We start from the raw sequence: 134,779 nt of genomic DNA, 5'->3' as shown, positions 1-134,779 counted from the left end.
GGAGGGTAACAGCAGAAGGGGAAGGGAGCTCCTCTTTTGCACCGCACGTGCAGGAAGAGGAGGTGGCTACAGAAAACTGTTGAAAGAAAACTAACTAGAACACCCTCCGGACAGGCCTGGTCAGCTTGGTTACTTCAGGGTCCGTCAAGAGCAACAAAACCAGGCCTCTGCCATGGGAGAGCCCAAGGTGGGCTCTGGAGAAGTGCGCACATCATGCTGACCAGATCCAAGAAAGGGACGTGGGTTGGGAAAGCCGCGATGAAAAGGGTCCTATTGTGTTACGTGGGGAAAAAAAGAAAACGTTGGGACTTACTTATTTAATTTGTTTCTGAGAACTCTTGCAATGTCCTCCATCACCCAGAAACGCTTGTCGGAGCTCTTTAATTCTGCCTGTGCACAGGCCAGGAGCAGGGCGGTCGACTCCTGCTTGTCCTTTGCTCTCTCCAGCTCGAGAGCCTGAGCTCTAATGATCTGCTCCAGCTCGTTCCTCCAAGAGGCGACAGCGGTGTTGATCTCTTCTACTCTGGCTTCAGCGGCTGCCTGTACCTACAAGAGAAGATGCAACTTCAAGAAACAGGAAGACAAAGACAATGCCCACCCCTCTCAACAAATCTGCTCTTTCCGCCACTTTTACAGAAAAGCTCTTAAACAGCCTAAACGCTGCCTGGACGAGGAGCAGCAAAACGGCTGCGTGTTTTTCACGCGCACTGGTGCCACGACACACGACACACAGACTCTGGCGCAGCCTTTTGCAGCTCCCCGGCTTCCCTACGGGAAAGCCAAACCCACAGCACTAACAAAGAGAACCATGTGCCCAAGACAAAACACCTAAAAGTCGTGACCGCAACCACAGATGGACGCAACGCCGACCACAGATACAAATGGAACATGAACTGACCTCCAAGAGTAGACTCAGATATTGCTTCTCTTCCGGCGCTGTTGTGGTGTGACCCGCGCCAGGAGTCGCCAAGCGAGCTGACAGACTTGTCACCATCTGTCCCATCTCCTTATTTAGAGCTTCGAGCTTCAGAGATATTTGGGACTGCAGCTCCAGCTCTGCGGAGAGTTCGCACGCCTGTATGTGGGGAAAAACAATCTGCCTTGAGCAGAGGGGTCTCAAATCTCGGTGAAACTCCATCCAACGGATGCATCGAGATCATGGCTGTCAGTGCCCTGAGTTTGTATTTCAACCCAGGGAAAAGGCGCTTGGATTTCTGAAAGTAAGTGTGCCTTTCAAGCCCTTGCCAACAAGACTGCTCCAGCTTCCACCCATCCCTCCTTTCCAGAAAGGCTCCGTGGCAAAGGCGCTCCACTCCTCCTGCAGCATCATAGCACGTCCGTGCCTCTGGAGATGCTCTTTGGCATTTCACCGCGGTCGCTGCCTTTCATTTGGCTTCCACCACGGTGCCCCGTTCCTTCTCCCACGCACACCCCTGTGCTAATGGCTGGGGAGGACAGTGCGGGGGGAGGGACAAGAGCTTCAAGGCCTTCCTTAGAGGGAGGGCGAAGCCTGGCTTATGAGACAACGGCAAACCAAGGTCACTTTCCTTGCCCCCAACCACCACTGCCAGGGAACTAGACACCATCTTTGTGCAGAGATCGACACAGGGGAAACCTTGCAGGGAAAACAACCAAGGCCAGAGACATTCGGGGGCACGTGGCTTGTGGTTTCATCTCACGGCCACAATTTTTGGACAGTGTGGGAACAGAAGCGAGACTCGGAAGAGCACAGCTGCTTTGTTCTTCCCCACCCGGATGCTGCCCCCAAGCCACTGCTTTGCCCCTCAGCCTCAAAACAAGCCCCCTGAAGAGGCGGATCAGCTTTGCAAGGCGAGAGGGCAGGAGAAAGGAGCTGAAAGCACCCTCTAGTCTGACGCTCGTGACGTGCGCAGACAAATCTCTCCTGTATTTGTTCCCAGAATATTGTCTGCTGAAGGAAAAGAACAGCTTCAAAGACACGAACATGTTGACAGCCTTTGCATACCTTGGCCTTAGCCTTGTCCAGGTCCTCCTGCAAGCGGGAGTTCTCTGCCTTCAGGCGATTGCACTGGTGCGTCGAAGCGTTCAGTGCAGTTTCTGCTGTGTGCTGCTTTCTGACAGCATCAGCGAGCTCTCCTTGCAGCCGTGCCTCTGTTCTCTAGGGAAACAACGGCACAGGAGTACAAATTAAAAGAAGCCCAAGTCCGTATGTTGACTTTCAGTTACTAGTTCACAGGCCGAGATCACTTTTCTAAGTGCATCGCAAAGCAAAGCCATCGCATCCACGGGCAGAAGAGGGCATCTGCACAGCTGATGGTCTCCAGCCACCCCTGGCGAGTGAAGACAACTACAGAAATGTCATCTCCTGGGGAAGATTTCTGTCTCCCAGCACATTCTCCTCGGAAGATGCCGACACTGTGCCTTTGTGGGGTTTGGCTTGTTCCTTAAGTCAATGCTAAAATCTAACGGGATGCCAACGCGGGAGCTGTCGTTGGACTGCAGCCCTTTCTCCAGCGACCCGAGCCAAGGCTTCCTAGAGCCAGCTCTGTGTATCATCCTTCCCGCCATTGTTCTGCTCCACAAACAAAACCCAACGCGGGCCTCAGCGTTTCTACGTACGTGTGTGTCTATAAACATCTCAAGGCTTGTCAGAACCTTCCGCGATTCCAACAAACCCAGCGCAAAACAGAACCAAGCCGAGCGAAGGACTCCCGCGCACGGACCGTACACCTGCTGACTTTTAGAAGCGCCAGACAGCCTTGGGAACTGCTCTCCTTTAAGTCAGTCTTGGTCAGCGCTCACCTCACCTCTTTTTCTACCTTGTCGGCCTCGCATGTAGAGGCACCACCACTCACCATTTGTTCCAGGCAGTTGTTGTTCTGCGCGTCTCCCAGCTGCTGACGCAGCAAAAAGTTTTCACTTTGGAGCTGGGCCACTTGTTGCTGCAGCTCTTCTGCCTTCTTGGTGGCATCTGCTCTCTTCTGATCTTTAAGAAGGCATACACCACACCAGTCCAGTGTCTGCCTCTTGGCCTTTTGTAATTCTCTTTCCGTCCAGTCTAAAGCCGATGTCTTTTCCAAGAGGGCACTTTTCAGTTGCTCCACTTCCTTTTCCAGCCCATCAGCTTTTCTTTCGGCTTTGCTCAGCTGCCGAGACAAGCTCTTGTCTCCTTCTCGCATCTCAGCGATGTCCTCATGGAGCTTTTCTTGCACTCGAAGGCATTGGTGACATTCTCTCTGAAACACCTGCCCATCGACCCTTTCAGATGGCTCATGTCTCCCAGGGCTCAGGTGGGAAGGGGATGAATCTGACCCCACCGTCGGTATTCGGGCTCTGACATCTTCTGCCTGTTCAAAGTTGAAGAACACAAATGGACAGCACTTAGGAAATCAGCTCAAACCAGGAGGTAGCAGCAGCATTTCATACAACCAGGCGAGGACTGCCAGCAGCTTGACAGCAGATTATCAAAGAGTTTTCAATAACTCTGCCTTAGACATTATTCATGGAAAAGTCTTGCTTTGCATTAGCATGGAACGTAATCCTAAAAGGAGGACTCGAATTGAAAATCTTTGGTTTGGCATACCTCCTGCCCAAAGCTCTTGCTCTCCTTGACGCCTTCTTCATCTGATGACGACGTACGGACGGCCGACTCCAAGCTGGCGGCAGGCTCATCTACATTAAAAACACACGTTTTTGAAACCAGAGTGAGCTAACGCAGCTCCTTGATGCCTACAGTGCTTTCCCAATCATCGTGCTTGCAGAGACAATCCTAGCACAGCCACACACCCCAAACCCAGGGGGACTTGTCAAAATGCAGATTCCAGACACGTCTCTTCTCCTGCGGGGGAATTCGTCTCCTCTAGCGCACACGCCTTTTCTGTGTGCCAGGGGGATGACGGGATGGCTCAAGGTGATCAGAAACGAGCCCCGAAGGAATGAGCGTCTCGGGAATTCTGCTTTCCAGGGACAAGGCCTGGCAGTGCATTTTTTCCTGGATCATCAGCCACACCACATCATCCTTTCCAAACGGCCCGTCTCCACGGCAAGCCGCCAGAAGGGCAGGCGACAGGCCTTCTCCCCATCCCTCCTCCACACCGGAGAGTCCTACCTGCTCTCCGCAGGGCGGGTGCACGCCGCCTCGCTGCAGCAGCTGCTGCCCCACGGGGAGCGCTGGATGCTGACACCCCTTTGGCTTGGCCTGGAGCAGCTTGTCCCTTGTTTTCCCGCTTGCTGGGGTCCACAGGCCGCGCGCTGCCACTGCGCCTGCGCCTGGAGAGACAAAGAGCAGAGCCAGTCGTAGGCACAGCTCATGGCAAGGAGAAGGGCCTGTTGTTGCCCGCCCTTTCCGTAGTGACCTCCCTCGAGGACAAACACCCACAGGAACAAAGCTAAGCCCCAGGGGAGGAAAAGAGCCCCGGAGCTTCCCAGGCAGCGCCCGCCTGCCTGCACCCCGTTACCTGTCGGCCTTGTCCCGGCAGTGGGTGTCGCGCTCCTCCACCAGCGGCCGCGCTGGGGCCAAGTTGCCGGTGGTGGCTGCACGGTGCAGCTCGTCCCGGCCCTCCGGCTGGAGCTCATGGCCACTGCTGCTCCTGCAGGACTCGGGACCCTCCCCTGCCCCCCTGCTCCTGGCCCTCCTGCACAGCCACCGCCAGATCCTCTTCATGGCCCGGCGGGGATGGGCACTGAACCGCCTCCCCTTGCCTCTCCCTGGGGGGCGCTGCCAGGCAGGACTTAGTGGGCACTGCCGGGTGCCGGCTGCCAACAGAGGAGCCAACCCCAAGGAGTGGCAGGGCACGGGCAGCTGCCTGCGGGCTGAGCCACCACCAGCAGCGATGGCAGAACCGGCACCGCCAGCACCAGCTCCACCAGCACCTGCACCAGCAGCACCAGCTCCACTGGCAGCACCAGCCCACTGGCACAGCACTGGCAGCACCACCAGGTACTGTGTGTGCAGGGCCTGTGCCAGAACCCCTTGTACTGGGGGCCGTGCGCTGACATCATAAATGGCTCAGTGGGGGCTGGGAGGGGCCTGGGTGCTCAGAACCTCTCTGTGGGTACACAGGCCACGTTGCCAAGGGCGTTGCCAAGGCGCACTGTGTCCAGGGGCACAGGGTTGCCCAAGGCCACCTCTCCAAGGTTCCCACCTCCCTGCACACTCTGTGGACCCCTGTCCTCCTCTTGCCTGCAAGGCTCGCCTGCGTGGGAGACAGACGGGCTCGGCAGAGCAGGCTCTCTCCAGCAGGGCGCCCTGCAAGCACAAGAGGCGGGGACTGGACACCCCCATGTCCCTTTTTGTGCTTCCTGGGTTCTCAGCCTGAGTTTTGGGACACCCTGGACCCCTTGGTGTGCCTCTCTCTGCATCCCTGGACCCCTGGCTGTCGCTTTAAGGGCACCCCAAGTCCCCGGGCTCCATTTTGGGAAGAAGAAGCTATGCTCACCCAAGATTTGGTTTCAAGTACGTTATAGTCTGTGGCAGTAAGACAGCAGCTATGCTAGGAGGAATCCTGCAGTGACTACTGAGTACCTCAAAAGAGAGCCAACAGATCCCACAGAGCAGCACGGACCCTTGGAAACAGCTGCTTAATGTACCACGTAGGAAAAGCACAAAAGGAATAGACCAGTACTTACGTTTACAAAGTCACCTCCTTGGATCATGAAATCCTTTATTACCCTAAAGAAGTAGAACAATACTCAGTTCTCAGCAGACAAATGTCTCCAGAAGCTTAGCATGGGGCAAACAGGAGTTCTGCCTCGCTGCACAACGAGAGTTATCAGCGTCTGTGAATGCTACAGTCTAAAATCTACAACAAAGCTTAACTACTCGTTGCTGTTGGGTAATTTGGGACCCATTGCTGCTCGAGCAGGGATAGTGATTAGAGGACAGATGCCAGAACGTGGTCTCTGACCTGACACACCAGGCACGGGGGATCCCTCCCCGGGACCCCAGACCCCCAAATGCCCCAGATCTACAGAAGGACAGTATCAGCCAAGACCTACAGATGCCTCCCAGACCAATAATGCCTGAGGCAGCTCTCCAAACCACATCTAGCTCAAACTGCTACTTCAGTGCCTAAACAAAAGCAGAGGAATTACCTGTGCAAAGTGCTTCCTTTATAACCTATAGGGACACCATCCTTCCTGCAAGGAAAGGAAAAGGAAAATCATTGCAACTTACTGCATATCCTAACACAAAACCCTCCCAGGAATCCAGAGTCCCAAAGGCTTGTCCTACACGTTACTACTGCCTTGATACACCACCCAGTGCTGCAGCCTGGCTCCCCGCTGGTGCTACCAGAGGCAAAGGCAAACCTCGAGTGGGCTCTGCCCGCTAAATGACACGGTTCCCTACAACACCCACACCAGCACCTTTAGGGGATCCCACTGCCATCTGCAGCACGAGCAGGTGGGATTTGCAGACAGGGCTTTTCAGAGCACCCTGAGCACGAACAAAGTCATGCCCAAAGGGAACGTCTGCCACCCCTGCGACGCACCGAGCTCAGCACAACTTCATCACAGCGGTTTTCTGCAACTCTTTCATGTTGTACTGGCAGAGTAAGAAACACTTCCAAGTGAGCCTTCTTCCTGCTCACCCAGCCCTGTTTCTCTGAGCAGGCTACTTTAAAGGACCCCGTAACCCGCTTACCTGAATTCACCCGTACAAAACTGCCTGCAAGACAAAAAAGAGAGCAGAGCGTGAGGCACATCTGCCCCCGGAGGACACAGAGGGCTGCATTCAGCCAACATGCACTGACTGGTGTGCAGGACTGCCCTTGCTGCACCGGGGATGACCCCAGTGCAACGGAACCGGCAGGAACTCCTCCCCACTGCCATTTTAAAACAGACTGCTCTGCTGCCTGCAGTTGAGGAGCGCAGATATTTAACACCGAGGCCGTGAGGGGCAGTGAACGTGGAGCAGACCCCGTGTTTCACAGAGAACAGGGTACATCCATCTCTGCCGTGGCAGCGGGACGCCCGAGCGGTGCATCCTTCAGTCAGCGCCAAGAGACCTGCGTGGCCCTGCCGTTAAGGTGCGGCCTTTTCCAAGGGCACCGAGCGCACGAGAAGCTCCGCAGAGGGAGCAGAGCGGGACCGCAGCCCTTCCCCTTCCAGCCAGGTGCCCTTCCCCAGGGGATCGGGGTGCTCACGGCCGCATCTCTCTGGGAACGCAGAGAGGAGCAAAGCAGTGCAGCGCCTCTGGGGGGACTGGCCACTGCCACCTGAGCCATTCCTGCGCCCAAAAGTCTTCACAGCCCCCACCCGGGCTGAGCTGCAGAAACGCCGCCTGCTCCTCACCTGAAGTTCTCTGCTGGTTTGGGTACGACGTCGGCGAACAGCTCGATCTTCATGCGGCCGACCTCCTGGGGAGACGGGGCCGCATGAGCCCCCTGGGCCCCTCACACAAACACACCCCCCAGCCTCCCCCCGCCGCGCCCGGGGAACCCCCACAAACTCAACCTCCCGCCGCACCCCCCACCCCCGCAAGCCCCCTCCCGCCGCACCCCTGCCCCCCTGCCCTGCAGCCCTGCTGCCAGCCCTTCCCCCCGCGCCCCTGCAGCCCCACAGCCCCCGACTGCCCCGCACCTCCCTCCCGCTGCTCCCCTCCGAGCGCTTTCGGTCGCCCCCCGCCAACCCCACGACCAGCACTCGACCCCCCCCGCACCCCCCCACGTCGCTCCTACACCCCCAGGGAACCCCGGCACGTCCCCCCGCCCTGCACCCCGCCACCCCCCTCCCGGAGCCCCCCCGCGAGCCCCCCCCGCTCCGGGCCCCCCCGGCTGCCCCCCGGCCCCTGCGACCCCCGCACCCCCGCCCCCCCCAGCTCACCCCCGCAGCCCCTCCCGCTGCCGCCCCCGGCCCCGCCGCGCAGCGCCCGAGCCCACCTGCCCGCCGATGGTGACATCGAAGAAGACCACGGGGTTGGTGGGGTTGGACGCCAACACCGCCATGGCACGCGCCGCTCCCGGAAGCGGAAGTGCCGCCGGAAGCGGAAGTGCCGCCGGAAGCGGCGGCGGCAGCGGCTCCGGCCCCGGAAGTGCCGGCGGGGCCGGGCGGGGCTGAGGCCTCCCCTGGGCGCGGAGCCCGGCGCTGCCGCGGAGGGCGGGCGGCGGCAGCGGGCAGCGCGGCCCCTCGGCCGGCATCGCAGGGGGCTGGGGGCCCAGCAGCGCGTTCCCTGCGGGCCCAGGCGGCCCCGGCGCCGGCCCTGCGGCCGTTCCTGCCCCGAGGCGCCGGAGGCCGCCGGGAGGGTGTCGGGAGACGTGGCGGAGGGCTTGGAGCAGCGGGGTCCGCGGGCTGGGCCGGGCTGTCCTTCAGCCCTCGCGGGCAGCTCGAAGCTTCCCAGAAGCAAAGCCCTTCTTGCCAGGGCCCCCTCCGTCCCTTGGTGCCCGCCCCGCCGGGGAGAGCCCTGCCTGCGCCCGCCGGGACGGGTCCTGCCGCGGGGACTTGCCCGGGACGCTCGGCAGGGCCGGGCCTCAGCAGGGCCTGGTTCTCCAGCCCCGTGCTGGGCTGGGGCGGCCGCAGGGCGGTGCACGGAGGGCACAGAGGGGTCTCCAGTGCCCAGCGGGAGATGGCCGTGGGCTCTGGCAAGCGGCACCTGAGGAGGAGGTGTTGGCGTGCATCAGGGGGATGAGACAAGGAGACGAACGGGCAGAGTCCAACAGAACTGCTCAGCAGGAATTCTTGGATGAGCAGCGCTGGGGGCGCCCTGGGGATTCTCCGCCATAGGGGCTCCCAGGAATTAGCGAGGGACAGCAGTTTACATACATGCAAAAAAGCCGCTTTTTGCCACGGAAGTAGTCCTCATTTACACCCACAAATGTTCGCACGTGCTTATTTGTATCTTCCCTGGCCAGGCGCAGAGTCACTTTGAAAACTGAGCCCACCTAATGAGAGGAGGAAAACGGGAGCTGGTGCTGATCAGAAAACGTGCAGCTGCTCTACTGTATCTTTCTTCTACAGGTTTCTCCACGTGCTTGACAAATTTTAAGATCAACAGTAAGAAACGCTAAGGGGCAGGTAATTGTTGTTAACCATTTGCCCTGAAAGGCAAAAATTACTTAAGGCACTTGGCTGATGATCAGAGGGTACAAATCAGAAGCCTTAAATACCCAGCCCGTGCAAAGCAGCTCTTCCAGCTGGTTATTCCTGACATGTCAGCGACACGTTTGACCGCACCGGTGTCTCTATTTATTTGCTCATTTTCTGCAACCTCAGCCTGCCAAACCGTGCATCTGTTTGGGCTGCTGTCAATCACACGTCAGTCTTTATTTTACTTGGCTCAAATCAAAGCTGGTGTTTTGACGAAAGGTGGGGGGGAGAGCACCTGTCAAAGCACTGAAGGCGAGAGAGAAAGGCAGAGACCTAAGAGGTGGGGGAGAAATGGGTTATTTATTATCCATGAAAATGATGCAATAGTGTGCGGGGATGCAAAGAGCAGAGAATTGCAGTGAGAGCGGCGCTGTACTTTTGGGGTGACTTGCTTGTGCCGTTTTAGGAGGTGCAGAAGAGGTGGGGGAGGCTGAGCTTCAGACTGCAGCAGTGCAAGGAGGTCTAAGCAGAAGGTCAAGGAATAACAATGTAGAAAGGCCAAGGAAAATCCCCCATCTCATTCCCCTTGACAAGCCACTGCTTCGTAGGTGTGGGAGACTGAAATGTCCTATGAGTGTGTCAAAGCTTGCTTGTGTCTGTGCAAACCTCCAAGAGAAGCTGCTGCGGCCTGTGAATTGGTCTGGGGGATGTCGCCCACAGAAGCTGGGGTTTACTGAAGGCTGCACCCCCCTATTCTTGCGGTTGCATTGTCCGGACTCTTTAGACAAGCCTCAAAGGGGCAGAGGTGTGCTGAGCTGGCCCCATCCTGTAGCCCTTTGTGGCTCTATTGTGTAGGCCAGACCCCGTGCCTGCATGGCTAATGAACTGACAAGAGGCAAACGTTCCTGCCCTGAAGCCAGGTGCAACAAAACCTGTGGGACCAGAGAAAAAAAACCTAAAGGTGAGCAGATGTGCTAATCAATGGATACGATGGACTTAAAAAGGCAGCAGAAAATTTTCTCAGTGTGCATCTACCATCGAAGCCAGATCCGTGTGCGCCCACCACCGAAGAACTGACGACTGAGGACCAACGGGACGTCGCTGGATCCATGGGGGTGACTATTCTTGCAGCCCTATCCCGCATCCTTGCTTTATTTCTGCCTTTTCCTTCCATCCTGTCCTATCGTACCCCTGTTCACTTCTTTAATAATAAAAACCTGTTTTGGGTATACGGCATTTGGCCTCGTTCGTGTCTTACTCTCGCTCTGGGGATCGTATGGAAACCTCCCCCGACATTGGATCGGGACAGCAGGTTGAATTCAGGGGACGTGAGGATGGTTGTGCTCCCGTGCCCAGAGCTGCTGTGCACTGGTCCCCTCTGGCTGGTGCAGTGAATAAAAAAGCTAAAATGAAAATTCACTTCAAATGGAAAATCAAAACAGTTTCACTCTGTGTTTTTTTCAGATAAAGTGTGATTGAAGTCAACGTGTTCTGAGCAACATCTCACTCATCATGAAATGGCATCTTCTGACAGGACATTTTGCATAAAATGAGCACTCAGTCTGGGATTCCTGTGTAAATATATTAAATGTGAATGTCTGGTGGATCTGAACGTAGAGAGGAGACACAAATTATAGCTAGTGTGGACCAATGATTATTCTTCTTTCCTATGTTAAAACAAAATAACTTATAATCACCCAGAGTAGCCGGAGTCTTCTGCTCAGTATCTTCCTGAACACGACAGATACAGTTAGAAAGCTGTAGCTGTCTCTTGAAAATAGGGGCAATGAACCGAAACAGTTGAACAAAAATAGGGGCCAGTACAAGCTAGGAGACTACACATTTTTTGGTTCAATGGCCAAATGGAAAAAAAAAATACGTTTTAAGTTAACCTGAATTGAAAATTTTTCAATTTTTCCAGTGAAGCAAAAAGTTGAAAAAATTAATAGCATATTGCTTTTCCTTTTAAGCTTTTTTAATTTTCTGTTCCATTTCTTTTTCAATGACTTTTAGGGGAAGTTTCAGAGCCTATTTGATCAACCTACAGTCTTGTAGTGGAAAAAACAAGTTTTGCCTCAAAGTATTTTGTCCATTGCCAAGTGGTATGAGGAAAATTAAGTTAGACCTTCCAGAGGTGTGAATTGCATGAGCTGTGTTCAGAAAATAGTGTTGATTCATTTCAACTGAGAATCAGCCTCCCTATCCTTGAGGGGACCACGTTATTTTCTGCTCTGACACTCTCTGGCGATCGATCACCAGCGCTGCTCTTCCCAGGGTGTCCTTGCAGACAATTAGTTTGAGGCCAAGACTCTTCATTCTGGTTATTGGAGTTCCCAATGAGGTGGCTGTTTTGGGAAACAACTCACAATGGAAATAAACCCGACCAGATGCCAGACCAGACACCAGGGAATTCTTTAACACTCATTTGTTTGTTGTTGGTTTTTGGTTTTTTGTTTTGTTTTTTTTTTTTCCTGCAAAAGAAGCAGATTTAGTTACACCAAAATGTTTGGTGAGTCCATATTTATGTTACTGAATCTCCCACTTTAAAATATTCTGAAGCGTTTAGAAAGCATAGCTTTGATGTCCGCAGAGCTTTGCTTCCTCAAGTTTCCTCTCAGAAATTGTTTCACATTTACCTAATCTGTCATCAGCGGACTAGGAAGCAAACCAAAACATTGCTTTTCTAGATCACCATAAACCACATTTAATTCAGAATTTCGAGTGCACCAAACATGCAAAACTTTTGATCAAACCTTTAAGTAGATTATGAATCAGCTTTTTCTGAAGTTATGGAATACCTGACCAGCCAAAAGCAAACCCTGTTTTCCACCCAGCTCTGGCCATGGGAACCAGCAGGGTGAATAGAATTTTGTTTGCTCACTCTAATCCCCGTGCCTAAATCTGCCTGCAGCCCAAACCCAGCTGCCAGGGGGAGAGGGCAAGAAGCCCTGGGGAGTTAATGTCCTCCAAATCTGCCTTCAAAGCCTTGCAGTTTTCCACCACTACCACACTGTTATCCCTTAGCGTAGGCTAGATTTTCTTGCTATCCAAAGAAGCACTCGAGCTTTCTGCAAATCCTGCCTGGCTTTGGTCTTCAGTGGCTCCAGCTCTCTGTGAGGGCCAGGATGGCTTCATGGGCCCCGGGAGATGGTGTGTCCTTCACGGCCCTTGACGGGGCTGAGGCACGAGGAGCTGCAGCTCAGCAGGGATATTTCGCAGTGGAGCCCCGTGACGCAGAGGCACGCGGCGGCGTGACTTCACGGCAGCCCTTGCTCCTGTAATAGGCAGTTCTGTGGCTGCAGGCATGCCCAGATGCCACTAGAAGGATGACCAGTGCTGATTTTCACATAAAAATGTGTTTCCCCAGCAGACTTACTGAATGGCATTTGCCCAAATCCTCCCCCTCCCCCTGATCTCTTCTCCACCCCGACCTGCTCCACTCCCCCAGAGCAACACATGGTTTCCTAGCAGATGACTCTCTAACGATGACAATTCACCTGGCATACAACTTATGGCTGAGTTTTATATTAAATGTTCTGTGTGGCCCGGAACATAATAGACTTTGTGAGGCTGACTTTGCAGGCTGACTTTGTTGTGAAAAAAAACCAACAACCAACCCAAAGTCACCACCTTGAATTGCATGTGATGTGAGTGCTTTCTTTTCAGTACATCAAGCTGTTATCTTTCCAAACTCCTTCTCTGCACCCTCCCTTCTTAAATGCTCCAGGCTGTCATCTTTTTGAATATGATATTCCTTAGGGTACATAATTATCAGGAAGTTGCATACAGAATTTAAAGAGAGACCTTCTGATTCTGTGCCTCGATGGGCTAGTGACATTTCCAAGGGAAACTTAGCTGAACACCAGGGTAAAGCTCCCGCTGTTCTTTGACAAGTTTAATAAGATCTTTATTGTTTGTAAAATAGCCTGACCTTAGCTTTACCCTCACCACCAAGGGGAAGGGGAAGAGATAGCTGGATTATAACGACTCCATGAAATAAAAGTTATACTGTAAGGGAACCTGTGGGATAGAGAAGCCAAGGACTTGGGTGGTGGCTTCCTCCAATGCACTAGGGAGTAGGGCAGGTTAGGAGTTTGGGTCTGGCCTGGCAGATGGTTCTGGCTTCCTCTGCCAGGCTGGGAATCATCTGCCCTAATTTAGGTGTCCAAAAATAAAGGATAAACTCTTAGCTAGTCACTCCAACCTTTCTTTACACTGAGTGGAGAGGAACTGAGACCTTCAAGGATTCATTCACCTCCCCTAATATTAGTCAAAACGCTTTCCAGAGTACCTGTGATGAAATGATGATAAATACCATGTCTAGTTGTAATCCAGTGTTTCCTCAGGAAGGTGGGCTCAAGCTAGTTTGAGAAATGAGGTCCAGCACTCCTTAGAGATGAAGGCCCAGGTTTCCTTTGGGATGAGAGATAGGCTTTCTTAATAACCAGAGTCTGGATGAGGACTGGAGTCCAAAGACAGGGACATGAGACCAAATAGTCAAGGCAAGGAAGTCCAGACTTGCTTGAAAACTGGACCAACTAAAACTTGAGTCACTTGGCTGATACGTAATCAGGAACTGGGATCCAGCTTATCTTGAAACTTATTCCAGAATTGCAACTTGAGCTCTGAAGCCTAATGTGTCTGGGAGTCCAAAGGACTTCGGAGTTTTTTAGGTTTTTGAGTAGTTCACCCGATTTCAGGCTTTACAGCCCAGTTTTGCACTTAATGCTCTCCTGAGGTGGCTTCTTCAGACACAGCTGACTTTTGGAAGGATTTTAACTTGCTGCTTTGCAGACTGTTTTTGTTTTGTTTTTGGAGAGGTTTCCTCTTTATAGTATTTAGCATTTAAATGGAAAATGGAAGGGGGAGAAAAAGCAGCATTTTGGATTCTCACAAACCAGATGCCTGAAACAAATCATTGCTTCATGGCCAGCTATTAGTGAGCAGGGCTGGATACAGAGACAGTGCAAAACTTCTAAGTCCCTTTGCTGCTCAGAACATGTTTCTGAGGAGCTTCGCAGCTTTTGTTGAGACCCACAGGGATGGGATAAAGTAGCAACAAGGAAGTCGTTGCCCAGCAGGAATCCCGAGAGCAGCAGGAGGCAGAGAAATGAAGAGGAACGGAAGATGTAGGCTCACAGCTCCGCCAGAACAGGCAGTTTTGACCGAGGTACTTGCAGAGAAGCAGAGAGGTGCCAGTCACCAGCATTTGCCATATCAGCTAAAGAGATATATGTCAAAACCGAAGGGGTGGGTGAGTCGCATCTGCCTTGGGACCTGCTCTGTATCTGCTGCCATCAGATGTGTTCTTTAATGACAGGGATAGCAGAGTAGAGATTAGGTTTATGGAGACTGTGATATAGGTATATTAAGAAAGTTAAGCATAACTGTAAAATAGTTAGCTATAGTAAACTTAAATTGTACTTCAAACTAAAATTCCTTTAAGCTGTAAAAGCAAGGCATCTCTGAGCTGTAAAAGCAAGGCATTTCTGAAATGTAAAACAAGGACAAAGGACTGGGGCCTCTGACACCTGGAGATGGAGGACATCTGCACCCCCCCCTGCAGACGAGGGGCACCTGTGATTTGCAACCCAAAGGATGACTCCCCATTCAAGGATATGCATCACACATCAAACCGAGAACCAAGGAAGATGGCACCCCTCAAGGATGCGCATCATATCACGTTTCGATAAGATGGAGGAAAGCATGACAATGTTGATACATTTATGGCCTACGGAAGAGACTGTTGATACAGAAATTCCAGGACTAATTACACATCATTATGAATATGTATGTTTGTATTGTAAGACCTTGTGAATATGTATGAGATACCTGCATTTAGGTCGGGGTTTCACTGGCTTAAGGTGTGCATGTTTGGTGGAGAGATGCCCCACGCACCCAGCGCTGAAATAAAGAATGCCTGCTTTCTAACACTCTGACTTCTGGGTTTTAGAGAGTTCTTCTCCGACCGACTTTTACGGTATCACTAACAGTGCAGCTTCTGCTTCTGCAGGAGGACGTGGTTCAGGGAGAGAGGTTGGGAGTGTGAGGATGGGGGTGAGGATCTCAGCTCGGGGTCGCTACGTTTGTCAGTGTGGGAAGGGAAGTCTTGGGGCTGAAAGCGTATGAAACCCTGTCAAAAAAACTACCAGGCAATGTGCTCTTGTAGAATTCTCCCAGTAATCCTGATGTTCACTATTTCACCGTTGAATCGCTGTACCAGTAAGAAGGCAGTAATGTATACGTGAAGTATTTGTCCCAGAAAGCAAATTATTTATGTTCCCATCTAGTGACGAATGATGTGACAAGTTTTTAAGTGAGTGGCAGGAAGGAAGAGTAGCATATTTTGGTGACGGGACTAGAAGAAAACGTCAGGTGATGAGGTGACAGTGCTGACAGTAGAGTTCATTGAAGAAATATTACCTATTTTTCCTGGTAAAAAGAATCTGTTTGTTTTTTTTTTTTTTTAATAAATATGCTAAACATGAATCTGCCTAAAGGAAAAGTCCATTTACATAGTCTGTTTTAGACTACTGCTTCTTTTTCTTTAATCATGTGCTGACTGAGGGTCTTACTGTACAAAAGTCGTCAAATTCTGTCATTTCTCTGTGTTTGTTGTTACAGATCATGGCAGCAGAACAGAGTCCAGCAACTTCCGTCATCGACAGGGCCGTCAAGATGAGGAAGGAGATTGAAGCCCGGAAAGTGGTCTTGGCCTGGGGGCTCCTTAATGTGTCTCTCGCAGGCATGATCTATACTGAAATGTGCGTTAATTGTTACATCTGAGTCAAACAAGCAAAGCCTCCTCCTTTGTATCTCCCTGAATCTTTCCTGGGCCTGAGTGGTTGCAAAATGAGAACTTCTTTTTTTTCTTTTCAGGTCTGGAAAACTCATAAGCTCCTATTACAACATCACATACTGGCCACTCTGGTATATTGGTGAGTTGCTGCAGCATTTAAATTAGTTTTCAGGGTTCTTTTCTTTTATTCACTTGTTCAGTTTTATTGCTGGAGAGGTGGTCCTTAAACCAGCTTTTTTTTTTTTTAATTGGGTTTTTTTGTTAGTTTTAAATTTAAACCAAAACTTTGGTTTGCTTTCTGCTATCTCCCTTGAAACTTGGAATTTCTTCCGTTTTAGTGACAGGTAAGGAGTGTTAACAGCTTTCTTAGATAGGAAGAACTTATTTGGTGCATTAAATCTGTTTAATGTGTGGAGTAAGGCTTTGGGGAACACGGCAGATTTTACTGCTGTGTCGTACCGTGGGCGTGGATGGCATTTCACAAGAATTCGAGTTTGTTTGGGAGGAGCAGACTCTAAGCCAGCTGTATCAAATATGATTAGAGGATGAAGCAAGAGGAGGAGAAAAATCATGAGATGAGTGACAGATGATTTGACAGAAGATGGTTTTTGAGAAAGACTGTGAAACTTAATTGTAGTCGATTTGGAAAATGACTGTCTGTCTTTAAATATTCAATTGTAGCAGTATAAATTGATCTCAATATAGAAAGGAAAATTATCTCCAATGGTTCTTACATAAAAAGGTGAAGAAATCTTAGGTATTGCCCAAATTGGTACTTACTGACAGCACTAACAATGACCTGTTTTTAATAGGCATATGCCCATGTTTGCAAACAATCCACTTTTGTTATTCCCATGCTCAAGCTGCAGTAAAAACTTCTCTGTTTCTTCTAGAACGTGCACTTGCATCTCTGTTCAGCCTGAATGCCTTATTTGATTTCTGGGTGGACTTCAAATACACGGTGGCACCGACCAGCTTGGTCGTGAGTCCTTGCCAGCAGACCCTGCTGGGGTTGCAGAATGCAGGTGGGTGCAATAAATATCTCCGGCAATCTTTTTTAATTCTTTTTTTTTGTTTCAAGATGGTGTCTCTCTCAGCGGTGGGATTCTTTAGTGGAGTGAGTTCTGAATGGCCTCATCTGACAGGAGCGGTGAACTGAATTACCCGCAGCCTATTAAAACTCACAACGTCAAGTGATAATTTGATGAGTGTTTGTGGGGAGAACTGGAGGGGAAACAAACACACAGACGGTGAAAAAGGGCAGGATGAGGGCGGCTGCTGAAGGACAGAGAGAGACTTGAACACTGTGAGGTGTGACAAGGAATCTGTGACTTATCCATGGAACTAGGAGCAAGGCAGAGAGCGCAGGTTTATATTTTATTTTGATGTCCTACTGCTGTCACGCTGGGTAACGAGAACCAAATGAGAGGGACAGACAGACCTTCGTGTGAAGACGGAAAATGAGCCTAGAGAGTGGACGCTCAGAAAGCTTTTGAAGATCAAAGCAAAGTTCTGAAAAGAGCCTGACAAGGTAAATAGACCAAAAGCAAAATGCTAGCACGGTAGTATTGCACTCTGCTAGTCTGCCCCCAGGAAATGGGCAGCAGATGGTTGTAATGCTGCAACAACAAGGTTCAAGCATCTCCTGTGTTTATTTGCAGAGATAAATTAAGACATTCAATGCCTAAAGATGCCCAGAGTAGGCAGGTGGAGGAGCTGATGGAATAGAGAACCCCCCTGGGTTACGCAAGGTGCCTGGTAACACTGAACTGAAATCTGAAGCTGCAGGATTCGTGCTGAGCTGTGGTCCTGTGTCTCAGTCTTCTCTTTTTTTCTGTCAGTGGCTTGACTGCTGAGTTCTGTAGGGACACTAGTTTTTCTAGCGTCCCTTCTAGCATCTTCTTTAAATTGCCTTAAGATAGCGTTGTGTCTGCGTTTAAAGGGGGGAGGAGAGTTTGGGGCTGCTGCATCCACAATGCTGATTCTGTTTTTCCTCCTTGCAGCGGTACAAACAACTCCAGCGCGTGAGCTGGCGGCAAAGAAAGCCCCGTCTTGGACACCTTCTCCTCCGATCCAGGGCCAGAGTTCCAGCCCGTCCCGCTGCCCTAGCGCCAGTCCAAAGTTTACTACCGGTTGTACCCCAGGGTACAGCCCTCAACGACGGGCTCTGTCAAGCACCAGCGCTGCTTACGGCAGTGCTGGAACCTATTCCCCAGGCAGCAGCTCAGTCGGGTAAGGACCAGGCCAGCTCCCGAGGGGACAGTTGGGGTCTTTGTTTGGTGCCCTGTGCTGCTGAAGGGGAGCAGCAGCCAGCGGAGAGTTGTCTGTGTGTGTCTTTGCTCCTTTGGCAAAGCAGATCTCAGTCTGTCGTATCGGGATTTGTCCTTTTTCCCTCATTGGGTTGGAGCAGCTGGTTTGTTTTGGAACAAAGCAAAAACAAGAAATCAAACTGTAAGCGCAAAGGAGACCAAAAGAAACCAACCCAAACCCCAAACAAGAGTCTTTTATATTCATGTCGTGTACAAATCAAGGTGGAATTCTGTCGTCTTTATATGATACAAGCGTTTTTTTTAATTTGCCCAAGGTTTCCAGCTGCAGCTCCTCTCCTAGCGGGTCACTGTCCCCCACTAGCGTTGGGCCAGTGGAAAGCAGCAGCTTAAGGTCTCGTTACCGCTCTTCCCCCGGTCTGTGTAATTCTCCTACGGGCGAAGAAGATTATATGAGAGACCTCAAGGCACTGCACACCTTCCTTCGGAACGAAGAACAGAAGCAGCAGAGAGTTCAACTAGGTAAAGAAACCAAACTGATTCGATCGGAAAGGCTTGGTCAGGAGAAGGGGTTGGGTTTATCAGAGAGTGGCTTTTATGGATGAGACAAGTCGCAAAGGATTCCAAGTGAGATTTGTTTTAATTTTTCCAGATCCTCATGCACGTGTTCTGCACTTACCTCGACTCCAGGCTGCCGCCTCACCCCAGATATCCCGAGGGCAAAACCTTCACTTCCCAACACTTCATTCAGACACCGGATAAACCAGGTACCGGCGCTCACATTGAGCTGCCCTTGGCCTCTGGGATCACGTCAGCACCCTTGAAATCCCCGACACCTTTGGAACTTTTCATGTGCAGACACTTCGAATGAAAACGGATTTTGCATCTACCAGAGCAGCATCAATCCGCCCCACTATGAGCTGATCTACCAGCGCCACGTCTACAACCTGCCCAAGGTACGGTGGTGGTAGCGGTGTCCTCCGGCTGTCAGGAAATCTGATTTGGGTCTGATTTGTTGTTTTGTTTTTTTTTTTTTCAATTCTAGCCACATTTATTGACGTTGACACTCAGGCTGGCTCAGTGCAGGCAGTAAACCTTAGCTTGGCCTTTGACCATGATGTTGTACTTAGTCTGCTCCTAGACAGTCCTTTTAGTATCTGTTTAAGATCCATACGTACCTAGGCAGTAGCTTCCTCTTTATTTTCTAACAATTTATTTTAAAATACCACATCAGGTAATCCTCGATGTGTGTTGTCACCCGGGGCTTGTCCCTAAGAATCCTGGGGAGAAGCTTCTGTCCTGGTTTAGGCCCAGAGGGTAACTAAGCCCCACGCAGCCCTTCACTCGCTCCTTCCCCCTCAGCGCTGGGAAGGAACAAAATTTAAACAAAAAGGCTCAGGAATTGAGATGAGGACAGGGAGGGGTTTCCTCACCCATTAAAACAGGCAAAACCCAGACTCGTTAGGGGAAGGAGAACAAGAACATCGCTTTGATTCAAACACTCACAAAACCAACACTTAACAGGCAGACTGGGACAGAGAGAAGCGTTAAAAAACACCTCCCCTCACCCCTCCCTTCTTCCCGGGCTCAGTTTTGTTTGAGGGTCCTGCTTTTATACAGTTTAACAAACAAATCATATTAAAATAAAAAAAAAAAGGGGCGTGGAAACATCTGGTAGATCGGCTTCACTCGGGCACATCCCGGGTCTGGCCAGGATCCGGGGCGCATCCGAGGAGTTCCTGTCTTGTAGGAAACAGCTGCCTTAGGGTCCAAAAATAGAGATTCTTTATCTAGTTTTCAGAGGGAATCTGGTCGTATTTCATGCGGATAGGGTGCTGGTCGGGAGGTTCACTCAGAAGTCAACTCTGGTGCGAGGCCTGTGGGTCAGGCTCTGGTGGTTTAGGCTTTGGTTCGAGGCCTGTGGGTCAGGCTTTGGTCTGAGGCCTAAGGTTCAGGCCTTTTTACGTCCCCCAAACAATCACCAAAACCCCAAAAAACCCCAACATCCAAAAATCCCCAAAACCGCCAAAAGATCCTGAAACACCCCCCCTCCAAAAAAACCAAAACTCAAAAAACAAAATAAGCCCAAAACCCCCAAAACGCTAAAACCCCAAAAACCAAAAGAAAACCAAACCCTCCAAAAAATCCTAAAAACTCCCAAAACCCCCAAACCACCCAAAACCCCCCAAACCCACCAAAACCCCCCAAAAACCAAACCACCAAAACCTCAAAAATACAAAAAGCCCAAAAACCCAAGAACACCAAAACCCAAAACCCACCAAAACCCCCAAACCCCACCACACGCACAGCCCCAGCGCAGCTTCCGCTCTCAAACTGGCAAAATTCTCCAGTGAATTTTAATTTTCGACCGATCCTGCTCTGCTTTCCAAAACCTGCAGCACGTCAAGTGTTTAGAGATGGTAACCCAGCCAAAACCCACGTTTGGTCTTTTTTCTGGTATTTCTCTCTCTGCAAAAAGCCAAGGATGAGGCAAAAACGCCGCCAGCCCCGCCGTGAGGCCATTTTGCGGTGGCTTTCCCAACGGCCGCTTCCTCCGCCTGAAAATCCCCTTTTTTGCCGAGGTTGGAGGATTTTTTGCAGGTTTTTTTGCAGGCGTTTGGGAGGGCTTTTTGCATTTTTTGCAGGTTTTTGCAGTTTTTTGGCAGGGGGTTTTGCGGATTTTTTTTGCGTTTTTTTTTCTTTTGTTTTTGCGGGTTTTTTTCGCGGGTTTTTTCGCCTTTTTTTTGCGTTTTTTTGCGGGGTTTTTTTTGTGGTTCTTTTTGCGGTTTAGGGGGTTGGGGGGGTTGGGAGTTTTTGGAGGGTTTGGGGGGGTTTTGGGGTTTGGGGGTGTTTGGGGGTTTTCGGGTTTTGGCGTGTTTTGATTTTGGGGGGATTTGGGGGGTTTTTTGATTTTTTTGGTGTTTCTGAGTTTTTTGGGTGTTTTTTGGTGTTTTGGAGGCATTTTTGCGTTTTTTTGGGTTTGGAGGTTTGGGGATTTTGGGGGTTTTTTTGGGTTTTATTTTATTTTGGTTTTTATTTTTTTTATTTTTTGGGGGTTTTAAATTTTTTAAATTTTTTGTTCAAGAGAAGCCCACCATCCACCTCTGGCAGCCTTGCGAGCTCTGCCCTGGCCCGTGCCTCCAGCACAACCACAGCTCTGCCCTTCCTTTACCTTTCCAGTGATTTTTTTCACTGTTTTTTTGGCTCATAACCTCTGATTTTGGGAGCCTCACGGACTGACACGCAGCTGCAGCACCTCGGCAGGAGCCCGGGCTCCATAAACCCGCAGGCTTTTTGGGGCAAAAAACCCACTGGAGTTTGTTTCAAAGAAGAATTGTTCAATATTTGCCCAAAAAATATTTTTCTATTTTATATATGGGAGAGGAGAATCTCTTGCAAATTCTGGCAAATGAAGCTTTAGAATTGTATGGTTTAAAAAAAAAAATATTAAGGGAAATAAAAATCCATAAGCCCCCCCCTCCCCGATGCTGAAGGTCTCTGAGTCGTAAACTGCCAAAAACCCCCCATTTGTACATAAAAGCTGTGAGAACTCCAGCGGGGGCGGGGAACCCCACGTGTTTTGGGATGAGAAAATATATTTTTTGTACTGTATTTTATCTCTGTGGGGCCGGGGGAGCTGCTGGTTCTTGGTGTGAACCGGCCGTTACTGGTGATTCTTGTCTCCCCCGGCAGCCGCAGGGCTATTCCTGTATTAAAGGAGTTTGTTTTAGCAAACGCTCATTTGGGTTTTTCTTGGGGTTCAGCACCCCTAAATCCATCGCCGTACCGAGGGGGGACTTGGAAGAACCGGGTTTAGCTGGGCTTGACCCCCCGCCTCCTGCCTTCGCCCCCACCCCAGCCCCGTCACTCGCCTGCGAAAGGCTCATGATGGGCAGAAATTCTCTTTTTTTGGCCCTAAATCTGGGTGTTTCTCTAGAAGCAGCCCCGGGGCCCAGGTCCCTGCGCACCCCCATAACTCTGCACCCCGATAATACCCTGCGCCTGGTCCCCAGGCACCCCCGTAAACCACACACCCCGTGTACCCCTATATACTGTGTACCCCAACACACTATGTACCCCAATATACCGTGTACCCCACTCCATGGGTGCCCCAATATACCATATACCCTGCTCCCTGGGTACCCCAATACATTGTGTACCCCAATATACTGTGTATCCCTCTCCCTGTGTACCCCAATATACCGTGTACCTCACTCCCAGGGTACCCCAATACACTGGGTACCCCAATATACCATGCACTCTGCTCACTGGGTACCCCAATATACCGTCTACCCCGCTCCCTGAATGCCCCAATACACCATGTACCCCAATACACTGTGTACCCCAATATACCGCGTATCCCACTCCATGGATACCCCAATACACTCTGTACCCCAATATACTGTGCACCCCACTCCCTGGGCACCCCAATAGACCGTGCACCCCAGTCCCTGTACCCCAATACACCCCGCTCGTTGTGTACCCCCATACACTACACACTCCACTCCCCGTGTACCCCAATATACCATGTACCCCAACATATTGTGCACCCCACTCCCTGTGCACCCCAATACACTCTGCACCCCAGTCCCTGTGTACCCCAATACACTGTGCACCCCAATACACTGTGCACCCCAGTCCGTCTGTACCCCAACACACAGTTCACCCCAGTCCGTGTACCCCAATACAACGTGCACCCCACTCCCCGTGAACCCCAGCATACTGTGCACCCGAGTCCCCGTGTACCCCAATACATTGTGCACCCCCATACACTGTGCACCCCAGTCCCTCTGTACCCCAACACACCGTTCACTCCAGTCCCTGTACCCCAATACACCGTGCACCCCACTCCCTGTGAACCCCAACACACCCCACTCTCCCTTGTACCCCAACATACTGTGCACCCCACTCCCCGTGCGCTACGGTGCACTGTGCACCCGGGTAAACCCTGCACCCCGCTCCCTGTGCACCCCAGATTCTTCTACACCCCAGCCCCGCACACCCCAATACACCACGCACCCCAGTTCCCATGCACCCCGATACACCGCACCCCCCGCTTCCTGCGTGACGCAGCCCCGCGCACCCCGATTCCCGTGCATCCCCGACCCTGTGCACCCCCACACAGCGTGCACCTCGCTTCCCCTGCACCCCGATATACCACGCCCGCTGTCCAAGCGCAGCCCACATCCTTGCGCACCCCGATACACCGCGGCCCCCCCCGCCCGGATCCCCGCGCACCCCCGTCCCTGTGTACCCGGTTCCCGTACACCCCAGCCCCCCTCACCCAGATACACCGCGCACCCCGTTATTAGGTGCACCCCAGGCCCCAGCGGAGGCGGGTCAGCTCCAGCCCCTCCCGGTGGGAAGGGGGGGCGGTTTTGGGGGGTCGCGCCCCGCGCATGCCCCGCACCTCCCGGGGAAGGACCCAGGGACCGACGGACGCACAGACCCCGCCATGGCCAGCGAGGGGGAGTCCAGCCTCCCCCGCCGCCGCTGCTGCACGCAGGATGCACCCGGTGAGGTGGGGGGACACACCTGGGGGGGTTCCCCCGTTCCTGACAATTATACCGGGCATTGAGGGGGTCCTCCCCATCCTGAGTACCAGCAGGGTTCCACCTCCTGAGCATCACATTGGGCACTGGGGGGATTCCCCTCCCCTTCCTCATCCTGGGGGCTGGTGGGTTCCCCCCTCCTGAGCACCACCCCGGGGGCTCTGTGTGTCCCCTGTGGGGTTTGGGGACCAGGGTGACATCCCAGCACAGCAGCCCCTGGGTGTCCTGTGGTGCTGAGCCCGGGCAGGATATGGCCCCAGTGTGACTCCAGCCCCCACCCCCACCCCCCCCGCAGATGCCCCCGAGGCCACCGAGCCCCAGGGTGACAGCGATGGCCCCCGCCGGGGCTCCCTCTGTGACCGGCACTGCGCCGCCATCAACAACGTGCAGGGTGACCTGGGTGACCTGGGCTGTCACCAGCACCGTCCCCGTGTCCCCCCAGGGAAGGTCAACCGTGGGCTGTGCTGGGCACGGGGTGCTGGGGGGAAGGGTCCTACACCCTCGTCACCCTCTGTCTCGCCTGCAGCTGTGTCCCCCCTGTCCTGCTGCCTGCAGCAACCTGACGGCCAAAAACGCCGTGGAGGCCAACAAGCTCTCCAACAACTATAATGTGGGTGGCTGTGGCATGGGTGGGGGCACCCACAGGTGCTCCTGGATGGCTGTAATACGTTTTCTTTTTCTTCCCGCCACCCTCTAAAAAAAAAAAATTTTAAAAATCTCTGCAGTTTGGCTTCAAGAAATGGAAGAGCCACGTGACAGCGCGGCCCTGGGAGGACCGATCAGAGATCGTCAAGGAGCTCTACTCTGACCTCAACGTCATCCGGGGCTCCGGAGGTGGCTGGCCTTGGGGACAACCCTGTGCGGTGACGGCATGGATTTGGGCCGTTGCAGGTGACAAGGGTCCCATCCGGTGCTTCCCCTCCCCCAGGGTCCATGGTGACGTGTGGGAATGTCCTCTACCTGCTGCTCTTCGGCTGGTGGCTCTCGCTCCTCTATGTCCTCGTGGCAGCCGTGGTCTTTGTCACCGTTGTGGGGGCTCCTTATGGCGAGTCCTGCATTTGGCACCCCCACGAAGGGCTGGCTGAGCCCAAAACGATTGCTCTGATGGGTGCTGGGGTCTCCCGGGTCTCTGCAGGGTGGCCCTGGAGGGGACATGTGTGTCCCCAACAGAGCTGATGCTCGTGTCCCCGCAGGGCGGCTCTGCTGGGACCTGGCCGGGTATTTCCTCTGGCCCTTCGGCAAAGCGATCCAGAAAGTGGAGGGAACGGCACGCTCCGAATCGGGACCCCACTGGGGGATAAATTGAGGTGTCCCATGCCGCACCCTGACACCCCCCCACATCTCCTCCAGGTCCCCAAATCCCGCCGGGTGCTGGGTGCATGCGAGGCCGGCGCGGGGGAGAGCTCAGCCCTGCTCGGTGGCCCCGTGCCACGCCGCTGGCGCCCATGGTGCTGGGCGGACACCGGACACTGGGTGAGCCCATCTTGGACACGGTGACACCCTTTTCCCAGGCGTTGGCACCCCGGGAGCCCCCCATTATGGTGGGGATGGCACCCATGGGTGCCTCCGCTCCCCTGGGGCGGGTGTTTTGGGGTGGGCAAACCCTAAAGGTGACTATCCGTTCGCAGCAGCGTGCCGGTGCCATGGCGGGGCTGTGCCTGGGCTACCCGGCGCTGGCACTGGCCCACGGGCTGGTGTGTGTACTACCCTCTCCTGGTTTTTCAAGTAGGTAGTGACGACATTACTAGGAGAAGTCCTAAAGCAATGAAGAGAGATTTCAGGTCCTCTCCAGAACCAGGTAGACAAAGAATTTTCACCAACTTTCCTGAGTGTTTTCTACCACTTTAATAACTCTCCTTCAACATGTCGCTATCGGGCGGTGCTGCCCCAGAAGGGATATCCCAGGCTTCGCTGACGTTTGGCGGAAGAGCAGATGTCGGGGGACAATCCCCACCAGATCTGGTTTGACGTTCACTGGTGGCTGGGAGAGAAAAAGCAAGATCCAATGTTAGTTCTACAGCAGGGCGAGCCCACAAAGTCAATGGACAACTATCAACTGCGACAGGACGCTGTGAAGGTCTGGAGAGATTTAAGGCCACCAGAGGAAACCAGAAAGAATGAAAGGGACACACGCAACGGAGGAAATAAGATTTTCCACGAACCATTGTTATGAAATTCTTCTCTGGAGAGCCCGCTCCCTGTTTTGGGTTTCCACCTAACAAGACCTGCTTCATGCTCTGCGGGATAAGCAAGCAACTTCTCTCTCCTGGTTCCACGTGACCAGGAATTACATGGAAAAGGCTTCCGCTCTTTCAGTATCCCAGGCAAAACCCAACCGTAATCCCTAACCCACCTGAGCACTGAAGAATCACATCTGGAGCCGCTTACCTGAGCCCGATGGGTTTACGCTCGGTCCCCTGGTCTTGCTCACACTCCGCTTTCTGACTGCAGTGTCGCCGTTGCTCCTCCTGGCTTCTGCTAGCCTCTCATTAGCCCTGTGAGAAATGCAGGAGCGTGCAAGAACGACTGTTGCTCATAGTGGCACCAAGTGGTTCCCCAGGTGTGACACTGCACTGCTGGGCTGAGGAACACAGGCTTCCGAGCCACCCACACGTGCTGCTGCTCGGGCTTCCAAGCAGTCTGTGTTAGGTCTTTGTCAGACCTTTCCCAGAAGGTAGTAAGGACTCCGGGCTCTTTCCCTCCTCCCACGGTAAACACACACTGAAGGTGCACCGTTATAACGGACAGCAAATAGATTATTTTTGCCTCACAGGCTCCTCTTCTGTCCCCTCTGCCTTTTCCCATGTGTCTCTCCTCAGCTGGAGGGTAACAGCAGAAGGGGAAGGGAGCTCCTCTTTTGCACCGCACGTGCAGGAAGAGGAGGTGGCTACAGAAAACTGTTGAAAGAAAACTAACTAGAACACCCTCCAGACAGGCCTGGTCAGCTTGGTTACTTCAGGGTCCGTCAAGAGCAACAAAACCAGGCCTCTGCCATGGGAGAGCCCAAGGTGGGCTCTGGAGAAGTGCGCACATCATGCTGACCAGATCCAAGAAAGGGACGTGGGTTGGGAAAGCCGCGATGAAAAGGGTCCTATTGTGTTACGTGGGGAAAAAAAGAAAACGTTGGGACTTACTTATTTAATTTGTTTCTGAGAACTCTTGCAATGTCCTCCATCACCCAGAAACGCTTGTCGGAGCTCTTTAATTCTGCCTGTGCACAGGCCAGGAGCAGGGCGGTCGACTCCTGCTTGTCCTTTGCTCTCTCCAGCTCGAGAGCCTGAGCTCTAATGATCTGCTCCAGCTCGTTCCTCCAAGAGGCGACAGCGGTGTTGATCTCTTCTACTCTGGCTTCAGCGGCTGCCTGTACCTACAAGAGAAGATGCAACTTCAAGAAACAGGAAGACAAAGACAATGCCCACCCCTCTCAACAAACCTGCTCTTTCCGCCACTTTTACAGAAAAGCTCTTAAACAGCCTAAACGCTGTCTGCACGAGGAGCAGCAAAACGGCTGCGTGTTTTTCACGCGCACTGGTGCCACGACACACGACACACAGACTCTGGCGCAGCCTTTTGCAGCTCCCCGGCTTCCCTACGGGAAAGCCAAACCCACAGCACTAACAAAGAGAACCATGTGCCCAAGACAAAACACCTAAAAGTCGTGACCGCAACCACAGATGGACGCAACGCCGACCACAGATACAAATGGAACATGAACTGACCTCCAAGAGTAGACTCAGATATTGCTTCTCTTCCGGCGCTGTTGTGGTGTGACCCGCGCCAGGAGTCGCCAAGCGAGCTGACAGACTTGTCACCATCTGTCCCATCTCCTTATTTAGAGCTTCGAGCTTCAGAGATATTTGGGACTGCAGCTCCAGCTCTGCGGAGAGTTCGCACGCCTGTATGTGGGGAAAAACAATCTGCCTTGAGCAGAGGGGTCTCAAATCTCGGTGAAACTCCATCCAACGGATGCATCGAGATCATGGCTGTCAGTGCCCTGAGTTTGTATTTCAACCCAGGGAAAAGGCGCTTGGATTTCTGAAAGTAAGTGTGCCTTTCAAGCCCTTGCCAACAAGACTGCTCCAGCTTCCACCCATCCCTCCTTTCCAGAAAGGCTCCGTGGCAAAGGCGCTCCACTCCTCCTGCAGCATCATAGCACGTCCGTGCCTCTGGAGATGCTCTTTGGCATTTCACCGCGGTCGCTGCCTTTCATTTGGCTTCCACCACGGTGCCCCGTTCCTTCTCCCACGCACACCCCTGTGCTAATGGCTGGGGAGGACAGTGCGGGGGGAGGGACAAGAGCTTCAAGGCCTTCCTTAGAGGGAGGGCGAAGCCTGGCTTATGAGACAACGGCAAACCAAGGTCACTTTCCTTGCCCCCAACCACCACTGCCAGGGAACTAGACACCATCTTTGTGCAGAGATCGACAGAGGGGAAACCTTGCAGGGAAAACAACCAAGGCCAGAGACATTCGGGGGCACGTGGCTTGTGGTTTCATCTCACGGCCACAACTTTTGGACAGTGTGGGAACAGAAGCGAGACGGAAGAGCACAGCTGCTTTGTTCTTCCCCACCCGGATGCTGCCCCCAAGCCACTGCTTTGCCCCTCAGCCTCAAAACAAGCCCCCTGAAGAGGCGGATCAGCTTTGCAAGGCGAGAGGGCAGGAGAAAGGAGCTAAAAGCACCCTCTAGTCTGACGCTCGTGACGTGCGCAGACAAATCTCTCCTGTATTTGTTCCCAGAATATTGTCTGCTGAAGGAAAAGAACAGCTTCAAAGACACGAACATGTTGACAGCCTTTGCATACCTTGGCCTTAGCCTTGTCCAGGTCCTCCTGCAAGCGGGAGTTCTCTGCCTTCAGGCGATTGCACTGGTGCATCGAAGCGCTCAGTGCAGTTTCTGCTGTGTGCTGCTTTCTGACAGCATCAGCGAGCTCTCCTTGCAGCCGTGCCTCTGTTCTCTAGGGAAACAACGGCACAGGAGTACAAATTAAAAGAAGCCCAAGTCTGTATGTTGACTTTCAGTTACTAGTTCACAGGCCGAGATCACTTTTCTAAGTGCATCGCAAAGCAAAGCCATCGCATCCACGGGCAGAAGAGGGCATCTGCACAGCTGATGGTCTCCAGCCACCCCTGGCGAGTGAAGACAACTACAGAAATGTCATCTCCTGGGGAAGATTTCTGTCTCCCAGCACATTCTCCTCGGAAGATGCCGACACTGTGCCTTTGTGGGGTTTGGCTTGTTCCTTAAGTCAATGCTAAAATCTAACGGGATGCCAACGCGGGAGCTGTCGTTGGACTGCAGCCCTTTCTCCAGCGACCCGAGCCAAGGCTTCCTAGAGCCAGCTCTGTGTATCATCCTTCCCGCCATTGTTCTGCTCCACAAACAAAACCCAACGCGGGCCTCAGCGTTTCTACGTACGTGTGTGTCTATAAACATCTCAAGGCTTGTCAGAACCTTCCGCGATTCCAACAAACCCAGCGCAAAACAGAACCAAGCCGAGCGAAGGACTCCCGCGCACGGACCGTACACCTGCTGACTTTTAGACGCGCCAGACAGCCTTGGGAACTGCTCTCCTTTAAGTCAGTCTTGGTCAGCGCTCACCTCACCTCTTTTTCTACCTTGTCGGCCTCGCATGTAGAGGCACCACCACTCACCATTTGTTCCAGGCAGTTGTTGTTCTGCGCGTCTCCCAGCTGCTGACGCAGCAAAAAGTTTTCACTTTGGAGCTGGGCCACTTGTTGCTGCAGCTCTTCTGCCTTCTTGGTGGCATCTGCTCTCTTCTGATCTTTAAGAAGGCATACACCACACCAGTCCAGTGTCTGCCTCTTGGCCTTTTGTAATTCTCTTTCCGTCCAGTCTAAAGCCGATGTCTTTTCCAAGAGGGCACTTTTCAGTTGCTCCACTTCCTTTTCCAGCCCATCAGCTTTTCTTTCGGCTTTGCTCAGCTGCCGAGACAAGCTCTTGTCTCCTTCTCGCATCTCAGCGATGTCCTCATGGAGCTTTTCTTGCACTCGAAGGCATTGGTGACATTCTCTCTGAAACACCTGCCCATCGACCCTTTCAGATGGCTCATGTCTCCCAGGGCTCAGGTGGGAAGGGGATGAATCTGACCCCACCGTCGGTATTCGGGCTCTGACATCTTCTGCCTGTTCAAAGTTGAAGAACACAAATGGACAGCACTTAGGAAATCAGCTCAAACCAGGAGGTAGCAGCAGCATTTCATACAACCAGGCGAGGACTGCCAGCAGCTTGACAGCAGATTATCAAAGAGTTTTCAATAACTCTGCCTTAGACATTATTCATGGAAAAGTCTTGCTTTGCATTAGCATGGAACGTAATCCTAAAAGGAGGACTCGAATTGAAAATCTTTGGTTTGGCATACCTCCTGCCCAAAGCTCTTGCTCTCCTTGACGCCTTCTTCATCTGATGACGACGTACGGACGGCCGACTCCAAGCAGGCGGCAGGCTCATCTACATTAAAAACACACGTTTTTGAAACCAGAGTGAGCTAACGCAGCTCCTTGATGCCTACAGTGCTTTCCCAATCATCGTGCTTGCAGAGACAATCCTAGCACAGCCACACACCCCAAACCCAGGGGGACTTGTCAAAATGCAGATTCCAGACACGTCTCTTCTCCTGCGGGGGAATTCGTCTCCTCTAGCGCACACGCCTTTTCCGTGTGCCAGGGGGATGACGGGATGGCTCAAGGTGATCAGAAACGAGCCCCGAAGGAATGAGCGTCTCGGGAATTCTGCTTTCCAGGGACAAGGCCTGGCAGTGCATTTTTTTCCTGGATCATCAGCCACACCACATCATCCTTTCCAAACGGCCCGTCTCCACGGCAAGCCGCCAGAAGGGCAGGCGACAGGCCTTCTCCCCATCCCTCCTCCACACCGGAGAGTCCTACCTGCTCTCCGCAGGGCGGGTGCACGCCGCCTCGCTGCAGCAGCTGCTGCCCCACGGGGAGCGCTGGATGCTGACACCCCTTTGGCTTGGCCTGGAGCAGCTTGTCCCTTGTTTTCCCGCTTGCTGGGGTCCACAGGCCGCGCGCTGCCACTGCGCCTGCGCCTGGAGAGACAAAGAGCAGAGCCAGTCGTAGGCACAGCTCATGGCAAGGAGAAGGGCCTGTTGTTGCCCGCCCTTTCCGTAGTGACCTCCCTCGAGGACAAACACCCACAGGAACAAAGCTAAGCCCCAGGGGAGGAAAAGAGCCCCGGAGCTTCCCAGGCAGCGCCCGCCTGCCTGCACCCCGTTACCTGTCGGCCTTGTCCCGGCAGTGGGTGTCGCGCTCCTCCACCAGCGGCCGCGCTGGGGCCAAGTTGCCAGTGGTGGCTGCACGGTGCAGCTCGTCCCGGCCCTCCGGCTGGAGCTCATGGCCACCGCTGCTCCTGCAGGACTCGGGACCCTCCCCTGCCCCCCTGCTCCTGGCCCTCCTGCACAGCCACCGCCAGATCCTCTTCATGGCCCGGCGGGGATGGGCACTGAACCGCCTCCCCTTGCCTCTCCCTGGGGGGCGCTGCCAGGCAGGACTTAGTGGGCACTGCCGGGTGCCGGCTGCCAACAGAGGAGCCAACCCCAAGGAGTGGCAGGGCACGGGCAGCTGCCTGCGGGCTGAGCCACCACCAGCAGCGATGGCAGAACCGGCACCACCAGCACCAGCTCCACCAGCACCTGCACCAGCAGCACCAGCTCCACTGGCAGCACCAGCTCCACCAGTGCCACCAGCACCAGCCCACTGGCACAGCACTGGCAGCACCACCAGGTACTGTGTGTGCAGGGCCTGTGCCAGAACCCCTTGTACTGGGGGCCGTGCGCTGACATCATAAATGGCTCAGTGGGGGCTGGGAGGGGCCTGGGTGCTCAGAACCTCTCTGTGGGTACACAGGCCACGTTGCCAAGGGCGTTGCCAAGGCGCACTGTGTCCAGGGGCACAGGGTTGCCCAAGGCCACCTCTCCAAGGCTCCCACCTCCCTGCACACTCTGTGGACCCCTGTCCTCCTCTTGCCTGCAAGGCTCGCCTGCGTGGGAGACAGACGGGCTCGGCAGAGCAGGCTCTCGCCAGCAGGGCTCCCAGCAGAGAGAACAGTGTGTGGATGTGTGTTTGCACACGTGTCGGTGTGTCTTCCTTCTAACAGGCTGGAGGCACTCAGAGCAAATCCAGCACAGGGATTGGCTGACGTGGCTGTGGCCTATGGTCATCCCTGCTCTGGAAGGATGAGGAGTGATGCATAGGTGTCTCAGAAATCCTGGCTCTCTGCCCCATATAATAAAATATATTGATTTATATTACTGTATATATGGTTTGTTATCTAAATATATTTATATTATTACATGTATAATATTGACTTTTATACATGAATATTATTACATGTACAATATCAACTATATAATTATTATATCTTTTTATACATATAAGATATCTATTTGCACTGTTACATGTGCTGGATTTTGTGATTTCTTGCTCAAAGTTCTCCTTATGGCTAGCTAAAACTAGTCCCCTCCTTTTATTTAACTTATGAGAGAATTTTTATATTGTGTTCAAGTATTTGAATATATGTCTATCTGAGATTCTGCTAGGGAAACCAAGTAATTTGCACTGGGAGGTACAGTCCCTGTGCTGCAGGTTGCTGTTTTCCTGTCCAAGTTGGGTGGCTGTGGTGGTCCAAGACATGACATGGTCCCCTTCCCCATGCAGGGGCCAGAAGAGCACTGGAGGAGCTCTGGGGTGGTGGGTCCCAGAGGACCTGCTCTGCAATCCACACAAGCCACCACACACTCCTCTGAGTAATAATGTACGTGCTCCTGGCAGAAAATTAGTTGGCGTTTCTGATGTAATAGTAACGTTGTCTGCTAGAGGTGGCTGGTCATTTGAAAAATCCAGTTCTGTTGAAAACATAAATTTTCCTTCAAAATGTAGTTTTGACTGGTCCTACACCCTACTAAGGGCGAATTCCATTTTTGGGACCAAGGGCAGCACAACTGCTATACCTAATTGCATCCTATTTAAGGCTGAGCCTCTCTAGGGTGGGATAGATTTCCTCCCTTGGAGGAGTGGAATTGCCTCATCAAACAGACTTGTTCTGTGAAATCCTTTGGTGCTGGAGAAGCACAGGGAGGAACTGTGCTATGAACTATACCTGGGTTTCTATGCCCGATGTCCTGGAAGGGTCTGAAACTAAGAAATTGTCAGGCAAAGGAAATAAAAATATTATAAGCCACTTTGTGTTGCCTCATTCACTGCAGAGTCAACATGGCCATCAGTCTAAGCTAGAACATCACTAGGACTTGACTGCAAGGGGAGAAGGGCTTGAACCATGACGATCCTCCTAGCAGGGAAACCCCAAACCAGAGCTCTGAGATATTCACATCACTGTGGATCTGTATGAGCAAGCAGGCTTGCAAAAAAGGTCAACGTATCAGTGAGAGTCTCAGGCAAGTCCTGCAGCTACAGGCGGTGGGCTGAAACCCCCACCCCACGATGGTGGAATGAAGACAGTATGAAATAACACCAGTGGGGCTGTGCACTCACTTCTGCATGAGACCAGGGTAAGAAATAACCCTGGCCTGTTTTTAAGAGGAATTTCTCCCCTCACCCACATGAATCACAGTGAGAGCTACACACTACATAAGTCCAACAGTTACCTCTACTTAAAGACCATGTCATGACATCTGTCCTCCGTTGTGGCCACAACAGCTTATCAAAACTCCCTTCCAGTGTTTCATTGAAGAATCTGGTACAAGGGCAGGAGAATAAGAAGCCACCTGTGTTCAGAGGCTAATGCTTGCCACCCCTTCTTCCACCCGACCACACCAGTGCTGCTGCAGAATACAATAGGGTTTGTCATTTCTTTCATCTTAACAAAAGGATGAGTACGGCTTTTCATTAAAGTATTGTCATCAGCAAATGAGGTCCTGGGGACTAGGAGGACAGAGAGATAACAATTTTAGACAACATGCTGAATCTCAGCTGGCGGTTTATCTGTTTGCATGCACCGATGAGCAGAGCAATGTGCTGGGAGGTGAAGTGCAGGCAGAGGAGGTGCAGGCAGAGCAGGCAGAGCCACGGCGCTCTGGTTTGATCACAGGGAGGCTCAGTGCAACTCCAGGGCTCTGGGGAGCAGCTCTTCAGCCTGCCTGTCACTGCATGAGAGGATGATTTATTCCAGATTTTTCGAAGTGGGGTCCTTTGATCTTTTAGGTAAAAGACAGTATTTGCTGAAAGAATGTCGTACATTGTGAGTGAAAAAAGAGAGTTTAAGCGAAAGGGCTAGGGGAGCTATCTGCAGATCAGAGCATGATGTTTTAGGTCAAACAGCAAGTTTATCTTGTTGTAAAAGAGGTTTTTGTGTATCTTGTCAATAACCCTAGAAAATATATTTAATTTCCTCTGAAATGTATTTGTTCTCCTGCGTGCCTTATTCGGCTGCCGAACTAATGAATTCACCATTTCATTACAAGATGAAGATGACAGATTAGGGAGAGTTTGGGGAAAAAGTTAACAGTGGGACTTGGAAATTAGCCTGGCTGGATCAAAAATCAGCAGTTCTGAAATATGAGCCCCTTGTTTGAAGATTTCACCTCCACCAGTAGCTGTAGTGTGGTGCTGCTCCCCAAAGGCTGCTGAGTCATGGGTCTGTCACGGGTGGCACCTGCACCTACCAGCAATGGCCCATAACTCATCATAGCAGCAGTGCTGTGAGAGGAAGAAAAACTGAATTACTTGTATAAATCTTACTGTAAGAGATGAAACTTTGAAGGAGCAGTGAGGCTAAGGAGCGAGGTCAGTGGGAACTAAGTCTGGTCGTGGCAGGAGCTGGAATTGCAGCAGAAATGACTCAGTTCACGACTCAATTTGGGCTTGGAAATAAAAGAATAAAACAAGAGCATTTTTGGGTTTAGTTTATGACACACAAGAGCAGCCATTATGGGTAGGACCAAAGGTATAGGTAACCCAGGTTTCTATCTGCAAAGCGGTTAATGCGGACACCAAGAGACGTGTATAAGAACAGGGTGAGTACTTTGTTATTTCCCCAAGCATTTCCAGCTTGCAGTTGCCTACTGATGTTTTTGTACTTAATAGCCCTTCATGGATCCATTCCCCATTCATCTGTCCACTTGCCTTCGAAACCCACAATATTCTGTGGCAAAATTTCAGGGGGCAAAACCAGTTAATTCTTGGTCTTATTATAAATAGCCATTTCCTGTGTATGAATCAACACCTCCTCCAGCCCTCAGCCACTCTCCAAGCTTCACAAACGTTAAAGCTGACTGTCAGCATTTGCCTGGTGCAAAAACCCCTCTTCATTTCAGATTAAATTGTGCGATTATTTTTACTCTTCAAACATCTAAGTCCATTTTGAAATGAAAACACTGATTTTTTAAGCAGTCAAAATGTTCCAGTTTGAAAATGTCAGGGTAAAAGCTCTCTTTTTTAAAATTTATTCCTATTTTTTGGCCAAAATAACTTACAAAAGTTGACCCAGAAGGTTTTATCCTCCCTGAATCTGTGTAATTCCATGGGCTTGTTACAAGCAGAGAAAGCCTCTCCCTGCCAAGGGGCATGTGTTCCTAGAACCGCCTCCAAATATCCCACTCATCGCAGCTCTCCTGCTAAGTGGTTGCTTTTATGTATTTACTTTGCTCATGAAACCTCCTCTAGCCTTGTTCTTCTCTCTACCCATCATTCACACCAGACAGCCCATTGCTAGGCATTTGCTCAGCTGTGACCATTTCTCTCACAAAAATTGGAGGCCTTATTTATGATTTTGCTAACTGCCATGATTGCTGTTTTCTCTCAGCCTCTCCAGAGTGAACCCTTCCTCTCCAATTTGGTTTGCTGCTGCTACCGGCTCTCCATCATCCCTGTTGCCCGGGACCCAGCCAAGGTGCAGTTCAGTTGTGGTGTCGGAAGCCGTTTAACAGCATTTAATTTAGATATTCATATTAAGGCAGTTAGTTTCCCTATAGTTTAGCCATTCCCTCTGTGAGAGACTGAAATGTCCTATGAGTGTGTCAAAGCTTGCTTGTGTCTGTGCAAACCTCCAAGAGAAGCTGCTGCGGCCTGTGAATTGGTCTGGGGGATGTCGCCCACAGAAGCTGGGGTTTACTGAAGGCTGCACCCCCCTATTCTTGCGGTTGCATTGTCCGGACTCTTTAGACAAGCCTCAAAGGGGCAGAGGTGTGCTGAGCTGGCCCCATCCTGTAGCCCTTTGTGGCTCTATTGTGTAGGCCAGACCCCGTGCCTGCATGGCTAATGAACTGACAAGAGGCAAACGTTCCTGCCCTGAAGCCAGGTGCAACAAAACCTGTGGGACCAGAGAAAAAAAACCTAAAGGTGAGCAGATGTGCTAATCAATGGATACGATGGACTTAAAAAGGCAGCAGAAAATTTTCTCAGTGTGCATCTACCATCGAAGCCAGATCCGTGTGCGCCCACCACCGAAGAACTGACGACTGAGGACCAACGGGACGTCGCTGGATCCATGGGGGTGACTATTATTGCAGCCCTATCCCGCATCCTTGCTTTATTTCTGCCTTTTCCTTCCATCCTGTCCTATCGTACCCCTGTTCACTTCTTTAATAATAAAAACCTGTTTTGGGTATACGGCATTTGGCCTCGTTTGTGTCTTACTCTCGCTCTGGGGATCGTATGGAAACCTCCCCCGACATTGGATCGGGACACCCTCTCAGAGCCTTCTCTGATGCAAATAATCTCTAAATGCCTCCTTAGCCCCGCTTTGCCTTATCTGCCGCATGCCTTCGGTGTGCTGTAAATGACACAGCCCGCCTGCTCATGAAAGCTGACATTTTCAAACCTGATTTTTAAATTGTAAAATACATGGCACGTGTCTTGCCAAAATCAGATGAAATCAAGTTAGTATCTAAATGTTAAAATTACCATTTACATTTATATCAGAAATTAAAGCAAGAGGCTGCAGACTACATGCTTTGCAAGGATGCTGGTAAAAAAGCCACAGCCATCCTCGCCCAAAAACTCATGCACACACTGGTCCTGTAAAGACATTATTTAAATGCTGTTTGCTTGGCATCTTAGCAAATTTGCAATATTAAAAGTGACATTAACATCACAGGAGTGAAAGGTTTCAAGTCACTACCAACAGAACAGAAGTGAATACATCTCCATGCAAGCACTTCACCTTCCTTTATTCTGTTAAGGAAGTAAGGGTATCCGTAAAACAACAAAGGCAATGCCAGTAACTCAGCATAAAGGTGCTGTTTCAACTCGAAATTCAGCATCTTCATGCTGGGGGGGAGGATATGAATTCTTGCTTTGGTTTAATGTTAGGGCTTTGTTCTCATGTTAAGCTTTGGTCTAGTTTGGCCCCTCAGAAAACACATACACAAGTCTAGGTAACATAGATGCCTGTGTGCTATTTCCAGAACAGACGCAAACCCTTAGGGACAGACATGCAAAACTATCAAGGCACTTAACTCTTATGCAGAATAGGGGACAACATATATAACTGTACAGCATAATAACTATAAATCTCTCTTCAGTAGCTGTAAAGGGACCCTCCACAAATCGCTAAGAAAAGACATTTAAATTCCAGATGATTGAAATAAGGTAAAATGAAGCCCCATACCAAGTGCCTGAATTCCGACTAAATCGTTTCTTGTTCAGGTGTCTATGTGAGGTCAGATGCCTGCATACCCCTGCATCTGCCAGCCACATCTGGAAAGGAAATTGGGACTCTAGGATGCAAATTAGCACTTGCAGACTTTGAGATGATGACTAGAGCCCATCTGCTTCTTTGAGCATCAAAATACCTTGAAATATCTGCAGCATATTTGGTTACTTCTAGACAGGGAACTTTAACAGGCAATTTAAGTCAATCTGTCATACTTTGCACCAAAGGGATGAGTCGGAGACAATGTCCCAGCTTAGGCAGCTGCAATTTGGGGCTGAGAGCAGGTAACTTCTTAAATGGCTCCAAATGTATTGCAAGCACTCATCGGACTATGCCTTGCTCTCACACCAAGCTTAGGTCAAATCCACCAGATGGATTCAAAAATTTTGTCAATAATTGGTGTGCCCAGAATTGGGCAAGCAATAATCGGTGCGGGTGTGAACTGCCTTATTTTTTAAAGAAGCTTTACATTGAAGTAGGCAACCAGATCACCAAACTTTAGTTAATATGGATTAAAAACTGAGTAGTGCTTATTGGCCCAAGTGCAGGTCCATGTTAGCCTGAGAACCTGCAACTTCTGCATCAGAGCTGACTCACACCTGGAATAAGCACAGGCAGAACTTTTTTAACTCCCCCCCCCGCCCCCCCCCCCCCCCAATCACATAGACCTATTATAAGGCTGTAAGAAAACAAAGCAGTTTAAAGTGATGGGAAGAAGTAGGGGCTCTCTCTGCTTTCTTTAAGGTCACCTCTTGTCTGAGCCCAAGACAGCTTCTGGGGATGGCTGGAGGTGGTCCTACCAACTCATGAAGCATGAGGATCATCTGAGCATCACCGATTGTCTGGTATGGCAGAAGAAATCATGTGCAAAAGATAAGTTTCTGTTACTGAAGTATGTTAATTAGCAGTGGATGAACCTCAAACAGTTCAGAGATCTGGTTGGCATAACCATGTCCTAAGGCAAGGTGCTAATTTTCTGCAATGGAGCTTCTGAGATCCATCAGATACTCTGGAAAGCTCATAAAACTGGATTTTCTGAGGGATTTGTACTTCCTGCTTCTATCCAGAGTGTCCTTGCCATAAGAAGACCTTTTCTCAGCAGGTCCAAGCCAAAAAGAAAATTAAAGATATGCAGAAGAATGTGGGTTACCAAGGCAGAAAGCTAGGCAAGCTATTTCTTACTACTAAAAGTTTCTGGGCTGAAAGTTGGTTTGAATTTGGGGCCGAAAGGTTCAGGTTACAGTGTGCTTTGTCCCTTCTCAATATGAGGTGCTCTGGAAGTATTATAATGACTTGAAAGAACTCAAGAGCTGTTGACCTTCTTTGATAACCTAACATACCAGCTTTCCATTTGAGAGTGGCTCTTCGATTGAGGTTTTCACTTTTTTATTATTATTATTTTTTTACAGATGTCAGGTCAGCTACTCTTCTTTGTGACTGTAGCGAATAAAGGATGATGGCAGATCCTGCACTTCCCAGCTAAGTGCTTGTGATCAGTGGTCAACACTGTGGTGATGAATGCTTTTCCATTGCATCCCTCATCCCATGCGTTTTCAAGGCTGGTTAGAAGTTGGAAGGCAAGACGACAGAATGCTGCTATTCAACAGAATTCAATTTCCTGAAAAAAATAAATCATATTTTCTTCCTTGTGACCTAAATGGAAAACATACTGTTCTGAAAATGCTGTTCAAACAGAATTACCAAAACCTTTTATCAACAAAGAGACCGTCATATATCAGACATCTGGTGTGGATGTCAATTATAATAATTAATTAGACATCTCCCCAGATGCCTGACACTACATTCTGTCAGCAGATTGTTTGACTTCAGTCAAAACTGCTGCTGCATTATGCATGAAACTCATGGAGTAGTTGAGTTGAGGAGCTCAGCTACAAATCACAGCTAAACACACCAAAGGCCTCCCGGTTCTGATGCTTTTTACCACTTTTGAAGGCTGCCAAGTGAAGGTCATATACATTGATTTCTTTTCCTCCCTTAACAACGTTTTCAAATGGTTTACATTTTTTCATGCAGAAACTGAAACAAAAAGAACGAGTGGGGAAGAATAATATATATTTAAAAAACCGTAATGACTGATGCTGTATCCTTGTGTGGGCGAGAAGAAAGCTGCTCTCTTATGCAAGCACCAACCTGAAGTGCAACCACAATGGAGCATCTTCAGCCCTGCTGTGACCGTACCAGCAACACTCTCCAGCAATGATCCTCAAAGACTACGGAAGAACACAAGAAGACAGCCTTGCTTCATCTTCTTTTCGTTTTTTCCGTTTTTTTCGTCTTTTTTTTTTTTTTTTTTAACGAAATTGAAAATAAATTCATTCCTGGAACATTTAATTCATTCAAAACAAACAAATCATTTTTTGGTTTTATTTTTTCAAAAATGCTTTCACATTTCCCAGGCAAAACAATTCAATTAGTTCTACTTGATTTAGGAAGTCACTCCAGTCAACCTCCATATTTATTTTTTTTTCAGTGAAGAATATTTGAGCAAATCTATTACCAACTTTATCAGTATTAGCAAGGATAGAAAATACTTTATGTTTCAGACTAAGTACTAATAACTGTCAAGTACACGGGCCCCAGTGTTGCAATTTGATCTTATTCTCTTTGATGGGAATTGCCTCATATTCAACGTGTGCACGCTGATAGGAGCCTTAGTTTGGAAATACTTTGTAACAGGGACAGAATGGAATTCTGGTTTAAATCCCTGGGTTTTTCCTGTTTTCTCTGGGGCAAACATTTCTGCCTATCTTTTATTTGTTCTATAAAGTATTTAGCACATGCTCAAACAGCATGAAACGATAAATGAATATGTAACTACCGTGCACGTGCCTCTCTGGAGCTGGCAAGTTTCTTTGATTTGAAAGATTCACCAGTGAAAAATGGAATTACAAACAGTATATGCATTTTTAGAAGAAAAAATATTTGTAGTAATCCATGTGTTTCAATATTTCCTAAAAGCGTCTGGGTTAGTTTCAGTTTCAGTACAAACAAAAAAAAAAACAGATTTAGATTGAACTGGATTTGCATTGAAATAAAACAAAGATTTTTTGAAGTTTCTATTTCCTTTCTCTATTTTTCCTTTCTCTTTACCAGTGGAGTATTGGACTAAATGAGAAGTGAAGCAAAAAGTAATTTTTTTAATTCAAATGCTTAAGCCTTGAGTGGTATAAAAAGGAAAAATGAGAATGAAATTATAACTATATTGTTCACATCTACATTTCTGAGAAAAATAATGATTAATTTTTAACTTCTAATTACAGCTAATGACACATCGTAACCAGGAGTGAGATGTGAGGTCTTATTAAATCCGAAGATGCATATACGGAGAATGAAAAAGTCAGTGTGTTGTCACCAGCAGTAGGAAACCCCGTTCAAGGAGTGTGGGGCAGGTAATAACTGCTAATGTGTAATGAAAAACGATCAGTCCCAGTGAGCAGAATATGAACAAATTGTAGGAGCCAGCCTGAGAAGCCGTCTGGACCTCGAACTATGCGCTACTTACCAACATCTGAAGTAGGTTTGGGAGGACTTTGAGCAACCTGGGCTAGTGGAAGGTGTCCCTGCCCATGGCTGGTGCGTTGGGACTGGAAGATCTTTAAGGTCCCCAAACCAGTCTATGATTCTGTGACTTCTTTTGGTCAATTCCCTCCCCAAATTCATGTTTGCCATTTGCAGAACAAACATGATGCAGCTGAAAGATTTTTCATGTAAGGTTCATCTCCACAGGGGGTGCTGAGAAATTTAATCCACTATTTAATAATTGCAACTAATTAAGGTTGGGGATTTCAAGTGGATTAGCTGAACTGCATTAAATCATTGTATAAACACTCATATTTAGCAGCAGAGCAGCCCAAATTTAGCTCACTTGTCCTTGGGCTGGCTGATATGCAGAGAATGGGAAGGGGTGAACAAGTAATACATTTCTTTTCCATGTGGCTATTTCTGATGTGTTTTAGAGTAACTTTCTGCTGCTTACTCTACTGTGAAAGCACAAAATTTGGCCTTACTGTGGAGAGTCCCTACAGAGCAGCTAGTGTCCTAGAAATTCATGCTGTTTGCTGCAATTTCACTGGGAAGAGAAAACCTCTGGAACTGGAGTGTGCTGCAGTGATTTATGCCACTTCAGCTCGGAATAAAAGGGTTGACACAGAAGAGTTTAAAAGAGTTTAAAACTGTTTAACTCGTGTATTTGGCATATAACGTAGATTTGTTTTCCTGAATGTCTTCATCTGGAGTTTCTGGGGATTCTGGCTGTGCGCTGTGCTCTTTTTGGCTGGGATAGCGTTAATCTCCATCGTAGCTAGTATGGGGCTGTGTTTTGGATGTGTGCTGAGAACGGTGTTGATAGCACAGGGATGTTTTCGTTATCTCTGAGCAGGCCTTACACAGAGCCAAGGCCTTTCCTGCCTCTCACCCCACCCCACCAGTGAGGGGCTGGGGGTGCACAAGGAGCTGGGAGGGGGCACAGCCGGGACAGCTGACCCCAACTGACCCCAGGGATGTCCCAGCCCACATGGCCTCATGCTCAGCACATAAAGCTGGGGGACGAAGAAAGAAGGGGGAGATGTTCGGAGCGATGGCGTTTGTCTTCCCAAGTCACTGTTATGTGTGATGGAGCCCAGCTGTCCTGGCGATGGCTGAGCACCTGCCTGCGATGGGAATTAATGATCAAATTCCCTCTTTTGCTTTGCTTGCACGTGGCTTTTGCTTTACCTATTAAACTGTCTTTATATAAACCCATGAGTTTTCTCACTTTCACTCTTCCCATTCTCTCTCCCATCCCACTGGAGGGGAGTGAGCAAGCGGCTGTGTGGGGCTTAGTTGCTGGCTGGGGTTAAACCACGACAGCGGCACAAGGTACTAACCTCAATGGGTAGTGGTCCTGGTCTAATATTTCTCTTTCCTTCTGAAAAACGGAGCATGTAGTGTAGTGTAGAGCAGAATTACTTGTTCAAGGATCAAAAGGATCATCTCTATTTGGACAAATGATGCAGAAATCAAAGAAATATGTCATAAGAAGGGAACAATTAAGAGAAGACCTCTGAAGAATTTCCAGGTGTCTGGAGGATGTAGATGTTTGTGCTTATTTATACACCATGGCTGTATGCCTGTGCATTGATGGACAGAGGCTAAGCAAAGCTTTGCAAAGTCCCATGATTTTGGGCTACATTTCTTCAGCAAAGTCTTGAGGACAGGAGAGTTTTAAAGGAAGTTACAAACTTGAAATTTTAGACAATTTTTTTTTTAGCATGTTCCAAGATATTTCCATAAAAACCAGAAGCCCCTGTGACTCCCTACTCTCTCTCACTTCTCATGGGAAATGACTCAGAATTATCTCTCTTAGCCTGTCAGGAGAAAGCAGCTTATGAAATGTCAAACATTCATATAGCAAGAAGGAGACCGTAACTGAGAACCCCACAAGTGCCTTGACTGGACATGGAAGGAGCTTCATAACCCCTGGATGTCTGGGGACCCCCTTCCTAATCTCTTCATTTATATACAGTAGCAAACTGATGAGCATCTTTAGAGGAACCAAAGCACCAAACCTAAGTCTGTACAGATAATCTGAGCAATAATAAATGAACCTCGTCCTCCCAGTGCTCATGCACAGCCTTGCAGTGCCTTACTGCTCCCAGTGCTCTGCACCCAGGTCCCACAGGACAACCTCTCATCAGGCGTGGGTTTGTTTCACCCCCATTGTCAACAGCACAAATGTCTCCATCTGAGGTGGTCACTCTGGGCTGCTGTCCCAGTGCAGAGAGGCAGGTACATCCCCAAACCCAGTTTAGCAGGCTGTCTTCATAGGAGAGTGAGATTAACCAGGAGGAGTCCAGATGAACGGTGCACACTTCTGAAACCTTTCCTTACAAGGGAGCTCTTCAGAGATGCAGGGGAGTCCTGCACTGTGCGTTACTCCTCTGCAAGGACCATAAAACCAGCCCTTTGTGTTTGTCATATAAAGAGCAGTAGGACAGCTCAGGGCCTGGCTGAGCTCCTGGAACAAATAACTGTGGTGCTGGCAAGGGGCAGTGTCTCCTCTGGAAGCTCCTCTGCAGAAAAACGGGTTGGGAGATTTGACAGACCTGCAGGGAATGGTGTGTAGCATTCTCAAAAGCACCCCAGGGACTTCAAAGTATACTCTGCTGCAGGAATGCAATTCTCTGTCCTTAGCCTAATGATTAGACACCTCCTAAAATAGGACAGCCTTGAATGCCTCCTGTGCACATCCAGTGTCTATCGCTCTGCAGGAAGAGCTGGGCATCTTGATTTTGCAAGGCTAGGTCACCAGGGTGCTTCTGTGCAGGCAAGATGTAGGCAGACACCTTGAGGAAAGTTTGGTGCCTGAGCAATCCAGGTGCCCAATGATGAGACAAATCAAAATCCAGAACTTGGCCTTGTTTGAAAATCCTAGGACTTAAGGCTGTGAAATTTTTGTAAGACACTTCATAAACAGGTAGAACAGGGAGGGGGAAGACCTTAAACTGTTTCCTTAGAGCTCCTCCCTTTAGTGCAGCTTCCCCATCCATCATGTCTCTACAGGTTCCTTCTCCTCCCCATCTGCATTTTCACAGCAGGTCCTAGCACAAATGGCAATGAGATCTGTTGATGCCACTGCTCCCCTAATCCAGTACAGCTTCCTAAATAACTCCTCTGTGCTACCACTAATACCATCAACCAGACTTCAGTGGGAAACTGCTGACAGAACACCAGCCACAGCCAGTGAAATGTTTCATTAATTATCATAATTGCTATCAATAGCAGATGTCAGACCTAATGAATGAGGAAAGCCATTGCCAAGAAGAGATGCAAGGGGGTAGTCCTCCAGCCCCTGAGTGTCGACCTCCCAGAGGTGTCTTCCTGTGGATGTGAATGTCTGCCCAACCCACGATCAGTAGGTGAGGGTAGGTGTCTTCGAGAGATGGGGCCAGGGGAAATGACAGTGATTCCCATCCTCCAGGAGTCAAGAAAGGATCTGCTTGGTGGAAGACATTTGAATACCTGGTGGGTTTTACTTTCTGAATTTTTCATCCCTGGGGGAATCGGTTCTGCTTTCAGGAGTGAGCAAGCAGCACCATTATCAGGCCTCTGAACCGTGGAGAACACACAGAAACACATTAGACAGCAGCACTAACATGCAGCATGGGGATGGAAGGAGGCAGCACACAGCCTTCAGCATGGCCAGGACCATCACCAGCACGGCCCAGGCTGTGCTTCATCACACAAGGACCTCCTCCGATGGAGGGAGGAAGGGGAAGGGATGTGAGCAGTGGTGAGGCCTTGTGTTGACAAGGTTTTCCTCATGATTGTGAAACACTCTGCAGTAACAAATTAGCAGCTGAGCTCCCCTGCTTAACGACAACACAGGTCTGCACACACTCACCACCAAAGAGACGTCTGTTCCTAAAACGGGGAGAAAAAGATTTGATAGAAAGTTTTCAGCCACTTGAGCAATATACAGCAGAGGGAAAAATATGTGCCTCAGCAGATTCCTTTTTTCTGAGCAAAAAAATAATGTGATAAAGAAAGCACTAGAAATGTTTTGGGCAAGCTTTGCATGATGCTGTATCTTTCTTTGGGCCAAATGATTTGATAACAAATACTCCCTTGCTTTGTTCAGTTATTCTGGTTTTGCTCATGGGATAAAAGTCTCTCCTGAACATCCCTCGAAGTTCTCACTTCTGCAGAAAGCATACACGGTAACCCTTGAATGAGCAGGAGAGCTACGCACTGAAAATGTCATTAACAAAATAAATTCTCATCTAAAATCTTATCAGAGCTACAACAACCAGGGCACTCGATCTTGTATCTCGGGCAGCTCTAAAGTCTTTCATTACTGGGCTCACTGCACCAGAGAGGCTACAAGCCTGTACATCTGAATATAGATGATGTACAATTTACGGGTCTGTGGCCTTCTCACTGAACCCAAGTTACTGGCCCGTGATAGGGTTTGCCAATCTTGCTGTTTCAGGCAGGAACAAACATTTTATATGCTGTCAATTTAGCAAATCTATTCCCCTGATTCCCCCCTCCCCCCTTTCACTGGCTGTGTTCATTAATCATCCCCTACTGTCTCCCCATCAGAAATGTGTTAATTTTTATAGGGCTTGCTCAGCAAGTCTTAAACGGCAGCGTGTTCCCCAGGCAGTGGAATGTGGCGACCTTGCTGAACTGCTGAGCTGATGGAGATTTTGTCCGAGGACATGAGGTTAGGGACGATTGTTGCTTCTGTAGGCTTGAATAAGTACAGAATACCTTCACTGAGCAGAAGGCAATGGAGGCGTCAGGTGGACAGTAGCACTTTGGGTCTTTCTTAGCTCAGATCTTGCCATTTTGGTAGCGTTTGCAGGTCTCTGGCAGTGAAAGTGTTGTAGATCAATGAAATAAGGTGGCTTGTGGATTTGGCTGGTGTCAGTGGAGTTCTCCACATTGGCCAGGTGACTTTGGGCATTCTGCTCCCATGACTTTATATCAAAAAGCTGTTTTATGAGGATAACATCCCTTCAGGATATGTGTATGCTGATCCCACTAGAATAACACTTGTGTTTAGAACACGGGAAAATTGCTGCACAGTGGGACTTCTTGCCCAGAAGGACACGCGGCCTGGAGCAGTGATGGTGGTGCAGGTAACTAGAGACTGTTGTGCTTGGACAGTGTACAGCTACCTTCTGTGAAAATCACAGATCCTAGCAAAGCAAAGCTGTGACATCCAAAATGTTAGAAAAGAGCCTCTAACTTTGCAGTTACGTTGAGGAAGCCTTACATTAATATCATCCAAATGGAGGAAACAAAAGAAGGGTGGCAAAAAGGGAACATCCATCATGCTGTGTTATGGCAGGGTCTAGAGACACAGAGGAAAAGAAGACAGTGGAAGCTCTACCAAGAGAATCCGTGGTTTCTGAGACAGCCACTGCAGTAGCCCCAAAGCAACATTTCTCTTTCCTGCAGCTACTTTGAAAGGCAAAGAGCAGGAAAAAGAGATTTTCTTGAGTGAGGACCGCTGCCATCACTTGGAGAGCAATATCAACTGCTGCAACTCAAGTCCACATCTCAGCTGGCCAGCTAGGCTCTCTAGGGAAATCCAGACATGCCAAGGGCAGCTCAGCACACTGTCCGAAGCGCTTTTGTTAGGAAAGGATCAGTTGGCCCCTGGGGAAACTCATCTCTTGCTCCACTGCCTACAGAGGGAGCACAGCCAGCCTGATCTTAGCATTGCATGAACAGAAAGGTTTGGTGGGATTATCTGGAACTGAAGCATTTCTTTGATCAAGCTGGTGGGATGCATTGACAGCCCTTCACTTAAAAATGATCGAGTAGCTGGATTATGAGTCAGTGGAAGACTAGAGCCAAACTGGCAAAGCAACTGCAAGTCTCTGTATGTGTGTGAGCGAGAGTGTGTGCAAGACAATAACTCTCCTTCCCTTGGTGACTTGGATTGATGGGCCTCTGCTATTCCCGTCTTTGAAGAATCCACCGGTCGATATTTCACTCCTTTGTGCCCAGCCATCCCATCATCTGTGTGTCTGGCACCAGTTCTTGTAGGTGTAACTAAGAATCATTTTTCAGGCTGCCAGCCTTTCTGCCTGGAAAACTTGAGGTTCATTTTGGCTCCTGACATTCAGCTGGATTGCTCCTCCCTTCTCTTGCAGCCCTTTGGTACTTACTCCTTTGCTGACCTCTTCCTCGGCACATTTGCATGTAACAGCAGGTCGATGACCTGGAGAAGAGATGCAGGATAGATGCATCCTGCCCTTAAGTGCCGGGCTAATAGCAGAGAAGTCAGCCCCCTTGTTAACAGTTGATATGGTCTTTCCATCATGGGTCAGCAGGACGCTCCATCTCCCTTTTCACTACAAAGCCCCTGTGCTTTTTCTATCTGTCTGGTGAAGTGTGTGGGTTTGCAGCTTAACCCTGTGTTAAGTGTTTCACACACGTTTCTCCTGTAAGTTCCCTTCAAAGCTGTCTGCCCTGTTAGGATTATATCCACACCAAAGAATATTTTTTGTTCCCTAGGCATCCTCTCAAATAAATTGTGAGTTTGCTGGGTGAGAAAGTGTTGTGTACTGAATAGAGGCCACCCCCCTAAACCCAGCAAATGCCTCCGCTTCAATGCCAAACACTGGCAGTGCTAAGGTGCCTCTGCTGCTGCTCCTCCAACATCCAACCCCTTCCTTTCTTGTTCCACCTACAGCTGTGGAAGAGAGAAGAGCTGGTCTGACAGGTAGAGACTGCAGGATGGACGGTGGTTGTCCTGTTTCTCCCACAGCAGGACATGGGAGAACTGCTACGATCTCTTTGCACCTTCTGCTAGTCACTTTTTTCGGTTTAGATTTTGCTGCCTTTGTTTCTTTAACTCTACCTCTATTGCTTTGCCAAAACACCTGGGAGCGATTGGGAATGTCAAAACAGAAATACTGTTTGTGTCCATCTCCTCAAGCATTTTCCATAAATGAGATGACCCCAACCAGCTTTACAAACAAAGTCTAACGGTTTTTCTTTTCTACCTCTCACCGCCCACGGGCTGAGCTGGGCTGTGACTAGAAAGCGCTGCCTGTGGGACATCTGCTGCTCCTTTCCTGGAAGTGGGTACATAGAGGGAGGAAGGGGGATGCATTTTAGCCACAGACATGCTATTCCAGTGAATTTCAGAGGATTGTGGACAATGATGCAGAACAGACAAGCTACTTTTCCCAGAGCTATGGGGAACCATCTCTCTGGGGCAGGGATTATGTTCACAGAGGCTGAAAAATAGACTCCCTGAAAAGCTGGTGGAGGCAGGGAAGGAAAGGTCAGGCTAGAGATGACAAATTCCTTGGGCTGGATGGTGGCAGAAAACAAACAGAATGATACTTAACACTTCCAGAGCACTGTCCACACCTCCCTGAGGGCCATGCACAGCACATCCGCATTAACGTCTCAAAGAAAGGCACTCAACGAGCAGAAACAAGCTTCTCAAGCAGCTGTGCCCTGTGAGTGCAGTGTCTTAATGTAGGCAGTTAACTCCATAATAATATTACTGTTATTATTATACAAATACTGTGCCTGTTACAGCACTGTAGCATTTTATTCCAATTGGCACTGACATTTTTAAATGTGCTGATACAATGAAACTGCATCTTCCACAGCTCCTTAGGAGAGCTGCTAGGAACTGCATCTCTCCCATGAAGATTGGAGACTTGCCAATAAGCTTCTGGTGGCCCTGGCTGTAATGTGGGTTGGCCTCTGATGTTCCCGCCTGCTTGTTCCGGGCATAGGTGGTGTTTTCTGAAGAACTGGTCAAATAGCTCATTCATGCGGTTTCCAGCCTGCCTCCCTATTCTCACAAAAGCACTGACCCTGACGCTGCTGTTTGCTGTAGCTCTCTGATTCTGACCTTCAGCCTGTGCAACATCTGCCAGGCCAGCTGTTCTCCATCCCACAGTAACAGATTACGCTTCCTAGGTGCAGGCTTGATGCTTGTCCTTATTCAATCACATCCTAGGCTTTTCAGCTTGATTTCTCCAGTTCGTAATGTTGGCCTTGCACACAGACTATGTTCTCCAGCATATCTGGATCTCTTCCCATCATTATATAGTGCACAGTCTCCATAAACCTAATCTCTACTCTGCTATCCCTGTCATTAAAGAACACATCTGATGGCAGCAGATACAGAGCAGGTCCCAAGGCAGATGCGACTCACCCACCCCTTCGGTTTTGACATATATCTCTTTAGCTGATATGGCAAATGCTGGTGACTGGCACCTCTCTGCTTCTCTGCAAGTACCTCGGTCAAAACTGCCTGTTCTGGCGGAGCTGTGAGCCTACATCTTCCGTTCCTCTTCATTTCTCTGCCTCCTGCTGCTCTCGGGATTCCTGCTGGGCAACGACTTCCTTGTTGCTACTTTATCCCATCCCTGTGGGTCTCAACAAAAGCTGCGAAGCTCCTCAGAAACATGTTCTGAGCAGCAAAGGGACTTAGAAGTTTTGCACTGTCTCTGTATCCAGCCCTGCTCACTAATAGCTGGCCATGAAGCAATGATTTGTTTCAGGCATCTGGTTTGTGAGAATCCAAAATGCTGCTTTTTCTCCCCCTTCCATTTTCCATTTAAATGCTAAATACTATAAAGAGGAAACCTCTCCAAAAACAAAACAAAAACAGTCTGCAAAGCAGCAAGTTAAAATCCTTCCAAAAGTCAGCTGTGTCTGAAGAAGCCACCTCAGGAGAGCATTAAGTGCAAAACTGGCTGTAAAGCCTGAAATCGGGTGAACTACTCAAAAACCTAAAAAACTCCGAAGTCCTTTGGACTCCCAGACACATTAGGCTTCAGAGCTCAAGTTGCAATTCTGGAATAAGTTTCAAGATAAGCTGGATCCCAGTTCCTGATTACGTATCAGCCAAGTGACTCAAGTTTTAGTTGGTCCAGTTTTCAAGCAAGTCTGGACTTCCTTGCCTTGACTATTTGGTCTCATGTCCCTGTCTTTGGACTCCAGTCCTCATCCAGACTCTGGTTATTAAGAAAGCCTATCTCTCATCCCAAAGGAAACCTGGGCCTTCATCTCTAAGGAGTGCTGGACCTCATTTCTCAAACTAGCTTGAGCCCACCTTCCTGAGGAAACACTGGATTACAACTAGACATGGTATTTATCATCATTTCATCACAGGTACTCTGGAAAGCGTTTTGACTAATATTAGGGGAGGTGAATGAATCCTTGAAGGTCTCAGTTCCTCTCCACTCAGTGTAAAGAAAGGTTGGAGTGACTAGCTAAGAGTTTATCCTTTATTTTTGGACACCTAAATTAGGGCAGATGATTCCCAGCCTGGCAGAGGAAGCCAGAACCATCTGCCAGGCCAGACCCAAACTCCTAACCTGCCCTACTCCCTAGTGCATTGGAGGAAGCCACCACCCAAGTCCTTGGCTTCTCTATCCCACAGGTTCCCTTACAGTATAACTTTTATTTCATGGAGTCGTTATAATCCAGCTATCTCTTCCCCTTCCCCTTGGTGGTGAGGGTAAAGCTAAGGTCAGGCTATTTTACAAACAATAAAGATCTTATTAAACTTGTCAAAGAACAGCGGGAGCTTTACCCTGGTGTTCAGCTAAGTTTCCCTTGGAAATGTCACTAGCCCATCGAGGCACAGAATCAGAAGGTCTCTCTTTAAATTCTGTATGCAACTTCCTGATAATTATGTACCCTAAGGAATATCATATTCAAAAAGATGACAGCCTGGAGCATTTAAGAAGGGAGGGTGCAGAGAAGGAGTTTGGAAAGATAACAGCTTGATGTACTGAAAAGAAAGCACTCACATCACATGCAATTCAAGGTGGTGACTTTGGGTTGGTTGTTGGTTTTTTTTCACAACAAAGTCAGCCTGCAAAGTCAGCCTCACAAAGTCTATTATGTTCCGGGCCACACAGAACATTTAATATAAAACTCAGCCATAAGTTGTATGCCAGGTGAATTGTCATCGTTAGAGAGTCATCTGCTAGGAAACCATGTGTTGCTCTGGGGGAGTGGAGCAGGTCGGGGTGGAGAAGGGATCAGGGGGAGGGGGAGGATTTGGGCAAATGCCATTCAGTAAGTCTGCTGGGGAAACACATTTTTATGTGAAAATCAGCACTGGTCATCCTTCTAGTGGCATCTGGGCATGCCTGCAGCCACAGAACTGCCTATTACAGGAGCAAGGGCTGCCGTGAAGTCACGCCGCCGCGTGCCTCTGCGTCACGGGGCTCCACTGCGAAATATCCCTGCTGAGCTGCAGCTCCTCGTGCCTCAGCCCCGTCAAGGGCCGTGAAGGACACACCATCTCCCGGGGCCCATGAAGCCATCCTGGCCCTCACAGAGAGCTGGAGCCACTGAAGACCAAAGCCAGGCAGGATTTGCAGAAAGCTCGAGTGCTTCTTTGGATAGCAAGAAAATCTAGCCTACGCTAAGGGATAACAGTGTGGTAGTGGTGGAAAACTGCAAGGCTTTGAAGGCAGATTTGGAGGACATTAACTCCCCAGGGCTTCTTGCCCTCTCCCCCTGGCAGCTGGGTTTGGGCTGCAGGCAGATTTAGGCACGGGGATTAGAGTGAGCAAACAAAATTCTATTCACCCTGCTGGTTCCCATGGCCAGAGCTGGGTGGAAAACAGGGTTTGCTTTTGGCTGGTCAGGTATTCCATAACTTCAGAAAAAGCTGATTCATAATCTACTTAAAGGTTTGATCAAAAGTTTTGCATGTTTGGTGCACTCGAAATTCTGAATTAAATGTGGTTTATGGTGATCTAGAAAAGCAATGTTTTGGTTTGCTTCCTAGTCCGCTGATGACAGATTAGGTAAATGTGAAACAATTTCTGAGAGGAAACTTGAGGAAGCAAAGCTCTGCGGACATCAAAGCTATGCTTTCTAAACGCTTCAGAATATTTTAAAGTGGGAGATTCAGTAACATAAATATGGACTCACCAAACATTTTGGTGTAACTAAATCTGCTTCTTTTGCAGGAAAAAAAAAAAACAAAACAAAAAACCAAAAACCAACAACAAACAAATGAGTGTTAAAGAATTCCCTGGTGTCTGGTCTGGCATCTGGTCGGGTTTATTTCCATTGTGAGTTGTTTCCCAAAACAGCCACCTCATTGGGAACTCCAATAACCAGAATGAAGAGTCTTGGCCTCAAACTAATTGTCTGCAAGGACACCCTGGGAAGAGCAGCGCTGGTGATCGATCGCCAGAGAGTGTCAGAGCAGAAAATAACGTGGTCCCCTCAAGGATAGGGAGGCTGATTCTCAGTTGAAATGAATCAACACTATTTTCTGAACACAGCTCATGCAATTCACACCTCTGGAAGGTCTAACTTAATTTTCCTCATACCACTTGGCAATGGACAAAATACTTTGAGGCAAAACTTGTTTTTTCCACTACAAGACTGTAGGTTGATCAAATAGGCTCTGAAACTTCCCCTAAAAGTCATTGAAAAAGAAATGGAACAGAAAATTAAAAAAGCTTAAAAGGAAAAGCAATATGCTATTAATTTTTTCAACTTTTTGCTTCACTGGAAAAATTGAAAAATTTTCAATTCAGGTTAACTTAAAACGTATTTTTTTTTTCCATTTGGCCATTGAACCAAAAAATGTGTAGTCTCCTAGCTTGTACTGGCCCCTATTTTTGTTCAACTGTTTCGGTTCATTGCCCCTATTTTCAAGAGACAGCTACAGCTTTCTAACTGTATCTGTCGTGTTCAGGAAGATACTGAGCAGAAGACTCCGGCTACTCTGGGTGATTATAAGTTATTTTGTTTTAACATAGGAAAGAAGAATAATCATTGGTCCACACTAGCTATAATTTGTGTCTCCTCTCTACGTTCAGATCCACCAGACATTCACATTTAATATATTTACACAGGAATCCCAGACTGAGTGCTCATTTTATGCAAAATGTCCTGTCAGAAGATGCCATTTCATGATGAGTGAGATGTTGCTCAGAACACGTTGACTTCAATCACACTTTATCTGAAAAAAACACAGAGTGAAACTGTTTTGATTTTCCATTTGAAGTGAATTTTCATTTTAGCTTTTTTATTCACTGCACCAGCCAGAGGGGACCAGTGCACAGCAGCTCTGGGCACGGGAGCACAACCATCCTCACGTCCCCTGAATTCAACCTGCTGTCCCGATCCAATGTCGGGGGAGGTTTCCATACGATCCCCAGAGCGAGAGTAAGACACGAACGAGGCCAAATGCCGTATACCCAAAACAGGTTTTTATTATTAAAGAAGTGAACAGGGGTACGATAGGACAGGATGGAAGGAAAAGGCAGAAATAAAGCAAGGATGCGGGATAGGGCTGCAAGAATAGTCACCCCCATGGATCCAGCGACGTCCCGTTGGTCCTCAGTCGTCAGTTCTTCGGTGGTGGGCGCACACGGATCTGGCTTCGATGGTAGATGCACACTGAGAAAATTTTCTGCTGCCTTTTTAAGTCCATCGTATCCATTGATTAGCACATCTGCTCACCTTTAGGTTTTTTTTCTCTGGTCCCACAGGTTTTGTTGCACCTGGCTTCAGGGCAGGAACGTTTGCCTCTTGTCAGTTCATTAGCCATGCAGGCACGGGGTCTGGCCTACACAATAGAGCCACAAAGGGCTACAGGATGGGGCCAGCTCAGCACACCTCTGCCCCTTTGAGGCTTGTCTAAAGAGTCCGGACAATGCAACCGCAAGAATAGGGGGGTGCAGCCTTCAGTAAACCCCAGCTTCTGTGGGCGACATCCCCCAGACCAATTCACAGGCCGCAGCAGCTTCTCTTGGAGGTTTGCACAGACACAAGCAAGCTTTGACACACTCATAGGACATTTCAGTCTCCCACACCTACGAAGCAGTGGCTTGTCAAGGGGAATGAGATGGGGGATTTTCCTTGGCCTTTCTACATTGTTATTCCTTGACCTTCTGCTTAGACCTCCTTGCACTGCTGCAGTCTGAAGCTCAGCCTCCCCCACCTCTTCTGCACCTCCTAAAACGGCACAAGCAAGTCACCCCAAAAGTACAGCGCCGCTCTCACTGCAATTCTCTGCTCTTTGCATCCCCGCACACTATTGCATCATTTTCATGGATAATAAATAACCCATTTCTCCCCCACCTCTTAGGTCTCTGCCTTTCTCTCTCGCCTTCAGTGCTTTGACAGGTGCTCTCCCCCCCACCTTTCGTCAAAACACCAGCTTTGATTTGAGCCAAGTAAAATAAAGACTGACGTGTGATTGACAGCAGCCCAAACAGATGCACGGTTTGGCAGGCTGAGGTTGCAGAAAATGAGCAAATAAATAGAGACACCGGTGCGGTCAAACGTGTCGCTGACATGTCAGGAATAACCAGCTGGAAGAGCTGCTTTGCACGGGCTGGGTATTTAAGGCTTCTGATTTGTACCCTCTGATCATCAGCCAAGTGCCTTAAGTAATTTTTGCCTTTCAGGGCAAATGGTTAACAACAATTACCTGCCCCTTAGCGTTTCTTACTGTTGATCTTAAAATTTGTCAAGCACGTGGAGAAACCTGTAGAAGAAAGATACAGTAGAGCAGCTGCACGTTTTCTGATCAGCACCAGCTCCCGTTTTCCTCCTCTCATTAGGTGGGCTCAGTTTTCAAAGTGACTCTGCGCCTGGCCAGGGAAGATACAAATAAGCACGTGCGAACATTTGTGGGTGTAAATGAGGACTACTTCCGTGGCAAAAAGCGGCTTTTTTGCATGTATGTAAACTGCTGTCCCTCGCTAATTCCTGGGAGCCCCTATGGCGGAGAATCCCCAGGGCGCCCCCAGCGCTGCTCATCCAAGAATTCCTGCTGAGCAGTTCTGTTGGACTCTGCCCGTTCGTCTCCTTGTCTCATCCCCCTGATGCACGCCAACACCTCCTCCTCAGGTGCCGCTTGCCAGAGCCCACGGCCATCTCCCGCTGGGCACTGGAGACCCCTCTGTGCCCTCTGTGCACCGCCCTGCGGCCGCCCCAGCCCAGCACGGGGCTGGAGAACCAGGCCCTGCTGAGGCCCGGCCCTGCCGAGCGTCCCGGGCAAGTCCCCGCGGCAGGACCCGTCCCGGCGGGCGCAGGCAGGGCTCTCCCCGGCGGGGCGGGCACCAAGGGACGGAGGGGGCCCTGCCAAGAAGGGCTTTGCTTCTGGGAAGCTTCGAGCTGCCCGCGAGGGCTGAAGGACAGCCCGGCCCAGCCCGCGGACCCCGCTGCTCCAAGCCCTCCGCCACGTCTCCCGACACCCTCCCGGCGGCCTCCGGCGCCTCGGGGCAGGAACGGCCGCAGGGCCGGCGCCGGGGCCGCCTGGGCCCGCAGGGAACGCGCTGCTGGGCCCCCAGCCCCCTGCGATGCCGGCCGAGGGGCCGCGCTGCCCGCTGCCGCCGCCCGCCCTCCGCGGCAGCGCCGGGCTCCGCGCCCAGGGGAGGCCTCAGCCCCGCCCGGCCCCGCCGGCACTTCCGGGGCCGGAGCCGCTGCCGCCGCCGCTTCCGGCGGCACTTCCGCTTCCGGCGGCACTTCCGCTTCCGGGAGCGGCGCGTGCCATGGCGGTGTTGGCGTCCAACCCCACCAACCCCGTGGTCTTCTTCGATGTCACCATCGGCGGGCAGGTGGGCTCGGGCGCTGCGCGGCGGGGCCGGGGGCGGCAGCGGGAGGGGCTGCGGGGGTGAGCTGGGGGGGGCGGGGGTGCGGGGGTCGCAGGGGCCGGGGGGCAGCCGGGGGGGCCCGGAGCGGGGGGGGCTCGCGGGGGGGCTCCGGGAGGGGGGTGGCGGGGTGCAGGGCGGGGGGACGTGCCGGGGTTCCCTGGGGGTGTAGGAGCGACGTGGGGGGGTGCGGGGGGGGTCGAGTGCTGGTCGTGGGGTTGGCGGGGGGCGACCGAAAGCGCTCGGAGGGGAGCAGCGGGAGGGAGGTGCGGGGCAGTCGGGGGCTGTGGGGCTGCAGGGGCGCGGGGGGAAGGGCTGGCAGCAGGGCTGCAGGGCAGGGGGGCAGGGGTGCGGCGGGAGGGGGCTTGCGGGGGTGGGGGGTGCGGCGGGAGGTTGAGTTTGTGGGGGTTCCCCGGGCGCGGCGGGGGGAGGCTGGGGGGTGTGTTTGTGTGAGGGGCCCAGGGGGCTCATGCGGCCCCGTCTCCCCAGGAGGTCGGCCGCATGAAGATCGAGCTGTTCGCCGACGTCGTACCCAAACCAGCAGAGAACTTCAGGTGAGGAGCAGGCGGCGTTTCTGCAGCTCAGCCCGGGTGGGGGCTGTGAAGACTTTTGGGCGCAGGAATGGCTCAGGTGGCAGTGGCCAGTCCCCCCAGAGGCGCTGCACTGCTTTGCTCCTCTCTGCGTTCCCAGAGAGATGCGGCCGTGAGCACCCCGATCCCCTGGGGAAGGGCACCTGGCTGGAAGGGGAAGGGCTGCGGTCCCGCTCTGCTCCCTCTGCGGAGCTTCTCGTGCGCTCGGTGCCCTTGGAAAAGGCCGCACCTTAACGGCAGGGCCACGCAGGTCTCTTGGCGCTGACTGAAGGATGCACCGCTCGGGCGTCCCGCTGCCACGGCAGAGATGGATGTACCCTGTTCTCTGTGAAACACGGGGTCTGCTCCACGTTCACTGCCCCTCACGGCCTCGGTGTTAAATATCTGCGCTCCTCAACTGCAGGCAGCAGAGCAGTCTGTTTTAAAATGGCAGTGGGGAGGAGTTCCTGCCGGTTCCGTTGCACTGGGGTCATCCCCGGTGCAGCAAGGGCAGTCCTGCACACCAGTCAGTGCATGTTGGCTGAATGCAGCCCTCTGTGTCCTCCGGGGGCAGATGTGCCTCACGCTCTGCTCTCTTTTTTGTCTTGCAGGCAGTTTTGTACGGGTGAATTCAGGTAAGCGGGTTACGGGGTCCTTTAAAGTAGCCTGCTCAGAGAAACAGGGCTGGGTGAGCAGGAAGAAGGCTCACTTGGAAGTGTTTCTTACTCTGCCAGTACAACATGAAAGAGTTGCAGAAAACCGCTGTGATGAAGTTGTGCTGAGCTCGGTGCGTCGCAGGGGTGGCAGACGTTCCCTTTGGGCATGACTTTGTTCGTGCTCAGGGTGCTCTGAAAAGCCCTGTCTGCAAATCCCACCTGCTCGTGCTGCAGATGGCAGTGGGATCCCCTAAAGGTGCTGGTGTGGGTGTTGTAGGGAACCGTGTCATTTAGCGGGCAGAGCCCACTCGAGGTTTGCCTTTGCCTCTGGTAGCACCAGCGGGGAGCCAGGCTGCAGCACTGGGTGGTGTATCAAGGCAGTAGTAACGTGTAGGACAAGCCTTTGGGACTCTGGATTCCTGGGAGGGTTTTGTGTTAGGATATGCAGTAAGTTGCAATGATTTTCCTTTTCCTTTCCTTGCAGGAAGGATGGTGTCCCTATAGGTTATAAAGGAAGCACTTTGCACAGGTAATTCCTCTGCTTTTGTTTAGGCACTGAAGTAGCAGTTTGAGCTAGATGTGGTTTGGAGAGCTGCCTCAGGCATTATTGGTCTGGGAGGCATCTGTAGGTCTTGGCTGATACTGTCCTTCTGTAGATCTGGGGCATTTGGGGGTCTGGGGTCCCGGGGAGGGATCCCCCGTGCCTGGTGTGTCAGGTCAGAGACCACGTTCTGGCATCTGTCCTCTAATCACTATCCCTGCTCGAGCAGCAATGGGTCCCAAATTACCCAACAGCAACGAGTAGTTAAGCTTTGTTGTAGATTTTAGACTGTAGCATTCACAGACGCTGATAACTCTCGTTGTGCAGCGAGGCAGAACTCCTGTTTGCCCCATGCTAAGCTTCTGGAGACATTTGTCTGCTGAGAACTGAGTATTGTTCTACTTCTTTAGGGTAATAAAGGATTTCATGATCCAAGGAGGTGACTTTGTAAACGTAAGTACTGGTCTATTCCTTTTGTGCTTTTCCTACGTGGTACATTAAGCAGCTGTTTCCAAGGGTCCGTGCTGCTCTGTGGGATCTGTTGGCTCTCTTTTGAGGTACTCAGTAGTCACTGCAGGATTCCTCCTAGCATAGCTGCTGTCTTACTGCCACAGACTATAACGTACTTGAAACCAAATCTTGGGTGAGCATAGCTTCTTCTTCCCAAAATGGAGCCCGGGGACTTGGGGTGCCCTTAAAGCGACAGCCAGGGGTCCAGGGATGCAGAGAGAGGCACACCAAGGGGTCCAGGGTGTCCCAAAACTCAGGCTGAGAACCCAGGAAGCACAAAAAGGGACATGGGGGTGTCCAGTCCCCGCCTCTTGTGCTTGCAGGGCGCCCTGCTGGAGAGAGCCTGCTCTGCCGAGCCCGTCTGTCTCCCACGCAGGCGAGCCTTGCAGGCAAGAGGAGGACAGGGGTCCACAGAGTGTGCAGGGAGGTGGGAACCTTGGAGAGGTGGCCTTGGGCAACCCTGTGCCCCTGGACACAGTGCGCCTTGGCAACGCCCTTGGCAACGTGGCCTGTGTACCCACAGAGAGGTTCTGAGCACCCAGGCCCCTCCCAGCCCCCACTGAGCCATTTATGATGTCAGCGCACGGCCCCCAGTACAAGGGGTTCTGGCACAGGCCCTGCACACACAGTACCTGGTGGTGCTGCCAGTGCTGTGCCAGTGGGCTGGTGCTGCCAGTGGAGCTGGTGCTGCTGGTGCAGGTGCTGGTGGAGCTGGTGCTGGCGGTGCCGGTTCTGCCATCGCTGCTGGTGGTGGCTCAGCCCGCAGGCAGCTGCCCGTGCCCTGCCACTCCTTGGGGTTGGCTCCTCTGTTGGCAGCCGGCACCCGGCAGTGCCCACTAAGTCCTGCCTGGCAGCGCCCCCCAGGGAGAGGCAAGGGGAGGCGGTTCAGTGCCCATCCCCGCCGGGCCATGAAGAGGATCTGGCGGTGGCTGTGCAGGAGGGCCAGGAGCAGGGGGGCAGGGGAGGGTCCCGAGTCCTGCAGGAGCAGCGGTGGCCATGAGCTCCAGCCGGAGGGCCGGGACGAGCTGCACCGTGCAGCCACCACCGGCAACTTGGCCCCAGCGCGGCCGCTGGTGGAGGAGCGCGACACCCACTGCCGGGACAAGGCCGACAGGTAATGGGGTGCAGGCAGGCGGGCGCTGCCTGGGAAGCTCCGGGGCTCTTTTCCTCCCCTGGGGCTTAGCTTTGTTCCTGTGGGTGTTTGTCCTCGAGGGAGGTCACTACGGAAAGGGCGGGCAACAACAGGCCCTTCTCCTTGCCATGAGCTGTGCCTACGACTGGCTCTGCTCTTTGTCTCTCCAGGCGCAGGCGCAGTGGCAGCGCGCGGCCTGTGGACCCCAGCAAGCGGGAAAACAAGGGACAAGCTGCTCCAGGCCAAGCCAAAGGGGTGTCAGCATCCAGCGCTCCCCGTGGGGCAGCAGCTGCTGCAGCGAGGCGGCGTGCACCCGCCCTGCGGAGAGCAGGTAGGACTCTCCGGTGTGGAGGAGGGATGGGGAGAAGGCCTGTCGCCTGCCCTTCTGGCGGCTTGCCGTGGAGACGGGCCGTTTGGAAAGGATGATGTGGTGTGGCTGATGATCCAGGAAAAAAATGCACTGCCAGGCCTTGTCCCTGGAAAGCAGAATTCCCGAGACGCTCATTCCTTCGGGGCTCGTTTCTGATCACCTTGAGCCATCCCGTCATCCCCCTGGCACACAGAAAAGGCGTGTGCGCTAGAGGAGACGAATTCCCCCGCAGGAGAAGAGACGTGTCTGGAATCTGCATTTTGACAAGTCCCCCTGGGTTTGGGGTGTGTGGCTGTGCTAGGATTGTCTCTGCAAGCACGATGATTGGGAAAGCACTGTAGGCATCAAGGAGCTGCGTTAGCTCACTCTGGTTTCAAAAACGTGTGTTTTTAATGTAGATGAGCCTGCCGCCTGCTTGGAGTCGGCCGTCCGTACGTCGTCATCAGATGAAGAAGGCGTCAAGGAGAGCAAGAGCTTTGGGCAGGAGGTATGCCAAACCAAAGATTTTCAATTCGAGTCCTCCTTTTAGGATTATGTTCCATGCTAATGCAAAGCAAGACTTTTCCATGAATAATGTCTAAGGCAGAGTTATTGAAAACTCTTTGATAATCTGCTGTCAAGCTGCTGGCAGTCCTCGCCTGGTTGTATGAAATGCTGCTGCTACCTCCTGGTTTGAGCTGATTTCCTAAGTGCTGTCCATTTGTGTTCTTCAACTTTGAACAGGCAGAAGATGTCAGAGCCCGAATACCGACGGTGGGGTCAGATTCATCCCCTTCCCACCTGAGCCCTGGGAGACATGAGCCATCTGAAAGGGTCGATGGGCAGGTGTTTCAGAGAGAATGTCACCAATGCCTTCGAGTGCAAGAAAAGCTCCATGAGGACATGGCTGAGATGCGAGAAGGAAACAAGAGCTTGTCTCGGCAGCTGAGCAAAGCCGAAAGAAAAGCTGATGAGCTGGAAAAGGAAGTGGAGCAACTGAAAAGTGCCCTCTTGGAAAAGACATCGGCTTTAGACTGGACGGAAAGAGAATTACAAAAGGCCAAGAGGCAGACACTGGACTGGTGTGGTGTATGCCTTCTTAAAGATCAGAAGAGAGCAGATGCCACCAAGAAGGCAGAAGAGCTGCAGCAACAAGTGGCCCAGCTCCAAAGTGAAAACTTTTTGCTGCGTCAGCAGCTGGGAGACGCGCAGAACAACAACTGCCTGGAACAAATGGTGAGTGGTGGTGCCTCTACATGCGAGGCCGACAAGGTAGAAAAAGAGGTGAGGTGAGCGCTGACCAAGACTGACTTAAAGGAGAGCAGTTCCCAAGGCTGTCTGGCGCTTCTAAAAGTCAGCAGGTGTACGGTCCGTGCGCGGGAGTCCTTCGCTCGGCTTGGTTCTGTTTTGCGCTGGGTTTGTTGGAATCGCGGAAGGTTCTGACAAGCCTTGAGATGTTTATAGACACACACGTACGTAGAAACGCTGAGGCCCGCGTTGGGTTTTGTTTGTGGAGCAGAACAATGGCGGGAAGGATGATACACAGAGCTGGCTCTAGGAAGCCTTGGCTCGGGTCGCTGGAGAAAGGGCTGCAGTCCAACGACAGCTCCCGCGTTGGCATCCCGTTAGATTTTAGCATTGACTTAAGGAACAAGCCAAACCCCACAAAGGCACAGTGTCGGCATCTTCCGAGGAGAATGTGCTGGGAGACAGAAATCTTCCCCAGGAGATGACATTTCTGTAGTTGTCTTCACTCGCCAGGGGTGACTGGAGACCATCAGCTGTGCAGATGCCCTCTTCTGCCCGTGGATGCGATGGCTTTGCTTTGCGATGCACTTAGAAAAGTGATCTCGGCCTGTGAACTAGTAACTGAAAGTCAACATACGGACTTGGGCTTCTTTTAATTTGTACTCCTGTGCCGTTGTTTCCCTAGAGAACAGAGGCACGGCTGCAAGGAGAGCTCGCTGATGCTGTCAGAAAGCAGCACACAGCAGAAACTGCACTGAACGCTTCGACGCACCAGTGCAATCGCCTGAAGGCAGAGAACTCCCGCTTGCAGGAGGACCTGGACAAGGCTAAGGCCAAGGTATGCAAAGGCTGTCAACATGTTCGTGTCTTTGAAGCTGTTCTTTTCCTTCAGCAGACAATATTCTGGGAACAAATACAGGAGAGATTTGTCTGCGCACGTCACGAGCGTCAGACTAGAGGGTGCTTTCAGCTCCTTTCTCCTGCCCTCTCGCCTTGCAAAGCTGATCCGCCTCTTCAGGGGGCTTGTTTTGAGGCTGAGGGGCAAAGCATTGGCTTGGGGGCAGCATCCGGGTGGGGAAGAACAAAGCAGCTGTGCTCTTCCGAGTCTCGCTTCTGTTCCCATACTGTCCAAAAATTGTGGCCGTGAGATGAAACCACAAGCCACGTGCCCCCGAATGTCTCTGGCCTTGGTTGTTTTCCCTGCAAGGTTTCCCCTGTGTCGATCTCTGCACAAAGATGGTGTCTAGTTCCCTGGCAGTGGTGGTTGGGGGCAAGGAAAGTGACCTTGGTTTGCCGTTGTCTCATAAGCCAGGCTTCGCCCTCCCTCTAAGGAAGGCCTTGAAGCTCTTGTCCCTCCCCCCGCACTGTCCTCCCCAGCCATTAGCACAGGGGTGTGCGTGGGAGAAGGAACGGGGCACCGTGGTGGAAGCCAAATGAAAGGCAGCGACCGCGGTGAAATGCCAAAGAGCATCTCCAGAGGCACGGACGTGCTATGATGCTGCAGGAGGAGTGGAGCGCCTTTGCCACGGAGCCTTTCTGGAAAGGAGGGATGGGTGGAAGCTGGAGCAGTCTTGTTGGCAAGGGCTTGAAAGGCACACTTACTTTCAGAAATCCAAGCGCCTTTTCCCTGGGTTGAAATACAAACTCAGGGCACTGACAGCCATGATCTCGATGCATCCGTTGGATGGAGTTTCACCGAGATTTGAGACCCCTCTGCTCAAGGCAGATTGTTTTTCCCCACATACAGGCGTGCGAACTCTCCGCAGAGCTGGAGCTGCAGTCCCAAATATCTCTGAAGCTCGAAGCTCTAAATAAGGAGATGGGACAGATGGTGACAAGTCTGTCAGCTCGCTTGGCGACTCCTGGCGCGGGTCACACCACAACAGCGCCGGAAGAGAAGCAATATCTGAGTCTACTCTTGGAGGTCAGTTCATGTTCCATTTGTATCTGTGGTCGGCGTTGCGTCCATCTGTGGTTGCGGTCACGACTTTTAGGTGTTTTGTCTTGGGCACATGGTTCTCTTTGTTAGTGCTGTGGGTTTGGCTTTCCCGTAGGGAAGCCGGGGAGCTGCAAAAGGCTGCGCCAGAGTCTGTGTGTCGTGTGTCGTGGCACCAGTGCGCGTGAAAAACACGCAGCCGTTTTGCTGCTCCTCGTCCAGGCAGCGTTTAGGCTGTTTAAGAGCTTTTCTGTAAAAGTGGCGGAAAGAGCAGGTTTGTTGAGAGGGGTGGGCATTGTCTTTGTCTTCCTGTTTCTTGAAGTTGCATCTTCTCTTGTAGGTACAGGCAGCCGCTGAAGCCAGAGTAGAAGAGATCAACACCGCTGTCGCCTCTTGGAGGAACGAGCTGGAGCAGATCATTAGAGCTCAGGCTCTCGAGCTGGAGAGAGCAAAGGACAAGCAGGAGTCGACCGCCCTGCTCCTGGCCTGTGCACAGGCAGAATTAAAGAGCTCCGACAAGCGTTTCTGGGTGATGGAGGACATTGCAAGAGTTCTCAGAAACAAATTAAATAAGTAAGTCCCAACGTTTTCTTTTTTTCCCCACGTAACACAATAGGACCCTTTTCATCGCGGCTTTCCCAACCCACGTCCCTTTCTTGGATCTGGTCAGCATGATGTGCGCACTTCTCCAGAGCCCACCTTGGGCTCTCCCATGGCAGAGGCCTGGTTTTGTTGCTCTTGACGGACCCTGAAGTAACCAAGCTGACCAGGCCTGTCCGGAGGGTGTTCTAGTTAGTTTTCTTTCAACAGTTTTCTGTAGCCACCTCCTCTTCCTGCACGTGCGGTGCAAAAGAGGAGCTCCCTTCCCCTTCTGCTGTTACCCTCCAGCTGAGGAGAGACACATGGGAAAAGGCAGAGGGGACAGAAGAGGAGCCTGTGAGGCAAAAATAATCTATTTGCTGTCCGTTATAACGGTGCACCTTCAGTGTGTGTTTACCGTGGGAGGAGGGAAAGAGCCCGGAGTCCTTACTACCTACTGGGAAAGGTCTGACAAAGACCTAACACAGACTGCTTGGAAGCCCGAGCAGCAGCACGTGTGGGTGGCTCGGAAGCCTGTGTTCCTCAGCCCAGCAGTGCAGTGTCACACCTGGGGAACCACTTGGTGCCACTATGAGCAACAGTCGTTCTTGCACGCTCCTGCATTTCTCACAGGGCTAATGAGAGGCTAGCAGAAGCCAGGAGGAGCAACGGCGACACTGCAGTCAGAAAGCGGAGTGTGAGCAAGACCAGGGGACCGAGCGTAAACCCATCGGGCTCAGGTAAGCGGCTCCAGATGTGATTCTTCAGTGCTCAGGTGGGTTAGGGATTACGGTTGGGTTTTGCCTGGGATACTGAAAGAGCGGAAGCCTTTTCCATGTAATTCCTGGTCACGTGGAACCAGGAGAGAGAAGTTGCTTGCTTATCCCGCAGAGCATGAAGCAGGTCTTGTTAGGTGGAAACCCAAAACAGGGAGCGGGCTCTCCAGAGAAGAATTTCATAACAATGGTTCCTCTGGAGATTCTTTCGTGGGCTTTAGAAAGCTAGTTGCCTGATGGTCAGACGTGGAAAATCTTATTTCCTCCGTTGCGTGTGTCCCTTTCATTCTTTCTGGTTTCCTCTGGTGGCCTTAAATCTCTCCAGACCTTCACAGCGTCCTGTCGCAGTTGATAGTTGTCCATTGACTTTGTGGGCTCGCCCTGCTGTAGAACTAACATTGGATCTTGCTTTTTCTCTCCCAGCCACCAGTGAACGTCAAACCAGATCTGGTGGGGATTGTCCCCCGACATCTGCTCTTCCGCCAAACGTCAGCGAAGCCTGGGATATCCCTTCTGGGGCAGCACCGCCCGATAGCGACATGTTGAAGGAGAGTTATTAAAGTGGTAGAAAACACTCAGGAAAGTTGGTGAAAATTCTTTGTCTACCTGGTTCTGGAGAGGACCTGAAATCTCTCTTCATTGCTTTAGGACTTCTCCTAGTAATGTCGTCACTACCTACTTGAAAAACCAGGAGAGGGTAGTACACACACCAGCCCGTGGGCCAGTGCCAGCGCCGGGTAGCCCAGGCACAGCCCCGCCATGGCACCGGCACGCTGCTGCGAACGGATAGTCACCTTTAGGGTTTGCCCACCCCAAAACACCCGCCCCAGGGGAGCGGAGGCACCCATGGGTGCCATCCCCACCATAATGGGGGGCTCCCGGGGTGCCAACGCCTGGGAAAAGGGTGTCACCGTGTCCAAGATGGGCTCACCCAGTGTCCGGTGTCCGCCCAGCACCATGGGCGCCAGCGGCGTGGCACGGGGCCACCGAGCAGGGCTGAGCTCTCCCCCGCGCCGGCCTCGCATGCACCCAGCACCCGGCGGGATTTGGGGACCTGGAGGAGATGTGGGGGGGTGTCAGGGTGCGGCATGGGACACCTCAATTTATCCCCCAGTGGGGTCCCGATTCGGAGCGTGCCGTTCCCTCCACTTTCTGGATCGCTTTGCCGAAGGGCCAGAGGAAATACCCGGCCAGGTCCCAGCAGAGCCGCCCTGCGGGGACACGAGCATCAGCTCTGTTGGGGACACACATGTCCCCTCCAGGGCCACCCTGCAGAGACCCGGGAGACCCCAGCACCCATCAGAGCAATCGTTTTGGGCTCAGCCAGCCCTTCGTGGGGGTGCCAAATGCAGGACTCGCCATAAGGAGCCCCCACAACGGTGACAAACACCACGGCAGCCACGAGGACATAGAGGAGCGAGAGCCACCAGCCGAAGAGCAGCAGGTAGAGGACATTCCCACACGTCACCATGGACCCTGGGGGAGGGGAAGCACCGGATGGGACCCTTGTCACCTGCAACGGCCCAAATCCATGCCGTCACCGCACAGGGTTGTCCCCAAGGCCAGCCACCTCCGGAGCCCCGGATGACGTTGAGGTCAGAGTAGAGCTCCTTGACGATCTCTGATCGGTCCTCCCAGGGCCGCGCTGTCACGTGGCTCTTCCATTTCTTGAAGCCAAACTGCAGAGATTTTTAAAATTTTTTTTTTTTAGAGGGTGGCGGGAAGAAAAAGAAAACGTATTACAGCCATCCAGGAGCACCTGTGGGTGCCCCCACCCATGCCACAGCCACCCACATTATAGTTGTTGGAGAGCTTGTTGGCCTCCACGGCGTTTTTGGCCGTCAGGTTGCTGCAGGCAGCAGGACAGGGGGGACACAGCTGCAGGCGAGACAGAGGGTGACGAGGGTGTAGGACCCTTCCCCCCAGCACCCCGTGCCCAGCACAGCCCACGGTTGACCTTCCCTGGGGGGACACGGGGACGGTGCTGGTGACAGCCCAGGTCACCCAGGTCACCCTGCACGTTGTTGATGGCGGCGCAGTGCCGGTCACAGAGGGAGCCCCGGCGGGGGCCATCGCTGTCACCCTGGGGCTCGGTGGCCTCGGGGGCATCTGCGGGGGGGGTGGGGGTGGGGGCTGGAGTCACACTGGGGCCATATCCTGCCCGGGCTCAGCACCACAGGACACCCAGGGGCTGCTGTGCTGGGATGTCACCCTGGTCCCCAAACCCCACAGGGGACACACAGAGCCCCCGGGGTGGTGCTCAGGAGGGGGGAACCCACCAGCCCCCAGGATGAGGAAGGGGAGGGGAATCCCCCCAGTGCCCAATGTGATGCTCAGGAGGTGGAACCCTGCTGGTACTCAGGATGGGGAGGACCCCCTCAATGCCCGGTATAATTGTCAGGAACGGGGGAACCCCCCCAGGTGTGTCCCCCCACCTCACCGGGTGCATCCTGCGTGCAGCAGCGGCGGCGGGGGAGGCTGGACTCCCCCTCGCTGGCCATGGCGGGGTCTGTGCGTCCGTCGGTCCCTGGGTCCTTCCCCGGGAGGTGCGGGGCATGCGCGGGGCGCGACCCCCCAAAACCGCCCCCCCTTCCCACCGGGAGGGGCTGGAGCTGACCCGCCTCCGCTGGGGCCTGGGGTGCACCTAATAACGGGGTGCGCGGTGTATCTGGGTGAGGGGGGCTGGGGTGTACGGGAACCGGGTACACAGGGACGGGGGTGCGCGGGGATCCGGGCGGGGGGGGCCGCGGTGTATCGGGGTGCGCAAGGATGTGGGCTGCGCTTGGACAGCGGGCGTGGTATATCGGGGTGCAGGGGAAGCGAGGTGCACGCTGTGTGGGGGTGCACAGGGTCGGGGATGCACGGGAATCGGGGTGCGCGGGGCTGCGTCACGCAGGAAGCGGGGGGTGCGGTGTATCGGGGTGCATGGGAACTGGGGTGCGTGGTGTATTGGGGTGTGCGGGGCTGGGGTGTAGAAGAATCTGGGGTGCACAGGGAGCGGGGTGCAGGGTTTACCCGGGTGCACAGTGCACCGTAGCGCACGGGGAGTGGGGTGCACAGTATGTTGGGGTACAAGGGAGAGTGGGGTGTGTTGGGGTTCACAGGGAGTGGGGTGCACGGTGTATTGGGGTACAGGGACTGGAGTGAACGGTGTGTTGGGGTACAGAGGGACTGGGGTGCACAGTGTATGGGGGTGCACAATGTATTGGGGTACACGGGGACTCGGGTGCACAGTATGCTGGGGTTCACGGGGAGTGGGGTGCACGTTGTATTGGGGTACACGGACTGGGGTGAACTGTGTGTTGGGGTACAGACGGACTGGGGTGCACAGTGTATTGGGGTGCACAGTGTATTGGGGTACACAGGGACTGGGGTGCAGAGTGTATTGGGGTGCACAGGGAGTGGGGTGCACAATATGTTGGGGTACATGGTATATTGGGGTACACGGGGAGTGGAGTGTGTAGTGTATGGGGGTACACAACGAGCGGGGTGTATTGGGGTACAGGGACTGGGGTGCACGGTCTATTGGGGTGCCCAGGGAGTGGGGTGCACAGTATATTGGGGTACAGAGTGTATTGGGGTATCCATGGAGTGGGATACGCGGTATATTGGGGTACACAGTGTATTGGGGTACATGGTGTATTGGGGCATTCAGGGAGCGGGGTAGACGGTATATTGGGGTACCCAGTGAGCAGAGTGCATGGTATATTGGGGTACCCAGTGTATTGGGGTACCCTGGGAGTGAGGTACACGGTATATTGGGGTACACAGGGAGAGGGATACACAGTATATTGGGGTACACAATGTATTGGGGTACCCAGGGAGCAGGGTATATGGTATATTGGGGCACCCATGGAGTGGGGTACACGGTATATTGGGGTACATAGTGTGTTGGGGTACACAGTATATAGGGGTACACGGGGTGTGTGGTTTACGGGGGTGCCTGGGGACCAGGCGCAGGGTATTATCGGGGTGCAGAGTTATGGGGGTGCGCAGGGACCTGGGCCCCGGGGCTGCTTCTAGAGAAACACCCAGATTTAGGGCCAAAAAAAGAGAATTTCTGCCCATCATGAGCCTTTCGCAGGCGAGTGACGGGGCTGGGGTGGGGGCGAAGGCAGGAGGCGGGGGGTCAAGCCCAGCTAAACCCGGTTCTTCCAAGTCCCCCCTCGGTACGGCGATGGATTTAGGGGTGCTGAACCCCAAGAAAAACCCAAATGAGCGTTTGCTAAAACAAACTCCTTTAATACAGGAATAGCCCTGCGGCTGCCGGGGGAGACAAGAATCACCAGTAACGGCCGGTTCACACCAAGAACCAGCAGCTCCCCCGGCCCCACAGAGATAAAATACAGTACAAAAAATATATTTTCTCATCCCAAAACACGTGGGGTTCCCCGCCCCCGCTGGAGTTCTCACAGCTTTTATGTACAAATGGGGGGTTTTTGGCAGTTTACGACTCAGAGACCTTCAGCATCGGGGAGGGGGGGGCTTATGGATTTTTATTTCCCTTAATATTTTTTTTTTTAAACCATACAATTCTAAAGCTTCATTTGCCAGAATTTGCAAGAGATTCTCCTCTCCCATATATAAAATAGAAAAATATTTTTTGGGCAAATATTGAACAATTCTTCTTTGAAACAAACTCCAGTGGGTTTTTTGCCCCAAAAAGCCTGCGGGTTTATGGAGCCCGGGCTCCTGCCGAGGTGCTGCAGCTGCGTGTCAGTCCGTGAGGCTCCCAAAATCAGAGGTTATGAGCCAAAAAAACAGTGAAAAAAATCACTGGAAAGGTAAAGGAAGGGCAGAGCTGTGGTTGTGCTGGAGGCACGGGCCAGGGCAGAGCTCGCAAGGCTGCCAGAGGTGGATGGTGGGCTTCTCTTGAACAAAAAATTTAAAAAATTTAAAACCCCCAAAAAATAAAAAAAATAAAAACCAAAATAAAATAAAACCCAAAAAAACCCCCAAAATCCCCAAACCTCCAAACCCAAAAAAACGCAAAAATGCCTCCAAAACACCAAAAAACACCCAAAAAACTCAGAAACACCAAAAAAATCAAAAAACCCCCCAAATCCCCCCAAAATCAAAACACGCCAAAACCCGAAAACCCCCAAACACCCCCAAACCCCAAAACCCCCCCAAACCCTCCAAAAACTCCCAACCCCCCCAACCCCCTAAACCGCAAAAAGAACCACAAAAAAAACCCCGCAAAAAAACGCAAAAAAAAGGCGAAAAAACCCGCGAAAAAAACCCGCAAAAACAAAAGAAAAAAAAACGCAAAAAAAATCCGCAAAACCCCCTGCCAAAAAACTGCAAAAACCTGCAAAAAATGCAAAAAGCCCTCCCAAACGCCTGCAAAAAAACCTGCAAAAAATCCTCCAACCTCGGCAAAAAAGGGGATTTTCAGGCGGAGGAAGCGGCCGTTGGGAAAGCCACCGCAAAATGGCCTCACGGCGGGGCTGGCGGCGTTTTTGCCTCATCCTTGGCTTTTTGCAGAGAGAGAAATACCAGAAAAAAGACCAAACGTGGGTTTTGGCTGGGTTACCATCTCTAAACACTTGACGTGCTGCAGGTTTTGGAAAGCAGAGCAGGATCGGTCGAAAATTAAAATTCACTGGAGAATTTTGCCAGTTTGAGAGCGGAAGCTGCGCTGGGGCTGTGCGTGTGGTGGGGTTTGGGGGTTTTGGTGGGTTTTGGGTTTTGGTGTTCTTGGGTTTTTGGGCTTTTTGTATTTTTGAGGTTTTGGTGGTTTGGTTTTTGGGGGGTTTTGGTGGGTTTGGGGGGTTTTGGGTGGTTTGGGGGTTTTGGGAGTTTTTAGGATTTTTTGGAGGGTTTGGTTTTCTTTTGGTTTTTGGGGTTTTAGCGTTTTGGGGGTTTTGGGCTTATTTTGTTTTTTGAGTTTTGGTTTTTTTGGAGGGGGGGTGTTTCAGGATCTTTTGGCGGTTTTGGGGATTTTTGGATGTTGGGGTTTTTTGGGGTTTTGGTGATTGTTTGGGGGACGTAAAAAGGCCTGAACCTTAGGCCTCAGACCAAAGCCTGACCCACAGGCCTCGAACCAAAGCCTAAACCACCAGAGCCTGACCCACAGGCCTCGCACCAGAGTTGACTTCTGAGTGAACCTCCCGACCAGCACCCTATCCGCATGAAATACGACCAGATTCCCTCTGAAAACTAGATAAAGAATCTCTATTTTTGGACCCTAAGGCAGCTGTTTCCTACAAGACAGGAACTCCTCGGATGCGCCCCGGATCCTGGCCAGACCCGGGATGTGCCCGAGTGAAGCCGATCTACCAGATGTTTCCACGCCCCTTTTTTTTTTTATTTTAATATGATTTGTTTGTTAAACTGTATAAAAGCAGGACCCTCAAACAAAACTGAGCCCGGGAAGAAGGGAGGGGTGAGGGGAGGTGTTTTTTAACGCTTCTCTCTGTCCCAGTCTGCCTGTTAAGTGTTGGTTTTGTGAGTGTTTGAATCAAAGCGATGTTCTTGTTCTCCTTCCCCTAACGAGTCTGGGTTTTGCCTGTTTTAATGGGTGAGGAAACCCCTCCCTGTCCTCATCTCAATTCCTGAGCCTTTTTGTTTAAATTTTGTTCCTTCCCAGCGCTGAGGGGGAAGGAGCGAGTGAAGGGCTGCGTGGGGCTTAGTTACCCTCTGGGCCTAAACCAGGACAGAAGCTTCTCCCCAGGATTCTTAGGGACAAGCCCCGGGTGACAACACACATCGAGGATTACCTGATGTGGTATTTTAAAATAAATTGTTAGAAAATAAAGAGGAAGCTACTGCCTAGGTACGTATGGATCTTAAACAGATACTAAAAGGACTGTCTAGGAGCAGACTAAGTACAACATCATGGTCAAAGGCCAAGCTAAGGTTTACTGCCTGCACTGAGCCAGCCTGAGTGTCAACGTCAATAAATGTGGCTAGAATTGAAAAAAAAAAAAAACAAAACAACAAATCAGACCCAAATCAGATTTCCTGACAGCCGGAGGACACCGCTACCACCACCGTACCTTGGGCAGGTTGTAGACGTGGCGCTGGTAGATCAGCTCATAGTGGGGCGGATTGATGCTGCTCTGGTAGATGCAAAATCCGTTTTCATTCGAAGTGTCTGCACATGAAAAGTTCCAAAGGTGTCGGGGATTTCAAGGGTGCTGACGTGATCCCAGAGGCCAAGGGCAGCTCAATGTGAGCGCCGGTACCTGGTTTATCCGGTGTCTGAATGAAGTGTTGGGAAGTGAAGGTTTTGCCCTCGGGATATCTGGGGTGAGGCGGCAGCCTGGAGTCGAGGTAAGTGCAGAACACGTGCATGAGGATCTGGAAAAATTAAAACAAATCTCACTTGGAATCCTTTGCGACTTGTCTCATCCATAAAAGCCACTCTCTGATAAACCCAACCCCTTCTCCTGACCAAGCCTTTCCGATCGAATCAGTTTGGTTTCTTTACCTAGTTGAACTCTCTGCTGCTTCTGTTCTTCGTTCCGAAGGAAGGTGTGCAGTGCCTTGAGGTCTCTCATATAATCTTCTTCGCCCGTAGGAGAATTACACAGACCGGGGGAAGAGCGGTAACGAGACCTTAAGCTGCTGCTTTCCACTGGCCCAACGCTAGTGGGGGACAGTGACCCGCTAGGAGAGGAGCTGCAGCTGGAAACCTTGGGCAAATTAAAAAAAACGCTTGTATCATATAAAGACGACAGAATTCCACCTTGATTTGTACACGACATGAATATAAAAGACTCTTGTTTGGGGTTTGGGTTGGTTTCTTTTGGTCTCCTTTGCGCTTACAGTTTGATTTCTTGTTTTTGCTTTGTTCCAAAACAAACCAGCTGCTCCAACCCAATGAGGGAAAAAGGACAAATCCCGATACGACAGACTGAGATCTGCTTTGCCAAAGGAGCAAAGACACACACAGACAACTCTCCGCTGGCTGCTGCTCCCCTTCAGCAGCACAGGGCACCAAACAAAGACCCCAACTGTCCTCTCGGGAGCTGGCCTGGTCCTTACCCGACTGAGCTGCTGCCTGGGGAATAGGTTCCAGCACTGCCGTAAGCAGCGCTGGTGCTTGACAGAGCCCGTCGTTGAGGGCTGTACCCTGGGGTACAACCGGTAGTAAACTTTGGACTGGCGCTAGGGCAGCGGGACGGGCTGGAACTCTGGCCCTGGATCGGAGGAGAAGGTGTCCAAGACGGGGCTTTCTTTGCCGCCAGCTCACGCGCTGGAGTTGTTTGTACCGCTGCAAGGAGGAAAAACAGAATCAGCATTGTGGATGCAGCAGCCCCAAACTCTCCTCCCCCCTTTAAACGCAGACACAACGCTATCTTAAGGCAATTTAAAGAAGATGCTAGAAGGGACGCTAGAAAAACTAGTGTCCCTACAGAACTCAGCAGTCAAGCCACTGACAGAAAAAAAGAGAAGACTGAGACACAGGACCACAGCTCAGCACGAATCCTGCAGCTTCAGATTTCAGTTCAGTGTTACCAGGCACCTTGCGTAACCCAGGGGGGTTCTCTATTCCATCAGCTCCTCCACCTGCCTACTCTGGGCATCTTTAGGCATTGAATGTCTTAATTTATCTCTGCAAATAAACACAGGACATGCTTGAACCTTGTTGTTGCAGCATTACAACCATCTGCTGCCCATTTCCTGGGGGCAGACTAGCAGAGTGCAATACTACCGTGCTAGCATTTTGCTTTTGGTCTATTTACCTTGTCAGGCTCTTTTCAGAACTTTGCTTTGATCTTCAAAAGCTTTCTGAGCGTCCACTCTCTAGGCTCATTTTCCGTCTTCACACGAAGGTCTGTCTGTCCCTCTCATTTGGTTCTCGTTACCCAGCGTGACAGCAGTAGGACATCAAAATAAAATATAAACCTGCGCTCTCTGCCTTGCTCCTAGTTCCATGGATAAGTCACAGATTCCTTGTCACACCTCACAGTGTTCAAGTCTCTCTCTGTCCTTCAGCAGCCGCCCTCATCCTGCCCTTTTTCACCGTCTGTGTGTTTGTTTCCCCTCCAGTTCTCCCCACAAACACTCATCAAATTATCACTTGACGTTGTGAGTTTTAATAGGCTGCGGGTAATTCAGTTCACCGCTCCTGTCAGATGAGGCCATTCAGAACTCACTCCACTAAAGAATCCCACCGCTGAGAGAGACACCATCTTGAAACAAAAAAAAAGAATTAAAAAAGATTGCCGGAGATATTTATTGCACCCACCTGCATTCTGCAACCCCAGCAGGGTCTGCTGGCAAGGACTCACGACCAAGCTGGTCGGTGCCACCGTGTATTTGAAGTCCACCCAGAAATCAAATAAGGCATTCAGGCTGAACAGAGATGCAAGTGCACGTTCTAGAAGAAACAGAGAAGTTTTTACTGCAGCTTGAGCATGGGAATAACAAAAGTGGATTGTTTGCAAACATGGGCATATGCCTATTAAAAACAGGTCATTGTTAGTGCTGTCAGTAAGTACCAATTTGGGCAATACCTAAGATTTCTTCACCTTTTTATGTAAGAACCATTGGAGATAATTTTCCTTTCTATATTGAGATCAATTTATACTGCTACAATTGAATATTTAAAGACAGACAGTCATTTTCCAAATCGACTACAATTAAGTTTCACAGTCTTTCTCAAAAACCATCTTCTGTCAAATCATCTGTCACTCATCTCATGATTTTTCTCCTCCTCTTGCTTCATCCTCTAATCATATTTGATACAGCTGGCTTAGAGTCTGCTCCTCCCAAACAAACTCGAATTCTTGTGAAATGCCATCCACGCCCACGGTACGACACAGCAGTAAAATCTGCCGTGTTCCCCAAAGCCTTACTCCACACATTAAACAGATTTAATGCACCAAATAAGTTCTTCCTATCTAAGAAAGCTGTTAACACTCCTTACCTGTCACTAAAACGGAAGAAATTCCAAGTTTCAAGGGAGATAGCAGAAAGCAAACCAAAGTTTTGGTTTAAATTTAAAACTAACAAAAAAACCCAATTAAAAAAAAAAAAAGCTGGTTTAAGGACCACCTCTCCAGCAATAAAACTGAACAAGTGAATAAAAGAAAAGAACCCTGAAAACTAATTTAAATGCTGCAGCAACTCACCAATATACCAGAGTGGCCAGTATGTGATGTTGTAATAGGAGCTTATGAGTTTTCCAGACCTGAAAAGAAAAAAAAGAAGTTCTCATTTTGCAACCACTCAGGCCCAGGAAAGATTCAGGGAGATACAAAGGAGGAGGCTTTGCTTGTTTGACTCAGATGTAACAATTAACGCACATTTCAGTATAGATCATGCCTGCGAGAGACACATTAAGGAGCCCCCAGGCCAAGACCACTTTCCGGGCTTCAATCTCCTTCCTCATCTTGACGGCCCTGTCGATGACGGAAGTTGCTGGACTCTGTTCTGCTGCCATGATCTGTAACAACAAACACAGAGAAATGACAGAATTTGACGACTTTTGTACAGTAAGACCCTCAGTCAGCACATGATTAAAGAAAAAGAAGCAGTAGTCTAAAACAGACTATGTAAATGGACTTTTCCTTTAGGCAGATTCATGTTTAGCATATTTATTAAAAAAAAAAAAAAACAAACAGATTCTTTTTACCAGGAAAAATAGGTAATATTTCTTCAATGAACTCTACTGTCAGCACTGTCACCTCATCACCTGACGTTTTCTTCTAGTCCCGTCACCAAAATATGCTACTCTTCCTTCCTGCCACTCACTTAAAAACTTGTCACATCATTCGTCACTAGATGGGAACATAAATAATTTGCTTTCTGGGACAAATACTTCACGTATACATTACTGCCTTCTTACTGGTACAGCGATTCAACGGTGAAATAGTGAACATCAGGATTACTGGGAGAATTCTACAAGAGCACATTGCCTGGTAGTTTTTTTGACAGGGTTTCATACGCTTTCAGCCCCAAGACTTCCCTTCCCACACTGACAAACGTAGCGACCCCGAGCTGAGATCCTCACCCCCATCCTCACACTCCCAACCTCTCTCCCTGAACCACGTCCTCCTGCAGAAGCAGAAGCTGCACTGTTAGTGATACCGTAAAAGTCGGTCGGAGAAGAACTCTCTAAAACCCAGAAGTCAGAGTGTTAGAAAGCAGGCATTCTTTATTTCAGCGCTGGGTGCGTGGGGCATCTCTCCACCAAACATGCACACCTTAAGCCAGTGAAACCCCGACCTAAATGCAGGTATCTCATACATATTCACAAGGTCTTACAATACAAACATACATATTCATAATGATGTGTAATTAGTCCTGGAATTTCTGTATCAACAGTCTCTTCCGTAGGCCATAAATGTATCAACATTGTCATGCTTTCCTCCATCTTATCGAAACGTGATATGATGCGCATCCTTGAGGGGTGCCATCTTCCTTGGTTCTCGGTTTGATGTGTGATGCATATCCTTGAATGGGGAGTCATCCTTTGGGTTGCAAATCACAGGTGCCCCTCGTCTGCAGGGGGGGGTGCAGATGTCCTCCATCTCCAGGTGTCAGAGGCCCCAGTCCTTTGTCCTTGTTTTACATTTCAGAAATGCCTTGCTTTTACAGCTCAGAGATGCCTTGCTTTTACAGCTTAAAGGAATTTTAGTTTGAAGTACAATTTAAGTTTACTATAGCTAACTATTTTACAGTTATGCTTAACTTTCTTAATATACCTATATCACAGTCTCCATAAACCTAATCTCTACTCTGCTATCCCTGTCATTAAAGAACACATCTGATGGCAGCAGATACAGAGCAGGTCCCAAGGCAGATGCGACTCACCCACCCCTTCGGTTTTGACATATATCTCTTTAGCTGATATGGCAAATGCTGGTGACTGGCACCTCTCTGCTTCTCTGCAAGTACCTCGGTCAAAACTGCCTGTTCTGGCGGAGCTGTGAGCCTACATCTTCCGTTCCTCTTCATTTCTCTGCCTCCTGCTGCTCTCGGGATTCCTGCTGGGCAACGACTTCCTTGTTGCTACTTTATCCCATCCCTGTGGGTCTCAACAAAAGCTGCGAAGCTCCTCAGAAACATGTTCTGAGCAGCAAAGGGACTTAGAAGTTTTGCACTGTCTCTGTATCCAGCCCTGCTCACTAATAGCTGGCCATGAAGCAATGATTTGTTTCAGGCATCTGGTTTGTGAGAATCCAAAATGCTGCTTTTTCTCCCCCTTCCATTTTCCATTTAAATGCTAAATACTATAAAGAGGAAACCTCTCCAAAAACAAAACAAAAACAGTCTGCAAAGCAGCAAGTTAAAATCCTTCCAAAAGTCAGCTGTGTCTGAAGAAGCCACCTCAGGAGAGCATTAAGTGCAAAACTGGGCTGTAAAGCCTGAAATCGGGTGAACTACTCAAAAACCTAAAAAACTCCGAAGTCCTTTGGACTCCCAGACACATTAGGCTTCAGAGCTCAAGTTGCAATTCTGGAATAAGTTTCAAGATAAGCTGGATCCCAGTTCCTGATTACGTATCAGCCAAGTGACTCAAGTTTTAGTTGGTCCAGTTTTCAAGCAAGTCTGGACTTCCTTGCCTTGACTATTTGGTCTCATGTCCCTGTCTTTGGACTCCAGTCCTCATCCAGACTCTGGTTATTAAGAAAGCCTATCTCTCATCCCAAAGGAAACCTGGGCCTTCATCTCTAAGGAGTGCTGGACCTCATTTCTCAAACTAGCTTGAGCCCACCTTCCTGAGGAAACACTGGATTACAACTAGACATGGTATTTATCATCATTTCATCACAGGTACTCTGGAAAGCGTTTTGACTAATATTAGGGGAGGTGAATGAATCCTTGAAGGTCTCAGTTCCTCTCCACTCAGTGTAAAGAAAGGTTGGAGTGACTAGCTAAGAGTTTATCCTTTATTTTTGGACACCTAAATTAGGGCAGATGATTCCCAGCCTGGCAGAGGAAGCCAGAACCATCTGCCAGGCCAGACCCAAACTCCTAACCTGCCCTACTCCCTAGTGCATTGGAGGAAGCCACCACCCAAGTCCTTGGCTTCTCTATCCCACAGGTTCCCTTACAGTATAACTTTTATTTCATGGAGTCGTTATAATCCAGCTATCTCTTCCCCTTCCCCTTGGTGGTGAGGGTAAAGCTAAGGTCAGGCTATTTTACAAACAATAAAGATCTTATTAAACTTGTCAAAGAACAGCGGGAGCTTTACCCTGGTGTTCAGCTAAGTTTCCCTTGGAAATGTCACTAGCCCATCGAGGCACAGAATCAGAAGGTCTCTCTTTAAATTCTGTATGCAACTTCCTGATAATTATGTACCCTAAGGAATATCATATTCAAAAAGATGACAGCCTGGAGCATTTAAGAAGGGAGGGTGCAGAGAAGGAGTTTGGAAAGATAACAGCTTGATGTACTGAAAAGAAAGCACTCACATCACATGCAATTCAAGGTGGTGACTTTGGGTTGGTTGTTGGTTTTTTTTCACAACAAAGTCAGCCTGCAAAGTCAGCCTCACAAAGTCTATTATGTTCCGGGCCACACAGAACATTTAATATAAAACTCAGCCATAAGTTGTATGCCAGGTGAATTGTCATCGTTAGAGAGTCATCTGCTAGGAAACCATGTGTTGCTCTGGGGGAGTGGAGCAGGTCGGGGTGGAGAAGGGATCAGGGGGAGGGGGAGGATTTGGGCAAATGCCATTCAGTAAGTCTGCTGGGGAAACACATTTTTATGTGAAAATCAGCACTGGTCATCCTTCTAGTGGCATCTGGGCATGCCTGCAGCCACAGAACTGCCTATTACAGGAGCAAGGGCTGCCGTGAAGTCACGCCGCCGCGTGCCTCTGCGTCACGGGGCTCCACTGCGAAATATCCCTGCTGAGCTGCAGCTCCTCGTGCCTCAGCCCCGTCAAGGGCCGTGAAGGACACACCATCTCCCGGGGCCCATGAAGCCATCCTGGCCCTCACAGAGAGCTGGAGCCACTGAAGACCAAAGCCAGGCAGGATTTGCAGAAAGCTCGAGTGCTTCTTTGGATAGCAAGAAAATCTAGCCTACGCTAAGGGATAACAGTGTGGTAGTGGTGGAAAACTGCAAGGCTTTGAAGGCAGATTTGGAGGACATTAACTCCCCAGGGCTTCTTGCCCTCTCCCCCTGGCAGCTGGGTTTGGGCTGCAGGCAGATTTAGGCACGGGGATTAGAGTGAGCAAACAAAATTCTATTCACCCTGCTGGTTCCCATGGCCAGAGCTGGGTGGAAAACAGGGTTTGCTTTTGGCTGGTCAGGTATTCCATAACTTCAGAAAAAGCTGATTCATAATCTACTTAAAGGTTTGATCAAAAGTTTTGCATGTTTGGTGCACTCGAAATTCTGAATTAAATGTGGTTTATGGTGATCTAGAAAAGCAATGTTTTGGTTTGCTTCCTAGTCCGCTGATGACAGATTAGGTAAATGTGAAACAATTTCTGAGAGGAAACTTGAGGAAGCAAAGCTCTGCGGACATCAAAGCTATGCTTTCTAAACGCTTCAGAATATTTTAAAGTGGGAGATTCAGTAACATAAATATGGACTCACCAAACATTTTGGTGTAACTAAATCTGCTTCTTTTGCAGGAAAAAAAAAAAAACAAAACAAAAAACCAAAAACCAACAACAAACAAATGAGTGTTAAAGAATTCCCTGGTGTCTGGTCTGGCATCTGGTCGGGTTTATTTCCATTGTGAGTTGTTTCCCAAAACAGCCACCTCATTGGGAACTCCAATAACCAGAATGAAGAGTCTTGGCCTCAAACTAATTGTCTGCAAGGACACCCTGGGAAGAGCAGCGCTGGTGATCGATCGCCAGAGAGTGTCAGAGCAGAAAATAACGTGGTCCCCTCAAGGATAGGGAGGCTGATTCTCAGTTGAAATGAATCAACACTATTTTCTGAACACAGCTCATGCAATTCACACCTCTGGAAGGTCTAACTTAATTTTCCTCATACCACTTGGCAATGGACAAAATACTTTGAGGCAAAACTTGTTTTTTCCACTACAAGACTGTAGGTTGATCAAATAGGCTCTGAAACTTCCCCTAAAAGTCATTGAAAAAGAAATGGAACAGAAAATTAAAAAAGCTTAAAAGGAAAAGCAATATGCTATTAATTTTTTCAACTTTTTGCTTCACTGGAAAAATTGAAAAATTTTCAATTCAGGTTAACTTAAAACGTATTTTTTTTTTCCATTTGGCCATTGAACCAAAAAATGTGTAGTCTCCTAGCTTGTACTGGCCCCTATTTTTGTTCAACTGTTTCGGTTCATTGCCCCTATTTTCAAGAGACAGCTACAGCTTTCTAACTGTATCTGTCGTGTTCAGGAAGACACTGAGCAGAAGACTCCGGCTACTCTGGGTGATTATAAGTTATTTTGTTTTAACATAGGAAAGAAGAATAATCATTGGTCCACACTAGCTATAATTTGTGTCTCCTCTCTACGTTCAGATCCACCAGACATTCACATTTAATATATTTACACAGGAATCCCAGACTGAGTGCTCATTTTATGCAAAATGTCCTGTCAGAAGATGCCATTTCATGATGAGTGAGATGTTGCTCAGAACACGTTGACTTCAATCACACTTTATCTGAAAAAAACACAGAGTGAAACTGTTTTGATTTTCCATTTGAAGTGAATTTTCATTTTAGCTTTTTTATTCACTGCACCAGCCAGAGGGGACCAGTGCACAGCAGCTCTGGGCACGGGAGCACAACCATCCTCACGTCCCCTGAATTCAACCTGCTGTCCCGATCCAATGTCGGGGGAGGTTTCCATACGATCCCCAGAGCGAGAGTAAGACACGAACGAGGCCAAATGCCGTATACCCAAAACAGGTTTTTATTATTAAAGAAGTGAACAGGGGTACGATAGGACAGGATGGAAGGAAAAGGCAGAAATAAAGCAAGGATGCGGGATAGGGCTGCAAGAATAGTCACCCCCATGGATCCAGCGACGTCCCGTTGGTCCTCAGTCGTCAGTTCTTCGGTGGTGGGCGCACACGGATCTGGCTTCGATGGTAGATGCACACTGAGAAAATTTTCTGCTGCCTTTTTAAGTCCATCGTATCCATTGATTAGCACATCTGCTCACCTTTAGGTTTTTTTTCTCTGGTCCCACAGGTTTTGTTGCACCTGGCTTCAGGGCAGGAACGTTTGCCTCTTGTCAGTTCATTAGCCATGCAGGCACGGGGTCTGGCCTACACAATAGAGCCACAAAGGGCTACAGGATGGGGCCAGCTCAGCACACCTCTGCCCCTTTGAGGCTTGTCTAAAGAGTCCGGACAATGCAACCGCAAGAATAGGGGGGTGCAGCCTTCAGTAAACCCCAGCTTCTGTGGGCGACATCCCCCAGACCAATTCACAGGCCGCAGCAGCTTCTCTTGGAGGTTTGCACAGACACAAGCAAGCTTTGACACACTCATAGGACATTTCAGTCTCCCACACCTACGAAGCAGTGGCTTGTCAAGGGGAATGAGATGGGGGATTTTCCTTGGCCTTTCTACATTGTTATTCCTTGACCTTCTGCTTAGACCTCCTTGCACTGCTGCAGTCTGAAGCTCAGCCTCCCCCACCTCTTCTGCACCTCCTAAAACGGCACAAGCAAGTCACCCCAAAAGTACAGCGCCGCTCTCACTGCAATTCTCTGCTCTTTGCATCCCCGCACACTATTGCATCATTTTCATGGATAATAAATAACCCATTTCTCCCCCACCTCTTAGGTCTCTGCCTTTCTCTCTCGCCTTCAGTGCTTTGACAGGTGCTCTCCCCCCCACCTTTCGTCAAAACACCAGCTTTGATTTGAGCCAAGTAAAATAAAGACTGACGTGTGATTGACAGCAGCCCAAACAGATGCACGGTTTGGCAGGCTGAGGTTGCAGAAAATGAGCAAATAAATAGAGACACCGGTGCGGTCAAACGTGTCGCTGACATGTCAGGAATAACCAGCTGGAAGAGCTGCTTTGCACGGGCTGGGTATTTAAGGCTTCTGATTTGTACCCTCTGATCATCAGCCAAGTGCCTTAAGTAATTTTTGCCTTTCAGGGCAAATGGTTAACAACAATTACCTGCCCCTTAGCGTTTCTTACTGTTGATCTTAAAATTTGTCAAGCACGTGGAGAAACCTGTAGAAGAAAGATACAGTAGAGCAGCTGCACGTTTTCTGATCAGCACCAGCTCCCGTTTTCCTCCTCTCATTAGGTGGGCTCAGTTTTCAAAGTGACTCTGCGCCTGGCCAGGGAAGATACAAATAAGCACGTGCGAACATTTGTGGGTGTAAATGAGGACTACTTCCGTGGCAAAAAGCGGCTTTTTTGCATGTATGTAAACTGCTGTCCCTCGCTAATTCCTGGGAGCCCCTATGGCGGAGAATCCCCAGGGCGCCCCCAGCGCTGCTCATCCAAGAATTCCTGCTGAGCAGTTCTGTTGGACTCTGCCCGTTCGTCTCCTTGTCTCATCCCCCTGATGCACGCCAACACCTCCTCCTCAGGTGCCGCTTGCCAGAGCCCACGGCCATCTCCCGCTGGGCACTGGACACCCCTCTCTGCCCTCTGTGCACCGCCCTGCGGCCGCCCCAGCCCAGCACGGGGCTGGAGAACCAGGCCCTGCTGAGGCCCGGCCCTGCCGAGCGTCCCGGGCAAGTCCCCGCGGCAGGACCCGTCCCGGCGGGCGCAGGCAGGGCTCTCCCCGGCGGGGCGGGCACCAAGGGACGGAGGGGGCCCTGCCAAGAAGGGCTTTGCTTCTGGGAAGCTTCGAGCTGCCCGCGAGGGCTGAAGGACAGCCCGGCCCAGCCCGCGGACCCCGCTGCTCCAAGCCCTCCGCCACGTCTCCCGACACCCTCCCGGCGGCCTCCGGCGCCTCGGGGCAGGAACGGCCGCAGGGCCGGCGCCGGGGCCGCCTGGGCCCGCAGGGAACGCGCTGCTGGGCCCCCAGCCCCCTGCGATGCCGGCCGAGGGGCCGCGCTGCCCGCTGCCGCCGCCCGCCCTCCGCGGCAGCGCCGGGCTCCGCGCCCAGGGGAGGCCTCAGCCCCGCCCGGCCCCGCCGGCACTTCCGGGGCCGGAGCCGCTGCCGCCGCCGCTTCCGGCGGCACTTCCGCTTCCGGCGGCACTTCCGCTTCCGGGAGCGGCGCGTGCCATGGCGGTGTTGGCGTCCAACCCCACCAACCCCGTGGTCTTCTTCGATGTCACCGTCGGCGGGCAGGTGGGCTCGGGCGCTGCGCGGCGGGGCCGGGGGCGGCAGCGGGAGGGGCTGCGGGGGTGAGCTGGGGGGGGCGGGGGTGCGGGGGTCGCAGGGGCCCGGGGGCAGCCGGGGGGGCCCGGAGCGGGGGGGGCTCGCGGGGGGGCTCCGGGAGGGGGGTGGCGGGGTGCAGGGCGGGGGGACGTGCCGGGGTTCCCTGGGGGTGTAGGAGCGACGTGGGGGGGTGCGGGGGGGGTCGAGTGCTGGTCGTGGGGTTGGCGGGGGGCGACCGAAAGCGCTCGGAGGGGAGCAGCGGGAGGGAGGTGCGGGGCAGTCGGGGGCTGTGGGGCTGCAGGGGCGCGGGGGGAAGGGCTGGCAGCAGGGCTGCAGGGCAGGGGGGCAGGGGTGCGGCGGGAGGGGGCTTGCGGGGGTGGGGGGTGCGGCGGGAGGTTGAGTTTGTGGGGGTTCCCCGGGCGCGGCGGGGGGAGGCTGGGGGGTGTGTTTGTGTGAGGGGCCCAGGGGGCTCATGCGGCCCCGTCTCCCCAGGAGGTCGGCCGCATGAAGATCGAGCTGTTCGCCGACGTCGTACCCAAACCAGCAGAGAACTTCAGGTGAGGAGCAGGCGGCGTTTCTGCAGCTCAGCCCGGGTGGGGGCTGTGAAGACTTTTGGGCGCAGGAATGGCTCAGGTGGCAGTGGCCAGTGCCCCCCAGAGGCGCTGCACTGCTTTGCTCCTCTCTGCGTTCCCAGAGAGATGCGGCCGTGAGCACCCCGATCCCCTGGGGAAGGGCACCTGGCTGGAAGGGGAAGGGCTGCGGTCCCGCTCTGCTCCCTCTGCGGAGCTTCTCGTGCGCTCGGTGCCCTTGGAAAAGGCCGCACCTTAACGGCAGGGCCACGCAGGTCTCTTGGCGCTGACTGAAGGATGCACCGCTCGGGCGTCCCGCTGCCACGGCAGAGATGGATGTACCCTGTTCTCTGTGAAACACGGGGTCTGCTCCACGTTCACTGCCCCTCACGGCCTCGGTGTTAAATATCTGCGCTCCTCAACTGCAGGCAGCAGAGCAGTCTGTTTTAAAATGGCAGTGGGGAGGAGTTCCTGCCGGTTCCGTTGCACTGGGGTCATCCCCGGTGCAGCAAGGGCAGTCCTGCACACCAGTCAGTGCATGTTGGCTGAATGCAGCCCTCTGTGTCCTCCGGGGGCAGATGTGCCTCACGCTCTGCTCTCTTTTTTGTCTTGCAGGCAGTTTTGTACGGGTGAATTCAGGTAAGCGGGTTACGGGGTCCTTTAAAGTAGCCTGCTCAGAGAAACAGGGCTGGGTGAGCAGGAAGAAGGCTCACTTGGAAGTGTTTCTTACTCTGCCAGTACAACATGAAAGAGTTGCAGAAAACCGCTGTGATGAAGTTGTGCTGAGCTCGGTGCGTCGCAGGGGTGGCAGACGTTCCCTTTGGGCATGACTTTGTTCGTGCTCAGGGTGCTCTGAAAAGCCCTGTCTGCAAATCCCACCTGCTCGTGCTGCAGATGGCAGTGGGATCCCCTAAAGGTGCTGGTGTGGGTGTTGTAGGGAACCGTGTCATTTAGCGGGCAGAGCCCACTCGAGGTTTGCCTTTGCCTCTGGTAGCACCAGCGGGGAGCCAGGCTGCAGCACTGGGTGGTGTATCAAGGCAGTAGTAACGTGTAGGACAAGCCTTTGGGACTCTGGATTCCTGGGAGGGTTTTGTGTTAGGATATGCAGTAAGTTGCAATGATTTTCCTTTTCCTTTCCTTGCAGGAAGGATGGTGTCCCTATAGGTTATAAAGGAAGCACTTTGCACAGGTAATTCCTCTGCTTTTGTTTAGGCACTGAAGTAGCAGTTTGAGCTAGATGTGGTTTGGAGAGCTGCCTCAGGCATTATTGGTCTGGGAGGCATCTGTAGGTCTTGGCTGATACTGTCCTTCTGTAGATCTGGGGCATTTGGGGGTCTGGGGTCCCGGGGAGGGATCCCCCGTGCCTGGTGTGTCAGGTCAGAGACCACGTTCTGGCATCTGTCCTCTAATCACTATCCCTGCTCGAGCAGCAATGGGTCCCAAATTACCCAACAGCAACGAGTAGTTAAGCTTTGTTGTAGATTTTAGACTGTAGCATTCACAGACGCTGATAACTCTCGTTGTGCAGCGAGGCAGAACTCCTGTTTGCCCCATGCTAAGCTTCTGGAGACATTTGTCTGCTGAGAACTGAGTATTGTTCTACTTCTTTAGGGTAATAAAGGATTTCATGATCCAAGGAGGTGACTTTGTAAACGTAAGTACTGGTCTATTCCTTTTGTGCTTTTCCTACGTGGTACATTAAGCAGCTGTTTCCAAGGGTCCGTGCTGCTCTGTGGGATCTGTTGGCTCTCTTTTGAGGTACTCAGTAGTCACTGCAGGATTCCTCCTAGCATAGCTGCTGTCTTACTGCCACAGACTATAACGTACTTGAAACCAAATCTTGGGTGAGCATAGCTTCTTCTTCCCAAAATGGAGCCCGGGGACTTGGGGTGCCCTTAAAGCGACAGCCAGGGGTCCAGGGATGCAGAGAGAGGCACACCAAGGGGTCCAGGGTGTCCCAAAACTCAGGCTGAGAACCCAGGAAGCACAAAAAGGGACATGGGGGTGTCCAGTCCCCGCCTCTTGTGCTTGCAGGGCGCCCTGCTGGAGAGAGCCTGCTCTGCCGAGCCCGTCTGTCTCCCACGCAGGCGAGCCTTGCAGGCAAGAGGAGGACAGGGGTCCACAGAGTGTGCAGGGAGGTGGGAACCTTGGAGAGGTGGCCTTGGGCAACCCTGTGCCCCTGGACACAGTGCGCCTTGGCAACGCCCTTGGCAACGTGGCCTGTGTACCCACAGAGAGGTTCTGAGCACCCAGGCCCCTCCCAGCCCCCACTGAGCCATTTATGATGTCAGCGCACGGCCCCCAGTACAAGGGGTTCTGGCACAGGCCCTGCACACACAGTACCTGGTGGTGCTGCCAGTGCTGTGCCAGTGGGCTGGTGCTGCCAGTGGAGCTGGTGCTGCTGGTGCAGGTGCTGGTGGAGCTGGTGCTGGCGGTGCCGGTTCTGCCATCGCTGCTGGTGGTGGCTCAGCCCGCAGGCAGCTGCCCGTGCCCTGCCACTCCTTGGGGTTGGCTCCTCTGTTGGCAGCCGGCACCCGGCAGTGCCCACTAAGTCCTGCCTGGCAGCGCCCCCCAGGGAGAGGCAAGGGGAGGCGGTTCAGTGCCCATCCCCGCCGGGCCATGAAGAGGATCTGGCGGTGGCTGTGCAGGAGGGCCAGGAGCAGGGGGGCAGGGGAGGGTCCCGAGTCCTGCAGGAGCAGCGGTGGCCATGAGCTCCAGCCGGAGGGCCGGGACGAGCTGCACCGTGCAGCCACCACCGGCAACTTGGCCCCAGCGCGGCCGCTGGTGGAGGAGCGCGACACCCACTGCCGGGACAAGGCCGACAGGTAACGGGGTGCAGGCAGGCGGGCGCTGCCTGGGAAGCTCCGGGGCTCTTTTCCTCCCCTGGGGCTTAGCTTTGTTCCTGTGGGTGTTTGTCCTCGAGGGAGGTCACTACGGAAAGGGCGGGCAACAACAGGCCCTTCTCCTTGCCATGAGCTGTGCCTACGACTGGCTCTGCTCTTTGTCTCTCCAGGCGCAGGCGCAGTGGCAGCGCGCGGCCTGTGGACCCCAGCAAGCGGGAAAACAAGGGACAAGCTGCTCCAGGCCAAGCCAAAGGGGTGTCAGCATCCAGCGCTCCCCGTGGGGCAGCAGCTGCTGCAGCGAGGCGGCGTGCACCCGCCCTGCGGAGAGCAGGTAGGACTCTCCGGTGTGGAGGAGGGATGGGGAGAAGGCCTGTCGCCTGCCCTTCTGGCGGCTTGCCGTGGAGACGGGCCGTTTGGAAAGGATGATGTGGTGTGGCTGATGATCCAGGAAAAAAATGCACTGCCAGGCCTTGTCCCTGGAAAGCAGAATTCCCGAGACGCTCATTCCTTCGGGGCTCGTTTCTGATCACCTTGAGCCATCCCGTCATCCCCCTGGCACACAGAAAAGGCGTGTGCGCTAGAGGAGACGAATTCCCCCGCAGGAGAAGAGACGTGTCTGGAATCTGCATTTTGACAAGTCCCCCTGGGTTTGGGGTGTGTGGCTGTGCTAGGATTGTCTCTGCAAGCACGATGATTGGGAAAGCACTGTAGGCATCAAGGAGCTGCGTTAGCTCACTCTGGTTTCAAAAACGTGTGTTTTTAATGTAGATGAGCCTGCCGCCTGCTTGGAGTCGGCCGTCCGTACGTCGTCATCAGATGAAGAAGGCGTCAAGGAGAGCAAGAGCTTTGGGCAGGAGGTATGCCAAACCAAAGATTTTCAATTCGAGTCCTCCTTTTAGGATTATGTTCCATGCTAATGCAAAGCAAGACTTTTCCATGAATAATGTCTAAGGCAGAGTTATTGAAAACTCTTTGATAATCTGCTGTCAAGCTGCTGGCAGTCCTCGCCTGGTTGTATGAAATGCTGCTGCTACCTCCTGGTTTGAGCTGATTTCCTAAGTGCTGTCCATTTGTGTTCTTCAACTTTGAACAGGCAGAAGATGTCAGAGCCCGAATACCGACGGTGGGGTCAGATTCATCCCCTTCCCACCTGAGCCCTGGGAGACATGAGCCATCTGAAAGGGTCGATGGGCAGGTGTTTCAGAGAGAATGTCACCAATGCCTTCGAGTGCAAGAAAAGCTCCATGAGGACATCGCTGAGATGCGAGAAGGAAACAAGAGCTTGTCTCGGCAGCTGAGCAAAGCCGAAAGAAAAGCTGATGAGCTGGAAAAGGAAGTGGAGCAACTGAAAAGTGCCCTCTTGGAAAAGACATCGGCTTTAGACTGGACGGAAAGAGAATTACAAAAGGCCAAGAGGCAGACACTGGACTGGTGTGGTGTATGCCTTCTTAAAGATCAGAAGAGAGCAGATGCCACCAAGAAGGCAGAAGAGCTGCAGCAACAAGTGGCCCAGCTCCAAAGTGAAAACTTTTTGCTGCGTCAGCAGCTGGGAGACGCGCAGAACAACAACTGCCTGGAACAAATGGTGAGTGGTGGTGCCTCTACATGCGAGGCCGACAAGGTAGAAAAAGAGGTGAGGTGAGCGCTGACCAAGACTGACTTAAAGGAGAGCAGTTCCCAAGGCTGTCTGGCGCTTCTAAAAGTCAGCAGGTGTACGGTCCGTGCGCGGGAGTCCTTCGCTCGGCTTGGTTCTGTTTTGCGCTGGGTTTGTTGGAATCGCGGAAGGTTCTGACAAGCCTTGAGATGTTTATAGACACACACGTACGTAGAAACGCTGAGGCCCGCGTTGGGTTTTGTTTGTGGAGCAGAACAATGGCGGGAAGGATGATACACAGAGCTGGCTCTAGGAAGCCTTGGCTCGGGTCGCTGGAGAAAGGGCTGCAGTCCAACGACAGCTCCCGCGTTGGCATCCCGTTAGATTTTAGCATTAACTTAAGGAACAAGCCAAACCCCACAAAGGCACAGTGTCGGCATCTTCCGAGGAGAATGTGCTGGGAGACAGAAATCTTCCCCAGGAGATGACATTTCTGTAGTTGTCTTCACTCGCCAGGGGTGACTGGAGACCATCAGCTGTGCAGATGCCCTCTTCTGCCCGTGGATGCGATGGCTTTGCTTTGCGATGCACTTAGAAAAGTGATCTCGGCCTGTGAACTAGTAACTGAAAGTCAACATACGGACTTGGGCTTCTTTTAATTTGTACTCCTGTGCCGTTGTTTCCCTAGAGAACAGAGGCACGGCTGCAAGGAGAGCTCGCTGATGCTGTCAGAAAGCAGCACACAGCAGAAACTGCACTGAACGCTTCGACGCACCAGTGCAATCGCCTGAAGGCAGAGAACTCCCGCTTGCAGGAGGACCTGGACAAGGCTAAGGCCAAGGTATGCAAAGGCTGTCAACATGTTCGTGTCTTTGAAGCTGTTCTTTTCCTTCAGCAGACAATATTCTGGGAACAAATACAGGAGAGATTTGTCTGCGCACGTCACGAGCGTCAGACTAGAGGGTGCTTTCAGCTGCTTTCTCCTGCCCTCTCGCCTTGCAAAGCTGATCCGCCTCTTCAGGGGGCTTGTTTTGAGGCTGAGGGGCAAAGCAGTGGCTTGGGGGCAGCATCCGGGTGGGGAAGAACAAAGCAGCTGTGCTCTTCCGAGTCTCGCTTCTGTTCCCACACTGTCCAAAAATTGTGGCCGTGAGATGAAACCACAAGCCACGTGCCCCCGAATGTCTCTGGCCTTGGTTGTTTTCCCTGCAAGGTTTCCCCTGTGTCGATCTCTGCACAAAGATGGTGTCTAGTTCCCTGGCAGTGGTGGTTGGGGGCAAGGAAAGTGACCTTGGTTTGCCGTTGTCTCATAAGCCAGGCTTCGCCCTCCCTCTAAGGAAGGCCTTGAAGCTCTTGTCCCTCCCCCCGCACTGTCCTCCCCAGCCATTAGCACAGGGGTGTGCGTGGGAGAAGGAACGGGGCACCGTGGTGGAAGCCAAATGAAAGGCAGCGACCGCGGTGAAATGCCAAAGAGCATCTCCAGAGGCACGGACGTGCTATGATGCTGCAGGAGGAGTGGAGCGCCTTTGCCACGGAGCCTTTCTGGAAAGGAGGGATGGGTGGAAGCTGGAGCAGTCTTGTTGGCAAGGGCTTGAAAGGCACACTTACTTTCAGAAATCCAAGCGCCTTTTCCCTGGGTTGAAATACAAACTCAGGGCACTGACAGCCATGATCTCGATGCATCCGTTGGATGGAGTTTCACCGAGATTTGAGACCCCTCTGCTCAAGGCAGATTGTTTTTCCCCACATACAGGCGTGCGAACTCTCCGCAGAGCTGGAGCTGCAGTCCCAAATATCTCTGAAGCTCGAAGCTCTAAATAAGGAGATGGGACAGATGGTGACAAGTCTGTCAGCTCGCTTGGTGACTCCTGGCGCGGGTCACACCACAACAGCGCCGGAAGAGAAGCAATATCTGAGTCTACTCTTGGAGGTCAGTTCATGTTCCATTTGTATCTGTGGTCGGCGTTGCGTCCATCTGTGGTTGCGGTCACGACTTTTAGGTGTTTTGTCTTGGGCACATGGTTCTCTTTGTTAGTGCTGTGGGTTTGGCTTTCCCGTAGGGAAGCCGGGGAGCTGCAAAAGGCTGCGCCAGAGTCTGTGTGTCGTGTGTCGTGGCACCAGTGCGCGTGAAAAACACGCAGCCGTTTTGCTGCTCCTCGTCCAGGCAGCGTTTAGGCTGTTTAAGAGCTTTTCTGTAAAAGTGGCGGAAAGAGCAGGTTTGTTGAGAGGGGTGGGCATTGTCTTTGTCTTCCTGTTTCTTGAAGTTGCATCTTCTCTTGTAGGTACAGGCAGCCGCTGAAGCCAGAGTAGAAGAGATCAACACCGCTGTCGCCTCTTGGAGGAACGAGCTGGAGCAGATCATTAGAGCTCAGGCTCTCGAGCTGGAGAGAGCAAAGGACAAGCAGGAGTCGACCGCCCTGCTCCTGGCCTGTGCACAGGCAGAATTAAAGAGCTCCGACAAGCGTTTCTGGGTGATGGAGGACATTGCAAGAGTTCTCAGAAACAAATTAAATAAGTAAGTCCCAACGTTTTCTTTTTTTCCCCACGTAACACAATAGGACCCTTTTCATCGCGGCTTTCCCAACCCACGTCCCTTTCTTGGATCTGGTCAGCATGATGTGCGCACTTCTCCAGAGCCCACCTTGGGCTCTCCCATGGCAGAGGCCTGGTTTTGTTGCTCTTGACGGACCCTGAAGTAACCAAGCTGACCAGGCCTGTCCGGAGGGTGTTCTAGTTAGTTTTCTTTCAACAGTTTTCTGTAGCCACCTCCTCTTCCTGCACGTGCGGTGCAAAAGAGGAGCTCCCTTCCCCTTCTGCTGTTACCCTCCAGCTGAGGAGAGACACATGGGAAAAGGCAGAGGGGACAGAAGAGGAGCCTGTGAGGCAAAAATAATCTATTTGCTGTCCGTTATAACGGTGCACCTTCAGTGTGTGTTTACCGTGGGAGGAGGGAAAGAGCCCGGAGTCCTTACTACCTACTGGGAAAGGTCTGACAAAGACCTAACACAGACTGCTTGGAAGCCCGAGCAGCAGCACGTGTGGGTGGCTCGGAAGCCTGTGTTCCTCAGCCCAGCAGTGCAGTGTCACACCTGGGGAACCACTTGGTGCCACTATGAGCAACAGTCGTTCTTGCACGCTCCTGCATTTCTCACAGGGCTAATGAGAGGCTAGCAGAAGCCAGGAGGAGCAACGGCGACACTGCAGTCAGAAAGCGGAGTGTGAGCAAGACCAGGGGACCGAGCGTAAACCCATCGGGCTCAGGTAAGCGGCTCCAGATGTGATTCTTCAGTGCTCAGGTGGGTTAGGGATTACGGTTGGGTTTTGCCTGGGATACTGAAAGAGCGGAAGCCTTTTCCATGTAATTCCTGGTCACGTGGAACCAGGAGAGAGAAGTTGCTTGCTTATCCCGCAGAGCATGAAGCAGGTCTTGTTAGGTGGAAACCCAAAACAGGGAGCGGGCTCTCCAGAGAAGAATTTCATAACAATGGTTCCTCTGGAGATTCTTTCGTGGGCTTTAGAAAGCTAGTTGCCTGATGGTCAGACGTGGAAAATCTTATTTCTTCTGTTGCGTGTGTCCCTTTCATTCTTTCTGGTTTCCTCTGGTGGCCTTAAATCTCTCCAGACCTTCACAGCGTCCTGTCGCAGTTGATAGTTGTCCATTGACTTTGTGGGCTCGCCCTGCTGTAGAACTAACATTGGATCTTGCTTTTTCTCTCCCAGCCACCAGTGAACGTCAAACCAGATCTGGTGGGGATTGTCCCCCGACATCTGCTCTTCCGCCAAACGTCAGCGAAGCCTGGGATATCCCTTCTGGGGCAGCACCGCCCGATAGCGACATGTTGAAGGAGAGTTATTAAAGTGGTAGAAAACACTCAGGAAAGTTGGTGAAAATTCTTTGTCTACCTGGTTCTGGAGAGGACCTGAAATCTCTCTTCATTGCTTTAGGACTTCTCCTAGTAATGTCGTCACTACCTACTTGAAAAACCAGGAGAGGGTAGTACACACACCAGCCCGTGGGCCAGTGCCAGCGCCGGGTAGCCCAGGCACAGCCCCGCCATGGCACCGGCACGCTGCTGCGAACGGATAGTCACCTTTAGGGTTTGCCCACCCCAAAACACCCGCCCCAGGGGAGCGGAGGCACCCATGGGTGCCATCCCCACCATAATGGGGGGCTCCCGGGGTGCCAACGCCTGGGAAAAGGGTGTCACCGTGTCCAAGATGGGCTCACCCAGTGTCCGGTGTCCGCCCAGCACCATGGGCGCCAGCGGCGTGGCACGGGGCCACCGAGCAGGGCTGAGCTCTCCCCCGCGCCGGCCTCGCATGCACCCAGCACCCGGCGGGATTTGGGGACCTGGAGGAGATGTGGGGGGGTGTCAGGGTGCGGCATGGGACACCTCAATTTATCCCCCAGTGGGGTCCCGATTCGGAGCGTGCCGTTCCCTCCACTTTCTGGATCGCTTTGCCGAAGGGCCAGAGGAAATACCCGGCCAGGTCCCAGCAGAGCCGCCCTGCGGGGACACGAGCATCAGCTCTGTTGGGGACACACATGTCCCCTCCAGGGCCACCCTGCAGAGACCCGGGAGACCCCAGCACCCATCAGAGCAATCGTTTTGGGCTCAGCCAGCCCTTCGTGGGGGTGCCAAATGCAGGACTCGCCATAAGGAGCCCCCACAACGGTGACAAAGACCACGGCTGCCACGAGGACATAGAGGAGCGAGAGCCACCAGCCGAAGAGCAGCAGGTAGAGGACATTCCCACACGTCACCATGGACCCTGGGGGAGGGGAAGCACCGGATGGGACCCTTGTCACCTGCAACGGCCCAAATCCATGCCGTCACCGCACAGGGTTGTCCCCAAGGCCAGCCACCTCCGGAGCCCCGGATGACGTTGAGGTCAGAGTAGAGCTCCTTGACGATCTCTGATCGGTCCTCCCAGGGCCGCGCTGTCACGTGGCTCTTCCATTTCTTGAAGCCAAACTGCAGAGATTTTTAAAATTTTTTTTTTTTAGAGGGTGGCGGGAAGAAAAAGAAAACGTATTACAGCCATCCAGGAGCACCTGTGGGTGCCCCCACCCATGCCACAGCCACCCACATTATAGTTGTTGGAGAGCTTGTTGGCCTCCACGGCGTTTTTGGCCGTCAGGTTGCTGCAGGCAGCAGGACAGGGGGGACACAGCTGCAGGCGAGACAGAGGGTGACGAGGGTGTAGGACCCTTCCCCCCAGCACCCCGTGCCCAGCACAGCCCACGGTTGACCTTCCCTGGGGGGACACGGGGACGGTGCTGGTGACAGCCCAGGTCACCCAGGTCACCCTGCACGTTGTTGATGGCGGCGCAGTGCCGGTCACAGAGGGAGCCCCGGCGGGGGCCATCGCTGTCACCCTGGGGCTCGGTGGCCTCGGGGGCATCTGCGGGGGGGGTGGGGGTGGGGGCTGGAGTCACACTGGGGCCATATCCTGCCCGGGCTCAGCACCACAGGACACCCAGGGGCTGCTGTGCTGGGATGTCACCCTGGTCCCCAAACCCCACAGGGGACACACAGAGCCCCCGGGGTGGTGCTCAGGAGGGGGGAACCCACCAGCCCCCAGGATGAGGAAGGGGAGGGGAATCCCCCCAGTGCCCAATGTGATGCTCAGGAGGTGGAACCCTGCTGGTACTCAGGATGGGGAGGACCCCCTCAATGCCCGGTATAATTGTCAGGAACGGGGGAACCCCCCCAGGTGTGTCCCCCCACCTCACCGGGTGCATCCTGCGTGCAGCAGCGGCGGCGGGGGAGGCTGGACTCCCCCTCGCTGGCCATGGCGGGGTCTGTGCGTCCGTCGGTCCCTGGGTCCTTCCCCGGGAGGTGCGGGGCATGCGCGGGGCGCGACCCCCCAAAACCGCCCCCCCTTCCCACCGGGAGGGGCTGGAGCTGACCCGCCTCCGCTGGGGCCTGGGGTGCACCTAATAACGGGGTGCGCGGTGTATCTGGGTGAGGGGGGCTGGGGTGTACGGGAACCGGGTACACAGGGACGGGGGTGCGCGGGGATCCGGGCGGGGGGGGCCGCGGTGTATCGGGGTGCGCAAGGATGTGGGCTGCGCTTGGACAGCGGGCGTGGTATATCGGGGTGCAGGGGAAGCGAGGTGCACGCTGTGTGGGGGTGCACAGGGTCGGGGATGCACGGGAATCGGGGTGCGCGGGGCTGCGTCACGCAGGAAGCGGGGGGTGCGGTGTATCGGGGTGCATGGGAACTGGGGTGCGTGGTGTATTGGGGTGTGCGGGGCTGGGGTGTAGAAGAATCTGGGGTGCACAGGGAGCGGGGTGCAGGGTTTACCCGGGTGCACAGTGCACCGTAGCGCACGGGGAGTGGGGTGCACAGTATGTTGGGGTACAAGGGAGAGTGGGGTGTGTTGGGGTTCACAGGGAGTGGGGTGCACGGTGTATTGGGGTACAGGGACTGGAGTGAACGGTGTGTTGGGGTACAGAGGGACTGGGGTGCACAGTGTATGGGGGTGCACAATGTATTGGGGTACACGGGGACTCGGGTGCACAGTATGTTGGGGTTCACGGGGAGTGGGGTGCACGTTGTATTGGGGTACACGGACTGGGGTGAACTGTGTGTTGGGGTACAGACGGACTGGGGTGCACAGTGTATTGGGGTGCACAGTGTATTGGGGTACACAGGGACTGGGGTGCAGAGTGTATTGGGGTGCACAGGGAGTGGGGTGCACAATATGTTGGGGTACATGGTATATTGGGGTACACTGGGAGTGGAGTGTGTAGTGTATGGGGGTACACAACGAGCGGGGTGTATTGGGGTACAGGGACTGGGGTGCACGGTCTATTGGGGTGCCCAGGGAGTGGGGTGCACAGTATATTGGGGTACAGAGTGTATTGGGGTATCCATGGAGTGGGATACGCGGTATATTGGGGTACACAGTGTATTGGGGTACATGGTGTATTGGGGCATTCAGGGAGCGGGGTAGACGGTATATTGGGGTACACAGTGTGTTGGGGTACCCAGTGAGCAGAGTGCATGGTATATTGGGGTACCCAGTGTATTGGGGTACCCTGGGAGTGAGGTACACGGTATATTGGGGTACACAGGGAGAGGGATACACAGTATATTGGGGTACACAATGTATTGGGGTACCCAGGGAGCAGGGTATATGGTATATTGGGGCACCCATGGAGTGGGGTACACGGTATATTGGGGTACATAGTGTGTTGGGGTACACAGTATATAGGGGTACACGGGGTGTGTGGTTTACGGGGGTGCCTGGGGACCAGGCGCAGGGTATTATCGGGGTGCAGAGTTATGGGGGTGCGCAGGGACCTGGGCCCCGGGGCTGCTTCTAGAGAAACACCCAGATTTAGGGCCAAAAAAAGAGAATTTCTGCCCATCATGAGCCTTTCGCAGGCGAGTGACGGGGCTGGGGTGGGGGCGAAGGCAGGAGGCGGGGGGTCAAGCCCAGCTAAACCCGGTTCTTCCAAGTCCCCCCTCGGTACGGCGATGGATTTAGGGGTGCTGAACCCCAAGAAAAACCCAAATGAGCGTTTGCTAAAACAAACTCCTTTAATACAGGAATAGCCCTGCGGCTGCCGGGGGAGACAAGAATCACCAGTAACGGCCGGTTCACACCAAGAACCAGCAGCTCCCCCGGCCCCACAGAGATAAAATACAGTACAAAAAATATATTTTCTCATCCCAAAACACGTGGGGTTCCCCGCCCCCGCTGGAGTTCTCACAGCTTTTATGTACAAATGGGGGGTTTTTGGCAGTTTACGACTCAGAGACCTTCAGCATCGGGGAGGGGGGGGCTTATGGATTTTTATTTCCCTTAATATTTTTTTTTTTAAACCATACAATTCTAAAGCTTCATTTGCCAGAATTTGCAAGAGATTCTCCTCTCCCATATATAAAATAGAAAAATATTTTTTGGGCAAATATTGAACAATTCTTCTTTGAAACAAACTCCAGTGGGTTTTTTGCCCCAAAAAGCCTGCGGGTTTATGGAGCCCGGGCTCCTGCCGAGGTGCTGCAGCTGCGTGTCAGTCCGTGAGGCTCCCAAAATCAGAGGTTATGAGCCAAAAAAACAGTGAAAAAAATCACTGGAAAGGTAAAGGAAGGGCAGAGCTGTGGTTGTGCTGGAGGCACGGGCCAGGGCAGAGCTCGCAAGGCTGCCAGAGGTGGATGGTGGGCTTCTCTTGAACAAAAAATTTAAAAAATTTAAAACCCCCAAAAAATAAAAAAAATAAAAACCAAAATAAAATAAAACCCAAAAAAACCCCCAAAATCCCCAAACCTCCAAACCCAAAAAAACGCAAAAATGCCTCCAAAACACCAAAAAACACCCAAAAAACTCAGAAACACCAAAAAAATCAAAAAACCCCCCAAATCCCCCCAAAATCAAAACACGCCAAAACCCGAAAACCCCCAAACACCCCCAAACCCCAAAACCCCCCCAAACCCTCCAAAAACTCCCAACCCCCCCAACCCCCTAAACCGCAAAAAGAACCACAAAAAAAACCCCGCAAAAAAACGCAAAAAAAAGGCGAAAAAACCCGCGAAAAAAACCCGCAAAAACAAAAGAAAAAAAAACGCAAAAAAAATCCGCAAAACCCCCTGCCAAAAAACTGCAAAAACCTGCAAAAAATGCAAAAAGCCCTCCCAAACGCCTGCAAAAAAACCTGCAAAAAATCCTCCAACCTCGGCAAAAAAGGGGATTTTCAGGCGGAGGAAGCGGCCGTTGGGAAAGCCACCGCAAAATGGCCTCACGGCGGGGCTGGCGGCGTTTTTGCCTCATCCTTGGCTTTTTGCAGAGAGAGAAATACCAGAAAAAAGACCAAACGTGGGTTTTGGCTGGGTTACCATCTCTAAACACTTGACGTGCTGCAGGTTTTGGAAAGCAGAGCAGGATCGGTCGAAAATTAAAATTCACTGGAGAATTTTGCCAGTTTGAGAGCGGAAGCTGCGCTGGGGCTGTGCGTGTGGTGGGGTTTGGGGGTTTTGGTGGGTTTTGGGTTTTGGTGTTCTTGGGTTTTTGGGCTTTTTGTATTTTTGAGGTTTTGGTGGTTTGGTTTTTGGGGGGTTTTGGTGGGTTTGGGGGGTTTTGGGTGGTTTGGGGGTTTTGGGAGTTTTTAGGATTTTTTGGAGGGTTTGGTTTTCTTTTGGTTTTTGGGGTTTTAGCGTTTTGGGGGTTTTGGGCTTATTTTGGTTTTTGAGTTTTGGTTTTTTTGGAGGGGGAGTGTTTCAGGATCTTTTGGCGGTTTTGGGGATTTTTGGATGTTGGGGTTTTTTGGGGTTTTGGTGATTGTTTGGGGGACGTAAAAAGGCCTGAACCTTAGGCCTCAGACCAAAGCCTGACCCACAGGCCTCGAACCAAAGCCTAAACCACCAGAGCCTGACCCACAGGCCTCGCACCAGAGTTGACTTCTGAGTGAACCTCCCGACCAGCACCCTATCCGCATGAAATACGACCAGATTCCCTCTGAAAACTAGATAAAGAATCTCTATTTTTGGACCCTAAGGCAGCTGTTTCCTACAAGACAGGAACTCCTCGGATGCGCCCCGGATCCTGGCCAGACCCGGGATGTGCCCGAGTGAAGCCGATCTACCAGATGTTTCCACGCCCCTTTTTTTTTTTATTTTAATATGATTTGTTTGTTAAACTGTATAAAAGCAGGACCCTCAAACAAAACTGAGCCCGGGAAGAAGGGAGGGGTGAGGGGAGGTGTTTTTTAACGCTTCTCTCTGTCCCAGTCTGCCTGTTAAGTGTTGGTTTTGTGAGTGTTTGAATCAAAGCGATGTTCTTGTTCTCCTTCCCCTAACGAGTCTGGGTTTTGCCTGTTTTAATGGGTGAGGAAACCCCTCCCTGTCCTCATCTCAATTCCTGAGCCTTTTTGTTTAAATTTTGTTCCTTCCCAGCGCTGAGGGGGAAGGAGCGAGTGAAGGGCTGCGTGGGGCTTAGTTACCCTCTGGGCCTAAACCAGGACAGAAGCTTCTCCCCAGGATTCTTAGGGACAAGCCCCGGGTGACAACACACATCGAGGATTACCTGATGTGGTATTTTAAAATAAATTGTTAGAAAATAAAGAGGAAGCTACTGCCTAGGTACGTATGGATCTTAAACAGATACTAAAAGGACTGTCTAGGAGCAGACTAAGTACAACATCATGGTCAAAGGCCAAGCTAAGGTTTACTGCCTGCACTGAGCCAGCCTGAGTGTCAACGTCAATAAATGTGGCTAGAATTGAAAAAAAAAAAAACCAAAACAACAAATCAGACCCAAATCAGATTTCCTGACAGCCGGAGGACACCGCTACCACCACCGTACCTTGGGCAGGTTGTAGACGTGGCGCTGGTAGATCAGCTCATAGTGGGGCGGATTGATGCTGCTCTGGTAGATGCAAAATCCGTTTTCATTCGAAGTGTCTGCACATGAAAAGTTCCAAAGGTGTCGGGGATTTCAAGGGTGCTGACGTGATCCCAGAGGCCAAGGGCAGCTCAATGTGAGCGCCGGTACCTGGTTTATCCGGTGTCTGAATGAAGTGTTGGGAAGTGAAGGTTTTGCCCTCGGGATATCTGGGGTGAGGCGGCAGCCTGGAGTCGAGGTAAGTGCAGAACACGTGCATGAGGATCTGGAAAAATTAAAACAAATCTCACTTGGAATCCTTTGCGACTTGTCTCATCCATAAAAGCCACTCTCTGATAAACCCAACCCCTTCTCCTGACCAAGCCTTTCCGATCGAATCAGTTTGGTTTCTTTACCTAGTTGAACTCTCTGCTGCTTCTGTTCTTCGTTCCGAAGGAAGGTGTGCAGTGCCTTGAGGTCTCTCATATAATCTTCTTCGCCCGTAGGAGAATTACACAGACCGGGGGAAGAGCGGTAACGAGACCTTAAGCTGCTGCTTTCCACTGGCCCAACGCTAGTGGGGGACAGTGACCCGCTAGGAGAGGAGCTGCAGCTGGAAACCTTGGGCAAATTAAAAAAAACGCTTGTATCATATAAAGACGACAGAATTCCACCTTGATTTGTACACGACATGAATATAAAAGACTCTTGTTTGGGGTTTGGGTTGGTTTCTTTTGGTCTCCTTTGCGCTTACAGTTTGATTTCTTGTTTTTGCTTTGTTCCAAAACAAACCAGCTGCTCCAACCCAATGAGGGAAAAAGGACAAATCCCGATACGACAGACTGAGATCTGCTTTGCCAAAGGAGCAAAGACACACACAGACAACTCTCCGCTGGCTGCTGCTCCCCTTCAGCAGCACAGGGCACCAAACAAAGACCCCAACTGTCCCCTCGGGAGCTGGCCTGGTCCTTACCCGACTGAGCTGCTGCCTGGGGAATAGGTTCCAGCACTGCCGTAAGCAGCGCTGGTGCTTGACAGAGCCCGTCGTTGAGGGCTGTACCCTGGGGTACAACCGGTAGTAAACTTTGGACTGGCGCTAGGGCAGCGGGACGGGCTGGAACTCTGGCCCTGGATCGGAGGAGAAGGTGTCCAAGACGGGGCTTTCTTTGCCGCCAGCTCACGCGCTGGAGTTGTTTGTACCGCTGCAAGGAGGAAAAACAGAATCAGCATTGTGGATGCAGCAGCCCCAAACTCTCCTCCCCCCTTTAAACGCAGACACAACGCTATCTTAAGGCAATTTAAAGAAGATGCTAGAAGGGACGCTAGAAAAACTAGTGTCCCTACAGAACTCAGCAGTCAAGCCACTGACAGAAAAAAAGAGAAGACTGAGACACAGGACCACAGCTCAGCACGAATCCTGCAGCTTCAGATTTCAGTTCAGTGTTACCAGGCACCTTGCGTAACCCAGGGGGGTTCTCTATTCCATCAGCTCCTCCACCTGCCTACTCTGGGCATCTTTAGGCATTGAATGTCTTAATTTATCTCTGCAAATAAACACAGGACATGCTTGAACCTTGTTGTTGCAGCATTACAACCATCTGCTGCCCATTTCCTGGGGGCAGACTAGCAGAGTGCAATACTACCGTGCTAGCATTTTGCTTTTGGTCTATTTACCTTGTCAGGCTCTTTTCAGAACTTTGCTTTGATCTTCAAAAGCTTTCTGAGCGTCCACTCTCTAGGCTCATTTTCCGTCTTCACACGAAGGTCTGTCTGTCCCTCTCATTTGGTTCTCGTTACCCAGCGTGACAGCAGTAGGACATCAAAATAAAATATAAACCTGCGCTCTCTGCCTTGCTCCTAGTTCCATGGATAAGTCACAGATTCCTTGTCACACCTCACAGTGTTCAAGTCTCTCTCTGTCCTTCAGCAGCCGCCCTCATCCTGCCCTTTTTCACCGTCTGTGTGTTTGTTTCCCCTCCAGTTCTCCCCACAAACACTCATCAAATTATCACTTGACGTTGTGAGTTTTAATAGGCTGCGGGTAATTCAGTTCACCGCTCCTGTCAGATGAGGCCATTCAGAACTCACTCCACTAAAGAATCCCACCGCTGAGAGAGACACCATCTTGAAACAAAAAAAAAGAATTAAAAAAGATTGCCGGAGATATTTATTGCACCCACCTGCATTCTGCAACCCCAGCAGGGTCTGCTGGCAAGGACTCACGACCAAGCTGGTCGGTGCCACCGTGTATTTGAAGTCCACCCAGAAATCAAATAAGGCATTCAGGCTGAACAGAGATGCAAGTGCACGTTCTAGAAGAAACAGAGAAGTTTTTACTGCAGCTTGAGCATGGGAATAACAAAAGTGGATTGTTTGCAAACATGGGCATATGCCTATTAAAAACAGGTCATTGTTAGTGCTGTCAGTAAGTACCAATTTGGGCAATACCTAAGATTTCTTCACCTTTTTATGTAAGAACCATTGGAGATAATTTTCCTTTCTATATTGAGATCAATTTATACTGCTACAATTGAATATTTAAAGACAGACAGTCATTTTCCAAATCGACTACAATTAAGTTTCACAGTCTTTCTCAAAAACCATCTTCTGTCAAATCATCTGTCACTCATCTCATGATTTTTCTCCTCCTCTTGCTTCATCCTCTAATCATATTTGATACAGCTGGCTTAGAGTCTGCTCCTCCCAAACAAACTCGAATTCTTGTGAAATGCCATCCACGCCCACGGTACGACACAGCAGTAAAATCTGCCGTGTTCCCCAAAGCCTTACTCCACACATTAAACAGATTTAATGCACCAAATAAGTTCTTCCTATCTAAGAAAGCTGTTAACACTCCTTACCTGTCACTAAAACGGAAGAAATTCCAAGTTTCAAGGGAGATAGCAGAAAGCAAACCAAAGTTTTGGTTTAAATTTAAAACTAACAAAAAAACCCAATTAAAAAAAAAAAAAGCTGGTTTAAGGACCACCTCTCCAGCAATAAAACTGAACAAGTGAATAAAAGAAAAGAACCCTGAAAACTAATTTAAATGCTGCAGCAACTCACCAATATACCAGAGTGGCCAGTATGTGATGTTGTAATAGGAGCTTATGAGTTTTCCAGACCTGAAAAGAAAAAAAAGAAGTTCTCATTTTGCAACCACTCAGGCCCAGGAAAGATTCAGGGAGATACAAAGGAGGAGGCTTTGCTTGTTTGACTCAGATGTAACAATTAACGCACATTTCAGTATAGATCATGCCTGCGAGAGACACATTAAGGAGCCCCCAGGCCAAGACCACTTTCCGGGCTTCAATCTCCTTCCTCATCTTGACGGCCCTGTCGATGACGGAAGTTGCTGGACTCTGTTCTGCTGCCATGATCTGTAACAACAAACACAGAGAAATGACAGAATTTGACGACTTTTGTACAGTAAGACCCTCAGTCAGCACATGATTAAAGAAAAAGAAGCAGTAGTCTAAAACAGACTATGTAAATGGACTTTTCCTTTAGGCAGATTCATGTTTAGCATATTTGTTAAAAAAAAAAAAAAAACAAACAGATTCTTTTTACCAGGAAAAATAGGTAATATTTCTTCAATGAACTCTACTGTCAGCACTGTCACCTCATCACCTGACGTTTTCTTCTAGTCCCGTCACCAAAATATGCTACTCTTCCTTCCTGCCACTCACTTAAAAACTTGTCACATCATTCGTCACTAGATGGGAACATAAATAATTTGCTTTCTGGGACAAATACTTCACGTATACATTACTGCCTTCTTACTGGTACAGCGATTCAACGGTGAAATAGTGAACATCAGGATTACTGGGAGAATTCTACAAGAGCACATTGCCTGGTAGTTTTTTTGACAGGGTTTCATACGCTTTCAGCCCCAAGACTTCCCTTCCCACACTGACAAACGTAGCGACCCCGAGCTGAGATCCTCACCCCCATCCTCACACTCCCAACCTCTCTCCCTGAACCACGTCCTCCTGCAGAAGCAGAAGCTGCACTGTTAGGACACTGAAATCAAAGGGACATTGGATCCTTTTCTACTCGCTGAGGGGGGCTGGGTGTGGGGTGTTCACCTCCAGACTGAACTATGTCCTGCCATGTCCCCTGCCCTCTTCTGCTAAGGCACAGGCATGAGGGGAGGCCTCACCCTGACACCCCCGTAGGCGCTGACCCCAGGGCCACACAGGGAGGTCCCCCACACCTCCCCTTGCCCCAGATCCCCCAGCTTCCCCCACGCCATCCCCTCTGCCACACACAGCCCCAGCTCCCCACGGCACCCTCCCCCCAGCCCTGTCACACACAAACAACTGCCACAGCTTCCCCTGCCACGCACAGGGACCCTCGGAGCTCCCCCTGCACAGACCCCACTGTCACACGCAGGCAGCCTCCACAGCTGCCCCCAGCCGCCACCCCCCACACCACCCCGGGGGGGTCTCCACAGCTCCCCCCACGGCCCCCCACTGTCAGAGGAGCTGCCTCATGGTTCCCCTCAACCAGACCTCACCGTTACACACCGGCAGCCCCACAGCTCACACCCCCCTCACACAGAAGAGGCCCCACACCTCCCCCCATCCCGACCCCTGTCACACACTGGTGCCCCCACATCCCCCAGAGGCGGCGGCGGCCCCCCCACCCCGGGCGTGGGTTGGCGTCCTCCGGCAGCCCGGCCGCCCCCCTTAACCCCTCGCCCGCCACCAGGTTCACTATGACACCGGCCGCCCCCCCCCCCGCCCCCGCTTTCCTCCAGCAGCAGCTTTGCCGCCCGCGGAAGGCGGGCGGGAGCCTTTAGGACCCAGCGGCGTCCCCGCCGGCTCCGTGCCCGGCGGCACAGGAGGGTCCCGGCGGTCCCCCGGCAGCGCCCGGGGGAGGCGTGGGGGGGAGCGGCGGGCGGCGCGGTCCCAGTAATCCCCCGTGTGCCCCACTATGTCCCAGTGCCCCCCAGTACATCTCAGCGATCCCCCCAGTGCCCCCCAGTATGTGCCAGTGACTCTCCTAGCGCTTACCAATATATCCCAGTACATCCCAGTGCCCTGCAATACATCCCAGTAACCCTCTCTGTGCCCCCCACTATGTACCAGTGACCTTCCTACTGCTCCCCAATATATCCCAGTATGTCCCAGTGCCCCCCAGTATGTCCCAATGACCCTCTTAGCGCTCCCTAATATATCCCAGTATGTCCTAGTGTCCTACAATACATCCCAGTAACCCTCCCAATGCCCCCAGTATGTCCCAGTGACCCTCTTAGCACTCCCCAATATATCCCAGTATGTTCCAGTGTCCTGCAGTACGTCCCAGTAACCCTCTCAGTGCCCCACACTATGTACCAGTGACCTTACTAATGCTCCCCAATATATTCTAGTATGTCCCACTGCCCCCCAGTATGTCCCAGTGCCCCCCCAGTCGGTCCTAACAACCTTCCCAGTGCCCCCCAGCACTCACGGCCAGCAACAGGTTCAGCTCGGCGCACAGCAGCAGGACGTCGGCGGTGACGGTGGCCACACGGGGGATTTGGGGACTCCCCACCCCGGGGGGGAAGCTCAGCCCCTTCCCTGTCTCCTCCGTGTACCCCAACAGCCACAGCACCCCCCGGCCCCCCCTGCGGGGGAGGGGCACCGTCACTGGGGGGGATTTGGGCTACGGGGAGGGGGGGGAATTGGGGTGTCCTGTGGGGAATTGGGGTCCTACAGCAGAATATTGGGGTGCTGTAATGGGATACTGGGGTGATATGAGGGATACTGGGTTGATACTGGGAGTACGGCGGTTGTATGGGGGAATACTGGGGTGCTATAGGGGATATTGGTGTGATACGGGGGGATTGGGGTCCTATAGCAAAATACTGGGATGCCAGAGAGGGATATTGGGGTTCTGTGGGGGATACTGGTGTGATACAGGAGATATTTGGGTCCTACAGCAAAATATTGGGGTGCTTGTGGGAGATATTGGGGTGATATTGGGGTTCTATGGGGGATATTGGGGTGATACGGGGGGATTGGGGTCCTTGAGGTTTTGGGGTGCCAGTGCGGGTTTTGGGGTACCTGCACGGCGTCGACGGTGCCGTGGCAGACGGGGTTCCCGAAGCGGACGGCGCGGCAGTGCCGGGGGGGCCAGGCTGCAGCAGGTTCCGGCCGTACTTCTCCAGGGTGCTGAGCGCCGTCCGCAGCCCCCCCAAACCCTGCGGCTGCCCCCTGGCACCTGAGGGGGACAGGGAGGGTCAGGAGGAGCCCCCAAACGCCCACCGCACCCCCACATCCCCCCACTCCCCCTCCCACCACCCCCCATACCCCCTTCCCCTCTATTTTGGGTGCCCCCCCCCCCCCCCGCATTTTGCCCCCCCTCCCCCCCGCGTACCAGGCAGAGGTTGTCATGCAGCAGCAGGGCCCCGTCCAGGTGCTGACACTTGTCTTGGGGGGTCAGGGGACCCCCAAAATCGGGCTCAGCTCGGCCGGCGTCACCTCCCTGGGGGTCCCGGGTCAGAGCCGCCTCCAGTGCCGCACGCAACGCCCCGGGATCGGGCGGGGGGGCCCCTCGCTGCCCCCCGGGGTTAGGGGGGACCCCCCTGGGTCGCGGGGTGCCCCCTCGGAGCGGTCCACGATGGGCGGGCACCCCTGGGAGGACCCCGCGGTGTGGGGGGAGCCCTCAGGATCTCAGGGGGGGGGGCCCTCAGAGGCCTCCGGGATGGGGGGGTACCCCCCCGGGGTGTGGGGGGAGCCCCCTCCGCCGGGACGAAGGCGCTGGGCTCGACCTCTTCTGCCATCACCTGAGGGGGTGAGAAACGGGGAGAAAAAGGGAAATTTGGAGGGGGGGTGATAGAGAAAATAACGAGTTAACGGGGCAGCGGTGGCAGTAATGGGGGCGCACCCCTCACCTGGGGTCCCCGAGGGGTCCTGCCCCCCAAAACCGCCTGGGGGGGGATCCCAGTGGGCGGGGGGGTCCCTCTCCCCACACTGTCAGGGGGGTCCCGTCCCCCGCTACCAAGTGCCCTGTCAGGCGGGTCCACGGGGTAGGAGGGGGAACGGGGGTGCATGAGGGTCCGGGAGTACCAGGGAGAACTCGGGGACCCCCGTCCCTAGCGCGGTGGGTGCCGCGGGGAGGGGACGCCCAGCGGGGAGCCCCTCCCTACCTCAGGGGCCAGCGGGGAGAAGAGAGAGGAGAGGAGGGAGGAGAGGAGGAGGCAGCGGCGGCAGCGCCCGCCCCGACCGGCACCGCCTCCAAAATGGCAGCGGCTGAGGGGAGGAAAGAGCTTCCCGCTCTGCGGCCGTCACGCCGCGCCGGCCCCGCCCCCGAACGGGCTGCCCTCACCCGACATGGCGGCCGCAGCGTCGACCCGCACCCCTCCCGCCCTGGCAATGCCCACACTCGCCATGGAGGCTGCGGTGTCGCCAGCCCCGCCCCTTCGTGCCTGCGCGGAGCCGCCTCCCCTCAGCCCCGCCCCTTCTCCCCGCTTCCCTCAGGGCCACCATGATGGCGGCGGCGGCGGCCCCTCGGCTCCCGCCGCTCCTCCGGGCCCTGCGAGTTCAGGTGAGGCGGGAAGGCGGGTGGGGGGGACCTCGGGGGTGGCGTCACGCCCGCGTCGGGGCCTCACCCCGCCCGGGGGGTGTGAGCCCGGCGGCTCTGGGGGTGGTTGGGGTCCTCCCTCCTCTCTTCCCCTTCCCCCTCCTCGCCTTTCCCTTCCCCGTCCTTCCCGGGGGACACCGGGGGCCGGGACGTCCCGGCGAGTGCCCCGACTGCGGGTCGCGCGGATTCAGCCCCCCCCGCAGCTGGTCGCTGCCCCCGCGGGCCTTGGCCGGGCGCTGGCGGAGCCGCTGGAGGCGGGGGGGTGCGGGCAGGCGGGCGGCCTTGCGCTGTCCACGCACCAGCAGCGGCAGCGGGGCCAGGCGGGGCCCAGCGTCCCTGGGGGGCGACGGGGGGGTCAGGGGCAGCCCCCAGGGAGCCCCCCCACACCTGCCCCCAGGCAGCCCCCACAAATCCCCACCACACAAACCCCCACAGGGGCGTTTCACGGACCCACAGAGACCCCCCAAACCATAGAGACACCCCCCGACCCCATAGATCCCCCCTCAGCCCCACAGAGAACCCTCCCCCCCCTGCTTACTGACGGCCATGGCCCCCACCAGGGCAGCCCCACGTGGAGGTGCAGGAACTGGAGGAAGTTTTGCACCAGCCCCACGGGGGTGTAGGCCCCCAGCCCCAAATCCTCCAGCCGCTCCTCCCCCTCCACACCCACGGCGGGGGCGAGGGGGGGAACGGAACCCACAGCAGCGGGTTCAGACCCACAGCAGGCTCTGTTTACCCCATGGTGGCTGGGGGGGGTGGGGAGGCCGCCTGGGAGGGGGAGAAGAAGGGGAGTTATACGGGGAATATAGGGGAGTTTTGGTAGGACCTACAGAACTGTGTGGGGTTGGGGCACACAGAGGGGTTTGGGTAGGACCTACAGAAATGCAGGTGGCACCAGTGCAGTGAAGGGAGAACCCAGCTCTTGGGGTCACCACCCCTGAGAGCCCTGTGCAGCCCAGGGACACGGAGGCTGCTGCAGGCACAGAGCAGGAGATGGGCTGGGGCAGCTCTTGGGCTGCGTGGGAGGGGCGGTCGCTGCAGGGAGTTGCAGAGGTTTGGGTTTTTTTTGTTGGGGTGTGGGAACAGTTTCCGTGTGTTACAGACACCCAGTGCCCCCTGCTTAGAGTGACAAGCGTTCTCCTTCCCATCAGCTCTTCAGTGACGCATCGAACCAGCAGCTGCTCACCAACAGAATTCAGATTTCCTGGGCGAGGTCACAGGAGAACTGGAGGTAAGAAAGGCTCCACTTCCTGCGCTGCTCCGGAGTCATTTGCAGCTCTGCTCTTTTTTCCCTCGGGGAAAGCAGAGCCTGGGGCAGAGGGTAAAAGTCTGCAGGCGTGGGAAGCTTGGCCTTGTGCTGGTGACCCCACGGGGTTTGTGTGCTGCTGGTGTCTGGGGTGGAAGGGCTGAGGTGGGGACCCTCTGAAGAGCCCACGCTGCCCCAGACCCAATCTGACAGACCCACAGCAGAGTGCAGCTGTTGCTTTCGTACTTCTCATCAGCTCTTTGTCCTGCTCCTTCCCGGAGCTTTGACCTGCAGGAGGAGGGTGACAGTCTGTTGGGTGAAGAGGAGCTGCCCTGAAGAGAAGCCCCCATCTGCCTCAGCCCTGCACCCTGGGACTGTTCTTCCCTCTGCTCTGGATCTCGGGGGCTACTCAGAGCTGCCCTTGGCAGAGTGAATCTTCTCAGGCCCCAAGAGCTCTGGGGATGTCGTTACTGCAGGTTTCTTCAAGGCAAAGCTGGCCAGGAGAGAGAAGCCCTGTTTGGACCTGCAGGGCAGGGTCCTGCCAGGATGCTTTAATGGTACCTACTGGAGGAAACAATCACTAAATAGCTTTTTGTATAAAGCTTTGAGCTCGCATCCTGCTGCCCTTCTGTCAGCAGGCAGCCCAGTTACTGTCCAGTGCCAGCCCAGCTGCCAGCCCTCGCCATCGCCTTCACAGCCAGCGCTGCCTCTGCCCATCGTGATCTCTGCTGCAGAGTTTCTCTGGGTTTCCTTCCCCATTCTGTCAGGGAGCAGCCAGGGCACCGCTGAGCACGGGGGATTTCTCCTTTCAGTCCCACTAGAGCTGAACTGGGACTCACCCCAGGAGGTTTCTCCTGTCATGCAGTTTCAAACTGTGAGTTACTGTCAGCCATTTACCTTACCTGGCTGTAAGCTTCCCTCAATGTGCAGGGTATGCCCTGACCTACTAGTTAATTCTTGAAGCCTTTTGGCTGTTCCATACGTTTCTTCTTATCTCTGAGGAGAAAATAGCCTCACTCCTCAAACCGCCAATTGGACCCATTGCTCAACTATCAAGATGTGTCCCGATCCCAAAGTGTCAGGTGAATGATTTGTCCCCAGCAAAGATGTCATCTTTCCTGCCAGCTTTTACTGCTGCACCATGAACGTGCTTCAGAAGTGAGTCAGCTGATAAAGATGGTGGTGTGAGTATGATCTCTTTCTTGATCCCTCTGCAGAGATGTGTCCGGGCTGAAGGCAGAGCAGATGAGGCTTTCTGGCTCTGTACTTGTAAACTGCTCCCGCCTGAACTCTGGCGTGCAGCTCTGGGAGCCCGTCAGTCTGGGCAGACCTGTCCTAAAGGGTCAGGCACAGCAGCAAGCGGGACAGGAAACAAGCCAGAAGACTTGGGAAGTGATGCACTTACAAGTCAAGGGGGACCTGGAGAAGAAGGAGCTTCAGGACAGGTAAATGTGTTTTAAACTTTGCTTTTACCAACATTACCTTTTGTGGCTGCTTCTTGGATTCATAGACGGGCTGTGTTCACGTTTCAAACCCACCCGTTCTGCACAGCCTTGTTTCTGTCCCTAGCCAAGCTATGGCCTTCAACTGCACGGATGGAAAAACGCATCTGACCGACAGAAGCTTTTGTAAGACAAGACTGGAAAAGAGATCACAGTGTATTACAGTGTTTTTGCTGTTACCTGATTCTTGGTGAGAAGCTGAGACCAGCATGAAGAGAGCTGTGTCTCTTGTACAGCCCTTGGTACCCCCAGGGCTGTGCAGAGGAGTTGGGAGGGATTTGCCCAGGGCCATCCTAAGCCCCTCTGTACTGACAGTTCCTTACCAGACTGAGTGCAGAAGTCCTTTGGGGCAGGAAGGGCCATTTTGCAACATCAGGCATATTAACCCGTAGAGATGAACGCTGCCTTTGCTGTATTTTCTGGGCTGAACTTTCTCTGCTGTGCTTCTGGGAGCTGCTTAGCTCTTCAGCGGGTGCTGGTGTGCGATGCTTTTGGAATGGCACGTGGACCTTCTCTTCCCAGGGTGATGGAGCTCTCAGCCTTGCTCGTACAGTCTCAGAAGCAGAACGAGGAGAAGAAGACTGTGAAAACACTTAACAACCCTGTGGAGATTCTAGTATGTTTTACCTTTATTTGGGAGATGGCCCAATGGTTGTTCTCCAGCTTTAGCACAAAGAGGTGTGGTTTCCTCAAGAGAAAGAGCGGTGAGGACGCTGACTGTGTGGGAGCATCAGGCACGTGTGAGTCAGCCCAGGGGCAGGCAGTGGCTGGGGAGCTGCAGACAGTTCTGAGGGTTGCACCAGTGCTATTCTGCCTGTGACTAAATCTCTAGGGATCAAAGTTCCTTGGAATTGAAGCTTCATAGCAGCCTGTGAAAACCAGCTGTTGGTCTTTCTCTTGTTAGTTTTAGCAAAGAAGGAATTCAATAGATGTGGGAAGGGATACACTGGAATCACTAGGGCTGAGGCTTATCAGCACGACAATGCTGCTGAGGCTGGGAATGTGCAGAGGGGAGCAGCTCTTCCCTGCCCACCCTTTGCTTATTCTATTCTCAGGAAGCAAGTCTGTTAGAGAAAGAATATGAAGCTTCATTGACTAAAAGTGTCAAAGAAGAGAATCTTTCCGTCCAAAAGCTGATAAAAGATATAACAGAGGTGAGTACAGAGTTGGGACCGCATCCCTGTAATTTGATTTAAAAGTACTTGAGGAAGGCAAACAACTGGCCCAGGGAATAGATAGATGTTTTATATTGTCTGTGTTAACTGCTACTGGCTGTTTAATTATTATACCACTTTTCTGACATCAAACCTGCTATAACTGCTGAGTTGCCTGTCCTGTGACACTTGAGCTAAGTCACTAGAAGTTTCCATACCTTTGCCTTTCCCGTGAGGTCTCTATTTGACTATGCTTTCTGAGTTGGCTACTTGACGTTTGTGTTCTAGTGTTGCCTGGAGGCTTCTCCCACCTCCCTGAGACAGAGGACAACTCTGTTGTTCTTTAGATTTTTATAAAAGGTCACTGACTGAATCAATGCACTTGCCAACTCTGCTCCTTCACTCTACATTCACTGACCATTATTATCTCCCCGGAATTGCAACTGATCTAACTGTTTAGGGCTAACTTTAGCTTAGTCCTAAACCTCATTGTAGGGAGGGGGATATAATCATCAGATGTTTTACACAGCTTCTCTCAAAGTCAGTTCTTTCCCCTTATGTAGTCATTTTTATCCTCTTGTGCTACTGCTCAGAATAATTATAAACATTAGCTTTCTCATTGCTGTTTTCCAGTATTCATCAGCTTCCTTCTTCCCTGGGTAGCATTAATATTTCCTTTCATTGCTATTTCCAGTGTTGACCTGGTGCTCCTCGTCTCCGTGGCTCTATGAAGCTGAAGGAGACTAAAATCATTCACAAGAGCTTCAAGAAACTGAGCGTTCAGGCAGCCTCCAGCCACTTCACACTTGTTTCTTCTTGTTTGTAGTAGCTGTATTCAGAAACCCCTGGAGCACTTGTGACCGCAGGGACAAAACTTCTTTGTTGACTGAAGAAATGAGAGAATTGAGTTTTTAATGACTCTAGGGTGAAGTGGGGGGAAAAGGAGAAATAGACAAAGAAAATCAAGTAGAATGAGCAGAGAGTAACAGCTTGATGTGGGCTTTCAGGTGGTGTTAGATGAATGTGCCAGCGTGGTCACTGACAGCTCCCAGCAGGCAGAGTCTATCAACATCCTCTCTTGTCAGAGCTCCGTTGATGCAGAGCGTGCCTTTGTGTTGGTTCAGGAAGCGCTGGCAAGGAGGAGAGGAGCAGCACAGGTGAGAATTTCTCCTTGTCTTCACCACTGGCCGCAGGCTCAGCTGCTGATGCCTTGTTTATCTTGAAACCCTTCCCTTTACTTAGCCAGTTTCTTTCTAGCCATCCCACTCTTGGTACTATATCACCTCACCAGTCTCACCAGCTCTGTGTTCTGCTGCTTTTCTCTCTTTGATCTCCACCCCTCATCACAACTTTTGCCTTCAGGTGAGCTGTCTCGCTGCTTGCTTCTCTCACAGCTATCAGGAGCCATCTTCCCTGCTCCTTATTGCTTGTTTGTGCTTTTCCCTGCCCATTCCTTGCAGGCCCTAAAAGAAGAGCTCTCTGCCAGGCAGGACTCTATCAGTTTCCTGCTGCACCAGCACAGGCATCAGGAAGAGAAGTGCCGGAAGCTGCAGCAAAGCCTCGAGCAACTGGAGCAGGAATGCCAGACAGCCAGCAGCCACCAGCAGCACCTGCAGTCTCTGGTAGAAGCACTCAGAAGGTGAGTGTTCCCTCCTCCTCCTGCGGTCTGGAGGCAATCTGCTTCCAGTTCTGGCAGTTCAGAGGTGTTACGGGCAAAGAACTCGCCTGCCCTCCCCGTGTATGCCCCTGTTTGGCACTTCAGCATCCTCCTGTCACTGCTTTTCCTGCTCTACTGTGAATCCTAAGGCTGTCTTGGAGACTCAGAGCGACGTTGGAATACAAGACACCTCCCTCTCGACATGCTGCTTCTCTGAATTCTGTTCTCTGGGGGCCCTTTCTTAGCCACGGCTTCTCAGTGAACGAAGGCAAAAGCCTGCCTGCCTTCCTCTGTCCCTCTCCAGTGACCTTGTGAGGGGAAGGGCAAGTTCTTCCTTACCGTGCTGCCCACAGCGCCAGCCTGGAGTGACTGAAATGGGATCCGTGACTCTTCAGGCCTGTTCATTCTTCTGACTGAGCCTTGTCTCTGCAGTGACCGTGCAAACCTCAAGAAAACCAGGGCAGAGCTACAGCAACAGCTTGAAGAGACAGAGCAAGAAGCCTCGCGTCTGCATCAGAGTAACACTGAGCTGCAGCTGAGGGAAGATGCAGCCCAGGGGGAGAGGGTGGAGCAGCAGCAGAGGATGGAGAGAGCGCGTTGTGACCAGGAGCTCCTGTGAGCATTAAAGCTTCCTCTGGGCAGGGGTGGGTGCTGCCAGATGGTGGGAGGCCCCCCTAAAAGAATGGATTTTGTCTGCTCAGCATGTGTAGCACAGACTGGTGAAGGGAGCCCGTGGGCAGGTCTGGCTCCCTGCTGACACACAGCAGAGCTGCCTCTTTGTACTTTCTTTAAGGCACTTGAAAAAAATCATTCCAAAGCTGACCAGAGTAGTTGATGACAGGCCTAAGGTGAAACAAGAGAGGTTCAGGCTGGATTTAAGGAGAACAAAAAATGGAACCATGAGGGCAATCCTGCAGCAGAACAGGTTGCTTGAAAGGTTGTGCAGATTCTATCCCTGGGAATTTGGAAGCCCCAGGTGCATCGAGCCTTGAGCAACCTGGACTGATCCCGTAACTGACCCCAGGTGCTTTGAGCTGAAGATTGGGCTAGAGGCCTCCTGGGGTCCCTGCCAGCCTGAATCATCCTGTGATCTTATGGTTATTGGATTGGAAATTCATACAGATCTCCCCACATAGATTGCAGGCTCTTTCATTGTTTTGTTGCCGCAGGCAAGAATAATGGAGAGAATGTTAATCTGGACTTTAAAAGTCTGTCTTATGCAAAGAAGAACTTTGGAAAATCTGATCTAATGTATCAAAAAGGAGAGAGAGAGCTAACAGGCAGGAAGCTGTTGAGAGCACCTGAACTTTTTGGAAACCTGTGATTTCTGGAAGCTTGTTTTACTTTCTCAATGATGAATGTTTCACCTGGGTCAATGACAAAGACTGATGCAGCGCTAGGCAGGAAATTACAGCATTCTTTAGGGGTAAATAGAAAGCTGTTGCAAATCGTTCAAACTGCCATATCTCGGAAATAGTGTGTAATCTTGGTTTTGGAAATGAAACTGTTTTTACATTAAAAACTTGTTTGTCTTTCCCCTTCTCATAGGCTGAAGGACTTAGCTGCACTTGAAGAAAAACGCTCTTTATTAGAGAGTGAGCTGGTAGTTGCAAGAGAGACACTGGAGGAATCGCACCTTCAGAGGGATCTGCTGAAGCAAGAGAAACATGAGCTTACCATGGCCCTGGAGAAGGTGTGGTCACCTTATTCCTAGGCAGCACCCGTGGGAGAGGGAGTTGTGATAGCAAGACCAGCACAGGTGCCGTTTCTGTCAGCAGAAGACAGTGACAGGGTTGTTCTCCTTCTTGGAAAAGGGTGATCAGACCACACAGGCTCCTTGGTGCAGTCAGTCCCCATGTGGTTATTGGGAGCGCTGGGCGGGGGGTGTGTTAGAGACACCAAAGGGGATCTGGAGTCGCTGCTTAAAGTCAGGGATTTTCTTGTCTTTGCTTTCATGTTGTTCTTTTGTCTCTTCAGGCAGAGCAGTCAGTAGCAGAGTTGAGAGGGGCTCAGAATAAGCCGAGTGCTGAAGTAGCTGATCTACACGTTGCAGCAGCGAAGATGAGCAGTGTCAGTGAAGCTCTTGCACTGGATAAAGTGCGACTGAACAAACTTGTGTCGCAGGTGAGCAGTTGCCAAAGATCTTGGCAAGTGTTCGTCTGCAGCTGCTGCTGCTTTTCAGACTTCTTGCCTTCAGACTGCCTGAATATGGAAATGTTCCTTCTTCTGTCGAAGCCAAACCTTCTCCATGGTAAATCTTACTGTATTTCATTTCCTCTGTGCTTCTGTGACTGCAGCTGGAGCAAGAGAATGAAGTTCTGTCGGGTAAAGTGGCTGAGATGGAGAGAGTAAGGAGCTCTGACCAGGAGAAGCTGAGCTTGTGTGAAAGAACAAATGAAGAGCTCAGTGCAGAGAAAGCCCACCTGGAGCAGCTGCTGAAGAAAGTGGAGGAGCAACGGGAAGGGCTGCAGGAAGAGCTGAGGATACTGGCAGAGGAGAAGGCAGAAACCCAAGAGCAGCTCAGTCAGGTGAGACCAAACACCTGGTGCTTTCCGGGTGGGCTTTTGGCTGCTCGGCTCAGTGAAGCTCCGTCTGTTGGATTCTGCGGTGGTTTTGTCAAGGAGACACTTGGTAGTGGGGGAGGTCAGAAGCTTTGTTTACTGCCTTTTGGAAATGTGTTGGTGGCTGACAGAGCTGTTCTGCAATTCTCTCAGTTGTCCTCTGCTGCTACAGGTGACGTCAATCCACCTGCCTGTGGTGGCCTCTCTTTTGGCTTTTGATAAGCTGCAGAGAGATGATTTGTCTTGCCCATGAATCTGAGTGAGGCTGTTACTCCCCCATGTGGCAAAAGAAGCAAACAGCGTAGCTCTTCACCCTTTTTCTGAGTCAAAAAACCCCGGGGTTGCATGTTTCTATTTATGCTTTTTGTTGTGAAGTCTGCAACTTTCAAAACTCCATTTGTTCAAGCCTGGAGAGCGGGACAAAGCTGCAGGTCAGTGTCTGCTGTCTTGTACTGCTAAGAACGGGCATGAGATCTTGAAATTGTTGAAATTGTATCTTAAGACATACATGCAACTTTGTGGCTGGAAATATGCCTGGGGGAAAAGGACCTGGGGGTGCTGGTCAGCAGCTGGCTGGTTATGAGCTGGCAGTGTGCCCAGGTGGCCAAGAAGGCCAATGGCATCCTGGCTTGTGTCCGAACTAGTGTGGCCAGCAGGGACAGGGAAGGGGTTGTCCCTCTGTGCTCAGCACTGGTGAGGCCGCACCTTGAGTACTGTGTTCAGTTTTGGGCCCCTCGCTACAAGAAAGAGTTTGAGATGCTGGAGCGTGTCCGGAGAAGGGCAACAAAGCTGGTGAATGGTTTAGAGCACAAGTTTTATGAGGAGCAGCTGAGGGAACTGAGGGTGTTTAGTCTGAAGAAGAGGCTGAGGGGAGACCTCATTGCCCTCTACAACTACTCGAGAGGTTGTAGCAAGGTGGGTGTCGGTCTCTTTTCCCAAGTAACAAGTGATAGGACGAGAGGAAAAGGACTCAAGTTGCACCAGCGGAGGTTTAGGTTGGATATTAGGAAAAACTTCTTCATGGAAAGGGTTGTCAGGCCTTGGAACAGGCTGCCCAGGGAAGTGGTTGAGTCACCATCCCTGGAGATACTTAAAAGCCATGTCGATGTGGTGCTTAGGGACATGGTTAGTGGTGGGCTTGGCAGTGTTGGGTTAAGAGTTGGACTTGATGATCTTAGAGGTCTTTTCCAACCTAAATGGTTCTGATTCTGTGAGCTGTTAGAGCCTCTTCAGGTTGTGAGGAAGATGAGAAAGAGGTGATCACACAAGACTCTTCACTCGGGACTAACTGATTTTGATACCCTGGAAAAAGAGCTTGGGAGAATCATGTCACTGAAGGAGACCAGGGAGTTTGTCATCATTTAAATGTCAGTTTCATAATGTACAGTCTTGGGTATTATGGGATACCTTTGAGAGAATTGTTTGTTTCTGAGGGTCTGTTCTCTGTTAGATAGTCAGTCTTGGAGTCCACGGTATGTTTGGCAAATACCCAGCAGAGGTGTTATATTGAAGAAAAAAGCTAAAAAATCATGGTTAATCTTCAAGTTTGAATACCAGCAAGGTATATTAGACAACTTCTTTGTGTGAAACAAGCAGACAGTGTTGTTGACATGAACTACTGTACGAATAGAGTCTACTATCTCTCTGGCCGCATCAGCCAGACTTTCATAACTCACCCCAAGGGCTGTTTCCCTGCCCAGCATCACCTCATTGCAGCCAATGCACTTGGAGAGGAGAAACCATGTGTATTTTCACTTTCTTCAGCGAGCAAAGTTGGTTTTGCTCAAACTTTTCTGAAAATTTCCAGCACTAGGCTAGATTCTGATAGAATTCCAGTTTGCAAGTGGCAGTTCTGGAAGATGCCGTATTTTTGCATGCAAACACGTAGTCTGGTGTATTTATGTTTGCTGTGAAGGAGCTGTGTGGTCCCAGGCAGCCCAGCGTGGCCTTACTCATCACTTTCAAGTTAACAGTCCCAGTGCCTTTTGGCAGCCCAGGGTATTAGCGTGGTATGGAGCAGATGCTCTTAAACTTCCAGCCCGCAGTACAGGAGCTCTTTCTCCTCCAGCTGAGGCAGAAGTGGCACTGGCTGGCTCTGCACAGAACTCCAGAGAAAGGGCTCTAACTGCCTTTTGTCCTGCTTTCAGGTTTACCGCCAGCAAGAGTCAGCTCGCAGCGGTCTGGAGCAGCTGCGCCAGGAGTCCTCTTGCCAGGGGCATGCACTGGCCCCGGTGTCCAAAGAGAAGGAGTTCCTGGTGCACGAGAAGGCTGCCCTAGAGGTGCGACTGGCAGCCCTGCAGCGGGACAGACAAGGCCTGTCAGAGCAGCTGGCAGAGGCCAGGTAAGGGCGGGGAGGAAACCCTAGGCAGGACATTATATAATGGCTGTAATTATAAAGGTGGTAATCATTCCATGAGGATTTACTGCATCCTGTGTGCTTTTCAAATGTTTTCACCTTCCACGGGCAGAAAATGAAAGAATCTTGAGCAAAATGAAAAAAAGAATACTATGATTTTAATGTTGTTTTCCTGACAGCTAAAACTAGCAAACAACTCCTGGGCCTCGGGCTCAGGTTTGTGTCCCCTTGCACATTCCTGTGTAAAGTCCAAAGCAAGGCAGCTTGGCTCTGAGTTGAGTAATAATTAAACCCTGCAGGCGTTTACTGAAACTGAAGTTTCTCTCTGGTTTTGGTTTCTTGTTCATTTGAACATAGATCTTTCCTTATCAAGTAGTTTGGCTGTCGATGGCTGTTCCATGCAGACGTTGTGAGTAGGACACTGCCATCTAGGGTGGAGCCAGAGGCTGGTGCTGCAGATCTCGAGGGCCTTCTGGTTGGAAGGTAACTCTTGTTACTGTGGTGCAGGACCCAGGGCTGGTTACACCAGCAGCTGGGAAACCTCTTTTGAATCCTCACGTCTTTGAGGATTCTTGCCCATCACTGATGTCTGCGCCCTGTACTCCTTACCACCTGCTGTTTAGAGACAGATGTCGTGGAGAGGTTACACAGGGAAGGAGCGAGATTCTGTCCTTCTGCCTTTCTAAGATCATATGTGACAAGTTCTGCTCAGAAAAAAAAAAAAAAAAGTTGTTTGTCCTCCTTGTAGGTGTTTTTTAGAAGACTCCTGAACTTGCAGAGCTGTACAAATGATGTTTTAGACATTGTTTTTCATGTTTATTGACTTTTACACTGCATTACTCCAAAGTACATCGTTAGGGTGGCTGATAAACACCCATTTTGACTCAGTGTGTTTCTTGAGAGCTGCTGCTTCTTCTGGGCTCCAGCTTCTCTTATTTGATCCAGCTGAGTTACATTTGGTCAATTATTGGGCTGTTACTAAACTCTTAAATGTTCAGCTCCTTTTTAAAATTTTTTTTGAAAAGGGATGCATTATTTTTTTTAAAAAGATAAATTAGTTATGAAGAACCTTTGACAATAGGTAAAAATCCAGCAACTGTTCTTGCCAGATGTTGTTCTCAAGAGCCTTTTGTTGTCACAGTTTTGGACTCTATCTTTTCTGTTCTGTTTTGAAAACTGATTCTATTTATCCTAAAATGGAGCATATTTCCTTTGGACTGCCAGAGATTGGCATAATCAGAAATATGTGCTTGTTCTCCTCTTGAAGATACACCCTCCATTGTCCATCCAAGCAGTGAAATTCTACTGCTGTGGTTTTTATGGCACCCCCGTCCTAGCGAGGCAGTGCTGTGTGTTGTGGGAACCTGGCACACAGGGCGCTGTGTTAGATCAGGGAGGTCACTTCAGCTCCTGGTTCCAGAACCCTGCGTGTCATACGCAGCAGTTGGTTGAAGTCTGTGGCTGTAAGAATTTGGCTCTGCAGTACTACAGCTTCCATTTTAAAGAGCAACAAGTAACTTGGGCTACTGCCTCCTTAGTTAGCAACACTTAGAGAAAAGCAGCAAGTTTTTCTCTTGAACTTTCAACAGTTGAAACTGAAGGCTGCCCGTCTCTCCTTTCAGTGGTCCTTGTTCAGATAAAATCTAGTTCAGGTTTCTTACGAATGCTGCTCCAGGCGAGAGGTCTTACTATATCATCTGATGTATTTCTTGAGTCCCTTTTAAATACAAGGAGTCTGGAAAGTTACTTACCTATAGCTACACTGTGAACAGCATTCAAAAAGTCACGGGTCATCCAGGGAAATACTCTTGTTCTGTCCCCCTGCAGAGCAGCTTGGAAGCGCTGATGAGCTGAGGGCTGTGAGCAGAGACCGGGCTTTTGCTTGTTGGCCCAGACTTTGGGCACAGCTACCCGCGTGTCAGCCAACAGCAATTTCAGATTTGGCCGTTGAGATCAAATTCGGCTGGGCTTTCTGTGTTGTGCTGGGTCATAAGCAAAGCCTGGGCATTCCCCCGGAGGGGCCTGCATTGCTATTTTAAGTGGCAGAAATAGGCTTTCTGTATACAAGTTTCCTTGCAACCCATTTTCCGTACTCAGGGGTAGGGATCTTGAATGACTTCTTGCTGGAATAACTCTTAGTGGGTGTCAGGAGCAGCAAACTCATTTCTCTCTGTATTCACAACTCACAGGTCAGTGAAGGAGATACCGGAATCCAGCCTGTTTGAAGCTCAGCGGCACTTCTCTCAGCTGGAGTCAGCTTGAAATCCACCTTCACACAGTCACGCAGGCCAAGGAGGTGATACAAGGTGAGAGCCTCCTGTCTCTGGTGATCCCCCTGCTAGGGAAGATGGTATAAAAATAGCTCTGTGTCCGCAGTGCTTCTGAGGAGTGAAGGAGATGGAGGCAGATCTCTCCTGCACTGAAGTGCAGATGGCTTAAGGTCAGTGAAGTCAGAACCATTGTGTAGACTCTGAATCTTGCCGTTTGTCCTGTCCAGGGGAAGTGAAGTGCCTTCAGTGTGAGCTGGAAGCAGAGCGATTTCTAATGAGGCAGGAACGGGAAAACATGGCACAACAGCTCCTGCAGACAGAACAGCAGTATAACAATACCCTCAAACTGCAGCAAACTGATCATGAAGTAGAAATAAACCAGCTCCGGCAAGAGCTGGTAGGAAACAACGTGCTTCTGAATTCTTCAAGCAAGCTTTGTGGGCTGGCTTTAGAAGAGTAATAGCCTGAGTGTGTGAAATGGGAGAAACCATCTGTCATAGGTCACACCTTGCTGGGCCAGGCAGATAATCCTAACGCCTAACCCCCAACTCCTAACCCCTACCCCCCAACCTCTGACACTCTACCCCCAGCCACTAACTCCTACCCCTAACCCTGACCCCTAACCCTAACCCAGACCACTAACTCCTACCCCCAGCCCCTAACCTGTAAACCCTAACCCCTAACCCCCACCCCTAACCCTCACACACCATGCCTAACCCCCAACCCCTAAACCCTAACCCCTACCCTTAACCCCCACCCTCAGCCTCTTACCTCCTAACCCCTAATCCCCAACCCCTAACCCATAACCCTAACCCCCAACCCCTAACCCCAACCCCTAACCCCCACCCACCACACCTAACCCTGAACCCCCAACCTATAACCCTCCTAAACCCTAACCCTTACCCTTAACCCCCACCCTCAGCCCCTTACCTCCTAACCCCAACCCATAACCCCTATCTCTAACCCCAGACCCCAACCCCTAACCCCCAAGCCCTTAAGCCCCTAACCCCCAACCCCTAGTCCCCCACCCCCCAACCCTCCCCCCCTGCCAACTGCAGTCACGGGAACTTTCTCCCTTTCTTTCTGTCCTGTCACCGTTGTCAGAGGTGTTATCTCTGGGCTTGAAGCATGTGGAACAGGCCCCTTGTTCCTGGTACTTCCGTTCGTGGCCTGTCTTGTGACTGGGGCATCAGGGTACCGGTCTCTTTCTCACCCTGCGGTCCATCTACATCTTTTCACTGATGGAAAGGGATGTGAGCTTTGAAAATAGACTCTAAGAATAGAGAGAAATCCTGAGGAGACAGGTGCTAGGAAACAGGCAGCCATCGGAGAGAGGAAGGTAACATCTCATTTTCATAATGGTTGGACTCAATGCTCTTCAAGGTCTTTTCCAACCTAAATGATTCTATGATTCTTCCACCTGCTGACCCACCTTTTAAGTTCCTTGACAGGACGTGATTTATGGAGAGCACAAAGCCATTGTTGTGCACTGTTGAGGTGGGGGGTTGCGGGAGGGATGAAGCTTCACATTTGTTTTGAGGAGCATGGCTGGGACTTCACCTTGAAGTCTTTCCCTCCACTCCTCAGGCAAGCGAGCAGGAGGGGCATCAGTCAGAGCTGCAGAAGATACTGGAGCAATGGGAAAAAGAGAAGGCGGAGACAGAAGGGGAGCACGAGGAGAAGCTCTTTGATATGAAGCAGAAAGCTGCTCCCATGCGAGCTCAACAAGAGGAACGAACCAGAGTCGAAAATGCCAAGCAAGAGGTACAGACTGTGAAAGGAGAATTTGTGTAGCTTTTTTGCAAGGCTAGAGCCGTGGGAGATGTCTGGATGTCGGGCTGTGTGGAGCATGCCCTACATGCTTTCTACATTGAATTTGGTGAGGTGAAAGGCAAGCAGGGTTCTCTTTGGGACTAGGAGTGAGACCTGTCAGAGGAAGCCGGGCAGAAGCATCCCCTTTCAGTTGAGATTTTTGTGCTGCTGTTGTGCTGGGTTTTTTAAGACTTACCTCAGAGTATCTTCACAGTTCTCTTAACAGTTCTCTTTTGATCTTTACTGATACATGCTTATAACCTTAACTCCATTAAAGACCAAACTGAATTTGTAGGACTGAATCCCCATGAGGATGGGGTTTTTGTCTGGGGGGGACAGGGGGACATGGCAAGATTGTTGACAAAAGAAAAAAAATTTTAAAGACTCCTCTGAAATATTTCTGAGCAGTAAAACAGGGGTGTCTTCTGGGCTGTTTTAAGTCACTTGCTGGTAAGCTCTTTTGTGCCCAGATCTCCTGTGCAACCCTGTCACACAGTGAGAGTCCTCCTTGTGTCCCACCCAAAGTCCTCTTCACGGAGTCTGCCTGGGGACAGCAGTACCCCCAACTGTGTCTGCAGGTATTGAAATGCCAGGGCAGTGCTCAGAGATGACAGTGTGTCCCTGTGATGTCAGTACTTTACCAAAGTCTAATGAATACCTTAAAAATGAAGTGATTTTCACCGAACCCCACTTGAAATACATGAGTTTTCTGAAGGAGCTGCTCGCTTCAGCCCTCTGGCAGCCCTGCATTTTCTCTGCTGCTAACTAGGTGCAAAAGTTGCTATTGAAAGACAAACAGGACACAGCAGAAGATGAGGGACACCCTCACCAGCAAGGCGAGACATTTGAGAAGTGCCACACATTTTCCTGTTAGGTGTTGGATGTTTGTAGGAGGTTCAATCACAGGGGGACTGTGGCTGGACCATGTTCATACGGCCAGTCTCACTTAGGAAGCTGTGTCTGCAAGTGGGCAGAGAAGGGCCTGGGAGAGCAGCAACACAGCGCTTTGAGAACGCGTCAGCCCGTCGGTGTTGGAGCCTTGCCACACAAATTCTGTGTGGGAAGTTTAAACCTGTCTTCTCTTTGTTTCTGTGCAGGTCCTGCAAGAAAAGGAGCGTGAGGAGAGTGCTTTATTAGAGACACTACTTCAGCCTCAGGGAGAGCTAAGAGAAGCCAACCAGCAGCTGGAGCAGCTCAGGCAGGAGGTGAAAGAGCAGGGCGAGGATGGGCAGGTAAGTCTGACTAGTAGGGTGGGTTGAAGGAAGAGGCCGTTGGCAACTGGACGTAAGCTGAGAGAGGCCGAGAGACCCAGGTAACAGAGTGAAGGGCAGTAACAAGGAAATAAAGCCTAAGTGCTGTGACTGAGGAGGCAGGGACTGGTGCAGGCACTGAAAGCCCAGAGCCTGATGAGCTCCAGAGATCAGCAACAGGAAGGAAGTGTTACAGTGGAAGCAGAGCTGGGTAGAAAAGCAGAAGTGGCTGAATGAATGTGATTTTGAGACAGAAAGAGGAGAAAGCTGAACCTGATGGCAGGTCCCAGTAGCTTGCTCTCCATTTGTGTTGGCAGAACATCCAGAAAAACTGCAAGCAGAGCTGCAGGAAACTCAGAGTAAGATCAAGGCAGTGGAGAAGAGGCACAAGGAAGAAATCAAAACCATGAAAGAAGAAATTAATGTTCTCCTTCAGCAGAGGGATGTTCTACAAAACCAGGTGAGTGAAACAGCAATAGCCACTGCAGTCATCAGCCAGGTGGTCTCTCCCCATGGCAGAGCAGCAGGGGATGGGGTGAGTCCCTCTGGCTGCCATCACACTGTGGTCTCCATCTCAGCTGGGCTGAAGGAGACTGACCGGCCAGCTGCTGCCCTGGACAGATGGGCTGCTCTTTGTGCCTGTTTGCCAGCACTCATCAGAATGGATTTCTGCTGGCCTGGTACTGTTTTTTAAGGTGCTTTTTCAGATGAACATGGTGACCCACTTGGATTTTTAAACAAGCCAGGTGTATCCATTGTGAATCTGGTACTTTCATGAAAGGGTGAAATTTAAAGTTGTTCTTTCCCTTTCCTCACAGTATATGATATGGCTGAAATGGCTGACAGTGGCAAGCTGTAGTCTTTGACTGCTTTGTTGTGTTTTCCTTGAGGTGGAAGAGTTGACATCTCAACTAGCAGCCTCCAAAGAGTCCCAGCAAGTGATTGGCCGCAAAGCTCGGCAAGATCTGAGTGAGGCACAGGAACTGTCAAGGCAGAAGGTGCTGGAGGTTGTGCAGCTCCAGAAGATCCTGGAGGAGAAGAGGAGTCAATGGGAGAAGGTGGAACATCAGAACAAAATGCTGCAAGTGTGTTTGCAGTCTTTGGAGGGGGAGAGGAGTCGATGAGGAGAAGTGGAGCGTCACAACACAGAATTTCAGGCTTTGATGAAGGTCCTAGAGAATGAAAAAGCCAGGTAAATGAAAGTCTGTGAAACTCTCTGTTCTGTTTAATGGATTCCCTCTTTCAGATCTTCACATATGCAAGTGGCTCTGGCAGCATTTCCTAAAAAACAGAGTTCTGAACTATCCATGCAGATATGTTTCATTCTCTTGATGTGGTGTTTCATTTTCTTTTCTTTTAATCCTTCAGTTACAGTGTTTCTGAAGACAGTGGCTTTTGGAGTAGTCCTTTCCTTAAAATGAGGTGTTGTTTTGTGAGGTCGGCATGTTAATGCTGTTAAATGAAACTTTCAGGGGTTTCAAACCTGAAACACACCAAAGGAGGCAGAACGAGCTGCAGTGTAATGAGCTGGATACATCCATCAGCTCTGTCTTGGGTCTAGTAAATTTTAAACATTTGGGATCTGTATCAGTTACCTTTGGTTAAAACCATGATTTTGAACTAAGCCAGATTCCCCTCTGAGGCACCCAAGAAATAAGCATGTTTCTTATTGCCATCTGTTTCCTCATTCCTCAGAAAATCCCAACGGGTGTCTGGAAGGGTGTAGGGAGTGGCGCTCGGAAGATCTCGCGATGTACGGAAGGAATAGCTGTAGCCCCCCTTGTTAAGAGGTAAGGTGATGGATAGGCTTGTAACACTAAGGGCACACCCACGAAGGAGGTGCTTGGCGAAGGTATATAGGTAAGATACACAGTTTAATAAACGGACATTTTGTATCCACCACATTGGCGTTTGTACTGATGTCCCCGAGAAGGTTTTAACCTCCTGCAGTATTAGTCTCTGCGATCTGAGCGCCACTGACACGTGGAGAGGCAGGTTTAAAGAGGCAGAGCTAACTGCAACACTGGGATATATTGGGGAGTGCTAGGAAGCTCATTGGGACATAGTAGGGGGCACTGGGAGGGTCTCTGATATATACTGGGGCAGTTACTGGGATGTACTGCAGAGCACTGGGACATACTGGGATATATTGGGGAGTGCTAGGAGAGTTATTGGCATATACTGGGTGGCACTGGGACATACTGGGGCCACTGGGATGTTTACTGGGACATATTGTAGGGCACTGGGACATACTGGGATATGTTAGGGAGCACTAAGAGGGTCATTGGGACATACTGGGGGCACTGGGTGTCGCAGTTGATGGTATTGACGCGGTGATGGTTTAGCAGGAAATCTGGATTTATTAATAACTAACAGCAATTTATCATTACAAAATAATTCAGAGATGCTGAAAGAAAGAAAAGCGACTGATTCACAGACTCTGAACTGCCCAGATTCACACTCCCTCCCTCACCGGTGCCTTCACTGACCCATCGATCCCTGCGCATCCACCAACGGACAGACACCCAGAAACGAGGGTCCGTCCCCCCCGTGAGCAGAGACCGAGCGGGTGACAGAGCAGCGAGCTCAGAGAACATTTCCCTCCTCTCGAGGGCAGAGCCAATCCTCCCGAGGCCTCGGCATTCCCCCGCGGGCCATCCCTGAGCCTCGAGCGGGGGCACCTCGCCCCGGCCTGCCCTCAGCTCTGGCAGCAGACGACACCTCCAGGGTCTGGTCCCTGCGAGGCTCCAGCTCAGGGGAGATGCTGGTCACAGGCCGCTGGGATCCAGGGGAGCTCCAAGGGTCTCCCTGGGGGGCGCAGTTTAGAGGGTCCAAGATCATTGACTTTTGCCAGGTCCCTTCTGGTGCCATCCAGCAGCTGCACAAGAACTTGATGAGGGTGCAGCTCTGTTCTTGTTCCCATCTGGCCCCATCCCAGGCCCAGGTGTGCCCGGCCCTGAGGAGATGAGGGGCCATTAGAGCCGATCCCCAGCAGGGGGGAGGGCAGGAGCCAGGCTCGGTGACGTTCTCAGTCCTTATCTCCACAGACCGGGCACAGCTGGGGGAGGTGGGGGGAATCACACCCAGCACCAAGCACCCAACCAGGAGGGGCAGGGAGGGGTGAGAATTGCACCCCCACACCCAGTTATCCCAGTTGTTGAGACAGGAGACAGCAACAATCAGTCACAAACGAGCTGCCGGAGCATCACAGGAGCTCATGGCACTGGCACCAAGTCCAAGTGCGCTCTCTGCCAGCCCCGTGCCCTGTCCCTGCGCCAGCCCCCCGCTGCAGAGGATTCCCTCGGACCAACGGGATCGAGCAGCTGCCCACCCCTGCCCCTTCCCTGCTCCCAATGAACACCGCCCCAGCACACCCGCTCCTCTTGTTATAGACTATCTTGCCAAAATGATGCAAGTTAGGACAAATTAAATTTCAATTATTTATTTTAGCAAGTGGCAACAAGCAAAACAGCGCTGGGCGGCCGGGGAGTCCTTGCTCCACCAACGGCGCGCGCTCACTTCCCGAGGGTCCGTCTTTTTTATATCCTCCGCCTTCCGGTATCGGGTCTCTCTGAGAGGTGTACCCTGCGTCCGCGCACTTTGCAGCTAGGGGGTTGCTCCATCCGGGTCTTCCTCGCGTCACCAACTCCTCGTATTTCCTGCTTTCCTGAGAGTGGCTCACAAAGCTTTTGTTTATATCTTACAGAGTACAGACACTTCCCCTTTGTCCTTCTTCCCTTTGTCTTTCTCCCCTTTGTCCTTCTTCCCTTTCTCCCTCTTTTCAGTCTTTTGTACAATAGGAGTCCTTGCTTCAGCATTTCAACTTAGATAAGCACTTGCAGTCAGTTAGTCGTTACACAGTGTAATAGTTAAGATTAAGCTTAGGTCTACATAGTTTATGGAATAACATGTCACGAGCTCCCAGTATCTTTAATGGAATTTGATGAACAAACAGTTTACTGTCTATCACACTCTGAGCTCCTCACCCAGCGCAGAGCCCAGCCAGTGCCCCAGGAACAGCACTGCGATGTTTCCAGCAGTGTCACCGCCGTCCCTCTGCAGGACGGGCCATGGCCTTGGGTGAGCCGCGTCTGATGGCATCGAGGGACTCCTGGTGTGGGGCTCTGCCTGGCTTTTGGAAGGACAGAGGGCAAGAGGCTGATCCAGGGTAATTCTAGTGGTGTAACACAGAAGGAAAATAGCCCCCTTCGAACCACATTAACGCTTCATATTTACAGTCACATGGCTTGTTTGGTTTTTAATTATCCTACTCGGGTCTGAACGCTCAGGCCAGCAAAACCCCTCTGCACCCCACAGCTTGTTCCCCTCAGACAGCCCCAGAGCACCTTTCACAGCAATAACCGATTGCCGCGGTTCTCCAGAAGCACTTTTGCTTTGGGGCTCACGACATCACCCTGGAGACTCATTGTAGCTGATAACAAAGGGGTCCCACCGCCGCGCGTACCCGGGGGGGCGGGCAGGGCCGGGCAGCGATCCCTGCTCCAACCATCCGCTGCCCTCCCCGCTCTCTCCTGCAGCGGGGTAAGAAAACCCAACCCCAGCCCGGGAAAGCGCTGCCCGGAGCGGGAGCAGCAGTTCAGTTCCCCCCAGGCCCCGAACTCACAGACACGCCCGCAACGAACTTCGTACTTCTACCCGCCCCCCCACGGCACCTCCACTCGCGGCCGGCACCGAGGGCACGGACGGGGCGTGCGGCGGCACCGGCACCGGCTGCCCGAGCGACGGCGGGGCGGGAGGGCCGGGCCGGGGAACAAGCTTCCCCGAGCCCGCTGAGCCCGGCTCCGAAAGCCTCGGCCGGCGCCTCGACGGCCCCAGCCGTCCCGGCGGGCTCCCCCCGCCCTCCCCGTGCCGGCAGGGCCGCGACACCGGGGACCGGTCCCGGGGCCGGCAGCGCCGTCGGGGTCCGGTCCGGGAACGGGCACGCCGTCCGGGTCGGGTCCCGGGGCGGGCAGCGAGGCATCGGGGTTCTGTCCCGAGGCCGGCAGCGCCGTCGGGGTCCGGGCGCCCCTGCCCCGCTCCCCCCTTCAGCAGGTCCTTGTCCACCATCTCAGGCCGCAGATGCTGCAGACGCACTGGCCGGGGCCGCGGCCCGAGGCAACGGACCGCGGCGAGCAGGAGGGCGACCGGGCGGCGGGGGGAGAGCAGGAGTCCGCGTCGGGGCGGGCTGCGGGGGAGCGCGGGCAGGTCCTTGTCCTCCAGCCGCAGAGCAGCAGCGGGTCGCGCTGCCACCCCACGGCCCGGCCCTACCGCATCCCCCGGGCGGCCCCGGGACCCCGCTCCGGGTCTCTGCTCCCAGCGCCGGCAGCGAAAGTTTCTGTTCCCCAGCGGGTGGCTCGGCGGCGCGGGGACCTGCCTCGGCGGCCTCACCCCCCGCGCAAAACCCGCCTGCGCGCCGCGGGAGCGTTATCTCCGGGGGGGGGGGGAACACAGACGGCAACAACAACAGCAGCAGCGACAAAAAAACGGCGAGACACACACCCCCCCCCCCCCCCCGCGTTCACCTTCCCCGCTTGCCACAGCCTCCCCCCGCCGCCCCCGCCTAAACAAAGACCCGACCTACACCGCCGCCTGAGCAAACCCGGCGGAGGCGGCGGAGCGCGGGGCCCGCGGGAGCGGTTTGTCCGTCCTGCTGCCGCCCAGAGCCCGAGCGCGATCCCCCGGACCCCGGGGGCGCAGGGGGGGAGCAGCGAGGCAGCTGCAGGGCGGGGGGTGCCGCCAGAAAACCTTCCTCATTCAGCCGGAAAAGGAGCATCGGAGCCGCCCGGGGCCCTTCTCCGGTGCCGAAATGGAGCCCGACACCCCCGGGCGGGGCTAATTAACCCCCGTGCCTCGGGGTGTCTTTAATTAGCCAGGTGTCTTTAATTAAACTCGCCGTTGTGTTTCCATCTCCCCCCGCCCCCCCCCTTTGTTTCAGCTCCGCCTGACGAGAGATGCGAGACGCGTCGCGGAGTCCCAGGAAAGCAAACGGAGACTGGTCCGTCCGTGCCTAAACACGGTCCGTTTGGGAAAAGGGAATTCTGCTCTCGAGCAGCTGCAGGGAAGGACAAGCCCCGTGTTCTTCTCCCCCTAAAAGCCCTGATCCTTGTTTCAAATCCTCGGAGCCGATTCTGCAGGACCGTCACTGAGCGAGGGGCGGGGCCGAGCCCCGGGATAATCCGTTTGTCCCGCGCTAAACCCGACCTAAGCCCGGACGGCACCTCGCTGGAGTTCAGTCCTGACGCCCCCACAGCCGCTGCCACGGCAAGGCAAGCGGGGCTTGGGGGGGTTTCTGGCCGCGACCAGGCACGGCGCGACCGCCAGCCCAGCCGCGGCACGGCCCGGCCCGGCCCGGCGGGCAGAGCGGGGGGGCCGGGGACACCGCCGGACACCCCGGCCCGCCCCACACCCCCGCCGCCGGCCCGGAGGCGGCAGCGGCGGAGGGTCCGCGGGCGCCGGCGGAGCTGCGGCGCCGGAGCGGTCGTCGGTCCCCGGCGGCAGCGCGGAAGACGAGCCCCGGGGGGTGCGGGGGGAAGCGCGGCGGGGGCCGGAGGCCAGACCTCGGTGGGTGGGGGAGGCCGCGCTGCGACGGGCGGCAGCTGCGCGGAGTTTCTGGCTCGCCCGTCCTTTTCCGCGCTGTCAACGAGTCCGTTCGGGGCGTTCGTGCGCGCTTCGCGGAGGCTGCGGGTTCGGTTTCTGTCAAATCGCTCCCTTTCTGCACGCCCGCGCCTTTCCTGAACGACACAGCAGGAGGCGCCGACGAAGTCAGTCCGCGCGTTGTTCAGCGCGGAAGCGGGGGCCGGTCCCGGGGCCGACAGCGCAGCTAATAGGACCGGTCCCGGGACGGGCAGCGCCGTCGGTATCCCGTCCCGGGGGTGGGGGGGGGGGACAGCGCGGTCCCGGGGGCCGGTCCCGGGGCCTGTAGCGCCGTGGTCCGGTCCCGGGGCGGGCAACGCGGCACCGAGGGTCGGTCCCGGGACCGGCAGCGCCGTCGGGGTCCCGTCTGGGGCGGGCAGCGCGGTACCGGGGGACGGTACCGGGGGACGGTACCGGGGGACGGTACCGGGGGACGGTCCCGGGGCCGGCAGAGTAGCTGCGGGGGCCGGTCCCGGGGCGAGCAGCGCGGCACCGGGGTCCGGTCCCGTGGGCGCCAGAGCAGTCGCGGTCCATTCCCGGGGCCGGCAGCGCCGTCGGGGTCCTGTCCGGGGGGGGGGGGGCAGCGCGGCACCGGAGGCCGGTCCCGGGGCGGGTAGCGCGGCAACGGGTTTCGGTCCCGGGACGGGAAGCGCGGAACCGGGGGCCGGTCCCGGGGCCGTCAGCGCCGTCGCGGTCCGGTCCCGGGGCCGGCAGTGGCGTCGGAGTCCGGTCCCGGGACGGGCAGCGCCGTCGGGGGCTGGTCCCGGGGCGGGCAGGGCAGCACCGGGGGCCGGTCCCGGGGCGGGCAGAGCCGTCGGGGTCCGGGCCCGGGGCGGGCGGAGCCGTCGGGATCCCGTCCCGTGGCGGGCAGCGTGGCACCGGGGCCCGGTCCCGGGGCGGGCAGCGTCGTCGCGGTCCCGTCCCGGTGGAGGACAGCGCGGCACCGGGGTCCGGTCCCGAGGCGGGCAGCGCGGTACCGGGGTTCGGTTCCGGGGCGGGCAGCGCGGAACGCGGGGACGTCCCGCTGCCGGCTTCAGTACCGGCCCCCGCTTCCGCGCTGAACAACGCGCGGACTGACTTCGTCGGCGCCTCCTGCTGTGTCGTTCAGGAAAGGCGCGGGCGTGCAGAAAGGGAGCGATTTGACAGAAACCGAACCCGCAGCCTCCGCGAAGCGCGCACGAACGCCCCGAACGGACTCGTTGACAGCGCGGAAAAGGACGGGCGAGCCAGAAACTCCGCGCAGCTGCCGCCCGTCGCAGCGCGGCCTCCCCCACCCACCGAGGTCTGGCCTCCGGCCCCCGCCGCGCTTCCCCCCGCACCCCCCGGGGCTCGTCTTCCGCGCTGCCGCCGGGGACCGACGACCGCTCCGGCGCCGCAGCTCCGCCGGCGCCCGCGGACCCTCCGCCGCTGCCGCCTCCGGGCCGGCGGCGGGGGTGTGGGGCGGGCCGGGGTGTCCGGCGGTGTCCCCGGCCCCCCCGCTCTGCCCGCCGGGCCGGGCCGGGCCGTGCCGCGGCTGGGCTGGCGGTCGCGCCGTGCCTGGTCGCGGCCAGAAACCCCCCCAAGCCCCGCTTGCCTTGCCGTGGCAGCGGCTGTGGGGGCGTCAGGACTGAACTCCAGCGAGGTGCCGTCCGGGCTTAGGTCGGGTTTAGCGCGGGACAAACGGATTATCCCGGGGCTCGGCCCCGCCCCTCGCTCAGTGACGGTCCTGCAGAATCGGCTCCGAGGATTTGAAACAAGGATCAGGGCTTTTAGGGGGAGAAGAACACGGGGCTTGTCCTTCCCTGCAGCTGCTCGAGAGCAGAATTCCCTTTTCCCAAACGGACCGTGTTTAGGCACGGACGGACCAGTCTCCGTTTGCTTTCCTGGGACTCCGCGACGCGTCTCGCATCTCTCGTCAGGCGGAGCTGAAACAAAGGGGGGGGGCGGGGGGAGATGGAAACACAACGGCGAGTTTAATTAAAGACACCTGGCTAATTAAAGACACCCCGAGGCACGGGGGTTAATTAGCCCCGCCCGGGGGTGTCGGGCTCCATTTCGGCACCGGAGAAGGGCCCCGGGCGGCTCCGATGCTCCTTTTCCGGCTGAATGAGGAAGGTTTTCTGGCGGCACCCCCCGCCCTGCAGCTGCCTCGCTGCTCCCCCCCTGCGCCCCCGGGGTCCGGGGGATCGCGCTCGGGCTCTGGGCGGCAGCAGGACGGACAAACCGCTCCCGCGGGCCCCGCGCTCCGCCGCCTCCGCCGGGTTTGCTCAGGCGGCGGTGTAGGTCGGGTCTTTGTTTAGGCGGGGGCGGCGGGGGGGGGCTGTGGCAAGCGGGGAAGGTGAACGCGGGGGGGGGTGGGGGGTGTGTGTCTCGCCGTTTTTTTGTCGCTGCTGCTGTTGTTGTTGCCGTCTGTGTTCCCCCCCCCCCCCGGAGATAACGCTCCCGCGGCGCGCAGGCGGGTTTTGCGCGGGGGTTGAGGCCGCCGAGGCAGGTCCCCGCGCCGCCGAGCCACCCGCTGGGGAACAGAAACTTTCGCTGCCGGCGCTGGGAGCAGAGACCCGGAGCGGGGTCCCGGGGCCGCCCGGGGGATGCGGTAGGGCCGGGCCGTGGGGTGGCAGCGCGACCCGCTGCTGCTCTGCGGCTGGAGGACAAGGACCTGCCCGCGCTCCCCCGCAGCCCGCCCCGCCGCGGACTCCTGCTCTCCCCCCGCCGCCCGGTCGCCCTCCTGCTCGCCGCGGTCCGTTGCCTCGGGCCGCGGCCCCGGCCAGTGCGTCTGCAGCATCTGCGGCCTGAGATGGTGGACAAGGACCTGCTGAAGGGGGGAGCGGGGCAGGGGCGCCCGGACCCCGACGGCGCTGCCGGCCTCGGGACAGAACCCCGATGCCTCGCTGCCCGCCCCGGGACCCGACCCGGACGGCGTGCCCGTTCCCGGACCGGACCCCGACGGCGCTGCCGGCCCCGGGACCGGTCCCCGGTGTCGCGGCCCTGCCGGCACGGGGAGGGCGGGGGGAGCCCGCCGGGACGGCTGGGGCCGTCGAGGCGCCGGCCGAGGCTTTCGGAGCCGGGCTCAGCGGGCTCGGGGAAGCTTGTTCCCCGGCCCGGCCCTCCCGCCCCGCCGTCGCTCGGGCAGCCGGTGCCGGTGCCGCCGCACGCCCCGTCCGTGCCCTCGGTGCCGGCCGCGAGTGGAGGTGCCGCGGGGGGCGGGTAGAAGTACGAAGTTCGTTGCGGGCGTGTCTGTGAGTTCGGGGCCTGGGGGGAACTGAACTGCTGCTCCCGCTCCGGGCAGCGCTTTCCCGGGCTGGGGTTGGGTTTTCTTACCCCGCTGCAGGAGAGAGCGGGGAGGGCAGCGGATGGTTGGAGCAGGGATCGCTGCCCGGCCCTGCCCGCCCCCCCGGGTACGCGCGGCGGTGGGACCCCTTTGTTATCAGCTACAATGAGTCTCCAGGGTGATGTCGTGAGCCCCAAAGCAAAAGTGCTTCTGGAGAACCGCGGCAATCGGTTATTGCTGTGAAAGGTGCTCTGGGGCTGTCTGAGGGGAACAAGCTGTGGGGTGCAGAGGGGTTTTGCTGGCCTGAGCGTTCAGACCCGAGTAGGATAATTAAAAACCAAACAAGCCATGTGACTGTAAATATGAAGCGTTAATGTGGTTCGAAGGGGGCTATTTTCCTTCTGTGTTACACCACTAGAATTACCCTGGATCAGCCTCTTGCCCTCTGTCCTTCCAAAAGCCAGGCAGAGCCCCACACCAGGAGTCCCTCGATGCCATCAGACGCGGCTCACCCAAGGCCATGGCCCGTCCTGCAGAGGGACGGCGGTGACGCTGCTGGAAACATCGCAGTGTTGTTCCTGGGGCACTGGCTGGGCTCTGCGCTGGGTGAGGAGCTCAGAGGAGCGGGTGTGCTGGGGCGGTGTTCATTGGGAGCAGGGAAGGGGCAGGGGTGGGGAGCTGCTCGATCCCGTTGGTCCTAGGGAATCCTCTGCAGCGGGGGGCTGGCGCAGGGACAGGGCACGGGGCTGGCAGAGAGCACACTTGGACTTGGTGTCAGTGCCATGAGCTCCTGTGATGCTCCGGCAGCTTGTTTCTGACTGATTGTTGCTGTCTCCTGTCTCAACAACTGGGATAACGTGGCTTGGAGCAAGACGTCTCTAAAGAATTTAGCCCTAAATGAGCTGTTGGTGCTCCCTGCGCAGGCAGAGGAAGGGATCCGTGCTGATCAGCTGGCACCTTGTGACCATCAGCAGCGCGTCGTCCAACCGAGCCCTGCCGATTGATGAGAGCGTAGACTGGCGACATCGGGGGGGGCGACTCAGAGCTGTGGGTGTCCTGTTCCACGGAAAAGCGTTGGCTTCCGCAGGCCGAGGGCGAGATGAGCGCGGTGAGGCCGGGCCGTCAGCTCGCACTCTGCGGAGCGCCAGGGGTCTGGGGGGGCCTGGGCGGACCCCACGTGGGCCGGGCCTGGGCCTGGCCCCGGCGCTGCAGCCCTGGAGAAATGCTCAAAGGATCGGCTCGGTGACAGCTGTTACCAACAGCGCCGCGTTACACCGCGGTGTAAATCTGTCAGCATGCGGAAGATGGCTGCCAGCAGGGTGACAGTCGGGAGAGGGTTGGGCGACTGCAAACCGCGGTGTCACAGCCTGAAGAATGGCTGAAACGGGGGATTCCAGCGTCAGGGCTGGAGCCGAGACCTCGCTTTCTCTGCGGTTGGTCTGGCAGCGTCTGGTGAAGGGCACATCCCGAATTATCTCAGATCTGCTGCTCTGCCATAGGCAACGTGTGAGCTGTTTGCTATGAGATGAGACATTGGCTCATAAAATTTTTTTAAAAAAAGTAAATCTATGCTTAGTCATACAGGTTTACAGGTTTACAAAATTCCTCCTATGCAGCATGCCCTTACCCAAAGGGTTATTACTTAACTTTTACGGTCACTTGCAGTCTTGGGTTTTCAAAGTATTCAGGTTATTTAGCTGATGTGTGATGTGCAATGTCTGCGCGACAGAGTTCTCTTTATAGGAAAGAAGAAAAAAAATAATTGCACTCAATTTATTTGCTGAAAAATTATATGTGAGTTTTGAAAACTGCTGATTTCTGCTGCTTTCCATGACTCTGCCTGGTTTCACTATGGATGTTACATTCTAAAGAATTGTTGAATTTGTTGTCAAAACAACTGCTGAGATTTTGAAACTCGCACTTTGTTCACTTTGCTTTAGCAGAAACCTGGTAAATCAAGATGTGGTTCACGGTTTATTTCCATTTGACAGACTTTTTTTTTCCCCTCCGATACTCTCATGCTAAAATTTCATATCACTTTGCAAAGTCTGTTCATGGTGAGGCAGGACTTTGTACAGACTGGGAAATAAAAGGGTGTAAGTTAGCTGCCTCCCCGAGGTCAGGCGAGGCCAAAACTTGCTCTGTCACTCTAATGCTCTGACAACAGAACTGGGCACAAAATATCTCTGTGGAACTTGAATCTCTTGCTTCCTCTTCTGGTGCTTTTAATTACAAAACCATGAAAGTTTATTCTGAAAACTCCATCAAATTAGTTAACCCCTAATATGCGTGCTGTAGGAAAAATGTTTTGCCTTGAAGATAGATTTCCTGTGAGTCATGGTAGGTGTAACTTTTGGCCATGGATGGATGGAAAAAACAGCTTTTGTAAATACAAACTATAATATTGGTAGCACAAAGCTTGAGGGGTGTTTTTCTTTTACGTTTTTGCAGGTAAACGACCTCTGCTGGCACGTGTGCTGTCTCTCGTGCAGGGTTTGCAGAACGTCTCTAGGAAGACATACCAGCTGTTACATCAAAGATATCTTCTGCAAACCTGATTATTTCAGGTGTATCCTACAGGAATATAATTTTATTAGACAACATGTTACACTTGCTTATTACTTTTCACTTAAGCCGCAACTAAAATGCAATCCCAGCTCCTTGGTTTAATTTGCCAGGTTTATTTTCAGTAGTTAAACTCTGGCATCTCTTGCAGAGGGACTTGGGAAACCCCAAGTCGATCTGATGTAACCACTAAACTGTGCCCCCCTCCCCCCCCTGCCTCGCCCTGGTCCTCGGTCCCTTCCCTCACACCCCTCCTGGCTGACCCCTCGCCCGCAAGCTCCATAGGCTGCCCCTTCCCCATCCACCCCAGACCCCCTAGAGCCCCCTCCCTCAGCTGCCACCCCCACCCCACTCTATCTGCCCCCCCCCCCCCCCCTGCTCCCATCACCCCTCCCTGTGCCTTGTCACCCCCCTGCCCTTTGCTAACGCCAGCAGCCATCCCTGCCCCAGGCCACCTCCCCTCCTCACTCTCCAGTGACCCCTCCCTCCCAAGCTCCCTTGAACCCGCTGCTCCACCCATGGCCTGGCCTCCACCTCCTGACTCTTCTCTGGCCATCCCCGCATCGTCTTCCCCTGCAAATCCTCCCTCTTCCAGGTCCTCCTCTCTCTCAGACACAGCACCGGCCACAACATCCTTCCCTGCAAATGCTCCCTCCTCAATGTCATCTCCCCCAGACACCAGAATCGCCACAACGTTCCCTGCAAACCCTCCCTCGTCCAGGTCCTCCTCTCCCTCAGGTGCACCACCCAACCTGTATTCCCTTCTGAATCCTCTCTCCTCCATGTCCTCCTCTTCATCAGAAATCTCAATCGGTACTAAGTCTATCCCTGCAAATGCTCCCTCCTCCAGGTCCTCCACTCCCGCAGACAGAGCACTCGCCACATCTTTCCCTTCAAATCCTCCCTCCTCCAGGTCCTCCTCTCCTTCAGACACAGCACTTGCCACATCATCCTCCCCTGAAAAACCTCCCGCCTTCATTTTCTCCTCTCCCTCCGACTCCTCTACCTCTGAGTCCTCCTCATCACTCTCAGGTCCTCAGCCACCCCCCGCCCCTGAGGGCTGCATTCTGCCTTCCTCCCAGCCAAGCTCTTCCCCTGCCCCTGAAGCTCCTCTTCCCGAGGTCCCTGCTCTTCGAGTTCTGCCTCGCTCTCCATCCCCTCCACCAGAACTCCCTGTTCCCCAGCACCAAACTCCCTTCCTTTCCCTGTCCCTTGTCCTTTGGGATCTCCCTCTGCCATGGCACTCTCCTCGGGTGCAGATTCCTCAGCACAGGCTGGCCTTCTGCTTGCAGCACAGCCACTGCTTCTTCCTCGGGCAGCAAATCTCCCACCCATTCCACTTCTCCTGCCTCTTGGGTGCAAACTTCTTCCTCTTCAACAAAATCTGCCTCCTCAAGTGCTTGTGTCTCCCCTACCGTCTGCCCTTCTCGTGCCACTTTTTCTGCTGCTTCCTGCACATCAAGTGTTCTTGTTCCTTCTGCCAAGAAAGCTCCATCTGGTGCTATTAAAAAATAATCAAAATAATAGTTTTATTGAGAATTGTGTTAGTGTTAAGGCTGTTTTACAGGGTTATTATTAAAGATGCTCTCTCTCCCAAGCAATGAGGGGACATCAGCATGGTGACAAGAAGAAAACTTGCTGTGCTGCTTCTCATCATGCACCTTTGCTCTGACTACGTTTGTAGTGCTGCTGTTCTGGCATCTGGCATAACTAATTTAAGCCAAAATGC

General features: G+C 52.7%; 9 protein-coding genes and 2 long non-coding RNA genes across 26 annotated transcripts in view; 6 read left to right on the top strand and 5 right to left on the bottom strand.

Annotated features, from left to right (window-relative positions):
- The window catches only part of LOC141952773 (uncharacterized), a 5,113-nt gene extending 1,052 nt beyond the window's left edge, over nt 1–4,061 (bottom strand). Inside the window, exons 1-7 of the mRNA XM_074890613.1 lie at nt 4,008–4,061; nt 3,766–3,817; nt 3,563–3,651; nt 2,835–3,326; nt 1,985–2,137; nt 899–1,075; nt 314–546 (exon numbers count right to left, since the gene is read on the bottom strand). Coding sequence (XP_074746714.1) covers nt 314–546; nt 899–1,075; nt 1,985–2,137; nt 2,835–3,326; nt 3,563–3,651; nt 3,766–3,817; nt 4,008–4,061 — 1,250 coding nt within the window. The remainder of the gene's footprint in view (nt 1–313; nt 547–898; nt 1,076–1,984; nt 2,138–2,834; nt 3,327–3,562; nt 3,652–3,765; nt 3,818–4,007) is intronic.
- Nucleotides 4,062–4,187: 126 nt separating this feature from the next.
- Nucleotides 4,188–7,918, bottom strand: LOC141952536 (uncharacterized). The gene is made up of 5 exons (XR_012631643.1): nt 7,860–7,918; nt 7,273–7,337; nt 6,073–6,646; nt 5,608–5,650; nt 4,188–4,248 (listed from the first exon to the last, which is right to left on the bottom strand). It is a non-coding gene; the product is annotated as an uncharacterized LOC141952536 (long non-coding RNA).
- A 5,669-nt stretch (nt 7,919–13,587) lies between these two features.
- LOC141952534 (transmembrane protein 209-like) lies at nt 13,588–21,804 on the top strand. Of its 2 annotated transcripts, none has more exons than XM_074890107.1 (8): nt 13,588–14,793; nt 15,628–15,767; nt 15,883–15,941; nt 16,696–16,827; nt 17,806–18,034; nt 18,387–18,591; nt 18,722–18,836; nt 18,928–21,804. In XM_074890107.1, the coding sequence occupies exons 1-6, from the start codon at nt 14,602–14,604 to the stop codon at nt 18,460–18,462; spliced, it is 828 nt and encodes a 275-aa protein (XP_074746208.1). In that variant the 5' UTR covers nt 13,588–14,601; the 3' UTR covers nt 18,463–18,591; nt 18,722–18,836; nt 18,928–21,804. The 2 variants fall into 2 exon arrangements, with proteins under 2 accessions (XP_074746208.1, XP_074746209.1); XM_074890108.1 differs by lacking the exon at nt 13,588–14,793 and adding an exon at nt 15,081–15,438.
- A 3,638-nt stretch (nt 21,805–25,442) lies between these two features.
- On the bottom strand, nt 25,443–31,867 carry LOC141952621 (uncharacterized). The gene is made up of 9 exons (XM_074890291.1): nt 30,878–31,867; nt 30,529–30,689; nt 30,003–30,091; nt 29,275–29,766; nt 28,425–28,577; nt 27,341–27,517; nt 26,756–26,988; nt 26,010–26,116; nt 25,443–25,602 (listed from the first exon to the last, which is right to left on the bottom strand). The coding sequence occupies exons 1-9, from the start codon at nt 31,081–31,083 to the stop codon at nt 25,466–25,468; spliced, it is 1,755 nt and encodes a 584-aa protein (XP_074746392.1). The 5' UTR covers nt 31,084–31,867; the 3' UTR covers nt 25,443–25,465.
- Nucleotides 31,868–55,306: 23,439 nt separating this feature from the next.
- Nucleotides 55,307–58,806, top strand: LOC141952535 (uncharacterized). The gene is made up of 4 exons (XR_012631642.1): nt 55,307–55,365; nt 55,888–55,952; nt 56,579–57,152; nt 57,575–58,806. It is a non-coding gene; the product is annotated as an uncharacterized LOC141952535 (long non-coding RNA).
- A 128-nt stretch (nt 58,807–58,934) lies between these two features.
- LOC141952772 (uncharacterized) lies at nt 58,935–64,277 on the top strand. The gene is made up of 9 exons (XM_074890612.1): nt 58,935–59,137; nt 59,370–59,470; nt 59,575–59,663; nt 59,900–60,391; nt 61,089–61,241; nt 62,151–62,327; nt 62,680–62,912; nt 63,552–63,658; nt 64,118–64,277. Exons 1-9 carry the CDS (start codon nt 58,935–58,937, stop codon nt 64,252–64,254), a joined length of 1,692 nt encoding a protein of 563 aa, XP_074746713.1. The 3' UTR covers nt 64,255–64,277.
- Nucleotides 64,278–67,915: 3,638 nt separating this feature from the next.
- On the bottom strand, nt 67,916–76,133 carry LOC141952562 (transmembrane protein 209-like). Of its 2 annotated transcripts, none has more exons than XM_074890157.1 (8): nt 74,928–76,133; nt 73,954–74,093; nt 73,780–73,838; nt 72,894–73,025; nt 71,687–71,915; nt 71,130–71,334; nt 70,885–70,999; nt 67,916–70,793 (listed from the first exon to the last, which is right to left on the bottom strand). In XM_074890157.1, exons 1-6 carry the CDS (start codon nt 75,117–75,119, stop codon nt 71,259–71,261), a joined length of 828 nt encoding a protein of 275 aa, XP_074746258.1. In that variant the 5' UTR covers nt 75,120–76,133; the 3' UTR covers nt 67,916–70,793; nt 70,885–70,999; nt 71,130–71,258. The 2 variants fall into 2 exon arrangements, with proteins under 2 accessions (XP_074746258.1, XP_074746259.1); XM_074890158.1 differs by lacking the exon at nt 74,928–76,133 and adding an exon at nt 74,283–74,640.
- A 6,251-nt stretch (nt 76,134–82,384) lies between these two features.
- On the top strand, nt 82,385–90,775 carry LOC141952501 (uncharacterized). Of its 2 annotated transcripts, none has more exons than XM_074889974.1 (11): nt 82,385–82,449; nt 83,077–83,650; nt 84,073–85,286; nt 85,475–85,635; nt 86,073–86,161; nt 86,398–86,889; nt 87,587–87,739; nt 88,649–88,825; nt 89,178–89,410; nt 90,050–90,156; nt 90,616–90,775. In XM_074889974.1, the coding sequence occupies exons 3-11, from the start codon at nt 85,081–85,083 to the stop codon at nt 90,750–90,752; spliced, it is 1,755 nt and encodes a 584-aa protein (XP_074746075.1). In that variant the 5' UTR covers nt 82,385–82,449; nt 83,077–83,650; nt 84,073–85,080; the 3' UTR covers nt 90,753–90,775. The 2 variants fall into 2 exon arrangements, with proteins under 2 accessions (XP_074746075.1, XP_074746076.1); XM_074889975.1 differs by lacking the exon at nt 82,385–82,449 and having other exon boundaries at nt 82,460–83,100; nt 83,606–83,650.
- A 3,655-nt stretch (nt 90,776–94,430) lies between these two features.
- On the bottom strand, nt 94,431–104,447 carry LOC141952533 (transmembrane protein 209-like). 5 transcript variants are annotated; one of them, XM_074890101.1, is made up of 10 exons: nt 103,592–104,447; nt 103,280–103,435; nt 102,683–102,839; nt 100,469–100,608; nt 100,295–100,353; nt 99,409–99,540; nt 98,202–98,430; nt 97,645–97,849; nt 97,400–97,514; nt 94,431–97,308 (listed from the first exon to the last, which is right to left on the bottom strand). In XM_074890101.1, exons 1-8 carry the CDS (start codon nt 103,606–103,608, stop codon nt 97,774–97,776), a joined length of 966 nt encoding a protein of 321 aa, XP_074746202.1. In that variant the 5' UTR covers nt 103,609–104,447; the 3' UTR covers nt 94,431–97,308; nt 97,400–97,514; nt 97,645–97,773. The 5 variants fall into 5 exon arrangements, with proteins under 5 accessions (XP_074746202.1, XP_074746203.1, XP_074746207.1 ...); XM_074890102.1 differs by lacking the exon at nt 102,683–102,839 and having other exon boundaries at nt 103,279–103,435; XM_074890106.1 differs by lacking the exons at nt 94,431–97,308; nt 97,400–97,514; nt 97,645–97,849 and adding exons at nt 98,683–98,772; nt 98,903–99,352 and having other exon boundaries at nt 98,361–98,430; nt 99,452–99,540.
- Nucleotides 104,448–104,637: 190 nt separating this feature from the next.
- On the top strand, nt 104,638–119,250 carry LOC141952419 (centrosome-associated protein CEP250-like). Of its 9 annotated transcripts, none has more exons than XM_074889800.1 (17): nt 104,663–104,761; nt 105,900–106,028; nt 106,338–106,600; nt 107,261–107,488; nt 107,613–107,671; nt 108,068–108,161; nt 108,601–108,699; nt 109,707–109,856; nt 109,957–110,061; nt 110,160–110,338; nt 110,789–110,971; nt 111,905–112,049; nt 112,334–112,480; nt 112,654–112,884; nt 115,065–115,258; nt 117,463–118,882; nt 119,131–119,250. In XM_074889800.1, the coding sequence occupies exons 3-16, from the start codon at nt 106,505–106,507 to the stop codon at nt 117,533–117,535; spliced, it is 1,983 nt and encodes a 660-aa protein (XP_074745901.1). In that variant the 5' UTR covers nt 104,663–104,761; nt 105,900–106,028; nt 106,338–106,504; the 3' UTR covers nt 117,536–118,882; nt 119,131–119,250. The 9 variants fall into 9 exon arrangements, with proteins under 9 accessions (XP_074745899.1, XP_074745906.1, XP_074745900.1 ...); XM_074889806.1 differs by having other exon boundaries at nt 107,595–107,735; XM_074889802.1 differs by having other exon boundaries at nt 106,325–106,600.
- A 10,761-nt stretch (nt 119,251–130,011) lies between these two features.
- Nucleotides 130,012–131,506, top strand: LOC141952539 (uncharacterized). The gene is made up of 3 exons (XM_074890112.1): nt 130,012–130,405; nt 130,946–131,091; nt 131,409–131,506. Exons 1-3 carry the CDS (start codon nt 130,012–130,014, stop codon nt 131,487–131,489), a joined length of 621 nt encoding a protein of 206 aa, XP_074746213.1. The 3' UTR covers nt 131,490–131,506.
- Nucleotides 131,507–134,779: the final 3,273 nt, after the last annotated feature.

Source organism: Strix uralensis, chromosome 20 (assembly GCF_047716275.1).
Source record: "Strix uralensis isolate ZFMK-TIS-50842 chromosome 20, bStrUra1, whole genome shotgun sequence".
NCBI classification, from domain to species: domain Eukaryota; kingdom Metazoa; phylum Chordata; class Aves; order Strigiformes; family Strigidae; genus Strix; species Strix uralensis.
This window is presented reverse-complemented; position numbering and strand designations above follow the sequence as displayed.

Excerpts from the sequence above, each read along its gene's own strand:
- LOC141952534 (XM_074890107.1), top strand. The coding sequence starts at position 14,602 with ATGACTCCCCATTCAAGGATATGCATCACACATCAAACCGAGAACCAA. Across the intron at positions 16,828-17,805 it reads GCTGGGGTTGCAGAATGCAG|CGGTACAAACAACTCCAGCG; the intron begins GTGGGTGCAATA and ends TCCTCCTTGCAG. Across the intron at positions 18,035-18,386 it reads CCAGGCAGCAGCTCAGTCGG|GTTTCCAGCTGCAGCTCCTC; the intron begins GTAAGGACCAGG and ends AATTTGCCCAAG.
- LOC141952621 (XM_074890291.1), bottom strand. The coding sequence starts at position 31,083 with ATGAAGAGGATCTGGCGGTGGCTGTGCAGGAGGGCCAGGAGCAGGGGG. Across the intron at positions 30,690-30,877 it reads TGCCGGGACAAGGCCGACAG|GCGCAGGCGCAGTGGCAGCG; the intron begins GTAACGGGGTGC and ends TTGTCTCTCCAG. Across the intron at positions 30,092-30,528 it reads ACCCGCCCTGCGGAGAGCAG|ATGAGCCTGCCGCCTGCTTG; the intron begins GTAGGACTCTCC and ends TTTTTAATGTAG.
- LOC141952772 (XM_074890612.1), top strand. The coding sequence starts at position 58,935 with ATGAGCTGTGCCTACGACTGGCTCTGCTCTTTGTCTCTCCAGGCGCAG. Across the intron at positions 62,328-62,679 it reads ATCTGAGTCTACTCTTGGAG|GTACAGGCAGCCGCTGAAGC; the intron begins GTCAGTTCATGT and ends CTTCTCTTGTAG. Across the intron at positions 63,659-64,117 it reads CGTAAACCCATCGGGCTCAG|CCACCAGTGAACGTCAAACC; the intron begins GTAAGCGGCTCC and ends TTTCTCTCCCAG.
- LOC141952562 (XM_074890157.1), bottom strand. The coding sequence starts at position 75,119 with ATGACTCCCCATTCAAGGATATGCATCACACATCAAACCGAGAACCAA. Across the intron at positions 74,094-74,927 it reads TTACACATCATTATGAATAT|ATCATGGCAGCAGAACAGAG; the intron begins GTATGTTTGTAT and ends TTGTTGTTACAG. Across the intron at positions 73,026-73,779 it reads CTGGCCACTCTGGTATATTG|AACGTGCACTTGCATCTCTG; the intron begins GTGAGTTGCTGC and ends TGTTTCTTCTAG.
- LOC141952501 (XM_074889974.1), top strand. The coding sequence starts at position 85,081 with ATGAAGAGGATCTGGCGGTGGCTGTGCAGGAGGGCCAGGAGCAGGGGG. Across the intron at positions 86,890-87,586 it reads ACAACTGCCTGGAACAAATG|AGAACAGAGGCACGGCTGCA; the intron begins GTGAGTGGTGGT and ends TTGTTTCCCTAG. Across the intron at positions 89,411-90,049 it reads CTCAGAAACAAATTAAATAA|GGCTAATGAGAGGCTAGCAG; the intron begins GTAAGTCCCAAC and ends CATTTCTCACAG.
- LOC141952533 (XM_074890101.1), bottom strand. Across the intron at positions 102,840-103,279 it reads GGCACCGTCGACGCCGTGCA|GGGGGGCCGGGGGGTGCTGT; the intron begins GGTACCCCAAAA and ends CCTCCCCCGCAG. Across the intron at positions 100,354-100,468 it reads GGCATGATCTATACTGAAAT|GTCTGGAAAACTCATAAGCT; the intron begins GTGCGTTAATTG and ends TTTTCTTTTCAG.
- LOC141952419 (XM_074889798.1), top strand. The coding sequence starts at position 104,702 with ATGATGGCGGCGGCGGCGGCCCCTCGGCTCCCGCCGCTCCTCCGGGCC. Across the intron at positions 108,700-109,706 it reads TGATAAAAGATATAACAGAG|GTGGTGTTAGATGAATGTGC; the intron begins GTGAGTACAGAG and ends GTGGGCTTTCAG. Across the intron at positions 110,339-110,788 it reads CTGGTAGAAGCACTCAGAAG|TGACCGTGCAAACCTCAAGA; the intron begins GTGAGTGTTCCC and ends TTGTCTCTGCAG.
- LOC141952539 (XM_074890112.1), top strand. The coding sequence starts at position 130,012 with ATGGTGGACAAGGACCTGCTGAAGGGGGGAGCGGGGCAGGGGCGCCCG. Across the intron at positions 130,406-130,945 it reads GGTGCCGGCCGCGAGTGGAG|CCAGGCAGAGCCCCACACCA; the intron begins GTGCCGCGGGGG and ends TCCTTCCAAAAG. Across the intron at positions 131,092-131,408 it reads CTGGCTGGGCTCTGCGCTGG|GCAGAGGAAGGGATCCGTGC; the intron begins GTGAGGAGCTCA and ends CTCCCTGCGCAG.